General features: G+C 36.9%; 10 protein-coding genes and 2 long non-coding RNA genes across 32 annotated transcripts; 6 read left to right on the top strand and 6 right to left on the bottom strand.

Moving 5' to 3' along the window:
- Nucleotides 1-1,615: 1,615 nt before the first annotated feature.
- Nucleotides 1,616-11,539, bottom strand: Cnx99A (Calnexin 99A). The gene is made up of 17 exons (XM_089869657.1): nucleotides 11,341-11,539; nucleotides 10,135-10,258; nucleotides 9,793-9,902; nucleotides 8,726-8,784; nucleotides 8,591-8,655; nucleotides 8,454-8,530; nucleotides 8,234-8,384; nucleotides 7,953-8,161; nucleotides 7,780-7,890; nucleotides 7,612-7,725; nucleotides 7,492-7,532; nucleotides 7,305-7,417; nucleotides 7,150-7,224; nucleotides 6,936-7,076; nucleotides 6,338-6,466; nucleotides 4,762-5,097; nucleotides 1,616-2,559 (listed from the first exon to the last, which is right to left on the bottom strand). The coding sequence occupies exons 1-17, from the start codon at nucleotides 11,343-11,345 to the stop codon at nucleotides 2,476-2,478; spliced, it is 1,944 nt and encodes a 647-aa protein (XP_089725783.1). The 5' UTR covers nucleotides 11,346-11,539; the 3' UTR covers nucleotides 1,616-2,475.
- Nucleotides 11,540-13,190: 1,651 nt separating this feature from the next.
- LOC149690109 (uncharacterized) lies at nucleotides 13,191-15,255 on the top strand. Of its 4 annotated transcripts, XM_089869661.1 has the most exons (3): nucleotides 13,191-13,433; nucleotides 13,502-13,978; nucleotides 14,041-15,255. In XM_089869661.1, exons 1-3 carry the CDS (start codon nucleotides 13,403-13,405, stop codon nucleotides 14,046-14,048), a joined length of 516 nt encoding a protein of 171 aa, XP_089725787.1. In that variant the 5' UTR covers nucleotides 13,191-13,402; the 3' UTR covers nucleotides 14,049-15,255. The 4 variants fall into 4 exon arrangements, with proteins under 4 accessions (XP_089725787.1, XP_089725784.1, XP_089725785.1 ...); XM_089869658.1 differs by having other exon boundaries at nucleotides 13,502-15,255; XM_089869659.1 differs by having other exon boundaries at nucleotides 13,191-13,653; nucleotides 13,724-15,255.
- A 3,494-nt stretch (nucleotides 15,256-18,749) lies between these two features.
- On the top strand, nucleotides 18,750-32,624 carry LOC149690108 (phosphatidylinositol 3,4,5-trisphosphate 3-phosphatase TPTE2-like). The gene is made up of 16 exons (XM_089869637.1): nucleotides 18,750-18,958; nucleotides 20,315-20,597; nucleotides 23,063-23,110; nucleotides 23,179-23,340; nucleotides 25,182-25,295; nucleotides 25,376-25,530; nucleotides 25,598-25,662; nucleotides 26,552-26,612; nucleotides 26,684-26,765; nucleotides 27,439-27,589; nucleotides 27,683-27,763; nucleotides 30,363-30,468; nucleotides 30,537-30,634; nucleotides 30,809-30,904; nucleotides 32,053-32,126; nucleotides 32,197-32,624. Exons 2-16 carry the CDS (start codon nucleotides 20,365-20,367, stop codon nucleotides 32,303-32,305), a joined length of 1,635 nt encoding a protein of 544 aa, XP_089725763.1. The 5' UTR covers nucleotides 18,750-18,958; nucleotides 20,315-20,364; the 3' UTR covers nucleotides 32,306-32,624.
- LOC149690107 (mitochondrial ornithine transporter 1) lies at nucleotides 32,524-37,230 on the bottom strand. Of its 2 annotated transcripts, XM_089869646.1 has the most exons (6): nucleotides 36,481-37,230; nucleotides 35,513-35,616; nucleotides 35,070-35,448; nucleotides 34,838-35,010; nucleotides 34,585-34,734; nucleotides 32,524-32,845 (listed from the first exon to the last, which is right to left on the bottom strand). In XM_089869646.1, the coding sequence occupies exons 2-6, from the start codon at nucleotides 35,598-35,600 to the stop codon at nucleotides 32,727-32,729; spliced, it is 909 nt and encodes a 302-aa protein (XP_089725772.1). In that variant the 5' UTR covers nucleotides 35,601-35,616; nucleotides 36,481-37,230; the 3' UTR covers nucleotides 32,524-32,726. The 2 variants fall into 2 exon arrangements, with proteins under 2 accessions (XP_089725772.1, XP_089725771.1); XM_089869645.1 differs by having other exon boundaries at nucleotides 35,513-37,230.
- A 511-nt stretch (nucleotides 37,231-37,741) lies between these two features.
- LOC149690106 (uncharacterized) lies at nucleotides 37,742-45,576 on the top strand. Its single transcript, XM_089869629.1, has 8 exons — nucleotides 37,742-39,828; nucleotides 40,095-40,278; nucleotides 41,437-41,694; nucleotides 41,755-41,907; nucleotides 41,972-42,118; nucleotides 42,803-42,924; nucleotides 42,989-43,324; nucleotides 44,014-45,576. The coding sequence occupies exons 1-8, from the start codon at nucleotides 37,918-37,920 to the stop codon at nucleotides 45,190-45,192; spliced, it is 4,290 nt and encodes a 1,429-aa protein (XP_089725755.1). The 5' UTR covers nucleotides 37,742-37,917; the 3' UTR covers nucleotides 45,193-45,576.
- LOC149690105 (uncharacterized) lies at nucleotides 45,405-46,994 on the bottom strand. 6 transcript variants are annotated; one of them, XR_016383628.1, is made up of 6 exons: nucleotides 46,862-46,994; nucleotides 46,666-46,779; nucleotides 46,475-46,597; nucleotides 46,276-46,378; nucleotides 46,092-46,213; nucleotides 45,405-46,012 (listed from the first exon to the last, which is right to left on the bottom strand). It is a non-coding gene; the product is annotated as an uncharacterized LOC149690105 (long non-coding RNA). The 6 variants fall into 6 exon arrangements; XR_016383626.1 differs by having other exon boundaries at nucleotides 46,276-46,597; XR_016383625.1 differs by having other exon boundaries at nucleotides 46,276-46,779.
- A 62-nt stretch (nucleotides 46,995-47,056) lies between these two features.
- On the top strand, nucleotides 47,057-65,989 carry LOC149690104 (TBC domain-containing protein kinase-like protein). The gene is made up of 22 exons (XM_089869630.1): nucleotides 47,057-47,394; nucleotides 47,464-47,530; nucleotides 47,607-47,798; nucleotides 48,884-49,022; nucleotides 53,132-53,201; nucleotides 53,280-53,341; nucleotides 53,402-53,463; nucleotides 55,045-55,193; nucleotides 55,273-55,402; nucleotides 56,845-56,944; nucleotides 57,030-57,079; nucleotides 58,585-58,807; nucleotides 60,169-60,231; nucleotides 60,296-60,473; nucleotides 60,541-60,624; nucleotides 61,140-61,225; nucleotides 61,907-61,943; nucleotides 62,014-62,175; nucleotides 62,246-62,373; nucleotides 64,885-65,045; nucleotides 65,234-65,372; nucleotides 65,811-65,989. The coding sequence occupies exons 1-22, from the start codon at nucleotides 47,202-47,204 to the stop codon at nucleotides 65,916-65,918; spliced, it is 2,583 nt and encodes an 860-aa protein (XP_089725756.1). The 5' UTR covers nucleotides 47,057-47,201; the 3' UTR covers nucleotides 65,919-65,989.
- A 572-nt stretch (nucleotides 65,990-66,561) lies between these two features.
- On the top strand, nucleotides 66,562-75,454 carry LOC149690103 (acyltransferase PGAP2-like). The gene is made up of 5 exons (XM_089869649.1): nucleotides 66,562-67,017; nucleotides 69,388-69,640; nucleotides 69,723-69,938; nucleotides 72,337-72,461; nucleotides 75,250-75,454. The coding sequence occupies exons 1-5, from the start codon at nucleotides 66,820-66,822 to the stop codon at nucleotides 75,271-75,273; spliced, it is 816 nt and encodes a 271-aa protein (XP_089725775.1). The 5' UTR covers nucleotides 66,562-66,819; the 3' UTR covers nucleotides 75,274-75,454.
- LOC149690102 (NF-X1-type zinc finger protein NFXL1) lies at nucleotides 75,451-81,850 on the bottom strand. Of its 5 annotated transcripts, none has more exons than XM_089869632.1 (16): nucleotides 81,831-81,850; nucleotides 80,963-81,201; nucleotides 80,480-80,702; nucleotides 80,234-80,398; nucleotides 79,906-80,015; nucleotides 79,684-79,820; nucleotides 79,181-79,622; nucleotides 78,351-78,581; nucleotides 78,146-78,277; nucleotides 77,944-78,034; nucleotides 77,751-77,871; nucleotides 77,514-77,673; nucleotides 77,304-77,414; nucleotides 77,096-77,227; nucleotides 76,798-77,034; nucleotides 75,451-75,991 (listed from the first exon to the last, which is right to left on the bottom strand). In XM_089869632.1, the coding sequence occupies exons 3-16, from the start codon at nucleotides 80,529-80,531 to the stop codon at nucleotides 75,575-75,577; spliced, it is 2,538 nt and encodes an 845-aa protein (XP_089725758.1). In that variant the 5' UTR covers nucleotides 80,532-80,702; nucleotides 80,963-81,201; nucleotides 81,831-81,850; the 3' UTR covers nucleotides 75,451-75,574. The 5 variants fall into 5 exon arrangements, with proteins under 5 accessions (XP_089725758.1, XP_089725759.1, XP_089725762.1 ...); XM_089869633.1 differs by lacking the exon at nucleotides 81,831-81,850 and having other exon boundaries at nucleotides 80,480-80,553; nucleotides 80,636-80,702; nucleotides 80,963-81,800; XM_089869636.1 differs by lacking the exon at nucleotides 80,963-81,201 and having other exon boundaries at nucleotides 80,480-80,553; nucleotides 81,831-81,849.
- Nucleotides 81,851-83,779: 1,929 nt separating this feature from the next.
- Nucleotides 83,780-93,103, top strand: Atg13 (Autophagy-related 13). Of its 7 annotated transcripts, none has more exons than XM_089869641.1 (9): nucleotides 83,780-83,835; nucleotides 83,943-84,003; nucleotides 84,142-85,569; nucleotides 85,859-86,045; nucleotides 86,127-86,459; nucleotides 90,802-91,028; nucleotides 91,102-91,263; nucleotides 91,331-91,616; nucleotides 92,563-93,103. In XM_089869641.1, the coding sequence occupies exons 4-9, from the start codon at nucleotides 85,884-85,886 to the stop codon at nucleotides 92,773-92,775; spliced, it is 1,383 nt and encodes a 460-aa protein (XP_089725767.1). In that variant the 5' UTR covers nucleotides 83,780-83,835; nucleotides 83,943-84,003; nucleotides 84,142-85,569; nucleotides 85,859-85,883; the 3' UTR covers nucleotides 92,776-93,103. The 7 variants fall into 7 exon arrangements, with proteins under 7 accessions (XP_089725767.1, XP_089725768.1, XP_089725770.1 ...); XM_089869640.1 differs by having other exon boundaries at nucleotides 83,829-84,003; nucleotides 84,142-84,270; nucleotides 84,340-85,569; XM_089869642.1 differs by lacking the exon at nucleotides 83,943-84,003 and having other exon boundaries at nucleotides 83,786-83,835; nucleotides 85,052-85,569.
- On the bottom strand, nucleotides 86,810-88,848 carry LOC149690101 (uncharacterized). Its single transcript, XR_016383630.1, has 2 exons — nucleotides 87,159-88,848; nucleotides 86,810-87,087 (listed from the first exon to the last, which is right to left on the bottom strand). It is a non-coding gene; the product is annotated as an uncharacterized LOC149690101 (long non-coding RNA).
- A 4,649-nt stretch (nucleotides 93,104-97,752) lies between the features above and the next one.
- On the bottom strand, nucleotides 97,753-113,518 carry LOC149690099 (post-GPI attachment to proteins factor 2-like). 2 transcript variants are annotated; one of them, XM_089869648.1, is made up of 5 exons: nucleotides 112,937-113,517; nucleotides 112,083-112,350; nucleotides 111,893-111,999; nucleotides 109,839-109,947; nucleotides 97,753-108,336 (listed from the first exon to the last, which is right to left on the bottom strand). In XM_089869648.1, the coding sequence occupies exons 1-5, from the start codon at nucleotides 113,123-113,125 to the stop codon at nucleotides 108,185-108,187; spliced, it is 825 nt and encodes a 274-aa protein (XP_089725774.1). In that variant the 5' UTR covers nucleotides 113,126-113,517; the 3' UTR covers nucleotides 97,753-108,184. The 2 variants fall into 2 exon arrangements, with proteins under 2 accessions (XP_089725774.1, XP_089725773.1); XM_089869647.1 differs by lacking the exon at nucleotides 97,753-108,336 and having other exon boundaries at nucleotides 109,016-109,947; nucleotides 112,937-113,518.
- Nucleotides 113,519-117,772: the final 4,254 nt, after the last annotated feature.

Raw genomic sequence — 117,772 nt, 5'->3', positions numbered from 1 at the left:
CAAGTCGGGAAAACCAAAATATTACCTCTCCGTGTCGAGAAGATTATATAACCTTAAGTATCCAATGAAAACGTCGACCTTTTGCCCTCATCCTTTCCCGCGCTTTGCGCTTCCGCATTTCATCCTTACTCTCAACATTATCTTCCTCCATTTTACATATAAAAAAAATCAAATACTCACAAAAAGAAGTGGCAAAAACCTGCTGGCTCTTTACAACCACTTAATTTGACTTAATATCCAATTTCCAACAACAATAATATACCGGTAGTTTAATTGACAACCTACTAGCATCGAAATTCTCATAAGGAATGGCTCCCGCGGATAAAAAACGGCAATTTTCAACTAGGTGGGCGTTATCTCATAAGATTTGAAAAATATCATTTGTCTTTTTTACCAATGCCTAACCGTTTGGATTTTTTAAAGCAGTCTTAGCACCAAAAAATATTTTTGAATGAGGATAAAAAAGGTCTGTCCTCTCGTAATTTTTTAAGCTTTTATCATGATTACTCTATACAACAGTAACAAGGAGTATAAACCCATTAGTGGAAGCAGTATTTTTTTCCCAAAACAATCTCGCTTATGTTTATGCAATGAATGAAATATATCACAATGCACGGGCCTTGATAGATATAGGAGGCAATGAAGGAAATATATCGCATGCACGGGCCTTGGTAGATATAGGAGGCAATGATAATCTCTCTCTTTGCACGAGAGGTTTATCTTTAATATTTAAATAAATATAATTATTTTTAATTATTTTAATCTTCAATAATTAACATTAATAATAGTTAAATCGTTTAAAATAAAGTTATACTTATTATCTTCTCAAACTTTGCTAATATTGACGTTTAAAGTGAAGGGTACCCCTCTTCCCGCTTTCTACAAATTTTGGGGTATATATACGATTCGTTTCCATTATAATAGTAAGGAAAAACCGCAAATGCGAAAACCTTTGGTAGCGATCCTACCTTAGGGAGGCTAGACGTTTCTCGTAACCCTAGCTGATCGCCGCGTATATCCTAAAACCAAACGATGATAATGGAGTAGAAGCCAATGATACAGATTGGTGTCTATGTGGAATAGACGGAAGACCAGTGGATGGTGGTGTTAGAAGGCAGTGTAAGTGCAGACGGGTGTCAATGTGGTCTTGACAAAGAACAGAAGATGGTGGTGATTAGAAGCCAGTATGTACAGACTGGTGTCCACGTGGAATGGACGAAGACCAGAAGATGGTGGTGATTAGCAGCCAGTAAGAACAGACTAGTGTCCGTGTGGTATGGACAAAGACCAGAAGATGGTGGTGTGAGAACTCAAGTAGAGGAGCCATTTCCGTGACTGTGAAAGCAGTTCGGAAATGGCGAACACGTTTGCTCCGATACGCAAACTGCGAACGCGGTCACGTGGGTGTAACAACGGACAGACAGACAGACACACACACAGACAGACAGACACACACACAGACAGACACACACACAGACAGACAGACACACAGGGCCGTTACAGAACCTCTCCTGGACTACGTCACACGGAGAGGTAAAAAAAAAATCAATTCTGCTTCTTGGACTATGAATCTTGCATTCCGTCGACAATTATGAATAAGAATAAATTGGCCTAATTAGTAATTTAAGAACTAAAAAGAGCTTTTAATAAGTTTCCATTTGCTGTACAAGTTTTATCTTAACCTCTCCCACAAAATCAGAGTTATTTATAGCAAAAGTTTTGGTTTTTAAACAATTTAATGAGAGAGCACATTTTTTTTTTTTTAAAGTTATTCAAGCAATTTTTTTTTTCAGAGAAAAATTTGTTTCCAATAACAGTCCTTAAAGAATATATGCGATTTTTTTTTTCAGTTTATATTTAAATAGCGATGGGTCAATTTTGTTAGAAAAGAAACGTGAAAATTTTATATTAGTCTTTAATTTACTACGAGATACGTTGCATTGAACATAAACAAAAAAAAAAATCTAACCATGAAAATTTCAAAAAAAAAAAAAACAACAAAAAATTGCACTTTGTTCCTAAACTTATTAAAAATTAAGTGAAAAAAATTGGGGAATGCTATGGGAATATTCTATGATGTGAAAAAAAAAACAACAAAAAAACACCCAAGATTTTAATTAAGGTGTACTTTTATATTAAATTATTAATAATTACTAAGATGAAAAAAGAGGAAATATGAATTAAGTTCTTTACTTTAATAATAACTTAATTTTGTTCGGACTGGTTAAATCTTTTTCCATCTCATACTCCTTTGCGCACTTTTAGGTGAATTGAAGTGAACAAAAGTAAGAAAATGTGATGCAAAAAAATAACACGCAGGTTCAAAAAATAAGGGGTAAACTACAGTGGTAAAAACACTGCCACTGAGATGACTAGGCACTTTTTCACTGGCAGTCCGATACAAACGAAACGACAAAGAAAAAAACTAACACACTCGTATAAATTTGCGTCTTTTTTGCCTTCTCTTAAAAATTCCTATTCACGCCTCGCACGACGTCGTTGTCTTGGTGAAGATTTTTTACCTTCCCCTTCACCGACCTCTTTCTCTACATCGTCTTCCTGTTGTTTAAGATGAAATAGGTTTAAGCAGCGATAAAAAGATTACATTATAACCAGGAAAGAAAAGTGGCTAAAATAATTAGTTCCTGTGGCCAACGAACTAAAATTTGGCTTAGTTAAATAACACTAAACAAATTTATAATGCTTATTAGAAAAGTGTTAAACATATGAAAACAAACATTCGAAATTTGCTTTATACAATAAAAGCGATAAGCAACTCAAAAAGTTGATTTTTGCTTACTGCTTCACATTATGGCATAGACCTTAGACTAGGGATGAACCGATACCATATCGATACTCGGGGTTGGTTCGATACCGATACTAAACCGATACTCGTTTAAAATGCGTTATATGGCTCTACATGACATTTTTAGGTCTTTTAGTAACGTAATGATGGTGATAATATCTCATTTCTATGAATTTCAATCGTGACGAGTTCTCATTTATATAAAAAGTACCTGAATTTAGCTTATCTAACAACTAATAAGCGAAAATCTTTCTTAGTAAGCGCCTACTACTCTAGGGATGAACCGATACCATATCGGTATCGGTTGAAGTATCGGATATTGGATCATAGTGAGTAAATATCGGTATCGATCGGTATTGGTTCATGTTTGTACCGGTATCGATCGGTATCGGGTTAAGCCTGGTATCGGCCATCTCTATTAAACACGAATGGAATGGAGATACGGCGCGTGGTTCTTTTAGGGCAGACCAACGTTGAAACTTTTTCGACTCAAACCAATGATAGCCAAAACATGATCTCAGAGTCGAAAAGTTTTGGGACTCTCCCGCTAGCTTATCATTCCAGTACATCTGTGTTTAAGGGTCTTAGCACAGACTATAAGAAATTTCCCCACTTGACCAAATAAGTGTGTTAATCGCGACCTTCACATAACACACACTCTGGAATTTCTCATCAGAGGATTTACTTTACCATAAAAACTGTCACTCTCTTGCATCGTTCCCTATATAAAATTTCACTCGTGTTGTTATGTTATTTTGTGGTTTCAGAACCAGCTTCCCTCGCACCAAATCCATAATTTATATTTCAAGATACACTATAGAGTGCTGTCAGAAGCGCCGGTGTGACGTCACCCATGCTGTTTTCCCATAAAGAAAAAACGGTAACTGTCATGGCCGCCCATTGCTAAAGGCAGACTCGTGACGTTTAACCTTGGATCTGACGTCACAACTGACAGCACTCTATACTAATCCGTCAAAGCTATACAATTGATCCAAAAACGGTGGTAGGTACAGTGCCACAACCTTCAAGTTATGATTTGTGTTTTGGGATGCTAATAATTAAGTAGTTTTAATTCGACAGTGCAGTCGTGAAAATGCACAGTCACAAGTATCCTTGATGGTATACCAGTAGATTTTATTTTAAACACGCGCCACTCAAAACCTAGCAATTTAATTTAATAAGTATTGTCTTTTAGCCTAAATTTAAGAGGCCACTAATCATCAACTATTCATAATTTGGAAATGGTGCTCTGGATGGCAAAATGTCAAAGAATGTTTTTGTCTCAAAGTGGCCAGTAATTCGAATTCTACCCCCTCAGGGTTCATACAACTTTTGGAAAACAAATTTCCCTGAGATTTCCAAGTTTTTCCACATATACTTCCCTGAGATTTCCAGGTTTTTCCACATATACTTCCCTGAGTTTTCCAGGTTTTTCCATGGAGTAAATATTAACGAAGGAAGGGGTCAAATAGGACTATTACATAATCAAAGGACATCCTCGTATCTCTACTATAACCAGAGTTATGAGCCTCCAAAGTATAGTGTAATGTTAATCCTATGGAGGGAATGTTCACGAACATTTTGCTCAATTACTCGGCCCCTGCTTGACGCAAATGTCCCTGATTTCCCTGAATTTTACTAAAAATTCTAAATTTCCCTGAGGTTTTTGCCAACTATTTATTTCCCTGATATTTCCAGGTTTTCCCTGTTTTCCAGGTTTGTATGAACCCTGCCCCTTGTTGAAAGACCTGGTATAACTTCTCAATGCTTTCAAGTTCAGATAGAAACGCAATATGAAGATATTATTTACAACCTGTCATTAAATGTGGGCTGTTCGGACTGTAGGAAAAACGACAATCTTCCTCATAGAGTGTAGCTAAAACCGTGGGTCAGCCCCTTTAAGTAAGTACATGCTAACCACTTTTCTTCCCAAGAACAGTATAATAATTTCATACATATTTTTCCTCAACTTCTTCAACTTCATCTTCATCAACTTCCTCTTCTTCCTCTTCAGTCTCGGCTTGCTCTTCCTCATCAACTTCCTCCTCTTCCTTTTCTTCGTACTCTACAGTTTTCTCTTTGGCCGCTTCACTAAAACTAACTTTAGAAGTGTTCGGGCTCTTTTCTTCGAGCTTCACTGACCCGTCACTGTCCGATATTAAACTACTACCTCTTAATGAAGAAGATGGGGAAGCGTTCGTGGATTTTGTAGAAGTCGAAGCGGGTGGTATAGGATCGTCTGGGAAGTACGCGTCAGTTTTCTTTCGCTTCGCTGCTTCCGCGGCTTTTTCCTATTTATCAACACATCGTAATTTTATAATAAACCGCGTGTTAAATGCTTCATAAAGGAATACGCTGTGTGGACTCAACAAGGTTGACCAATATACGTACGGTCGCACCCATCTATAATTTTTTCAAAGGAACTGGTATTCAGTTCAAGGATTCGGTATTCAATAAGCCCATTTTGGCATTTTGCTTTATGGATAGAAATATCGAATACCAAATACAACTATTCCATTGAATTTCAACAACCATAAGATTAGGGCCAAGACAAGCCCTCTTTTGCTAAGAGGGGTTGCCTGTATATGGACTTTGGCTTTATCTTGAGTGTCAACTCATGGATTAACTAACGCTCGGGATAGTTCGTTCCCCCCAAAAAGATAACGCATGCATGTTCCAAACGCCCCCTAGCAGCAGCTACTATTCCTAACAGGAAGTTATAAGAAAATTGGACCAAATATCACGTGGTCTATGACGTCAAAATTGAAATACTGCCTAAATTGGGCAAAACGATTTATTTTGCCTCGAGATGGCGCTATATCTACATCCGTTTTGGTCCAATAAATTGGGGGAATGAAGAGGGGAATCAAGGAATAAATCGGAACATGTAGTTGGCGATAGAATTACATGGGAAACCCAGTTAGTGAACAATCCCTAGCGTTAGTTAATCCATGGTCAACTTTTATTGAACTTGGGTAGTGAGTGTTTCCACACTCCAAAAGGATCATCCTCATTAATCACTTTTGGAAGGGTTTAGTTTGACTTGGATCGCCAGATTGGTATAAATCCATGCTAAATATTCGTTTTCCAGTTTTTTTTAAATAAAATTGGCCTTATTGCTATTCAGCGCCACTTTCGGATGGTCTGGAAACTACTTCCATAGAGAATGGGGGTAACTTACCACGGATGTGTATATAGCTCCGTGAACTTACTAAGGTTCTCAGAATCACCGTCAGATGGCGCGGCGCTCGAGCCACCTTACACTGCTTCTGCGAACCTTAGCAAGTTACTCAGTCTCTATGGGAGTAGTTTCCAGACCGTCCGCCAGTGGCGCTGAATAGCAAAAGGCATTAGTATTCGCGATTATCCAATCCGATAACGAAAAAAGTTTGGTATTCGATAACCAGTTCAATTCGCATCCCTAACCCAAACCCAAAGAGCGTATCCCATTTAGGGTTTAAGGGAACTACAGCAAAATAAATTCAAACGTGGAGGAAAAAACAACAAAATCATAATGAAGCTGTTAATTACCTGAGAAGGAGTGGAAACGCAGCAGAAACTAATAAATAGGACGACTGGGAGACCTATGACTACAATGTAAACTGCCCAGAGCCATGGATATTTGTTGGTATACTTAATCAACTGGACTAAATAATTGTCCTGATGATAAGGATCAGCGTATTCATGGAGATTTTACAGGAGGGAAAACAGAGAGAGAGAGAGAGAGAAAAAGATTTTAAGAAAATAGTCAATACTTAGCAATCCTAACCTCTAACACGCGTTTTCGAATATGCCAAACGAAAATAGAAACAGGCACTGAACAGTACAGAAGGTACATTAACCATAGATAAGGATGGTTGTTTGTTTTGCGCATTAGCCATCTGTACCATGTCTAGGAAGATTCTACCACTTTAGATGAACTTAAACCTCAGAAAGACTTTGAGAGACACTAGATGGTCAGGTGGAATTACATTAAAAAGTCTCTTTGACAACATTTATGAGTTTTTATCGCCCACGAGACTATTCCAGTTAAATTTTCACAATCCAACCATGATGAAGTGAAGAAGCGATAATTTTCACCACCCTATCTAGTGTCACTCTGTATAAAAAAACTTTTTAGCATAAGAACCGTTTCTCTGTCAGCTAATTCTTTCTTCAGGGCCCAAGTTTCGGCTGCCCATTGGTCAGCAACTGCAATATCATCAGTGATGATGATATTATCGAATAGGATATTTTCAGACATGGACCATAACTCAAATCCAACGGCAGCCTGTTTTTTAACATCAATATTTTAGCATAACAATGAAAGTTACAGTCAAAGGCAAAAGGTACTGGATACGTACAATAGTAGTGAGTCTGTATGGATGTTTATCTTCGAAAAAATATGGGTTGATGATTCTTCGTGGTTTCCATTTACCCTTATTTTGGATGCAATAAATATTAGATTCTCTACAAGCTAGTTTCACAAACACACTAAGTCAAAATGCAATGCACCAACTTTGTAATTCGGGTTTTCAATCAACGGTGCTTTCCATTTTCCACGGTATTTAGGGTTGTCAATTAGATTTGGTTTCCATTCACCACATCCGGCTTTCTCGCATTTTGGATTATCTACACATGACACGATTTTGTTTTATCGTTCGTTTTCTCTCAAATTGTGATATGCAAATGAATGTTTTCCATACTTATCAAAGGCGCTTCCCATTCACCATCCATTTCCACATCCCTATTAATGGAAAACAACTACAATTGCACGAAGCTCTTCCAAAATAAATAATAAAAAAAAGTTACTACAAAATACAAACCAATCTTTCGGTTTATCAGCATGGGGATCAGGAATTAGTTCTGGCTCCTCTTCCAACCATCCATCTGGTTTTCTGGCATTAGGATCCGGTATTTGTCTAGGCGCATCTTCATCCCTATGAAAAAATCACGGTCAATAAGTAAAATTATAAAGATCAAAAAGAGTTTACCAATCCTCGGGTTTTGACGAAGAAGGATTTGGAATTTTCTCTCTTTCATCCCAATCAGCTGGTTTCTTATCGTTAGGGTCATCAATTTCAGCTGGTGGATTTACAGGCGGGCTAAAGGGGTCATATTTTGTATCAAAAAATGCTCTTAAGGATCAATTAGTTGTTTTAATTACTTAAAATCTTCAAATAAGCTGCCTTTGCCTAAGCTCTTTTTGTCTAATAGTACTTCGTATCTATTATCGGGTGTCATAACAAGAGTAAACAAATGAGGTTTCTTGTCCTTGAAAGTGTCATCAAATTTGGGGATAATGCTGGTTTTCTTCCAATGTTTCTCGGTAAAAGATCCATTTTTAGGATTACGATGTCGGAAAATGTAGTGCAACTGCAAATATATTCGAATGAACATATCGTTGTACTAAACCGTGGAACGTCTACAAAAATGCTTGGTAATTACCTTATTATCATTTCCGCATTTATCCGGACCAAACATGATAGAATAAGGCGTTTTATCGTTAAAATTTCGTAAATCTAAATTTGGCGTTTGAGAAATGAGTTTTAAGTAGGCGCCACCGCATTCCTGACCATTTTGGAAGCGTACTTCGTATCTAAAAAGGTTTTGAAATGTAAGCTTTTGTTAATCTGCCCAAACTAATAGAAACTATATTTTATCTTACTGCAAAACAAAAGGTTTATTGTCAAACGTATATGGTCGGTCAAGCCTTGTTGAAATAGCATGATGATGGGCTTTAGACTATAAATTAAAATAATTAACCTTGATTAACTAATAAAATTTGTTTCAACAATAAAGTACCTTTAAAACAAGCCCAAGGTCTCCCTTAAGTGGAGTTTTTTCAGGAGCTTCTAACTCCCATTTCCCTATTAGGTAATTTTATTAATTATAAAAACGTCGTTTCATCTTTCATAAAATTAAATTAATAATATTCACCATCAAATTTAGCTAATTTCTCCTCGGCACCTTCTTTTTTAGTTTCAGATACTATCCATCTACAGTAACCATTAATATTTAATTATTTTAAGGTTGTCACTACTTTAGCGTCAATTGGTTTGAAGGACAAGTTTCATGAATATACGCTTTTAATTTATGGGTGTAATAAAAATGGCATCAAACCAGGAGTCCATAATAAGACAACGCAATAAGGAAATTATAGTGTGATAGAAAAACTATAAGGCATTCATGTTTGGGCCTAATTGCCATTATAGTTGATGTTTAGAAAAATTAAAAAGGATAAAACCATGAAAATACTGTCTCAGGGTTCGTACGAAATTTTTACATTGAAAATCCCTGACTTATCCAGGTTATCCCTGACGCAATGTTGCCTATATCCCTGACCATTTTAAGATGTTTACCAGAGCCCACTTCATCACAACTGTCTCATACTTAGCATTGCTCGAAGCATGGTTTGATTTACCAAACGAAATCCCCGACATATCCCTGACTTTTTAGGAAAAACTTTTAAATCCCAGACTTAACCCTGACTTTTCCCCCCAATTTTCATATCCCTGACTTATCCAGGTTCCGTACGAACCCTGTGTCTAAAAGGGGTAATGAAACTGAATTGTTCGACAGATCTCTGGTGAACAAAGTTTGAATAACTTCAAACCCAACAAATGTCACTATGAAGTTACATGAGTATACATCGCGCCAGGAAATAAAAGAAGAGTTGAGGTTGAAGCGTGTGTGGAAAATGTAAATGCATGTTCAAGTAGTTAGTTTCTTCAGTGTGTTAACTGCGTATAATAATGAGTTAGTGTATGTTTTTCCCCCACTCATTTTTTCAACGTTTTAACTTGTGTACTAAACGTACAGTCTTACACTTATGCAATTCATTACCTTTATATTCCTAAAATATAATAAATAATACTCCTCATGCCTTAAATGTGAGTGTAATGTACATATTTCCTTTTTTCATTGTCTAGCAATTAAGTCCTTTTCGTAGAAACTTGTCCTCCTCAAAAACAGAATACCGAACTAAAGAAGTCATCAATTTTCACCTTTTTTCATAATCAGCCCTATCATCAAAATGTTCAGCTAAGTAGACATTCCCTATCGGAGTGGGTGTTTTGTAAGGAACTTCGTAAGTTTCCGTTTTCTCCTCCTTTTCCTTAAAAGCGCAAAACGGATTAAAATATCAAGAGTCAATACGCGTAGTCTTTGATTTTTTTTTAACATTGACATGGAACAGAAACCATAAAAGTGTACTAGTATACTGTAAACATACATATATAGTATATATATACATTTTTGAAGCCTCATAATGGTATAAGTCATATATTATAGGTAAAAATGTATGGTTACTAGAAGTACACTTGGTATGCATTTTAAAGGTATGTTACCTCAGTGACATCTTCTACAGTCACTTCATCGTCACTTTCTGGGTTATGTTCACTCTCGCTGTCTTGCGAAAAAGCAGAACCAAGAAGTACCAGCAACAGAATTGGTACTAATGATATGGTAACCCTTTAAAAACAAATTTTTAATCAACAACAAAATTTGGAAAACAATAGAGCTATCTCAGTTGTGACGTCAGTGCCTAGGTAAAACGTCACGGGCTTAGCTTTGGCAGTCGGCGGCCATGTTTGGTACCACTTTGGTTCTATGGGCAAATAGCATGGGTAACGTCACACTAAGGCTTCTGAAATAGCTCTATTTATTTGTGACGTTTCAAGATCAATGAACTTCTGGCACTATTTGTTAGTTCTCATCATTTACATGTATGAGTGCAATAACCTTGTTAAACAGAGGTTTGCCAACTTATCAAGGTTGCCAAAAAAAGTGTATATGTATAATTATAGTGATAATTTAGTGTTGAAAGGTCTAATATTTCAACTTCTAGGGTGTAAATTTTTCCCGATTATTGTGCAACACTATCAGAAGTAAATTTACAGGGATTTATATAATTGAGGGTCAAGGTAACTTGCTTTTCACCAACCAAGTTTTGTCACTTGAGGGAGGAAATTTGGTCAGTTTTCTTGAGCCCTATAAACTCTTCTGTTGGGAAAATGAAAACTACCCTTTTGATTTCATGAGAATTGGCTAGGAGATAAAATCAGCTATATGCATTAATTTGTCATCTTCCTAGAGATATTGATAGTGATAGATAACATTTTATTGGTCAGGTTCAGTGGGGTCTATTGGGTTTTCTAGACGATATTAGATATTGGCATCTGGGGTTGGCTGTTGGTTTGCCATTTCTTGGTAATGAATTTTATAAATTTATATTATGAGCTTCTTCACTTTTAACAAAGGGGCGCCTCTTCATCCTTATTAACAAAAGCAGTAAGAACCGTGTAACCTCTCTAATAGATTAATTGACTATGAAACACATGGAACCGAAATAAAAAGCTCATGGGGAGGTCGTATAATTTTGCCGGTTGAGAAATTCATCTCTTGCTCCTACATCTCACTCCCCCTGCTAGTTTCATAACCCTCAGTAACGCTCAGTCTCAGGCTTCCACTACACAAATTGCTAGCATATAAGCTAGCTTAACCGCGCCAAGGCTTATCATACAGTGTTAATTTTGCCGTAATATTATCCATACCTCATTGTTTTCCGACTTCAATTCTTTACAACTCTAGCAACAGAGGGTCCTTTTGCTAGAAATTACACTTTAATTAAGCCAGAATAAGAGAAAGTTTCAGAAAATTGGAAGAGCCGAAAGCGAGAAGAAACTACGCGGTTAGTCACGAGTCCGCGTTTCCCACTGAATCCACATACCACGCTATGAGCCCCTGAACGCGCGCTTCCTTCTATTCTGCCGGTTAGAGGGCACCACGAGCACAAGACGAATCATCACTCACTAGCGGATGTGACGTTTATGGTCAATAAACCATCTGGCAGCACTGCGACAGAGTAGTTATAGATCGAGTCATGAATTAATCAAATGAAGCGCCTCACGGTTCAAGATAGTTTTCGCTAACTTTGGAACCACACAAGTTGATACACCCTTTTAGAATAGTATCTTCTTGGAGAAGACAGTGGGATGGAGTAGAAATGTAGGTGGTCCATGTGCACTGTCACCTAGAATAGACTTATTTCTATGTCTATTTTTAAGACACAGGGTACATTTTAGGCGAGAGCCTAGAGGGATGGTGGAAATGCACTCGGCTGTGGCCCCTAGTACCTTTGTTATTAGCGCAATGTGTTAAGGACGTTTGAGTGTGAAGGCTGAAAATCTTTAAAGGGGCTCACCGGCGCTGTTGGGGGGAGACCGCCCTTAGTTCAGGGGGAAAACACCCAGCTCTTTGGCCATAAGGAATGGCGCCACCGTCGTGGTGGGCGGGTAAGCAATATGCTAACCAACAGTTTGACCCCCCCCCCCTTCACCCCAACAGCTCTGGCCAGCCCCTTTAAGATAAGAGCGACGAAGGGAGAGTAGGTTCCAACCAAGTGCGGATATTCTGCTGTCGTGGTTTATGCCGTAAAGAATTATGGATTCGATTAATCCTACCCAGAACATTATCGAGTTATGTCCGGACGAGTATGCGGGTTCCAGATCTTCTACTCCATCCCACTCTCTCCTCTAAGATAGCTCCAGGGGAAGTACAGCGGGTTACAACTTCCCTTGACCCATGAGACGAAACAAGAAATGTGTGAAAGTTGAAAAAATAAACCCATGAAACTCCAAATATACTATCAATAGGGTATTTACAGCATTTATATTTGAACATATAGGACCCAATCAGGAATTGATTTATTTTAAATGAAGTAAGAATGAATAACAGTTAACCTTTACTTCAGTCCAACACAATGAAGGGCCAATCCCACAACGTGTGACGAAAATTAACAAACATCTAATAGGATATCTCAAAACTAAGTTTTGAAGACGTTGCTGACGCGGAAGGAGCAAAATTCGTATAGCCTGCGTACCTCGGTTGTCGTGTTCCACACTTTCCCCACCCGGGCGGTTCTTTTAAACGGGGTTTGGAATTATAACACCCTCCATGTCGTCTGTTATTGATACGTTGGAGAGTCATAACTTTTGAGCTTTAAGTGGTGAATCGGGGAATCCTTGGGAGTATATGATAGTCGTATTCCTTATCATCATTCCATCATTTTAATCTCTTAAGTATAAAACAAAATCACTATAAATTTCCCCAATGACACGATTTTAACTGAAAAATGTCTACTGTTTACTATTTATTTTAAGGCTAATATAGATGTCGTAATCAGGAAAGTCATGGAACCGGATATTCAATAAATTCCTATGCGGTTGTTAGGGAAATAAATTTATTTCTTTGCTTGAGCGAGTTTTGCGTTTGTTGCTTATCTTCTCGGTATATATTTACTCTGCACTGCGGCATTCCGGGCTATCCACGCTTCGCGCGAGAGGGGAAGAAATAAGGTAGGAAATAAAAGGATTTTTCAGCTGTTGGTTGGTTACGTCAGAGAGAATTAAGTAGGGAGCGGAAGGCTGGTTGAAAAATGTAGCTCTAAAAACCACGTGACTTAAATTGTAGTACAAACCGTTTTCCGGTTTGACGTAGACAGGCACCTCCTTTATGGGCGGGTTTAATAAGACCGTTGGGCTGGGGATTGCGGGGGAAATCATTTCAAATTTCAAGCGCGCTGGTGCCACGCGCTAGCGCTACCCTGCTGGAGCCATGGCTTCCCTAAAGGGTATTCAGTTGAAAGGTAATTATTCTTTTTTTGTTACTTTAATTATAGGTCCTATAAATATTCATAATTATTACAATACTTAGGTGTTGTAAACCATTGTTTTCAATTAACTGTAAAGAAGATCAGGACCCAGATGTTCGTATTTCGCTTTGAAAAAGAAGCTGTGAGAGTGTTTTTTTCTCATCTGGACAGCGCTGGCATTAGAGAGCAGTTTATACCATACCTTGTGACAAAGGTTCAATGCGTACAATTTAAATCTACTAGGGAAGAATTTTTAAAACAAACGCATGATTTAATGAAAATAGAAAGGAAGGAACAAGAAATGGGGCATCTATTATGTACAATTTGCCCTATGTTTAACGATCTCCCACAACCAATGAAAAGGAATGTTGTAAGTCGCATTCTTCAATACTTCTTTCTCGAAATTATGGTCAAGATGGAAGTTGGGGTTGACAATGCTGTTAGCATGGAAAATGCTAAAGTGGAACGGGAAAGGAAAAAGGTGGAGCTGCTTGGATCGCAACATCGGAAACGAAACCCCTTTGCCAACATCACTAACAGTAAAGTAATTACTGAAAATACTCCTGTGACAAGATATGTAGCAGGGTACTGTGCCTTTCAGTTGGTTAAGAACAAAAAATGTCCACCAAACCTAGTCAAAATGATAGTCAAGGACAAAATCCCGTCTTCTCTCGATGTTACAGAACCAGACAAAACAGGGGCTTGGATTGTTAAATTATCTAGGGGGGGATTAATCTCAGTTACAGATGAAATGTTTAACCTAATCCAATTAATTAAAAAGATATCGGACTTAATCTATGTGACTGATGTGTCAAAAATTAGGAACCAAAATTTAAAAACCCGAACTATCCAACACATTTTTCAAAATTCAGAAATCAATGAACTCTGGAATTCAATGTACAGTGAAAATGACAGTAGAAAATGGCTTTTAAAACTTGTGGATTGTTTTTTAAACACGAGGGGTAAAGTGTTAGTTCGTGACTTATTGGAGCAATACCAATACGAAACGAAAGAAACACTCAAAGCTAAGAAAGCTTTAAGAAAATCTTTGCTCGAAAAAAGTCAGGAGTCTAAAATTCAACCCACAAGTACAATGAAACCAAATATCAAAAAGTCAAGATTATCAGTACCAGTAAAAGTTCTAGAAAGGCAAATCCCGACAATTCAAATTCCTAATACTGAAATGTCATCAGAGAGATTAGTTAAATTCAATGAACATTCTGAATACAAATTTTTAAATGGTGATCCTGATCTAGATCTATTCCTACAATTCATACCACCAGAAGATCCAACCCCAACTATTCAGATTACCGATACTGACACATCAACAAAGACATTAGTTAACATAAATGAACATTCAGAGTATTCATTTCTGAATAATGATCCTGACCTTGATCTATTTGTGCAATTTTTACCTCAATAAGCAAGCCAATGTGATATTCACTTCAATTCATTCGTGACCAAATGTTCCTAAAACATGCAACCCTTTAACTCACACACAACTTGTTATTATTTAGAATAATTAGCATAAATTTGAAACAAATGTACATAATTTATATATCTAGGAAAACAAATGTGATACGGTTCATGAAATTGTTTTTTAATTTGCCTTAAAGAGTAAGTGATATAACACTACGTTAGTTTTCAAAATTGAAGGTAATCACAGCAATAATTGGCTGATTTCGTTGTAGTAAACCAACAGTATTATAATTGTGTTCCTATTCCATGATTGTATCAGTGCATTATGTTGTATTTGTGCATTAATATGGTCAAAAATTGGTGATTAAATCAAGATACATGTTCTTAAACTTTAAAATCTGGTTACAAACAAGTTTAATAATATTTATTAACTAATAAACGTTTAAAGAACCGTCTTTTCAGAAATAGTTGTATTTCCATGAATTGCTTCTACAACCAAACCCTTTAAGGCTTTCAGCTTATCCATGTTCGCTTCAAATAGTGAAACTGATGGATTGCAGTTTCGACCTCCTGAGCATCTCTGCCTTCCAAAATACTGTTCCAGGGGGTCTTGGTTCAAATGTTGGGTTAAAACATATTTCGCACCTTTCTTCAGAAGAAATCGTACTATTTGGACTGTTGAAAGGGCTGTAATAGAAAAGGTTGACAATATTTAAATGTGGCTTATATTACATTCAGAGCGTATTAATTACCTGTCATTCGTAGCCCTTCAATAGTTGTTGCGGATAAAAGCATGTTGCTCCTTTCTGTTTTAGAATAGTCTCCTGGGCGATTTAATACATCACTCTCCCAGTCATCCAAGTATTTTATAAAGTCAACTTCTAACCACTTAATGACAAATTATATAACATGATTATTTGATTAAACCATCCATGATTAGTTTTAATACCTGCAATCGTTCATCATGCTCATGCTCATATATTCTTTTGTTGGGTTTTCTCTTTGCCAAGGCTTCAAAACAATTTCCAACATTGCACAAGTCAAAAAACTTGTCAAATGTCCTAATAAATTTAACCGTTTCTTGGTATTTATCTTCTCCGAAAAGGACTTCTATCGCAGACGCAACTGTCTCGCTCAGAACTTGACAAGCTAAATTGACTTTCATCTTTGAATATGCATTCAAGAAAACGTGACTGTATGTTAGCTTGGAAACATTTTTAAATTGGCCTTTCATTCTTAATTGCGTGTAGTAAAGGCGCAAGATAACTTTCCAGGAAATATCTTCGCCATTTATCCATAGGCTACGAGAATTCGAATTTGCCCCACTGTTGCTTACACAGTTACGCACTGTTTTTATCAGGTGAGGTGCATCTGACAGGAAGTATATGTCCCTTTCTTCATCAGCAGCGTGTATATTACTAGTGGCAAAAGGTACATTTTTGGTTCCTTGGTGATCAGCGCACATGCGAAAAACCTTACGGTTTATTGAAGCTCCGTCTCCAACAACCGCTAAAATTCTAAATCCATTGTTTTCCAACAAAGAAATGGCTTCCCAAACAATTGAATATAATTCAGCGCTCGTTACTCCTTTTGTTGGAAAATGGGCAAATGGAATTTTAATATTGCTTGTTATGCCACGAAGCATAAGTTGAAGAATGCTTGTTGCTAAAGGTGGCACAGTTGTTCCCTTTTCTCTCATCACAGTGTCATTAAGAGAGTTATGATGGTCCAAGACATCGATAAAACCAGTGACGTACCCAGTATCTTTATGACAAATTAGGTCTGGCTTGATAGCCATTTCATCCAAAAGAAGAACAAAGTACTTCTTATGTTCTGGAAGGTTATCAATGTCTGTAATATTTATCATTTCATTGATAGCATCTTCATTAAATCCTGATTTGTTTGTTATAGTGTGCTCATGATGATACAATGTTCTTGTCGTGGGTAGCTTTATAATTCCAGACAATTCTAAAGCTTTGTAGGCTGATTTGGATTTGTTTTTTATATAGGAACACCATTTAAGGAAGAATGAGTCCCATCTCATGCCATATTTAGATCTCTCCAATGCTAATAACTGTTGTTTAATAAAAAGAGCCATGAAGGATCCTGGCTTCTCTTTTTTAAGTTTCTCTTTGAAAAGTCTCTTCAATGTTGATAAGTCTTGTTTACCTTTCTCAGATAGGAGTAATTTCGTCTTGGATGCCCTTTTAGTTTTGTCTTTTATTGTAATATCTTTAGTTACTTTTTTACTTATTGCTTGGTAACGACAACGCAATGTTCTTAAACTTGACCGATATTGTTGGCATGAAGCACAACGATTCTTACTAACCGGAACTAGGCCTTCGCATCTATTGCTGTAAACAGCTTTTAAAGCACTGGAATAATTGCTATTTCGTTTGTGGTTATTTGGGCGTCTCACATTGTAAAGCCTGACAAGTTCACCATCATTATTTCCTGGGCAGATCTTAAATTTATCAAGTTGTGATAAATAGTTGTAAACGTCACGATTTGTTTTAATGTCCAGATGTTTTTCAATTTTATCACTCGGTATGTTTTTACCCAACGCAGTGATTGTCACAGTAACAGGTCCATTTCCCACAAATGAACATGATAAAACTATCTTCCCATTTATGTGTTTTATGAACATAACACCCTGGTTTACTTTTTCCATCGACCAAGACATTGGTGGTGATAATACTTTCAAGTCTAAGATATCTTGGGATCCCTTCTGATCAGACACCTATATGACAATAATGTAAATAACTTGCAGTTTTCACTATTTGCAAATCCCTGCTTACATTGCATTCTTCATATCCTTTGTTAGAAGCTTCTTGTGTATCATTAATTTCCTGTGTTTCTTCAACATCTGCGATAAGTGTTATTTCTTCCTGAAAAATATGTTTTTCAATACTCCAGAGATAAACAAATAATATAAACTAGGTTACTTGAATGGGTTCCCAAACAGATGCTAACGGAATAGGATCTGGATATTCGGGAGTTGGACCTCTGAAACCATAAAAGTGTCTCGAACAGATATAAGAACCACGAGAGACCTTGTCTATGGTGAAATCTTTTCGACTACAGGCATTAACCCATCGTTGACACTTTTCTTTTTCGTTGTTTAAAGATGGAAACTTCACAAAAAACACTCCAGGCGCTCCTCTAACCTCCCTAATGCTTGAAGTTTGTTTAGACGAGCAAGAGCCATATTTACAAACAATTCGCATTATTATTGCGTGTCAAAAATCCAAATATCGCGACGCTCTCTGTCACTGTCAGAATTACTACTGTTAGAATTACTATTAAATATTAAATTCTTTTTATAAGGAGTAATTAAAACTTCACCTTTTATCTTCTAAATAGTACTTGTTACGATTAAACGTAAGTTTTAACGTTATTCCGTGTCAAAAATCCAAATATCGCGACACTCTCTGTCACTGTCAGAAGCCTCTACTCTAAGCCTTGGACTTCTTACAAAACCTTTTTCCAACGATTAACCCCTGTTAGAATTACTATTAAATATTAACTTCTTTTTATAAGGAGTAATTACAACGTCACCTTTTATCTTCTAAATAGTACTTGTTACAATTAAACGTTAGTTTTAACATTTGAGAAATTAAATGTGATTGAAACACGAACCGACAGGTTTCGATGGTTACGCGCTCAGGTCTGCTACTGCCAGAGGCTGCTGCTGGTTGGTTCACACAGTGCCACACCCCCAACACTTTACAACCAGTAAAACACTTGCTTTTAAAACAAAGTCATGTGACCGGAAAAGAGATTGTACAGAAACAGAGAAAATAGCAACGTAGCCCACTTGTTTTGCGCTACATCCCGTTTTGCACTGTCAAAGGCTATAGCTTCCGCTCCCTACTTAATTCTCTCTGGTTACGTTCGCTCCAGGATAAAATCAAATCGCTGGGCGGCTTTTACGCGTGGAGATGTTGGGTTAGATTACGCGATCGCGCTTTTTCTCTTAAATTAGTTAAAGAAATGTATGCATAATTAAGTTAAATAAGGCTAGAATCCGCGTAGATTCTGCTGCACAACTAATTTCTTCCGCGAGATTATGATCTGTTAATTCTATCCTCATTTATCAGGTAAATTTATTATTTTCTTATTTTTCAAGGAAAGTGGGCGATGCATTGCACCTTATCCTTAGTAAATACATACACTGAATCACCACAAGTATGATTCACAGCATGCAAAGTGTTTTTTCCTCAACAACTGTCACAAAGCTTAACGCATGGAAAATAGCTTTGGTTTAAAGACACGGGTGCAATGCACTTTATCGCAAATTTCTTTTTTTTTTTTACTTGAATTTTTCAGTTTATTTAATTCAGTTTAATTTGATGCAGAAGTGTAGTAATTATATTACTAAGGGTTTTATTAAGTGGGTGCATGCGTTAAAAATTAATTAATATTCGTTGATTAATTATAACTTGATATAAATAAAAAAAATCTGGCTTATAACTAAGATGAATAGAGCTATCTCAGTTGTGACGTCAGTGCCTAGGTAAAACGTCACGGGTTTAGCTTTGGCAGTGGGCGGCCATGTTTGGTACCACTTTGGTTCTATGCGCAAATGGCATGGGTGACGTCACACTAAACCTTCTGAGATAGCTCTACAGTAGCACGGACAAATTTTACTCATTGGTATAGACTAGTAATCTCATATAAGCTTATATTATAACCTTGTTATTAAAAGGCTGCAATTAAATTTTATTTATTTTTAAAATAATTCCATAATTATTTTGCAAGCTTTTCAATACTTTGGTGATTGGTTGTTAGTAAATGTAAATGCAGCAGCCCTGTATCAATGCCATTAATGCTCTGAGCTTCTATGGATTAGATCATAAGTTTATAAGTTATGTTCCATAAGTTTGTCACTGGTTACTGAGAGCTTGTCATGAAGTGACGTAGGTGAAACGTCATAGATTCTCGTAAAGTGAGGCACTGTCAAAAACCGACTAAATAGTAAGATGGACCGCAAAACCGCGTGCAGTTAATTCTCGCGTTGTCATACTTATGATTATACTTATAAACTTATGATTATATCATATTATTGGACAGTAGAAAGTCTATTTCTGGTCAATAACCAAAAACCCAAAAAATCTGTCCGGAAACAATTTAATTTTTATGGGTAACAAAACATTTTAGAGAAATAGAAAAATTAAGTCTTTTTAATAAAGTTTGAGGTAGATTAAATACTATATGGTTAAAACATCAAATACAAGTCTTTAAAATCCTATATTTGAAAAAGTAATTGTTTTGGCATATGGTAGTTTTATTTAATATAAAGGTTTGTTTGTCATATTATCTTTAAATAAACTCGCAGCTTGGTTATGGGAAAGTTGCACCTTTGCATTGTAATGCGTAACATAATTTTTGACATTTAATGCTGAATCCTTTTGAGATGCAGGCGTTGTTATTGCATGTTTTTTATTCACTACCAGTGTATGGCATTAGCAAAATCGAAATTTTGAATATAAAGAAGACTCAAAAAATGCATAAATATCAAAAATTTGACAATGGCACAAACTGTATTAGCGACGAAAAGCTTTCAATGTCACAAACCACGCAAGCAGAGCAGCATAAAATCGAATTTTCGAAACATGGTCAAGGTGATATGAGTCAATCATCATACACGAGTGTGGGCGTCGATGAGGGGAATGTAACACTCACTTCTCTAGGGTTAGCAGTACCTGACCCGGCTAGTCATGGCTCAACAAGAACAGAGTAATTAATTGATCACCAATTTTGATTGCAGTGCCTGTGACATTTATTATTGGATTTTAATGTAGATTCGAGTTTAGATTTTTACTCTTTGTTTCATTCTGTTTCTAATTTTTTATTATTATTTGACGTTACGTGTGGTTCTGGGCCATAACTATTTTTTTTTGTTAAAGGATCGAAACTATCCCTTGGTTTTTTTGTCCCTAAAAACAAAAGTTTATAGATAAAGCGAAAAGTATACTTCGCTCACAGTTCGCACTTCCCATCCTTTAGCTGTAGACCCCATGTAAAATAAGAAGCAAACGACTCTCCTCTCAACCTCTACGCGAACAAACCAACGAATCAGAGAAGAGGTTTTTGAACGTCAAAGGTTTATAGTAAATTGTACTATATGGTGGCGATCCAAACTTTAATTCTTGGTACAAGAGCTAGCATCGGCTACTATACGGGATTTACGAGAGGTATTTCCACGGATGTGTATTGTAGAAGGAGTAGAGACTAGGCCTCTAGGGCCTAGACATAAGCGTACTAGTGCTCCACGCACAATTTTCGCGCATACCGAGCCAATGTAAACAATCTCTGACGTCACGTGTTTTAAAGAAGGCGTCCGTTTTCTTCTTTCCCGGCTTAATTCTTTGAATATTTTCCATATTATAATTAATATAAATAGAAATAATAGTAAAAATAAAAATTTAAATAAGATTTGCAAACCGTTGAGAAACTCCCGTCACTCGGACTCGATACACAAAAGACCGAGGCTTAACCCTCCTGAATGTTCGTAGCTCGCGGCCATCTTTATTGTTCACATTGGCTCGCCTAGGTTTGGAGGGAGGGTCAAAATTCATACCCCCTTTTTATGGACAAATAAGGTCTAGCTTTTTTTAGTAGAGGGGAAGCTACGAGTCTCTACTCCTTCTACAATACAGCTCCGTGGTATTTCTGTGGGCGCTGCCATAACCTGTCGGCGGCCTTTAGTTAGTGGCTGACATACCCTGTCGGCGATCGCGCTCCACAGCCTTGACAGACCAACTCTCCGAAAAGGGGCCGTTAACCTCGTAAGTCCCGTATATTGATTGAGCCTATTACACCTTCTCTCTTCCAAGATTACACCCGTTCCTTATGCTACGGTCGTGAAGGCAATTATACGCAGAGGTGGTCGACACTATTCTGTTGGTAAAGGGGGGGGGAGTTTCTCATATTACATGGCGCGAGCAAGCTTCAACGAAGTATACTTTCTGTTTTTATCTATGAAAGTTTGCTGAAATGGCAGGAAGGTAGCTAACAACGAAATTTTCAACACCCTTCCGCGAAATGTTAAGTGTCTGGCGAGAAAAATTACTTAATTATAAATATTCCAATGTATTTGGAACACTCGCATGAATCAAACGTTTGACACCTGAATATATCCTTAATATAGCAAAATATACAGGTTGTTTCAAAGAGGGTGGTAGGACCGAAGTACTGTAGGTTCTAAGGGCCATTGTGATTTGATTTACGCTATCCACTGTGATAATTAACCTTTAATAACGTTTTGGATGCTTGGTGTACAACCCACAACACTATGAATAAATGTCATAAGGGGCGTTTCTTATAAATCTGGCAATTTTGAGTCGAAAATGTTCTATGACATTTTGCAATCAAGTTTGTCCGGACCGTACGTGGGACAAATGACGTAGAGCTCCGCATGGCGGGTGGGTAAAAATGAGAGGTCGGTCAGACCATTTATTATTGGAGTGCTTTAAATAAATGCATTATCTTATTTAAATTTAAGGGGTTAATTCGTAACACAGTGCGATCATAACTTGAAAACGGTGTTATTTACGGCAATATATCATAGAATATTTTCACTCAAATCGCTTTTAGAACACTTCTGTCCTACCACCCTTTTTGGAACGCCCTATATATTTCCTAATTCCACACACTTACTGACTGGTCACTGTATCTCCAAAAAGCTTTATGGGGAAGTTCTAGGATATGCCCAACAAAAAAGATTTGTTAATCCGCGCTCGTCTTGGAAATGGCGGTCATAAAGGTTACTAAAAATCCCTGTCGCGATAAATTGTTTGAAAATATCATTTATTACCTTTCTTTTAATCATTTTAAAGGTCAGCAAGTAGTTTGACCATGGAATGTTTATAAATTGCAAAATACATAAACGGCCGGCTTTATAGTCTTTCTCTTAAAATTTTATCTACCTCTTCCTACATTAACTTATAATTACTGTCTTGCAAGTAGCGCTAAAAATTCCTCAGAGTACTTTATTTGTTGCAATTAGCTTTCTCATATAACAATTTATAATTAGTACAACTGTCAGAACGGAAGAATGGGTATTATACCAGTTGTTTTTTTTATAAAATAACTAAATCAAAAAGAATACCGAAAATAATTGTCACAGATATTTCAATCTCAAAAAAGATTGTGTTTCCCGTTAAATAAATAGTTTAACATAAAATCAACTTTTCTAACAGAATTGTTCGACATAAGATCAAAAGATTCGTGGAACATTTAGGATTCCGGTAAACGATAATTTTAATCAATACTACGCGAGTAAAGTGTTTGAATATAATAGCATGATTTCTTGTAGGATATTTGGCTTGGTTTTGATAATAATTGACATCTCGGTATTGATTGCCGACTTGGTAATCGAAAACAAAACGTACAATGAAGAACTTGGTTACGAGATAGTGGCACTATGCTTCGTTACTTATTTCGTATTCGAGGTGTCACTTCGAATTTTCGCGAAAGGGTACATTTTTATCATAAGCGGAAGTGACTTAACAACCAGAAATATGGCATTGAAAATATATTAACGAGCAATATATGGTTGACAAAACACACTGGCATGAACAAAATACACAATTAGTGGTGTATGACTAATTATAGGCGTGTTTATCTATGGCGTAGATTGTTTTATTTCCTATATGCACTAATCTGGTATTATCTAAACACAAAATACGTAACTTCATATCAGTGTAGTTGTACTGTGGAATGTTATTGGAGGCCTGCTGGTCTGTGTACCATAATTTTTGTAAGCTTATAGTTTAGAGCATATCGGTTTTCTTCGCAACAAAATCGTATAGCACAGTTGTTATTTAAATATTAATATCTGCAAAAGTCAATAGACTTAATATATATGAGTGGAGTTTTATTGACTTTAGATATTTGTAATACTGCTTCGATTAAAAAACGTTTGGAATACCATAATACAAGTAGAAATCCTAACAGGACAAATTCAAACCGCGTTACTTTGAGAGATAAAATTTCGCTGTAAGTAACTAATTGGTACTGAATGAAAAATAATTTTGCAATCAGCGTCCATCTTGGAAAATGGCGGCCATGACTGTAAAACCATCGGATAACTTCCGTACCGATTTAACTAGCATTTAGAATACTGGTTCACCATACCCTTTAAACGGGCTTTATGGTTTTGTCTTTGGATTTGAATATGCCACCATCTTCTAAAATGACGGAAAGCAAAGTGACGCCAACGCCGTGACGAGAACAGCCTTACAAAATAGTGCATAGTGAATTTTTATTTAAAATTGCTTATTTTTGAAAGTGAGAGATTTGATGGTGTGTTTTTAACCCCCCATCAAATCTCATAAGTCTTTTAAAATTTGAGTGTATATGTTTGTAAAACAATACGTTAATTTTAGGTGAATACGTTTAGTTGCAATGTATTTCAGAGTTCTTCATATTTGAGAATGTTGTAGCGTGTCTCGTTCAAACCCGACAAACCCTAGCAAGAAGGGATATTTAGTTTACTAGGGAGGAGGTATAAGATGCCTAAGTATTCGCGCGCTATAGTCCCAGTTCCCCTTTCAAAATACAAGGGGGACGTAAAAGGACGCCGGGCTATTTCGCCTCTCCTCAGTCGTCAGTAATTTTCGTCATTCGCGTCGCGCTGACGTGAGTTTTCAAGAACCAATGAGATGCTGGCTGTAATTTGGAGGCGGGGATTAACTCCGGGCCTACGTTTGGACTAGAGAGATAAAGCTAGAAGTGTGGCGAATTTATACCTTCTCCCTAGTAAACTAGATATCACTTCTTGCTCTAGCTATTAAAAGAACTTTCAAAATGTGGGTTTAAGCCAAAATTAGTCGGTGTACCAAAAAGATATTTTTAAAAACGTGTAGTATATTTTCATTTGCCATATTAGATTTGGTTATTAAGCTACTTCTATCAGAAGTAAGATAAGGGACTAGAAGTAAAGTGGTAATAGATCCTGGCACTAGTGAACAAATTTGAGTATTTTATGCCGCTTCCATCGCGCCTACACTAGAGAGAAAAAAATTGGTCGAGTTCCAAAAATATTTTCCTACCCCCATCCCCTCAACCTAAAGCCGCGGAACACGGGCGCGGGTGCTTGAATCTAGTTCGGCCGTCTACCACCGCGAGCGTCTCACGTTTTGGAGGGAAAATTCAGAAACCGCTACCAGAGGGCCAACCGTTGGTGTGTTATCAAGAGTATTCACTTTCGCCAAGTGAAGAATTTGGTTACCTCGATACTTCTAGTCCCTTGTCTTACTTCTGCTTCTATTAAAGTATATTTGGAAACGTTTCAAAACTGTAAATTATACAATACAGAGTCCGGCACTTCTTTCGAAGATGGTACAATGTAATAGATTTCTGCGTCGTGGTACTGGCATTTATAGTTACCCTTTTCTATACAGTATACGACTTTTCAAACGAATTCGGAAAGTAGGTCTATCCATTAAAGCGTACTGGAAGCCAGTTTTATGTTTCATTCGGGAAATCAATACGTTACGTTTTTTATACAGATTGTTAGTCGCGGGTCGACTCATAAGAATAGTCGTATTTATTCGGTTATGCACGGAAAGGAAAAATATTGAGAGAGGGGCTAGACAAATAGTATCGCAAAACAAGAGAAGATATCAGAAAGATGGATTCGATTTAGACCTGACCTACGTTACTGGTAATTTTTCAAATGCTACCACATTGCCAGATAGGAGGATTAATTTTTTTTTGTCAAATATTTTTAGAGAGAGTTATAGCCATGTCATTTCCATCGTCAGGAAAAATGTCATTGTATAGAAATCCAATAAAGGTATTATTTTTTTTTACACGATTTTTCTCAAACGTTAATGGCGGAAAGCTTTCACACATTACGTGTTGGTTTGGCTTATTGACACCAAATTTTCTAGGCTAATGACACCAAATTTTCTAGGCTACGGAGTTTTATGGGGCCTTTTTCATATCTTTTATTTTTAAACCCATGTTTGCTAATTACCTTTAATTCTTAAATTTGACTTGTAGTTAATAAGGTAGATATGAACTGTCAAATATAATACTGAGGTTTAAGAGAACATTAAGGGTTCAAAAAAGTTGGTTATATTCGATGTTGAACCGAAGTTCCCGAGCATAGACACGGAATGCATTCGACTGTTTTTACTGTTTGCGGATTTTCTGCCAAAATCTGACCGGTGCTCTCGTTGGTCCAAATTTCAGCCAACCAAAGAAGCGAACGTGAAAAGTACAGAAAAGGTTCGCGTTCCTTTCAATGGTTGGTTGAAACTCTGGCCAATGAGATTGCTGATCGAAATTTGAGGGAGAATTCATAAAACACGAAATATATATGGTATAATTAATTCATTTCGGATCTTTTACACCCAATATCAGCAACTTCAAAAATCCACGCTATTCTTTTTTGAGTTTCGTTAGTATTTTGAAACCTATTTTTAACACTCTAAAGCGACCTTTGCCCTCCCTTTAACAAACGCTTCTGTAGGAAGTGCTGATCCGACCTATCTGGGGTTCAAAACTCAAAATACTTTTAGAGGGAGTAGTTGCGTGCAGCGTGCCTACGTGTGTAGGCACGTAAGCTGAATACAGAAAAAGTTAAAATCCAATCTTAGGTCAAAACTACTAAAAGCAGATAATCTTACAATGCCTACTCATAAAAAAAACTGACAAATCATAATTAAAAATTTCAACAGGAAGTAGCCAGATTTTTCAACACAAAACATCCAAATCATTATAAAATTTACAATTTATGCAGTAAGAATTTAATATATTGATCCATTTACTCCCTTAAAAAGACGGAAAAATTAACATTGTTGTTAATGTAGGCGAAAAAAGCTACGATGAAACCTATTTTCACGGAATGGTAGAAAGAATAACAATTGACGATCACAATGTCCCCTTATTAAAGTAAGAGTATATCTCTTAATACATCATAAGTTTATAAGATATGTTCCATAAGTTTGACAATACCTATACTTCGTAATGCTAGAGACTTACAGCTCGAGCTAGTTCGAGAACGACATGCGAGAATTGACTATACTCGGTTTTGCAGTCTATCTTCCCATTTAGTCTGTACCAAGAAGTGATATCTAGTTTATTAGGGAGAAGGTATAAGATGCCTAAGTATTCGCGCGCCGTAGTCCCAGTCCCCCTTTCAAAATACAAGGGGGGGACGTAAAAGGAGGCCGGGCTATTTCGCCTCTCCTTATTTGGAAAATACGTAATTTTCGTCATTCGCGTCGCGCTGACGTGAGTTTTCAAGAACCAATGAGATGCTGCTTGTAATTTAGAGGCGGGGATTAACTCCGAATCTACGTTTGGACTGGAGATAAAGCTACAAATGTGGCGAATTTATATCTTCACCCTAATAAACTAGATATCGCTTCTTGTGTTAAGTCTATACTAAGCCTTTGACAGCTCCTCACCAGGCGTCGCTTTACGATAATCTATGACCCACGTCACTTCACGACAAGGTCTCAATAACCAGTGACATACTCATGGAACATATCTTATGAACTTAAGACTATAGTAATTGGTTTGACACGGCTCTTCTAATGTTTTGCCTGCCATTATTTTTCAGAGATATGATCAAATTTGTTAAAAGCGTTCACGAATGGCTAAGCGCTGATGAGCAAAATATAATAGCCGTTCATTGTAAAGGTGGGAAGGGGCGTACTGGGACCCTAATATGCGTCTGGCTTGTTGAAGCTGGATTATTTGACAGTGCAGCTGTGAGTACATAGAAAACTAGTTGAATTTAATCCGAGTAATGGCTTTGACATAAACCACCTGCCTTGATCTGTTGTCAAATTTTATTTCTTTAGGAGAGTCTGGAATATTTTGGAGGACGAAGGACTGATCTTAGTGTTGGCAACAAATTCCAAGGTGTCGAAACACCTAGTCAAGTAAGACTTTTATAAAATTAAATTATAAAAGTGTCTCAAAAGAGTTCGGTTACATATGGGAAAACACTGACTTGTTTCAGGGAGCCCAGCCAAAAATTTTAATTTTTATAGGCATAGGATAAATCGGATTTTTTTTCGGAATTATAGGATTTTGTAGGAGAAAAAAATGTATTTTTATTGGAAAATATAGGCCTAAACATGCTCATATATAATACTATTTTGGCTTAAACTATTCAGAAAAATCTCAAAAAAAATAAAAAGCTGGATTTTACTATGAAAATGGGAACTTATTCAAGATATAATATATAAAACATTTTAGCAAACTCCTTAATTTCGGTTATCTTTTGATGCTAAACTATACGAAAACTTCGATTTAAGTCAAAAATATAGGATATTATAGGACCTTTCATGAAATTTAAGGATAATTTAGGACCGGTTCAAATAGATTAATTTAACAGGAATTATAGGACGCTGGGCTCCCTACTGTTTCAAAACATCGTGAAATCTATATCTATATAAATCAAAGTCCTGACTGACTGACTGACTGACTGACTGACTGACAGACTGACTGATAATCAACGCCCAGCCCAAACCGCTTGCCCTAGAAGGCTGAAAATTTGCAGGAACGTTACTCATGAGTAGTAGGCGCGTACTAAGAAATATTTTTCCAATCCGCCGCCATCTTAAAAAATGGCGCCCAGAAATGTAAAAAATATTCTCTATGCAATTAAGTACGCGCGTTTCAACCGATTTCACAAATATTTAGTACACTGGTTTGCTTTAACCTTAAGACGGGCTGAATGGTCTTTCGGGTTAGATTTTTCACCATCTTTTAAAATGGCGCCCAGAAATGTAAGAAAATATTCTCTATGCAATAAAGTCCGCGCGTTTCAACCGATTTCACAAATATTTAGTACAATGGTTTCCTTTAACCTATAGACGGGCTGAAAGGTCTTTGGGTTCGATTTGTTGCCATCTTTTAAAATGGCGGCCAAAAACTTAAAAACCCTTCATTATGGAATAATGTCCGCGTGAAAAGTAATAAAAAATATCCCGACGGGCTGACGGACTGTGCCGAGTGCCTTCGCTCGTAGGGTGCTACAAAAATATTAGTCATCAGTAAAATCTACACATTATTTATATCATTTTAGATGGAAGTTCTTATTACACGCGAGCGACGCCGCGGGTAACGGCTAGTTATACATACGTGTCGAGACTTTTATCGGGATAGATTTAATTTTAGAAGTGGGAATGGAGAACGGTTAGTATTTACTTCAGTCCGACTCATAGCCCAGAATGGAGCCCCTCCCTCCAATACGCAAGGAAAAGTTTAATTTATCTTATTGGCTCACTTAAACTACGTTTTGATGACGTTGCTAACGGGGACGGCGAAAAATATGTTATTCCTTTTAACCTCTGTCGCTATGACCCGCCTCTTCTTTCATACCCCTCCGTCCCGTGGAAGGGGGTTCGGGACTTTGAGGCGCCCCAGATTACTCTGTTCTCCATTCCTACTTCTAAAATTAAATCTATCCCTGCTTTTATCATCAGCTTGAAGCAGTTATAAATATCATGCACAGCATACTTCTATTCAGTGAAACATAGACGCGATACATGAATTATTTTCCCGTCGCGATGCTACTTATAGAAATGGGAGGAGTTTGCAGTGCATACCTTTATCGCAGCCACTGTGGGGTGCTTACTAGATTACCCTCTCACACCTCAATGTTTCGTCCTTAACCTGGAGTGGAGTCGGAGAAAGGAATAGACCATTTCGGAAATTACATACAAAGAAACCAAGAAACAGGAGTGAGGCCGCCATTGGGGTATTCTTCCTATCGCCAAGAAGCACCGCTAGTGGCAGTTCGAGTTGGCTAGCCTACTGCTTTTAGTAAGTTTGGGCTACGTGTGGCGTTGCAAGGGAGAATACCCCAATGGCAGCCTCGCTTCTGTTTCTTGGTTTCTCTGTACGTAATTTCCGAAGTGGTCTATTCTGGTTTTGCTACTTTTCTTCCTGTTCTAATAAATTATTGACCCTTACCAGATTTAAAATCCGAATATAACTTCATATTATTATCCTTTTTCTAGTTTATAGTATTAAAACCTAAAAATTTCAACCAGGAAATATAGATAGAACAAGGCTTATCTTCCTATACAGTGTTGGGACAAATTTCGCAATGTGGGCGGGTAATTTAAGCTCAGGAGAGTCTGGGTCAACGTTTGGGTCATGTTGACGTCAATAAGAATATAAGAAAATGTTTTACGAAATTTTGCTGTCTGGGCCTTCGTTTACACTTTATAATTAGAGTGTACTTCGATCCTACCACCCTTTTGTTAGAACATCCTGCACAGTATGGTATAAGTAGCAACGCGTCGCAAGAAAAATTTGACTTGTCACGTGACTCGCGTCTATAACTTCCTGGTCATATTATAAATAGTTGAGAAATTTTAAAAATGGGTTGCAACCAATTGGGCCAAGAAAACTCGCAGACACAAACACAACACACCAGATGTCCTATAAAATACAGTGTCGCTTTGCTGAGCATTTTGCAACAATTAGCGATTTCAGTTTTATTAATAAACCTTTTACTACGCATAGAACCGTTTTGTTGGTTACTTTGAACAAATTAAAGAAAAACACAATGGAGAATTACCCCCAAATGTGCCCTTGAAATTAAAACTCATGAAAATTCACGCAATGGCTGGTAATTAAGTTAAAACTCCCATTAGCAATTATATTTATTTTTGAATTAAATTTTCTGTCTACCCTCAGGCATTGGAAACGGAGATGGCAGCGATTTTACATGCGAAATAACGGAGGATAAAGTGAAAGTTTTTGAAATGGGATTCGGAAACCAGTTCAATTGTCGAGTAAGCTAAGCTTTTGTTATTTTTAAATTTCCATAGAAATAGAATGCCTGGTTGCGTGACTGGTTTGAGAAGTGGCTGAATTGCGTTAGCTCTTTTGTAGCCTTTTAGGCGGACTTGATTAAAAACGAAGGTCGTGAAAAATATTTTATTATTACTCTTTCTTTTTATTATTAGGTCGATTATCACGCGGAGAAAGACGTCTTGGAAATTAAGCCTCTTAATAGTCCAGTGTTATGTGGAAACATAAGAGTCAAATTTAATTCAGAGTCGGTAAGTATATAATTATATGAAAAGATCACTAAATGTCTATTTCCTTATCGTTGCAAAGATATACAGTGTATCTATCCATGGATAAAGAATGGGCATGATGAAATTTGTTTTCACGATATAGGATAGGCAACTCCCTATCTAAGACGGCGGATTATTCGATATATATACTCTATCTGTTCCAGCTTCGGTTGTCAGCACGCGCAAAGCTAGGTCTCTATCTTGCGTAGCTTTGTGCGTGCTGACAACAGACGAAAGCAATACTGATTTTTCAGGATTTAAAATCTCGAGATTATATGTACGGAAAATCAGTATTGCCTTCGTCTGTTGTCAGCAAGCAACAAAGCTACGTTACATAGAGACGTGCTGACAACCAAAGGTGGAACAGTGTAATGTTAATAATCATTATAATCTGCCGTCGGAGATGGGGAATTGCCTATCCTGTAGCGTGAAATCAAATTTCCTCACGCGCATTTTTTATCCATGGTATATCATTTCTTTATCGCCATCTACGGGATTTCATTTAATCACGCGATTTCAATTCAAAAAATAGTATAATTTCTGTTCTTTCTACCATCAATTACTATTGTAATAAAACATTTCGCCTCAAAAGTTAATTTTGTGGTAAAGCAGTGACGTTACTGACGTAGCAATAGTAGTTGTATATAGCACAGGGAATCTTTATGTCCCGGGTGAGGATTAAACTTAGAGGTATGGGCGGCACTCGAGTAAACCCACGATGCCTGAGCCATGGTGATGTCAATAAATAGATATTATACAAGCGGTTCCCACATCTTTAAAGCAAGTCTTGGCTGTGTTTTAGTTTAAACAAAAGCCACTAGATGCTCCCATAGTCGAGGGCGGAGTTAACTAGCCCTCCAAGCTTAGCAAAGGCTAATTTTATCTCCGCCCTCGTGGACGAGTTCTAATTGATTCCTGCCCTTTGCAAGGTAAAACTGGTGCTAGCATGCAGTAGCCGACATTTGCTTTAAATGTCGTTGCAGCACCACAAGAATTCTGTGTCGCTCTAAGAAAAAATGTGACCTAAGAGCTTCTTCCACATCACTGATAAACCTACCGAAATACCCTTCTGAATCGGAAATTTTACTTTAAAAAAAATATATTCTTAGTGATTCAAATTCTCTCTACAGAAAAAAGTTCCTCGGCATTACGAAGACTGCCCATTTTACTTCTGGTTTCACACATCTTTCATTGAAAACAACAGGTCTGAACAAACCAAATCTTAAATGTAGGTCAGTCTCAGTGTCCTAATTATACAAAATCTATTTGCGCAGCTTGGTCATTCCGAGAGAAGAACTAGACAATCCGCACAAAGAAAAAACATGGAAACTCTATCGATCAAAGTTTGCTATAGAACTACAATTTGAATCAGTTTCAATTTAGAACATTCCTAACCAAATTTTACTCTCTCAAATTTCATCCTCACCATACTGGTCACAACTCTTTCAATTTTCAATCACTCCTTACGGTAACTATACAAAACCATCAAACGTATTAAATAATAAAAACAACTATTTCTATCAATCGATGTTATTTAAAAATCAAATCTTGTATTTTGCTAATTGTTATTTTACACCCGCGCGTCTAAATAAATCACTCCATTATTAATTTTTGAAAAATATATATATTTAATGTTCCAATTTAAATAAATATATATAATTGTTTGTTTGTTTGTTTAAGCAATAAAAGCTTAATACTTGTATAACGTGTTTTAATTATTGGCACCAGGAAAAATATATAAATATTTTTATCTTTTTAACATTATTAGCAAAAATATTATTTTATCAAATTTAACACCAGCAGATCATTCGGCTAAATAAGTTAAATATTTCTTAGTAGTTTCGTAGGCTAAGAAAAGAGCTCCCGTAGAGGGGAAAGTCCTTAGTACAGTTGGTCCTAGTCCATTATATAGAGCCATCACACCTAAAACACAACGCAATTTATCACCCATATCAATCAGTAATACAAGACGCCCATAACTTGAAGTAAAAGAATTCATTGCCATTTGGTAAATTTGATATATACTTTCAGGGAAAGATTTAATTTTAGAAGTAGGAATGGAGAATTTACGGTTAGTATTTACTTCAGTTATTCCGACTCATAGCCCAGAATAGAGCCCCTCCCTCCAAAACGTAGCGAAAATTTTAAATTATTGGCTCACTTAAACTACGTTTTGATGACGTTGCTGACTGGGACGGCGAAAAATACGTAATTCCTTTTTACAGGGTTCATACAACTTTTGGAAAACAAATTTCCTTGAGATTTCCAGGTTTTTCCCCATATAATTCCCTGAGTTTTCCAGGTTTTTCCCGTATATCGAGTATCCTATGGAGCAAATGCTATCGAAAGACGGAGGGGACTATAACATACTAAATGGACATCCCCGTATCTCTAGTAGAACCAGAGTTATGAGCCCCCAAATGTGGTGTAGTGTTAATCCTATGGAGGGTATTCTTACGAACATTTTGCTTAATTACTCGGCCCCTGTTTGACAAACATTTCCCTGATTTCCCTGAATTTTACTAAAAATTCCAAATTTCCCTGAAGTTTCCCTAAGGTTTTTGTCAACTATTTATTTCCCTGATTTTTCCAGGTTTTCCCTGTTTTACATGTTTGTATGAGCCCTGTTTTTACCTCTGTCGCTATGACCCGCCTCCTTTTTCATACCCCCCCGTCCCGTGGAAGGGGGTTCGGGACTTTGACGCGCACCCAGATTACTCTGTTCTCCATTCCTTCTTCTAAAATTAAATCTATCCCTGATACTTTTAAGTGTTGTTATCTGCAGACTGAGTAGCGTCTATAGGCCATAGAATGGGGATGTATTATTTTTCTGCTTATAGATCTTTTTGACGTAAAAAAAAGGGGGTAGGTAGTTGGGAACCGAGTTGGAGACAGTAAAAGCGACATCTATCGCCAATAAGCGAAAAAATTATGCTTTTCCAATTACTATTCCAAAAAATTTGGGCTTTGACGTCATTTTTGACTCATTCGTGCTACTGGTCTAATATTGTAGTCCTTCCACCTCTTACTGGCCCATACTTTTGGGAAGGTAAAATTTGGGTATAGAAGATTAGCCATTATGTTAGGGGTGGCAGCATTTGCTTTAAAGGAGCCTGGAGTCAAGTTATAGAAAACGGATGAAATTTTCCCTTCGTTTTAAATTACATGATTCCAAAATTAATATAGCACATGAAAACAACAGAGGTGCGATACTGGAAAATTTGGATAAAGTTGAAAGAACTTGGATGGTGTGTAAAAAGTTAAGAACTTTTGGTAAATAGCGTAAGATGTAGCTAGTGAGAGTTTTATTCGGTATAGAGCGCCCTCTGACAGGCCAATGAGCACAAAATGTGTGAATATTCATCAGTGTGCATCTAATAGCGTTTTCCTTTGGGTCCTCGCGGAGCGCTCCCAAGGAGCAATAAAAATGGTAGTAGTAGTTTCCAGCTTCGTTAAAGACTGTTTTTGAAGAATAGGATCTCCTAGTTTTATTCCTCCATGGGAGCGCTCCGCGAGGACCCAAAGGAAAACGCTAGAAGTTTAAAACTTTAAATCAAAATGTCTAATAAAAAATATTAATTTCAAAATACAAATATTTTTCTTCAAGTTACGACGAGTGTGACCCCTGGTGTGCCAGACAACTAAAATAAAAATTATTATACCTTCTTGTCTTATAATAGTTCTCATGATTGATATCATTCCTCCCTTGGATCCTGATATTTGAACCCTTGATTTGACAACATCAGCGGGGAAAATTGAAATCCAAAGACCTAATCCACCTATTCCTCCACTAATAATAGTTCTAACCGGTCCTGAATCCATTTAAAACGAGAAAAGCCATTTAAAAGTGAATGGATATCGAACAAATCCCAAAACCATGAAAATGAAAATGAAAATGAAGATTTAATTAATAACCTATTTCATCTTTAGTTTTTCCTGCGGGTGTAAGAAGTTCCCTAGAAACTTCGTAAGCTCCAAAGAAGAAAAAATAGCCAGGCATTTCGCGAGCAAACGTTGGAGTCAAGCCACAAAACAGGCCTCGAACTCCTTCAGTTTTTAAAATTTGACTAGTTAATTTCCACGGACCGCTAAAAAAATTCATTTTATTAATTTTTCAAATACGTCGTCGAGTGTACACCAATCTCACATTTTAGGTCCACCAGTTTCCCTAATAGCTTGAAGCCTGCATTTAATCAGCTCAGTCGGACATAACGTTAACGAGGAAAAAAATGCGGCTAAAAATCCGGCGCAAGCATTTGCAAATGGATTCAATTCTTCCGATTTGCTTTTGCCCGTCATATACATAACAGCGTTTTGGCACACGCCATACGCGCAAAATAAGACTGAATTTTCAGCGATATTTGCTAGTAACGAAGGAGTGGTTCCAGCGTATAACCCTCTTATTCCATCTTTCACTAATGTTTGTCGAAAACAATATAGACTAGATGGATAAAGCTTCGGAAATGATTGCATTTTGACTTTAACAGTGTCTAGGGGTTGACCCACTAGGACATTAGCAGTCCCTCCTATAATTGGAAATACAATTTTTAGGTCTCGATCTAGCTTTATGAAGTACGACAATTACGATACCTGCTGCACCAGCAGTTAAATCTATAAGTGCGGTAATTGTGGGATGAACTGTATTTTGAGATTTTTTACTCAGGGCAGCGGGTTCCATTTTCAAATATTGTTAACTTTAAAAGTAATTAGGAAAAGTTAATAGTATTGTTTTATTGTTTGAACTAAACCTGTAGGAAAAATAAACCACGTGAACGCCCCCATAAGCTAATCTCATTATCTTGCTATAGACTAATGGCAGCCCATGTTATTTGTCCATAGACTTTAATACAATCAAAGCTGGGAAACTGCCATTACTCTATTACATTAAGAAATAGGACTACGATAATTATGAGTTTTATCATTATTTTCTAACCAGGATGATAAGTCTAATAATAGAAAATCAAGTAATCTAATTATAAGCCCAGGATAAGGCTAAGATCTCAAACTCAAAAATTCATAATGTATTTGTTGACGTCACTTATTATATAGAGTAATGCCATGCCATCCCCCTACCGGGGAGAGGGGGGCTGCGCGCGTATATTATCCATCAAAGGGGTATACTCCCCTTTCCTTTATATAGAGCTATTTCAAGTCGGGGGGGAGGGAGAGGGGCGTTTGACAGTTTTTGAGGCGGGGTTTCGCCAGTTCCCGCCCAGGCGCCTTAATGTGCGCGAAATTTCGCATAGAGTTCTTCAGCGGCGCCCACAGAGGGAGGGTGAAAACCGGCTCCGTTTATTGGCAGGCCCAACTGTGAGTCTGTGACGTCCCCCCCCCCTCCTCAACTGATATAGATATGAAGAAGCTTTGAAATGTTGCCTCAGGAAAAGATCTGAAAATGCTCCGTATATATTTTCGAAAAATTCTAAACAATTTTATAATAGTTGCACTCTCAAGAGCTATAATTTTGATGATTTCCATTTGAATTTCTCTTATAAAAATATGAACAAGAGTAAGAGTAACGGATCAAAGTACTTCGAATTCGATCATACAGAACATACCTTGCTACGTCTCTTAGACTGCTCTGAACCCACGTGGATTCTCCAAAAACCACTGCCCGAACTGCCGTCAATTTAGCAGACATCATTTTATCCTGCCTGAAATGCCGGTTTCTTATGTCCCCCATCTTGCGGTCACAAACTCAATATCGAGTGGGCTATGCTCTACGCTGAGTATGGTCATAACTCACGCGATTCACGCTCCCAAGGACGCACGCTGCTCGCGCTATAGTATATTGGGTACGTTCAGTAACCCTCTTTGATGACAGCGCTTACTAAGCGATGTCAGATTTTCACTACTGTACGCTTTTTCGCGTTTCCGGTTTTGACGTCATGATGCTCAGCGCTTGCTCATCAGAAAAACCATCTAATCGATATGGTTTTTTTGATGGCGTGACGTAGTGCTTGACTGTTGTTGGCGCGGGATTTAAAAATTAAATTCCAATAATGCTATTCCAACAGTAATTGTATTAGTTTTCTTTACAAAAATACTTCTACCATTCAAATGGACATACTTTTCTTAAAAAATTTCATTATTTGCGAGTTCGTTAATAGTGGACAAGAACCATTTGCGCTTCGTAACGTTTTGAGGGCCAGTAAGACATTTCCCCAACCCCATTTTCGAAAACAGCGCTAACTTCAAAATGTGACTTTTCCGTTCAACAACCTTTTACGTCACTGTGACGTCTCGAGCCCATCAACCAAACATCAAGAAAACAGCGATTTCTTTGAGATTTTCGTTACTGAACGTACCCATAGGAGGCGGTACTTGCATCGTTGAGTGCGTGATCGAGTGGGCTACGGCATGGTTGAGGAAATTTAAAAAAAAATAAAATAAAAACAAAGGATGTAATTGTTGTGGATCCGTAGAAAGAAAAAATCATTTATTTTTGTTCCTTTTTTTTAAATATATAAATTGTAATGTATTGTACGCTTAGTGACCATAAAGGCCAGATTGGACTTGAACGGCTAAATGGACGACACAGGCTCACAGCTCATCGTTTTTCTTTTCCATAGAATTTGGAACTTTATGCCGATAATATTATTTTTTGAAAGCCGGACTTTTGATGATTAGATAACTGAACGCAGCCAAAGAGGATTTCTTCCACCCCTTGCAGCTAGCTATACGATTGAATTAATAAGCTATATGTATTCCTGGCTAGAGTATCACTCCAATATATTTACTCCATGTAAGAAACAAATTTGCGCGAAACCAAAGTGGCGAAACTCATTTATTGCTCCATGGGAGCGCTCCGAGAGCAGTAAGTGGAATTCGCTATCAATGATATCTCACGTCACGTGACAGCACTGACACGTGTGGTCTGTTTACCGTTGGGGAATACATCACATGCCAGCCGACTGAGCCGAGGATGATTCGTGTTTGAGATAGCTCTAACTATTTTTCAGTGACCGAAGTTTAGCAAGACTTGAAGTTTCAACATGACAACTCTTAAATTCACAATAAGGGTATTTTTGGAACATGACAACGAACCCAATGAGATCAGTGTGAAAAGTGAAGGCTTGAAGCAATGCTTAAGAGATTGTAATGCAAAAATTCAGATATGGAATATTTACAATTTTGATCCATCGACTATAAGTTCCAAACCATCATTTGGAAATCTAATATTTGAAGTTTATTGCGAAGTCTTTATTGAACGGAACCATGATGTACACATAACCGCTCAATATAAACATTTTATCAGGGAATGGAACGCAAATGTTCACAGACATTTTCAAGATCATAACATACCTTTACTCCACTTCAATGATAACAAAGCTTATTGTTACAGCACGAAAAATGCTCATCGTAACGTTGGGCTTGAGGAAGTATCTTTTGGAACTTTAGTAACATCAACGTGTTACGTAAAGCACTTTGTTCCAGGGTATGATACCCCAAAGGAGAACGATGCTGTGCCAACAATTCCTGAACTAGATCGTGATAATGATGATAACGATGATAATGGTCGGTTTTTTGAGGAGCACGAGCTAGATTATCAAGATTACGATGATTATAATACGTTTTTTGATGAGGATGAGCTAGATTATCAAGATTACGATGATTATTATACGTTTTTTGATGAGGATTTTCTAGATGGCATTGAAAAGAAGGTCTTGACCAACGCCGAGTTTCTCCATGACAACTCGGAGTTGACCATCAATTTTATAATATCCCATCACTATGAAGATTGGTTAGAGGATTTAGAAGTGTTTGATGACAGTTTAAAGTTGAACTATGGGAGTATAAAGCAAATTATTGTTGGGACAGACAACACTGTCGTTATCGAGCTGTTGAACTCGCCAACGATATATTGTGGAGACAAACGATTTGTTGAAACTAAAATGCTGCCCAAAATCATTGTTGGTCGTTCAAATGCAATTGCGTTAAGATTTTCCAAGCAGGATGAATTTGAAGAAATTATATCGAGGCTTCATTTCAAATGCAAGCGAAACGGAGCTCCAGTGTATTATTGTTCATTCCAGACCAAAAATGAATCAATTCCTTCCATTAAAAGTGGTCTTTCTTACCCCATTTTATCCCAAATGGAGTTTTCCTGTCTGTATCTCATTGAAGCATTGATAAGAAGAAACTGCAAATTGCAGCTTCAAAATTTTCAGGAATTCGTACAAGTTGTCAGCCAAAATTTGTTATTGAATAGCGAAATTACCGAAGAGGCTCTTTCGGATTTGGTTAGACTAACTGACACTGGGCATTCGTTTAATCTTCAGTCCTCATTCAAAATCCTCTACGAGTGGCATCAAAGATTATCCGTAAATAGTAATGACTTGTTTAGGGATAGTGAAAAAATGGCCAAAATTCGCCGGGCAATAATAACACCAACAAGAATACTGCTTTGGCCTCCAGAAATCTGCATTCAGAATAGAATTATTCGAAATTTCGACAAGGAACACGCTTTGCGAGTCTCATTTCGCGACGAGGATTATTTTAAACTCAACTATAGACATTCTAGTAGCAACGTTGTCATTAATGAAACTGTCCGACCAAATTTGTTAGAAGGAATTAATATTGGCGGACGACATTTTGAATTTCTCGCCTGGTCCAATTCGCAGATAAGAGATCACGGAGTTTGGCTTTATTCTACTGATGGACGTGGTAAATCAGCATCGTCCATCAGAGAATGGATGGGAGATTTTTCCAACATTTTCTGCGTGCCTAAATATATGGCTCGAATGGGACAGTGCTTCTCACAAACCCAGGACTCTGGTAGGAGAATCGACTTCCGGCGATATATTATAGACAATGACATTGAAAGAGGCTACGACCGAGAGAGTCGCAAACCTTATTGTTTTTCCGATGGAGTTGGAAGAATTTCAGTTCCAGTTGCTCAAGAAGTTAATAATTTTTCCTTCTTTAAAGCAAAGCTCGGGTCACGTGGTTGCCCTACAAGTTGACTTTCCTTGCGAACTGGAATCCAGTTTTGACTTGGCGAAGGCTAGTGGGCGGGATTTATAAGTGCACTTATAAATCCCGCCCACAAATGCCTTCGCCAACGACGCCAAAACTGAAGTTCGTAAGGAAAGTCAACTTGTAGGGGAACCACGTGACCCGCTCTTTGCTTTAATGGACAGTGTAATGAAACATTCTTTTTCTCACGCAGATCATCACTCGCCTGAATATTCCTGGAAATCCTAGCGCGTTTCAAATAAGATTTGGTGGTTGCAAGGGAATGCTCGTTAAAGACCCAACTCTAAAAATGTATGACATCGTTTTTCGTCGGAGTATGAACAAGTTTCCTTGCGCATCTAGTCAGAGTTTGGAAATATGCAAATTTAGCAGTCCTCGTTAGTAGTACCTTTAAATATAAAGTAGGGCTGTGCGAATCGAATTTTCCTGTTGAAGAAAAACGAGTATTCAAGTCACAAAACGATTATTTGAAAACGAATTTGAATAACTGATTTTAATTCGAATACAATTCCCTAAATCGAGTAATCGTTTTCAAGGGATTAAATTCGAATAGAAAACGAGAATTCGATTGAAAATGGGAGGGACTATGGTCACATGACATATATCAAGCGTTTAATATAAATTTCAACGCCAGTTCGCGGTGTTTTGTATTTCTCTCACCCCATACTCAGTCTCAGCGTGAGAACCAGAGAGTAAAGAAGAATGTCATTGTACTAGACCTACAACTACAATATTTTTAGAATGCTTGGTGTACTTCGAAAACTATTAATCGTTTTGAAAAGAAGATTCATCTGATAAAACCGTGTAATCAAATTTTGGAGGACCCTTTTTGAAAAAAAGTAGTACTTCAAAGTGTATTTCGAATTTAAGCGATTAATCATTTTGAAACGAAAATCTGTCTGATAAAAAAGGAGTAATCGAATTTCCCATTACTCCTTTTGAGAAAAGTAATACTGTGAGGTGTATTTATAAAACTAAAACAAGTGGGGTGGCGTAGCGGTTAGCGCTTTCGCCTCGCAGCAAGAGGATCCCGGGTTCGATCCCGGACTGTGGCACCGGGTAAAAATCCTTCTGCGTAGAGTTTGCAAGTTCTCTCCCCGCTTGTAAACTGGAGTTTTCCTCCGCGGTCTAACCCGGTTTCTCCTTTCCATCAAAACTTGCAGAGCTTAACGGTAATAGTTAGTATAGGGCGCTGTCGGTTAGCTGTGGCATAGGGGCTAGCCACCACCCCTCTATGCATTGTAAAGGGACCCACCTGTAAACAAGCCAAAGGCTAAGTGTTAAAATCCCTTCATAGGCAAAGCTTAGATTATTATTATTATTATTATTATTATTATTATTATATTCGTCTAGTAAAAACGAGTAATCGAATTTTCTAGTACAATCACTCAAATTAGATATTTTGAAAAACGAGTAAGCCTAATATTCGATTCGGATTTCAAATAGTCGGTTTACTATTCGATTCGTATTCAGTTCGAAAAATTACTATTCGCACAGCCCTAATGTGAACACCAATTATTGACGAATATTTGCAGTGGGTGTTAGTTTAAATAGACCCATGATCAACATTTTGAATCAAAATGGCATTCCGAATTACGTTTTCCTTCGACTCCAAGAAGACGCTTTGGAAGAGTTGACTGATATGTTTTTCGATGATGAAAAAGCGGCTAGATACATGCAATCTCACCAAAATTTGAATCTCGATTTTGTTAATTTGGTTGGCTCTGTCATTTGCCCAACTGTTGAACCATTTTTGCGAGGAATGCTATTAGCTTCTCATTTAACCGCTGTTGGTAAGCAACAGTGTTATTTTTCCGTGCGGGGATTGTCAATTTTGTCATATGACTTTGTAGAAAAAATTTTGAAGAAAACCAATATCCCCATTAACATGTCAGACGGAAGAAATATGTTTGGTGTATTGGACGAGACAGCTACCTTGAATTATGGTGAAGTATTTGTTCAATACACTGAAAACTACGGAGGGACAAAAACTAAAATACTGGAGGGTAGGATGCATTTAACCCCTAGACTAAGCTAATGCTTAGTATTCAAAATTTGTCTCTGTCCCAGGAGAAGTTGTTGTGACCAAAAATCCTTGTCATCAACGAGGAGATGTAAGAGTGTTGATTGCTCGTAATGTGCAAGCATTACATCACATCAAGGACTGCATTGTTTTCCCACAAAATGGACATAGGCCTCACCCTAATGAAATGGCTGGTAAATAATATTGTTATCATAAGGTAAAGGTGTAAAACCAGAAGTAATCTTGCGTTTCTCAAAGAAATTCACAGATTTTAGTCTTCTTAATATTCCAAAGTTTTTATGTTAGGATTTTGTCAGGGTTTTCTCTTCTAATTTTCAATTAATCCAGTTTTTACCTCTCTGAGTGACGATTAGGTCACTGAGAGGTATTACACTGGACGTGTCTGTCTGTGTGTGTGTTTGTCACCACGTTCGCAGTTGGAAAATCGGAGCAAACTTATTCGCAATATCCGGACCGTGTTCGCAGTTCACAGAAAACGCTATTGGCTTCTACTCTATTATTATCGTTAGGGTTAAAGCAAAGCGCGGGTCCAGTGGATCCCCTATAAGTTGACTTTCCTCCTGAACTCCAGTTTTGGCTTGGCGAAGGCATTTGTGGGCGGGGTTTATAAGTGCACTTATAAATCCCGCCCACTAGCCTTTGCCAAGCCAAACCCGGAGTTCAGGAGGAAAGTCAACTTGTAGGGCAACCACGTGACCCGATTTACGCGGCGATCGGCTAGGGTTACAAGAAACGTCTAGCCTCGCAATGGAGAAAAATTAATAGCTGATGTTTATGACTTTCATTCCTTGTTAATTGTTTTTTGGATCTTTTTTAGCTCTTAATTTTTCAATGTAAGGGAATTAATTGTTATTTAGGCTCAGATCTTGATGGTGACGAATACGTTGTTATTTGGAAACAAGACTTAAATTTCCATCACAATAAAACGCCCTTTGATGTGCCAGTGGCTAAGAATACTTTACTGTCAAGGCCTGTGCAAGTAAATTAAATTTTCATTATGCAAAGGGGTCAACAAACGAAAAATTTACAACGTCCTCCTCTAGATTTCTGATATGATAGATTTCTTATGCAAATACATTGGATCTGACAACATAGGACGAATAGCCAATGCTCATTTGGCTTTTTCGGATCTCCACGGAATAGATTCTCAAATTTGCGCCAATCTCGCTCGTAAATGTAGCATCGCTGTTGATTTCCCAAAAAATGGGGAAGAAGTTAAATTAGATCGAGAAGAAAATCCAGAAATTTTCCCGCATTTTATGCAAAGGCCGTACAAGAAAATGTACAAATCAAGAAGAGCGCTTGGAGTTTTGTTTAGCAAGTGTCAAAAGTTTTGCGAGTACACTTGCGAAACGAGCGAGACCTACTCCAATGTCCAGGCAAGTTTTTGTTGTTAAGTGGTGACATTTTGTATTCTTGAATGAACATAAACGAGACATTGGGAGTCCCTTTAAGCCTGTGCGGTACTCGAGTCCGACTACTGGACTGGACTGGACGAGTCCGTTTTTCTTTACCAACCAGTCGATTTCGTCTCGACTATTCCATTTTTTTCACAAGGGGGAAGGGGTCAACTTAACAAGAGAGATCGTAGTTGGTCTTGACGTCTATCATCTTGGCCATTGTCACTTGTCAGTACATACGCTATACAACACTACCAAAGGCTAAGATATATCTTTAGTTGTCATGCGCAATACGAATTTTAGTCCACACTATGTAGTATAACTGAAAGTGGCGAATAATTTTTAATAGCCAACTTTATCAGTTAGTGATCAAAATAAAAATATTTTCATATTTCAAAAAGTTAAAATTACTGTTATTTTTGGGTTAGATTGAAAAATGAAAGCAGTAAATACAAATAGTAGAATTTTGGGCTTGAAACCATTTTTTAAGCGGCACTGGTAGGGGAGGATCGCCATCAAGTCCCTTATTCCCTCAATCTTTGTCGCCCAGAAGATTATTTTTCTTTTCTCTTAATTCTCACTTTTTTGGGGGGGAGGGGGGATATTTAATTTTAAATATAGCTAGTTGAGAAATTTAGAGAATCCTCAATTTCAAATACCTCTTACAGTATGATAAGCTCCTGGAATACCCTGGATGGAAAAATTACGAAAAGTCGGCTATTGAATCCCGCGACAAATACAACAATCGTTTGGATACTATCCTTATGACTTACGGCATCAAGAATGAGAGCGAGGCCATGACTAATTGTTTTTCCCGCTTGCACGGACGATTCAATTTTCACAAAGATAGAAGTGAAATTGAAGAATTGATCAAACTAAGTATAGAAGAACTGGTGAAGATAATGCGCAAAGACTTTTTTCAGGAATTTTCCAATAGGCGTGATTTTGATGACAAAAGAATGTTAAGTAAAGCGTCAGCTTGGTACATGGTAACGTATTCGCGAAGCGATTCTCCTAAATTTCTAAGCTTTCCTTGGATAGTTCATGACCAGTTGTGTCTTATTAAAAACTACAACATGTCCATAATGAAAAAAAGCGAAAAGCCTGCTCAAATTAGCCCAGTTTTGCTAGAATTTTCAAACAAATTGAGGCGCGTTAGACCGCAGTTACCCAATTTGATGGAAAACCACATCATAAATTTGGAAACTGTAGTTACATCCGAATGTCCTTTAAAGGAGTGGATATTAGCTGCCCAAATGTTAATTGAGTTTGTTTACTACACCCGAATTAATTATTTGAATAGAGTATGCTCTCTAGATGAGTCGAAAACGGTCAAACTACTTATATATACGTATCAAAAGCGTCAATCGAAAATAACTAACGCAATGCAATTGATCTTGAATTTCCTAAAGCATTTCATGCCTTACCAATTTAAAGAACATGAAATGCTTTCAAAAGTCGAAGAATTGCGAAAACATACAACTGTTGATTTAAAAAATATACATGTACTGGCCAAGGAATGCTTGATTACTTATCGGCATTTGGCTATTACGGGAACATTCGATCGTTTTGGTACATTTTCGGATATTGTAGAGAGCGAACTAATTGAGCTGGAACCACCTTATAATTTACCAATAAATGCCAAAGGTAATCATTCCATACATTTCTTAAAAAGTAAGCTGTTGTTATGGTCAGGCTGCGCTGAAATTCAAATACGCGAAGAGCGTTATCGTGGTATCATAGTGACTGCTTTTGGCGAGAAGAGGGAAATTTCCAAATTAAGGACCATTTTGAATAAGGGGCCCGAATCAATCGTAAAAGCATTAGATTCTGGTGGCGTTTTGTAAAGTTTTAAAAGTTAATTGTCGGCAGATGATTATTTCTATCAGCCATATAAAAGAAATAAACCAAAGATTGTTTATTAAAGTTTTTCCTATGATGATTATCTCTGCAGGTAGCGACTAATAAAAGTAGTATTTTTTTATGACGCGCTGTATGTAGCGGTTTACTGCTTGCAGAGATAGACCACAATGATAATAAGAATGTATGCATTTAACTTGGTTTTTAGTGTTTTATTAATAACATCCTTTGTTATGTTTAAACACCTTTTCGTTTGCTTTAATTTTTTATATTTCTACATACACCATTGTTTAGTTATAACAGTGAGAAATTATCTTCTGTTTTGTAAATTTTACGCTAAAATCAATAAAACTAAATGTAAAGTTACATAATGTTTGTCTATTAATGATAAGTTAAAGCAAAGGTGGGGGAGGGCTGTTATAATGCGGATCATAAGGTGATCTTATGTCATATTGGGTAGTTGAAACGGCCCGGAGTAAAAGGATACATAACGTCATGCATCACTGTCACCATAGGTTTCGGGCATACATAGACCAATCCGTTAATTCCAGAAGAGAAGCAAACACCACAGGGGCCGGGCCGCCACCTTGTATTATTTCCCTCAAGAAGTGTTGTGAACTCGGGGTCCGTCTGGCGTTGCCTCATGACGCGAGGGATATAACCGTCATGCATCACTGTCACTTTCGGACATAAATAGACCAATCCGTTATTTCCAGTAGAGAAGCAAACATCACAGGGGCCGGGCCACCGTCTTGTATTATTTCCCTCAAGAGGCGTTGTGAACCTCCCCCCGAGGCGTTGGTTTTTCTGCAAGTAATTATTGAATTTAGTAACTACAGATTGGCCTCTGCATTCTGATCACTTTTAATTTTTGCAAAAAATTTACAAAAAAACGTTAGCCGCTGAAAACCGACTTGTTGAATAACATCGGACTCCTCGGACTCCTCGGACTTTACTCCTGACGTCTAAAACTCACGAAATTTGACCACGGAAAAAATATGTTACTGCCTATAGAGCAATATCTGTTATAATATCAGTGTTTTGGTAAAGTGTGTTCATAAAAGACATACAGATACTAGTGTGCGATTATTAATATTTTCAGTGGATCCGCATTGTACTGTTGCGCATACCTATACCTTTCAAAATCACCTGCAATCTCTCTTTTCACTCTCCCTTTAAAAATACGAACGATACTTAGATCTTCGACATATACATCTTATTCAGACCAAGTCAAACAAATAGCCCATCGGGCCATCACAGGGTTCATACGAAATTTCCAAAGCCAATTTCCCTGATATTTCCAGGTTTTCCAGAGTACTTCTTATAAATTTCCAGGTGAATTTTTTACATTGGAGGAGTGTTATAATTTCAAATAGGGTAACCAGACTATACCTACAACCATATGTTTACACTTCTTTGTTAGGTTATAATAGACAGGACCAAAATACAGAATTCCATACACAGAAGAAATATATTTCTCTCCACTGAGACAACTAACATCGATTTTTTTTTCGTGCACCAAATTAGATTATGGGTCCCACTGAAGTGTATTTGTTTCACTTTATTTTATTTCCCTGATTTTTTGGAAAAAAAATTAATTTTCCCAGATTTTTCGAAGATATTTTCATTTTCCCTGATATTTCCCTGATTTTTTACCTCTACACCAATTTCCCTGATATTTCCAGGTTTTCCCTGTTTTCCATGTTCGTATGAACCCTGCGTTTAGAACTTTAGATATACATCAAACGATGTGGCTAAAAACTAGTTGATGATAAAGTTTTTTAAGTTTGAAAGAAACGCCAGTGTAAATGGCGCTGCGGTCACCGACATCAGAATTTGTTGTCTGCTTAGAAAATGGGGTGTTGTTGTGGACTTTGACAACAGCCTAGCTGTCGTAGATTAGTTCGTAGTCGCTGTTGACTGCGAGTTTTGGTTTCCCGTGTAATTTCGATGTAATTTCATCAGTTTCAAAATTGAACTTTTATAATTATTAACTATGCACAGTCTGGGCAATGCTTTATTGGGTGCATGGACTTTCTTAGCGTCGCCACATTCCGCGGATACATGCGGAATAAATGGCCTACCGCTAACCCCAAATTCAATCAGAGTTTTGGGAAAATTTCAAAAATTTAAAACATTACTACATCCTAACCTCTGTACGTATATTGACATCATAAGGGGTCGACATGGTAAGAGGTTAAACGTAAAAGTCTCGCATAATTTCTGTAAACTTTAATGATGTTACTTAAATTAAATAGAACGCCTGATGGTTGTTTGCGAGCATTATGAAAACAATCTAACCAACACGAATATTGAGATGACAGAGTAAATAGGCCATTGTTTTTGAGTCAACAATAGATAGTACATTAAATAACTTAAGTTTTATTTTTTTTAACCTTAGTGATTTAGCTAAACTGGCTTCGCTTACATTCCAATGTTTGGACGCATTAGAATTTTTGCATTCTAAAGGAGTTGTGCACAGATGTTTATCACCAAGTTGCATTTTAGTAACTAAACAAGGAGAGTTCAAGATAGGCAGTCATGGGTTATACCACATGACTGAGTATGGGACCACAGTACCATTTCCTATTGGGTAAGGAATTCTATTGACAATTTCAGAACCCCTTGAAAATACACTTTTTTAAGCCAAGTTTCATAGATGATGTAAGTTTTTATAGATATTGTTACCAATTATCGGAAAAAAAATACAGGTTATAGAGAGAGGCCAGAGGGGTGTAGTTTAATATGGCTCCTCCCCTTTCCACCAAAATGGAGGCAAACCTAACACAGTGGAAGGCTTCTTATAGGGACTTGGCAGTACTACGTCATGCAACGTCAGACTACCTTTCACTAGCGCTAAAAAACATACCAGGAGGAGGAGCTTATATAGCTTTGATTCTGTTAAAAAACATACCATAATGGCGCTGGGGGCGGAGTTAAGCCCGAATTGCCAAGTCCCGATTGGCTAAGAGGAGGCTTTACAATTAATGAGGGATATTTTCATCCCTCTGCCTACTCCTTATTCCTCTGAAGGGTATTTGACAAAAAGAAAGCAAACTTTTAAGTGCTCTGAAATTGCCCATAGACTCTCTTTGAAGCTATTCTAGGCTATGGTTTAGTTTAAACAAATGCCACTAGATGTTCCCATAGTTGAAGGGTGCTGGCCAGCTAAGCTTAGCAAAGGATAGTGTTAGCTCCGCCCTTGTGGACAAATTCTGATTGCCGCCTGCTTTGGCGAGGTAAAATTTGCGTGTTGAAAATCAGCCAGAATGCTAGGTTATGCCACAGAAGCTGATATTTGCTTATCTTTAAAAGAGTTGTAAAGAAGTCATCGGTGGATGGGTAAAAAATATTTGAAATACGTCATAGCTAAGACCATAGGCTCCTGACTGAGGAAAGGCGTACGTGGTTTAAAGAAAGTTAGTTTTATGTTAAAAACTACCACTTCAGGGAATAGGCGCTGCAATCGAGCTGTCTATAATAGTTCCACTCAATGTGGAGTTTTCGTATCTTGATGTCATGTGGTGCCTGTGACTTTTTCATATAATTTTTACCCACCCGCTGAAGAGGGCTGCAATATTATAGTCTATCCTCAGCTTCTTATTTTTTCGCTATCTCTTGACCGTTCTTTTTGTTGAGAAACATTCTGTTTTTTTTTTTGTTTTTTTTTTGTCTTAGGGTGCCGAGATATATGTCTCCAGAAGCCTTAATTGTAGACAGCAAAATATGGTTTGAACAGCAAAACACCACTTTTTCACCGTGTGGGCCTAAAACTGATATTTGGTCGCTTGGAATTATACTATTAGAGTTGTCTTTGGTAAATAATTGGATTTGAAATCTTTATAATCAGGGTTGCCACAGTACCTGGAAAACCTGGAAAAGTCGGGGAATTTGAAAATGGGCCGAAAAGGTTAGGGAATTTTAAAAGTTTCGGCAAAGTCAGGGAATTTGATTTTAGTGGGTAAAATTTCTGGGGATGAAAGTTTCTCCTCGTCCTAATCTCTTAACACAGAGTGAACTCTAGAGCAATCCTTAAAAATGTCTAGAATTGTTTCTATAAAGTAAATGCTTTAAAAAAATCTCTTAGACTGTTATTTATAGTTAAAATCCCTTACTAAAATATCGCATGATAAAAAGGTAGATATTACATGAATTCCACGTAATTGTTACCAAGTACAAGTGAATATTACGTGACACGACGTGTCAATGATTATCACTTGTGTTTGAGAAGTATTTCATTAGTGAATACCAGCTCTTTAAAGTGTCACGTTAGATGGCTTTTCATACTCATGGTGATTCATGGGTGACACTCGCATCACTAATTTACACCCATGGATATCGGTCATGTTCAAGGTAAAACCTTAATGAAATGAGGGTTCCTCAGGTGAATAACATTCAAAAATCACTTCGGTGCTCAGTCGATTCTGTTTGTTAAAAACTCAGTGGGTGCATGTCGGATGAATATCAGACATCAAGTAAACTTCACTGGGTTTATGTACACCTTGTTGAATATTGGACATTCAATATTCACCCGAGTTGCACCAGTCGCGTACATTTCAAACATTCGTGAATTAATGTACAGTCCGCCATTTATCCAAGAACGACCAACAGTAACTTATATAAAACGTAGTGAATATTGAAGATTCGATATTCACCCGAAATTCACCAACTGCATATATGTCTGGTGTATCTCAGATCAACAAAGAGTGATAAATTATCACTTGTATCTCATATTAATAGAGTGATACATTATCATTTATGTCAAGTGCATCTCAGATAAATAATGGGTGACAAATTATCATTTATGCCAGGTGTATCTAAGATTAATAGCGACTGATAAATTACCATTTATGTACTGAGGTTGGTGAATATTACACATTCTATCTTCACCCGAGATATACCAGCTTCACTCGTTACAAGCCTTAGAAAATGTGTGGTCCGCGATTCATCCAAGAATCACCAACACCAACATATACTGTATAAACCATAGTGAATATTGTAGATTTGATATTCACCCGAAATTCAGTAACTGTTATATGTCACACACATAAACGAATTGTCAGGTGTATCACAGATCTGTAGCGAGTGACAAATTATTATTGATGTCGGTTGTATCTCAGATCACTAACGAGTGACAAATTTTCATTTATGTCGGTTGTATCTCAGATCACTAACGAGTGACAAATTTTCATTTATGTCGGGTGTATCTCAGATCACTAACGAGTGACAAATTTTCATTTATGTCGGGTGTATCTCAGATCACTAACGAGTGACAAATTTTCATTTATGTCGGGTGTATCTCAGATCACTAACGAGTGACAAATTTTCATTTATGTCGGGTGTATCTCAGATCACTAACGAGTGACAAATTTTCATTTATGTCGGGTGTCTCAGATCACTAACGAGTGACAAATTTTCATTTATGTCGGGTGTGTCTCAGATCACTAACGAGTGACAAATTTTCATTTATGTCGGGTGTATCTCAGATCACTAACGAGTGACAAATTTTCATTTATGTCGGGTGTATCTCAGATCACTAGAAGTGTGATATCACTTATATCAGAAGTAACATCTGCTTAGATCAATAGCGAGTGATAGATAACATTATCATTTATCTCAAGTTTATCTCAGATCATTAACATTTGTATCATTTATTCGGCCCCTATCTATCTACCTACCTTTAATTCGTATTATAATAAAGATTTTGAATAAAAATGGAAAATAAGATCAGAAGTCGTTTTCATTAAGTTTGTTTGCTGAGATATAAATATATTTTCTTCGTCTTAATTATCGTTTAAGCATAATAACAGCTGACCACTTTCGAAGTATGCCCTACTTTACATTGCCATAAAGATAGATAAGCCTGTATCTCTTAATTGAATGAATCGATTATTGCGTCCTCGTATTTTTAAATCAATCGAGGATATCGAAGCAATATTCAATTATCGTTCAGTCCATATTTTTCGAAAAGCGCCCAATATGCGGGGTTTCGTTTGAATGGGACATATACATTTTGGGTACAGCGGCTACAGCCGAATGGGCGAGAACCTTCATGTGTCACTTATGTTAGGTGTATTTCAGATAAACTAGTGATATAATATCAATTATTTAAAGCATAACGCGGCTCGAGTGGATCCCCTACAAGTTGACTTTTCTCGCGAACTACAGTTTTGGCTTGGCAAGGCTAAAGGCATTTGTGGGCCGGATTTAACGGGTGATTATTTGTCATCTCGGGTCAATAACGGGTGATTATTTGTCATCTCGGGTCAATAACGGGTGATTATTTGTCATCTCGGGTCAATAACGGGTGATTATTTGTCATCTCGGGTCAATAACGGGTGATTATTTGTCATCTAGGGTCAATAACGGGTGATTATTTGTCATCTAGGGTCAATAACGGGTGATTATTTGTCACGTACGTCCGGTCAATAACGGGTGATTATTTGTCATCTCGGGTCAATAACGGGTGATTATTTGTCATCTCGGGTCAATAACGGGTGATTATTTGTCATCTCGGGTCAATAACGGGTGATTATTTGTCATCTCGGGTCAATAACGGGTGATTATTTGTCATCTAGGGTCAATAACGGGTGATTATTTGTCATCTAGGGTCAATAACGGGTGATTATTTGTCACGTACGTCCGGTCAATAACGGGTGATTATTTGTCATCTCGGGTCAATAACGGGTGATAATTTGTCACGTACGTCGGGTCAATAACGGGTGATCGTTTGTCATCTCGGGTCAATAACGGGGGATCGTTTGTCATCTCGGGTCAATAACGGGTGATCTTTTGTCATCTCGGGTCAATAACGGGTGATCTTTTGTCATCTCGGGTCAATAACGGGTGATCGTTTGTCATCTCGGGTCAATAACGGGTGATCGTTTGTCATCTCGGGTCAATAACGGGTGATCTTTTGTCATCTCGGGTCAATAACGGGTGATCGTTTGTCATCTCGGGTCAATAACGGGTGATCGTTTGTCATCTCGGGTCAATAACGGGTGATAATGTGTCACGTATGCCGGGTGTCTTTTGGGTCAATAGCGGCTGATTATTTGTCACTCATGTTGGGTGGCTTTTCGGTCAATAACGGGTGATTATTTGTCACTCATGTTGGGTGGCTTTTCGGTCAATAACGGGTGATTATTTGTCACTCATGTCGGGTGGCTTTTGGGGCAATAGCAGGTGATTATTTGTCACTCATGTCGGGTGACTTTTGGGTCCATAACGAATGATTACTCGTCACTCATGTCGGGTGTCTTTTGGGCCAATAGCGGGTGATTATTCGTCACTAATGTCGCGTGGCTTTTGGGTCGATAACGGGTGGTTATTTGTCATCTTGGGTGGATTTTGGGTCGATAATGGGTGATTATTTGTCATCTCGGGTCAATAACGGATGATAATGTGTCACGTATGCCGGGTGTCTTTTGGGTCAATAGCGGGTTATTATTTGTCACTCATGTCGGCTGTCTCTCGGGTCAATATTGGGTGATAATGTATCACGTATGTCTAGTGAATAATGAGTGATAAGGTGTCACACAGGTTTATAACGAGTGATATTATGACTTATCACAAATGATAATCACGTAATTTTTACGTAAACGTTCAACGTGAAATATAAATAAAAAGCTGGTCTATATTGGACTAATTTTAGGCAATAATTGGAGGTCCATTTTTGGGTAAGGGATGTTTCTTAATCATTTTGGTGCAACAAATACATTGGAAAACTTACTGTAGAGTGTTTATTTAATCATAAGCACTTAAACCGTGCTGTAAACATTCACCATTTCGCCCTAAAAGATCAGGGAAAATCGCAGAAAAGGTCAGGGAAAACCTGGAAAAGTCAGGGAATTTGGTTCTGAAAATTCCGTGGCAATCCTGATATTAATTTTGTGTAAGTTGTAATGGGAATTTGCTTTTCATCAGAAAAAAAAGTTATGGTCTGAACTTTCTATAAAAGAAATTTTCAAGAGATTACTTGAGCTTAGGAACTTAGGTAAATTGCACAATTTCTATAAAATTATTGCTACAAGAACAAACCTTTACGTAGAAAATAACGTTTTTTTTAATTCAGATTCAGGAGTAAAAGTTGTACTAGCAATTGCAAAAGACTTAGACGCTTTAAAAGAACTTGGTGTATGTGATAAATTTGTTCCTGAATTTAGTGTCTTAACTATTTAAAGTTTTTTATTATAGGATATTAACCCAGCACTGAAATCCTTCATTGAAAACTGTTTACAGCCCAAACCTTCAGACAGGTGCTTATACCCCCTCGGTATTCTGAAAATAGGAATATTTCTGTATGGAAAAGGTTGGGTATCATAACATTATACCTTAAAATAACGGCTTTTTTTCTAAATATAAAAGGAGGAATATTAAATATTAAAAAATGATCTCTTATTACAATACGATAATTAGCATTTAACTAGGCTTAAAGGGAGGGTGAAGTAGAAAATCAAGTGATTTTTTTATCGATTCTTCTACTAATTATAAGACCAGTCTGCATAGTCAAACATTCAGGAAATACAGATTCCGAATGATTTTAAAATTCAAATTAGGTTCAGATTTTAAGGATAATTTTAAAGAAGGTCCTCCGACCAATCGCGTAACGCCCTGCCTTTTTATTAACAAAATTCTCGTGGCACGTTCCGTGTCTCGCGCCACGATTATCACGTCGCGCGCGAATTTTATCAAATCTCGTGACAAATTTCATTCAACACGGTACTTGCCACGAGAATTTTGTTAACAAAAAGGCAGGGCGTTACGTGATTGGTCGGCAGTCCTTGATTAAAATTATCCTTTAAATCTGAACCTAATTTGAATTTTAAAATCAAGTATTTCCTGAATGTTTCACTATGCAGACTGGTCTTATAATTAGTAGAAGAATCGATAAAAAAATCACTTGATTTTCTACTTCACCCTCCCTTTAAAAACGAGGATTACTGCGCCATCCGCCATTGGTTTAGTGTCATCTGCTAAATCGAACCTAGGAGTAGGCTCTTGCCCGTATGGCAGTGTTGTTCTTGGTAGTACAATTGTACTTTTTTAGCACATTTTAAAGTCTTCAGTACGAAAAGTACATTTTGATGTTTGAAAGTACATTTTCAAATTCAATTTTTTAACATTAGCGTCTATGGGACGAAAATTACGACGCAAGATGGCGCCAAAAGCCTTCGTGGAGGGGAAGGAAAATTTAATACCCCCCAAAGGGAAGAAAGTACGTTTTCATAAAGCCTCCCATTGGGTAGCAGTGTTGTTCCTTAGATTTTTGGTAACGTACTTTCCCCAATAGTAAAACGTACTACCAATGGGAGGCTTTTTGAAAACGTACTTTTCTCCCTTTGGGGGGTATTAAATTTTCCTTCCCCTCCACGAAGGCTTTTGGCGCCATCTTGCGTCGTAATTTTCGTCCCATAGACGCTAATGTTAAAAAATTGAATTTGAAAATGTACTTTCAAACATCAAAATGTACTTTTCGTACTGAAGACTTTAAAATGTACTAAAAAAGTACAATTGTACTACCAAGAACAATTGGTTTAGTGGTGTCTGCTAAATCGAACCTAGGCTCTTGCCCGTATGGGATTGGTTGAATTCTCAGGCTAAGTCAATCCTCGTTTTTAAGATACTAATTAAATGCTAATTATCGTATTGTAATAAGAGATCATTTTATTAATTTTTTTTAATATTTTTCCTTTCATATTTATTTAGAAAAAGGCCATTCTTTAAAGGTATAATGTAATAATGTTATGTTACCTGAATTTTTCCTTTAAACTTTGGTGTTTAGTAAACATTCCTGTTTTCAAGGCTATGCAGCAACTTAATAATATTTAATTCCGAAGGTTTACGTGTAAACAACTGCTTGAACATGAATTTATAAAAGAGAACAACTACGGTATTGATAAACGAGCTTTAGTGCATTCATTGGTCTTCCCATCAATGGAATTGCAGTGTTTACGTTACACAATAACAAAACCAACATTAGGAATAAGTAAACATAAACATAAAGAATATTTGTGTCGATCCTCTTTATCATTTAACTGCATTAATGTCTAATGAATTTCTTTCAGCTGATCATATTGCTCAATGCCCTATTGAAATAGTGTATTATTTATGGCAACTTGCCGGAGGTGATGTCGAAGCGGAACTAAAAAAACAGGGCTTGATTAAAGCAAAACCTTCTATATGTTCATTAACTAAGTTAGAAATTAATATTATTTGAGTTAAAGCGATCGAGTCTTGGCTGCGGTTTAGTTTTATCAAATGCCACTAGATGGCTCCCATAGTCGTGGGATTGAGTTCACTCGCCTGCTAGTTTTAGTTCTGAATTCTGATTGGTTCCTGCCTTTGGCGAGGTAAAATTGGTGTGAGGCCGAAATTTTTCTACTTTGCCTCCTACTAGAGACATTTAGGTATTTAAAATGAAATTACCTTGCCTCTGGTGAGAGACCAATCGGCGCGAGGGGGCCGTCGCTCCTTCAAATCTCGTACGCCTGGTTTTTAGAATTATTCAAATCACATAAATCACTTCCCAAATCTAGAAAATCACTAAAATCGCTATGAAATCAATCAAATCCTTCAAATCGCTGCACAAATCAGTGAAATCGCTAGTAAATCATTCAAATCAGTTAAATCAATCGTAAATCAGTCAAATCACTATACAAAGCAGTCAAATCAAGAAATCATCAAATCAATCAAATCATTAAAATCACTATGAAATCAACGCCAAATCACTCTAATCACTACCAAATCATTCGAATCACTAGCAAATCATTCAAATCACCAGCAAATCATTCAAATCGCATCAAATCATTGAAATCCTCGACAAATCATTCAAATCACTACCAAATCATGCAAATCGCACCAAATCATTCAAATCCTCGTTAAGTCACCAGTCATTCAAATCGTACAAATCTTTCAAATCATTTCCAAATCCTTCAAATCACATAAATCGAATCGAAATCATCGTAAAATTGTGAAAATCACTCCCAAATCATTCAAATCGGCTCCAAATCAGCAAATCAGTCAAATCATTTTTAAATCTTTGAAATTATCAAAATCGAGAAAGAATTCAAATCTTGTACGCTCTCATGAGTAATGACGGCCCCCTCGAATCGGCGTCCCTCGTGGCGCCTCCTGGTGACCTTTAGGTGTAATGGATCCAGTTTTACCTCGCCAAAGGCAGCAACCAATCACTATGAGAGTGGAGGGGTGGATTATTGACATTTATTTCACTAAACCACAGCTGAGGCCTGCTTTGAAGCAAAGCGCGGATCACGTATGTGGTTCCCCTACAAGTTGACTTTCCTTACGAACTCCAGTTCAGTTTTGGCTTGGCAAAGGCAGCTGGGAGGCATTTGTGGGCGGGATTTATACATGCACTTATAAATCCCGCCCAACAGCCTGAGCCTTCACCAAGCTAAACCCGGAGTTCAGGAGGAAAGTCAACATGACCACCCGCACTTTGCTTCAAGGCTAACTTCCACTTTGCGAAAAAACCACAATAATCGTTGCAAAAGAAGATCAGGCAACCATATTGTACTTTTTTCCGTGTTGAAATTTTAAATTCCCAAATATTCGTCGAGTGAAAACTAGGCTTTATGTAAAATTTTAAATTTGTAAACCTAATTTGAAATTTTCAGTCTAGTTTTGGAGGACGGTGAAGAATTTGGGCAAAAAAAGGACCAAGCTTTTTTGGCAGATGACACTGTGATAATACTCTCCCTTGAACAATTACGACAGGTGAGGGGAATATTTTTATTTCAATATGAGAATGTGCATGCAGTAATCAAATATTTAAACTCAAATATTTTATTTCGTGGTGCAGAGATTAAAAGATTTGGATCCCAGAGTTTACTATCCACTTTTGGAACATAGGTAAACAATTATTTTTAAAGCGAGTCTCGGCTGTGGTTTAGTTTAAACAAATGCCACTACATGCTCCCATATTAGAGGGGTGGAGTTGACTGGCCCCCTAATTAAGTTATGTGAAGGCTATTTTTAGCTCCGCCCTCTTAGACGAGTTCTGATTAGTTTCTGCCATTGGCAAGATAACATTGGTGCATGTCAGGGTTGGCACGCTGGTATCCAGTCCGGTTTTATCCACCTGGATTAAACCGGTTTAAACCACGATGAAAAATCCAGTGGATTTTTCAAAAAATATAATAATAGAGTACAGCGCAGGCACCATAAAGTGAGATGGAAGGAAAAGTTTGACCCACATGTCTTTACCTCTTTATTTCATCGAAATGGTCCATTCCCATATATTGTGGGTTATTTTGACGCACCCTTCTCCCACTGCTCCACCCGAAACTCGTGAGACCGAGTTGAATTTTTCCCCATGCTAAATTGGTTGGTCGGACCGCGCGTTTAGAAAAATCTTTATCAGACCCTGCCCTATTGAAGATCACAACACAGCCCACCCGGGCCCGACCCTGCCCCATTGAGGATCACAAAAAGAGCCTACCTGGGCCCAACCCTGCCCTATTGAAGATAATAAAAATGTCTACCCGGGTAGACGGTATGAAAACCCTACCCGACCCGACCAGCAAAAAATTTTAAGTCATTTTCTAATTAAAACCTAGGATTTTTCGACCCGATATATGTCGGGTTGTAATGAAAATTCTCGATTAAATCAGGGGCCCTACTCATCTCTAAGGGAAATGTCTATAGTTTTAACAACATTTATGTACAATAAAAATGATTCTCAATCAGACGGCCTAGTAGAAGACAACGATCGCACTAAATGTAAAAAGAAGTGCTAAAATTTAAGCACTAAAGAGTGGTTTAAAAAAAGCTGGATAAAACCAATAAAGTCCGGTTTAAACCAGCAAAAAACCATACCAGTGGCTTTTTCAAGAAAAATCCGGATTTTTGCCAACCCTGGTGCATGTTAATTATGGCCGCCAAAGGAGCCGACACCTCATTTAAAGCAAAGCGCGGCTCCGTTGATGCCCCTAAAGCAAGTAGTCCACTAAGCCTTGTGAAACCGTATCGTTAACGTAACGTCACGTATCCAAATACGAACAGAACGCCATCTGATAACGTTTCTTAAACTATGCTTTCGAACTTAGGTAATGGGCGCCCTCTTTCGGATGATTTACGAACTTGAAACGGTAACGATACGGTTTCGCAAGGCTAAGTGGACTACTTGCTTTATAGATGGCTTTTCTGCTACACAGTGGCTAAGCTTGCTAAAGGCTACTTAAGCCAAAGGCAGGAACCAATGGGAACTAGTCAAGTGCATTAGGTCTGATTGGTTCCTGCCTTTGGCAAGGTAAAATTCGTGTCCAGAATGCTAGGGGTGATCATGGAGCCGCGCTTTCCTTTAACCATTGGCCCATATACACGTCATAATGACTTAACAAAATTTTTTTTTACAGTCCTTTAGGTCCAGCGAGCTTATTTACATATGTTGAAGAAGCGGCTAAACTTCCCTTAGTCATTCGTGAAAAGGACATTGAATATCAACTGAACCGCGTGATATTGTATAACAGGCTGCTCATGGCATATCCATATAAAAGGCCACAAATAGTGCAAGAAGCTAAAATTGATATCCCACCATTATATCGCGCCAAAATATGGGCCGCCTTATTAGAAATTGAAGTAATTACGATTTGAAATCTTAGTTACAAATGGAGGTCATGACATAGGACTGAATTGCCTTTTACATGGCCTATAGAAGGGGCTCATCGGCGCTGTTGGGGGGGGGAGACCGCCCTTAGTTCAGGGGGGAAACACCCAGCTCTTGGGCCATAAGGAATGGCGCCACCGTCGCGGTGGGCGGGTAAGCAATATGCTAACCAACAGTTTGACCCCCCCTCCCCCTCACCCCAACAGCTCCTTTAAGTAGTACCTTAGTCAAAAATAGAAGTGACACAGGCAATTCTTGTGGTACAACTATCATGTTGAAGGAGATTGTCCCATATCCCTTTATTGTAGTCACCATCGACCCTATGTTGCAAGTGTATTGGATAGTGCTTGGCATAAGCCGATATGATATCGGTATCCATGAGTGATATGACACTTTACCATTGTAGGGGATCCACTATAGATGTGCCATGCTTTAAAGCAAGTCTCGGCTATGGTTTAGTTTAAACAAATGCCACTAGGCGCTCACATAATCGAGGGGTGGAATTGGCCTTATTCCTGATCAACGCCACCGAGGCGTAGCGGCGACTTTTGGAACTATAATAATACGGTAGCCAATTACAGGTGGCGCTGTAGCCGATGGACTCTGATGGAGATCTGTTATTTTCTCTATTTTGAATCATGTGAATAGCCACGGCTTAACAAGCGATATGGTTTCAAAAGTATTAAAAGTTGATTTTACCTTTCTTATTCTGTCTAATATTATGAAATAAGACTTTCGGAGTAAGTTTTCATTCGATTTTGGTCTATTTGGAGATTATTCGGTTAATAATAATTAGTTAAAACATGTTTTTTGAAGTTGAAGCGGTAATAATCAAAACATAGAAAATAACAGATCTCCATCAGAGTCCATCGACTCCAGCGCCACCTGTAATTGGCTACCGTATTATTATAGTTCCAAAAGTCGCCGCTACGCCTCGGTGGCGTTGATCAGGAATAAGGCCAATTGCTTAGCAAAGGCTGGTTTTAGCTCCTCCCCTTATGCACGGGTTCTGTTTGGCTCCTGCTTTTGGCAAGGTAAAATTAAAGCGTACAAGATCAGCCAGAATGTTAGGGGTACCACAGTAACCGACATTTGCTATAATTAACGATATTGGCCATCACTATAGTATTAGAGTAACAGCGTACACTACACTTAAAGTTTCATCATGGCACAAACGAGGAGATGATTCCTGGTGTCGCTTAATTTTTCCCTGTTATTGAGCTTTTTCATTATGTGGCAAACGTTTCCCTCAAGGCAATTTGTTCATTCCTGAATAGGCTTTTGGTTACATTCTTATTATTTTAGCGAATAACAACTCTATCTCTTTTCTAAGGGTGATGTGCAAGGTCAATATGAAGAAATTGATAAAGAAACGCCAACTCCGACTGATCGTCAGGTAAATACCCAAAAAAATATTTTATCATTGATTCAGCCAAACTTTCATTTTGGTTCACATACAGATTGAAGTTGATATTCCAAGATGTCACCAATATAACGAATTAATGGCCTCACCTACAGGTCACGCTAAATTTAAGAGGTTACTCAAAGCGTGGGTGGTTAGCCATCCACAATACGTCTATTGGCAAGGATTAGACTCACTGTGTGCCCCATTTCTTTATTTAAATTTCAATGATGAAGGTATAAATGCTGGCGCGATTAACATACTTCCTTAGACCCGCCCACGAACATTTTTAATTCATTTCAGCTCTGGCTTATGCTTGTTTGAAAAATTTTATACCAAAGTACCTTCACAATTTCTTTTTAAAAGATAATTCAGCTGTGATTCAGGGTATTGCGTTTAACCAGAAGAAGTTCATAAGATATGTTCCATGAGTTTGTCACTAGTGAGAGTTTGTCGTGAAGTAACATAGGTGAAATATCATGAATTCTCGTAAAGCGACACCTGGTGAGGCGCTGTCAAAGGCTTAGTACAGACTGGTGACTGGGGCGCTGTCAAAGGCTTAGTTCAGACTAAATATGAAGATGGACTGCAAAATTAACCACCGAGTGTAGTCAATTCTCGCGTTGTTCTCGACTTAACTAGCTCTCAAGCATTACGAAGTATGGGTAGCGTCTTAGTACAGACTGGTGAGGCGCTGTCAAAGGCTTAGTACAGACTAAATATGAAAATGGACTGCAAAATTAACCACCGAGTGTAGTCAATTCTCGCGTTGTTCTCGAACTTAACTAGCTCTCAAGCATTACGAAGTATGGGTAGTGTCATGCTTATGGAAGATATCTTATAAAATTATGGTTTAACTAAGCTAAAGTTTGGATAGAAGTGTCATACTGTATTTTCTGCAGAATACCTGGCAGTATTTTCCCACCTTATTGCATTCCACGATCCAGAATTAACTAATCATTTGGATAACATTGGCTTCATTCCAGAGGTGAGTGTTATTTTCCTTTTCTGAGCTTTAAAGGGCCTGTAAAGTGGTCCATAGTGAGGTGGCAGGAAAACATTGGAATACGTCACTCTGTTTTATGCCTTGGGGATCATTGAGTTGAGAAAATTACCACTAGAGTGGCCTTTGCGTTAACCTGCCTATTGGGGCACGTGGGACACTTTTTAAAACATAGGGACGGACGGCCAGCCACCATGTTTATCAAGCGATGGTGTCGCCATCTCGAAACGCAGATAAGAAATGTAAATAAAGGTAATTTATTTTAATAAATATAAAAGGAAAATGATTGATACGACACATTTTCTCAGTCAATTGTCAAAAATAGAATTGCGTTTTTGAAAACGAACTTGTATTTCCGCCATTTTTATGTATTCTTGAAATAAGTCAAATTTCCGCCTTTTCTTTTAGTTCCCTTGGTTGCACCGGGATGGCGCCACAAGCGCGTGATATAGTTCATTTTGGTCTACATCCTTGGGGATGAAAGGCCACTCTGGTGGTAATTTTCTCAACTCAATGGTGGGGATTGAGGATACCAATTATGGGATGGTACTAAGATTTTTCCCCAAACCATTCCCACTTCCCCCATAACACATGTGATGACTTACTACTAATCTTTGCTGTAGACAGTGTTATAGTTCCTTTAACATAAAAATAAATATATTTCAGCTATACGCCATTCCATGGTTTCTAACAATGTACACACGTAAGAATCTGATGCTCAACTGAGTATATTTAATTTTAATGTGTCTAAAATGGGTTTTCCCCCCAAACAGATGTGTTTCCTTTACATAAAATTTTTCATCTTTGGGACACATTATTGTTAGGGGATTCATCTTTCCCATTATTTATTGGAGTGGCTATTCTACAGCAGTTTCGAAACAACTTACTGTCATTTGGCTTTAATGAATGTATTCTGTTGTTTTCAGATATGCCTGGTCAGGACCAATCTTTTTAGTGCAATTTGTCACTTTTAACTTTTTATCCACTAAAGTTCTAAATTTTCAGAAATCGACATAGAAAGATGCGTACAAGACTCCAAGAAGTTATACTGCGGAACCCCAAAAAGCGCATCTTTTAGACAACAACAAAAACACGCGAAAAACGATGTGAAACATGAAAGCACTTCCCTTCTGGTAATTGGAATCTATATCTATATCTATATAAATCAAAGTCCTGACTGACTGACTGACTGACAGACTGACTGATAATCAACGCCCAGCCCAAACCGCTGCTTGCGCTAGAAGGCTGAAAATTTGCAGGAACGTTACTCATAAGTAGTAGGCGCGTACTAAGAAAGATTTCCCCCCCCATCCGCCGCAATCTTAAAAAATGGCGACCAGAAATGTAAAAAATATTCTCTGTGCAACAAAGTCCGCGCGTTTCAAACGATTTCGCAAATATTTAGTACACTGGTTTCCTTTAACCTATAGACGGGCTGAATGGTCTTTTGGGTTCGATTTGTTGCCATCTTTTTAAATGGCGGCCAAAAACTTAAACCCCTTCTTTAGAGAATAATGTCCGCTTGAAAAATAATAAAAAATGCATCCCGACGGGCTGACGGGCAACGCCGAGCGCCTTCGCTCCTAGGGTGCTACAAAAATATCAGTCATCAGTAAAATCTACCCATTCTTTATATCACTTTGATGGAAGTTCTTATTACACGCGAGAGACGCCGCGGGTAACAGCTAGTTTAATATAATTGCCACCAATTCATTACATGGTCAAACCCTTTTGTCTGACCCTGTAATGAAATTCCAAGCAGAACAGTGCTGACGTCTAGTGTTTAAGATAGTGGTATTGTACACAGCTTTCAGAACCTCTCATCTGTAGCTTTTACAATTACTTAATCCTAGTTCAAAAGTTTTCAAAATACCACCACAGTCCTCCCATCTACCTCAGCGTTTAGGTTGGGTCATACACAGTCTGGGAAATAGCACACTTCCTCTGGTCCAAAACCAGTTTATTAATTGCTTGGACTAGTTTTTTAATTCAAAAAGTGGGGGTTACTGGTCCTCGGGACCAGTTTTTTAATTCAAAAAGTGGGGGTTACTGGTCCTCGGGACCAGTTTTTTAATTCAAAAAGTGGGGGTTACTGGTCCTCGGGACCAGTTTTTTAATTCAAAAAGTGGGGGTTACTGGTCCTCGGGACCAGTTTTTTAATTCAAAAAGTGGGGGTTACTGGTCCTCGGGACCAGTTTTTAATTCAAAAAGTGGGGGTTACTGGTCCTCGGGACCAGTTTTTTAATTCAAAAAGTGGGGGTTACTGGTCCTCGGGACCAGTTTTTTAATTCAAAAAGTGGGGGTTACTGGTCCTCGGGACCAGTTTTTTAATTCAAAAAGTGGGGGTTACTGGTCCTCGGGACCAGTTTTTAATTCAAAAAGTGGGGGTTACTGGTCCTCGGGACCAGTTTTTTAATTCAAAAAGTGGGGGTTACTGGTCCTCGGGACCAGTTTTTTAATTCAAAAAGTGGGGGTTACTGGTCCTCGGGACCAGTTTTTTAATTCAAAAAGTGGGGGTTACTGGTCCTCGGGACCAGTTTTTTAATTCAAAAAGTGGGGGTTACTGGTCCTCGGGACCAGTTTTTTAATTCAAAAAGTGGGGGTTACTGGTCCTCGGGACCAGTTTTTAATTCAAAAAGTGGGGGTTACTGGTCCTCGGGACCAGTTTTTTAATTCAAAAAGTGGGGGTTACTGGTCCTCGGGACCAGTTTTTTAATTCAAAAAGTGGGGGTTACTGGTCCTCGGGACCAGTTTTTTAATTCAAAAAGTGGGGGTTACTGGTCCTCGAGACCAGTTTTTTAATTCAAAAAGTGGGGGTTACTGGTCCTCGAGACCAGTTTTTTAATTCAAAAAGTGGGGGTTACTGGTCCTCGGGACCAGTTTTTAATTCAAAAAGTGGGGGTTACTGGTCCTCGGGACCAGTTTTTTAATTCAAAAAGTGGGGGTTACTGGTCCTCGGGACCAGTTTTTTAATTCAAAAAGTGGGGGTTACTGGTCCTCGGGACCAGTTTTTTAATTCAAAAAGTGGGGGTTACTGGTCCTCGGGACCAGTTTTTAATTCAAAAAGTGGGGGTTACTGGTCCTCGGGACCAGTTTTTTAATTCAAAAAGTGGGGGTTACTGGTCCTCGGGACCAGTTTTTTAATTCAAAAAGTGGGGGTTACTGGTCCTCGGGACCAGTTTATTAATTACAAAACTATAGGAGAACAAAGGTTGGGAACAGTCCGGAGATCAGTTTAATATTTCGGACACTAGGGGGTCACTAGTCCCAAGGACTAGTTTAAAAATTAACCTTATTTCCAGCACTGGTCATACAGTACAGAATCGTAAAGGACGCCCCCTATGTCTTAAAAATAGACGCAAGGTCTCATATAAATTGAATGACCCTATGTGGCAGCACTTAACAATCTCCCACGTGCGCGAGGTACACTGGGAGAGTTAGTGCCGCCGCAGGTTGTCCATCATAATTTCCTATATTACCTCATTTATCCCTGCATGTGTCACAAGTGAGAATAGTTTAATTTTCTCTGAGGAGAAGTGTTGTTAAGGAGGAAATGCTAACACAATACAAGACAAATCAGCTAAATAATCCTATTGTTTTGTTATAATGCAATTTAATATAACAGTTTATGTATTGTGATTTAGGCAATGACACCAGTTCCTTTAGAGACGCTTAAGTCAGAGACAGGTCCTAGAATATCGGGGGAAGAACTTTTGGAACTGATTGAGTGCCAGAGAGGACCAAAAGCCTCCACATATCCTGCTAATGTCAAGATTGTGGTTGTGGATGTTAGACCAGTTGAAGAGTTTAGTGTTAATTTTTAAAATTTCTTAAAAGGGTTCCCACAGTGCCACACTGTGTCAAATTATGGCCAGTTGAGCTTCTGAGGAATTTAAATACAGCCTACATGGCACGGTCTAACGAGTAGCTAATGGAACCCTTTTACTATTGGTAGATCCTAAGAGAACATTTATTCATTATATAATTCATTAGTTTTACTAGAGGAGCAATTCCTGACAGCATTAGTGTTCCATATCTCATAGATGGCACTACAAATTACTCGGTTTTGAATGTTCACAAGGGAAAATTGATAATTGTTGTTGGTAGTGCGAGAAATAACCATTCATCAAGGGTAATTTAGTAAAATGATTAAAACAATGGGAGTCATAAATTCATAAGATTTGTTTCATAAGTTTGTGAATGGTTACTGAGAGCTTGTCATGAAGTGACTTAGGTTCTCGTAAAGCGACGCCTGGTGAGGCACTCTGAATGACTTAGTACAGACTAAACAGGAAGATGGACTACAAAACTGAATTTAGTCAATTCTCGATTGTCGTTCTCGAACTAGCTCGAGCTGTAAGTCTCTACCATTATGAAGTATACTTATGGAACACATCTTATGAACTTTTGGTACAGTGAATGACCAGTCAAATGTGACTTAAACCTCTGAGAGAACGCGTGGTTTGAAATCACTTTCTCTTTTGATGGCCTCCCATGTGTTTATGACTCTTTAGAGTTATTTAAGTGTAAATACCTTTTTAATACTAATTGATTAATTTAAACATTTCAGTTTGCAAATGAGGTAATCAAACTAGGTTTTCAAAGAGTATCAATACTTCATGGTGGAATAGATGTTTTAAGATCTAGCGGTATATTAGTCGTGCGTCCTGAAGTGTAATTTGTACCAGAATTATCAAATAAATTATGTATTTTCTTTCGTAAATTAAAAATTTTGAATTTGGCGCCAAATATTATTTCCTATGTCTAGCACCTATCCCTTGTCAGTTCAGTCAAGGCCAACTTAGATTACCGGTGGTAGAAGGCCTGCCAACTTCACCTGAGCCCCATGTTAAAAAAACGACTAGCAAAATCGCCCCTAGTTCCGACTTTCGCCGTTAGGTGCGCTACCAACCCAGTTTTCCTCTTAATGCTTTTTCTATGGGAAAAAAATTCGGAAATGGACTCGGTTTTAGAGCATTTTATAAAAACAACCCCAACTTTGAATGTTGATTACTCGTCAAATAACGGACGGAAAATTATGAAATAGGTCTCAAAATATAGATTAAAACTTACTTGACTTCTCATTTAAAACTCGGCCACGAAAAGAATCGGTAAATATTTTAAAAATGCTCTAAACCGAGTCCACTTCCGAATTTTTTTTCCCATAGAAAAAGCATTAGGAGGAAAACTGGGTTGGTAGCGCACCTAACGGCGAAAGTCGGAACTAGGGGCGATTTTGCTAGTCGTTTTTTAACATGGGGCTCGGGTGAAGTTGGCAGGCCTTCTACCACCGGTAATCTAAGTTGGCCATGCTTCAGTTGTAGCGGCTCATTGGGTATTGATTAGAAAGATGTAAAAGTATCATTTGTGGAAACGTCTATTGTAGAGGTTGTATGTCGTGAACTTCTTTCAGTAGTAAACATTGAAATTTCATTTTTTTTACGTAATATATGAAATTAAATGGAAGTTAGTCAGTCTAATGCGAAGAAATGTATTGAATTGTTGAAGTTGAAACAATTAGCAAAGTCGTTAATTTTGGTGAAGCCTTGGCTCTTAGCGTTATAGTAAACCAACCAGGCATGGTATTTAATCCGAGTAGCATTCACCCCAGTGTTAAAGTCATGACATCGCACAAATACCCAGATAACTATTTGATAAAGTTGAAATTTAGAACTATAGCTTTAGCCACGGTCTCCATGCCATTAACCGCATTCCTCTTTTGTGTTATATGGTCTCTATTATTCAATTTTGAGGAAGCTACCTCAACTCATTGTAAGGTAGGTGGTCTCCTTGGAAAACGTACCCAAATATTGGCCCCTACCATAACACTGCATGAACAGTTTTGCGTTGGGTTGCATGTTCAGAGATTTTATAATCTTGAGCATTAATGAAAACTTAATTTCCAGCAATAGAACATGTCACATTAGGTGTTTATTACACCTATGGTTTGAAATGTCATGAAATAGCCACAGGGGCAATCTATTATCTAGTATTCTCTATTACAAAGTTGCGCCCCCCCCGTTTGGGACACACAATTCACTCCCCCTCTCTACCAAAATTACTCTATACATCATAGTTTTAAGTGGACATACAGGGTTCATACAAGCCTGGAAAACAGGGAAAACCTGGAAAAATCAGGGAAATAAATAGTTGACAAAAACCTCAGGGAAATTTCGAATTTTTAGTAAATTTCAGGGAAATTTGCGTCAAACAGGGGCCGAGTAATTAAGGAAAATGTTCGTGAACAGAGCCTCCATAGGATTAACATTACACTATACTTTGGAGGCTCATAACTCTGGTTCTACTAGAGATACGGGGATGTCCTTTTAGTATGTTATAGTCCAATTTGTCCCCCATCCAACCATACTAAAATCTTAGGGCTACGACAAACAGGGGCCGAGTAATTAAGCAAAATGTTCTTGAACATACCCTCCATAGGATTAACATTACACTATACTTTGGAGGCTCACTACTCTGGTTCTACTAGAGATACGGGGATGTCCTTTGATTATGTTATAGTCCTATTTGCCCCCCCCCCTCCTCCTCCTTCGTTAACATTGGCTCCATAGGATACTCGATATACGGGAAAACCTGGAAAACTCAGGGAAGTATATGGGAAAAAACCTGGAAATCTCAGGGAAATTTGTTTTCCAAAAGTTGTATGAACCCTGACATAGGACAGATTGCTAGGGGGGTTTCTAGGATATAGGGTCTTTGCGCGTGACGTCAAGTTACCTACCCCCTTTCCTCTCCCCTTGCCGGCTGCCCGCTCTGGCCACGTTAGGACGCCATGTTGACATCCCCTGAAAACCGGTTTTCGCCCCCTATTTCTTCTCCCTTTTTACTCTCGCGGAAACACCCTATTGGGGGAGGATGTGAGAAAAATCTGTTAGCTAATTGTGGAACAGCTCAAGTCCAGTGGGACACTAGAAAATAGGTGAGGAATACCCCCAAAAAAGCGTCATTCGTCTGACGTCACCGCCGCCATTTTTCCGAGTATTCCTCCCCTTTTTTCAAATTTTTCTAGCGTCCTTCCGACGCTGAGCTGTTCCACAGTGACGGAGTAATGTCTGACCCAAACAAGTTGGTTAGGGGTTGACCCCTTGAGGTTAGGTATGGTTCAGTCAGGGGTTCAGCTTACCTATCTCCTCTTCTAAAACTTTAGGGTGATTCTACTTGTCCCTATGTTACATTTTTAGGTGAAAAAGATCGAGTGTAAAAGAAAAGTTCTTTAGTGGCAGAATAAAAGTTTCATCATTGTAAAAAAGAACCCCTTAAAGCAAATGTCGGCTCTTGTGGTACCCCTAACATTGTGGCTGATCTTCTACCATAGCCCACTTGATCACGCTGGCTGCACGCGCTCTAGAAGCCCGCTCAATCGACCCTAAGAATGAAAATAACATAGGTTCGGTCTAAACTTTCAAACCCGTCTGGTTTTAACATGGGCTTCTATGGGAGGGGACCAGTTTTTTCAACGTTTTTGACAATATTAGTGCATCTACTGGTTCAAATCTCTTGAATTTTTAATGAGACGTGTATTGAAAGGTTTTATATTATCATGTAAAATTTAAAGTCTTCAGCTATAATAGTTTTTTTTATAAAAAATAAAAATCATCGCATAGTAGAGAAATTAAAGGGGCAAAATTCTCTACTATGTGATTATTTTTATTTTTTAAAAAAAAAACTATTATAGCTGAAGACTTTAAATTTTACAGGATAATATCAAACCTTTCAATACACGTCTCATTAAAAATTCAAGAGATTTGAACCAGTAGATGCACTAATATTGTCAAAAACGTTTAAAAAACTGGTCCCCTCCCATAGACGCCCATGTTAAAACCAGACGGGTTTGAAAGTTTAGACCGAACCTATGTGTCGCGCCGCATTCGCGAGTTAACATGTAAAAAAAATATTTTGGCCGGGCTTCTAGAGCGCGTGATCAAGTGGGCTATGCTTCTACACATAAATTTTACTTTGCCAAAGGCGGGAGCCAATCAGAACGCGTCCCTGAGGGCGGAGCTAAAACTAGCCTTTGCTAAGCTTAGAGAGGGCCAGTCAACTCCACCCCTCGATTATGGGACCATCTAGTGGCATTTTTTTGAACTAAACCCCAATATAATAATTTCATTTTTTAAATTTTTTTTTAGGTTTTTAACCTGCTTCCTTCCATAAGCGCAGCAATTGGTGGATTTGTTCCTCAGAAATATGTTTGGAGGATTGGAATAGGAGTTCACGCAGCCCCTCGTTTCCTAGTAGCGGCCATGTATCGGAAATATTACAAGAAACTTTTAATCGATGAACCATTATGGGGTTTTCTGGCTACTGTAACTTCAGCCTTACACATAATTGAAAATTCTTGCCTAATTGGTTTAACTTATATCTCATCGTCCGAAAATTATCGTAAGATGTTTTGAGTTTGATCCGTTGATTTTGTTTAAACTCTCACTAACAACATATTTTTTTTTTTTTCCTTTTTGAATAGCTGCCCATGAAAAATGTTTTATCACTTTTGTTATTAGTGCCTTAACTTACATGATACTGAGTTGCTCCTTACCTAGAATCGCCGCTAGGAAACCACTTACAGCGAAGGAATTTCAGTCATTGCAAATGAAGTCATTAATGGCACTTATCAATATTATGGCATCCTTATCAGCCGTGTTCTTTTTCGTAAAACATAACCGGTTTTGCCAGCCAGGATGTAAGAAATTAGGAATTTAATTTACTTTTCGAGATATTTAACATCAATTCATGAGTGAAGGGAAGATATTGCACTATATTCTCTTAACCTAATGCAGAACTAAGAAGCAGGGTTCATACAAACCTGGAAAACCAGGAAAACCTGGAAAAATCAGGGAAATAAATAGTTGACAAAAACCTCAGGGAAAATTCAGGAAAATTACGAATTTCTAGTAAAATTCAGGGAAATCAGGGAAATTTGCGTCAAACAGGGGCCGAGTAATTAAGCAAAATGTTCGTGAACATACCCTCCATAGAATTAACATTACACTACACTATACTTTGGAGGCTCATAACTCTGGCTCTACTAGAGATAGGGAGATGTCCTTTTAGTATGTTAATTATAGTCCTATTTGCCCGCCATCCAACCATACTTAAAACTTAGGGCTACGACAAACAGGGGCCGAGTAATTAAGCAAAATGTCCGTGAACATACCCTCCATAGAATTAACATTACACTATACTTTGGAGGCTCATAACTCTGGTTCTACTAGAGATACGGGGATGTCCTTTGAGTATGTTATAGTCCAATTTGTCCCCCATCCAACCATACTTAAAACTTAGGGCTACGACAATCAGGGGCCGAGTAATTAAGCAAAATGTCCGTAAACATACCCTCCATAGGATTAACATTACACTATACTTTGGAGGCTCATAACTCTGGTTATACTAGAGATACGGGGATGTCCTTTTAGTATGTTATAGTCCAATTTGTCCCCCATCCAACCATACTTAAAACTTAGGGCTACGACAAACAGGGGCCGAGTAATTAAGCAAAAACGTAAACAAACAACCCCCTCCATAGGAATAGCATTACTCTAAACTTTGGAGGCTCGTAACTCTGGAAAATTCAGGGAAGTATGTGGGGAAAAACCTGGAAATCTCAGGGAAATTTGTTTCCCAAAAGTTGTATGAACCCTGAAGAAGGGAATGTACAGGGGTAAATGCCCTTCCATCTTGTATCTTAGAGTCCGCAATGGTTTACAAACCTTTTATATCCCAAATTTTTCTTCATGAATGGGTCTTTTATATTTTTGCGCCACAAGATGTCACCACAAGTTGTACTTGAGTGTCCCTTTATCTGAAATAGTTTTGTCCTTCTAAACTAAGATTTTTGCTACCCAGCCACGCTTCTTCGGTTGTTGTCGAAGTAACAGTGAAAAACCCAAACGAACCAACAAAAAATCGTTCACATAGTGATAGTGGTGCTAAAACTAGCCTTTACCAAGTCTTAGCGGGCCAGTTAACTCCGCCCCTCGATTATTCGAGCACTAGATGGGGGTCAGAAGTTCAGAACAGACCAAAGAGTTAAAAATTTACTTCAGTTTCCATTAGTTTCAAGAACACGTAGGGGCGACTGAACGAATTGTCAATGGCGTTTATACAAATACTATTAAAAGGTCGCGGCCTTCTATTTATTTAATCACATTCAAGTCGGGAAGTGCTAAATATTGAATAGAGTAAAAACCCACAAAGGGGCGTGTCTCTTCAAACTTCCCCCAGTACTCCAGTAGAGTTCTTTCCTTCGCTTAAAGCAAAGCGCGGGTCCAGCGGATCCCCTACAAGTTGACTTTCCTTACAAACTCCAGTTTTGGCATGGCGAAGGCAAAAGACATTTGTGGGCGGGATTTATACGTCCACTTATAAACCACGCCCACTAGCCTTTGCCAAGCCAAAACTGGAGTTTGTAAGGAAAGTCAAGTTGTAGGGGATCCGCTGGACCCGCACTTTGCTTTAAGATAGAAGTTCCACAATAAAAACGCGTATCTTACAGAGTTTACCCAAGACCATAGGGTCTCTATAATAATAATAATAAAGGCTTTGTTTATTGGAAACAATCATTAAGAGCACTATCTTGTTTACAATGATGTCCAAGTAGATTAATTTAAAAAAAAAAAAAAAAAGTCCTAAAGAGTGGGGTGGCGTAGCGGTTAGCGCTTTCGCCTCGCAGCAAGAGGATCCCGGGTGGGATCCCGGACTGTGGCACGGGTGAAAATCTGGGAACAAATTCTTCTGCGTAGAGTTTGCAAGTTCTCTCCCCGCTTGTTAAAAGGAGTTTTCCTCCGCGGTCTAACCCGGTTTCTCTTTTCCATCAAAACTTGCAGAGGTTAACGGTAATAGTTAGTATAGGGCGCTGTAGGTTAGCTGTGGCATAGGGGCTTGCCACCACCCCTCTATGCATTGTAAAGGGACCTACCTGTAAATAAGCCACAGGCTTAGTGTGGAAATCCCTTCATAGACAAAAGCCTAGATTACATTTGGGAAACTAGGGGTTGGAGTATTTTCCTAAGTTGCGAGGAAGCCAGTTTTGTCAAATGGGCGCGTTTTCAGCCTAAATTTGACTGGTGGTTCTTTTTCAGTGTATACAATGTTTGCATTATCGGAATATGTTGTGGTGCTGACCAATATGGCATTTCATTTGACGGCCTGCTGGGATTTCAATGATCTATACCTGACAGTTGGTAACTACGGTTCCTCGGAGAAGGTTAGCTAAAAATATTTCTCTCCATACAATATTTTTTAAAAGTTGTTACAATTCATACGCGTTAGATCTGATTTTCTATATGTTGTTATACCTATGAAGAAATGGTATACTTACGTTGTTATATTGTTAGCATGTTGTTTTTAAAGTAAACTAAAAAAAGTCCATTTTATTTATAATGAAAGAGGCCTTCATACAGCCTATTATAATTAGTTTATAGTATTTCACTTTTTAGGTTGTGATAAAAAGCTCAAATTTTGTAGACTGAAAATTTAATATTAAATTGTTATAATTTTATCTTATATAGATTTTATCAAAATATATACAATATTTTTTCTGTTAAAAATAATGGCAGTTAGCTTTAACACTATTAGCAGTGTTTAGATATGAAATTAAAAAAAAGAAATGTGCAATTTAAATTAAACGTTAGTACTTCTATACACGGTATTTACGAGCGTCACTTTTAAGATATCGACAAGAAGTGATATCTAGTTTATTAGGGAGAAGGTATAAATTCATTCATCCACATTTCTAGCTTTATCTCCAGTCCAAACGTATAGTAGGTCCAGAGTTAATCCCCGCCCGCCTCTAAATTACAACCAGCATCTCATTGGGTCTTGAAAACTCACGTCAGCGCGACGCGAATGATGAAAATTACAGTCATATTTTCCGACTAAGGAGAGGCTGCGAAATAGCCCGGCCTCCTTTTACGTCCCCCCTTGTATTTTGAAAGGGGGACTGGGACTATGGCGCGCGAATACTTATAGGCATCTTAAACCTTCTCCCTAATATACTAGATATCACTTCTTGCTATCGACGTAGCTTAGTTATTGGCACTGTGGTTGCCATTCCCTATCGGCGTATGTTCATAAGACATGTTCAAATAAGTTAACGAGAGCTTTTCATGAAGTGACGTTTGTGAAACGTCATAGATTCTTGTAAAGTGATGCCCGGTGAGGCGCTGTCAAAGGCTTAGTGTAGTCATGCAATTCTGGCGTTGTTGTCGAACTACCTCTCAGTAAGTCTCCAGCATTACGAAGTATGATTAGTGAACATACCTTATGAACTTACGCTATCGGTACATTGTACTTTGTAGCTTTGACAAAACAGCTTTCTAAAAAGCGTTAGGTAATCTCGAAACTCCTTTATATATACTTGCCCTACCCTGTGAATCTCCTAGTCTCTTTTTCGTTTGTTAATATCCAAGCCATAGAGTAGTGGCACTCCATGTTAATTTCTCATAGAGCGTAACGTAGCCAAAGGCAGGGAGGTGCCATTACTCTATTATCGTATGAGTTAATAGAAAGATTAAAATTATAGAAATTAGAAATTAAAAATTTTGAAAAAGGCCTAATACTATATATATATATATATAGCCTGTTACGTTATAAACAAGTGCCTTTTTCTATGGGTGAAAGAATTTTTCCTCTAATGTGTAACTTAGCATTCATCACTCTATTATAATCGATTAAAGTTTTGAATTTTTACTATGAAGAATATACGTGTGTTTCTATCGCAGCGGAGATTTGTAATTGAAAAGATCGTTAATCCAGGAGTTGCCTGTTAAAAATCTCTTGTATTTTCTAATCTATGTTTGGTGGGTTATTTTCATATCACTTCTATACTTTTAGAATCTCTTTTTTTTATATAAATCCTTTTAAGTTTCAAATTTCATTGATAAACACTTTTCTTCCTGTATTGACACATTTGAGTTGAATGAGAATTTCACACTGAGCCCAAGATTGTAAAAACGTTTGTAATCTAGCTGTCCTTGCATATGCAGGGGCAAAACATCGCAAGTGACGTACTGTTCGTTTAGTTCAACAGATTATACAGGGTTCATACAAACCTGGAAAAATCAGGGAGGGAAATAAATAGTTGACAAAAACCTCAGGGAAAACTCAGGGAAATTTCGAATTTTTAGTAAAATTCAGGGAAATCAGGGAAATTTGCGTCAAACAGGGGCCGAGTTATTAAGCAAAATATTCATAAATATCCCCTCCGTAGGATTAACATTACACTAAACTTTGGGGGCTCATAACTCTGGTTCTACTAGAGATACGGGGATGTCCTTCGAGTATGTTATAGTCCTATTTGCCCCCCTCCTTGGTTAACATTTGCTCCATAGGATACTCCATACCCGGGAAAAACCTGGAAATCTCAGGGAAATTTGTTTTCCAAAAGTCGTATGAACCCTGATTATACTCACAAAGAGGACTTACCTAAATCTTGCTCCATTTTAGGAGATAGCTACTTGGTTTAAAATTGGCAAATTTTTTTACATTCTTGGAACTCATTTTAGAGGGTGCATGGTTAATCACTTTTGAAAAACGTCACTGCGACGTCATAAATGAAGTTCCAATTACTTTCTTTAATGTTTTTCAAAAAGGATCCTTCACCCTCAATAACGTCATATTGAAAGGTTTATGTAAATCAAACAACGTTGCGCAACTTTCACGAATATGTGCTTAAAACTTTCCTTAAGGAAACTTGCTTGACAATTTCGAAAATGATTAATTTCTAAATTTATTTAAACAAATCCTAAATTTATGCACAGTTTGCGTGATTTGTAAAAATAAAAATATGAGCATGGCGTTATTCTAGGAGAGCGATAGCTCTCTTAGATAAGACCTCATACCGACTTTAATGTATAAGGATGGTTTTTTGATTGGTTATAACTTTTTTTGTATTAAAATTAAGATCTTTGTAAAATATGCTGCCTAACTAAAGCCTTTTACTCGCTGCGCTGTGAATTCACGTAATTAAAAATTAAACAATTGGTTTTTTTCAGACTTCGAGGCTCATTCCACCCTGATCGTCAATGTTATAATTGCACACACCAAGTCATGTCTGTGATAAGCTGCATTTATAATGTACGCTATTCTAAAGAACCAAAATTAATGAAAAATAGCTTCCATATTGAAATTATACCGCGTATAGAATTAATATTATGTAAAGCCATACTTTGATTAAAATAATTTTCATCCAATCATTAATTAATTTCAATAATTTTCATAGAAAACTATTTTTATTTTTTGAAAGTTCAAACATAATATAATATATAATAATAATAAAAGTTTAGAAGCCAAAGTTCCACGCTCGATATTTCATCTTTATCACATAGCGATATATATTATCACCGCCAAGGCTGCCATACCCAAAGATCCAATCAAAATGATTAGTTTAACATTCATCTCGGAATCATCCTCCTCGACCTTATCCCTTTGCTTTCGATGACGTTTCTTTTTGCCCTCAAATTTCCTAGCGTATTCTTCTAACTCCTGTTTTTGTTTCATTTCTTCTTCCTCCTTTTTCAACTCATCTTGTCGATTTTTATCAGCGCTATCTTTATTTTGTTGCTCCGCGCATTTAGCATCGCATTTAATTACGCTTTTATCAGATTTTGAACTGCAATTGATTTCTTTCTTGATGCGTTTGCAAGGGCACTTGATAGTAACTCGTTTTTTACACGATTCTCTATTAGGGCAGGGTCCAGCGTGGCAAAGTAACGGGCAACGGTGGCCACAAGCCATCTGAAAATATTGAAGGGAAAGGGTGATGTTTTTCGTTACTTAAAGGGAGGGTGAAGTAGAAAATCAAGTGATTTTTTATCGATTATTCTACTAAATATAAGACCAGTCTGCATAGTGAAACATTCAGGAAATACTTCCGAATGATTTTAAAATTCAAAATAGGTTCAGATTTTAAGGATAATTTTAAACAAGCCCCTCCAACCAATCGCGTAACGCCCTGCCTTTTTGTTAACAAAATTCTCGTGGCACGTTCCGTGTCGAATGAAATTTATCACGAGATTTGATAAAATTCGCGCGCGACGTGATAATCATGGCGCGAGACATGGAGCGTGAAACGAGAAATTTGTTAATAAAAAGGCAGGGCGTTACGCGATTGGTCGGAGGACCTTCTTTAAAATTATCCTCAAAATCGGAACCTAATTTGAATTTTAAAATCATTCGGAGTTGGTATTTCCTGAATGTTTCACTATGCAGACTGGTCTTATATTTAGTAGAATAATCGATAAAAATTCACTTGATTTTCTACTTCACCCTCCCTTTAATGCTAGTCCCTTCTTCATGATTGAATTTCTAACACCTTTTATATCAAAGCGCGGGTCACCTGGTTCCCCTACAAGTTTGATTTTCCTTACAAACTCCAGTTTGGCTTCTCGAAGGCTAGTGGGCGGGATTTATAAGTGCACTTATAAATCCCGCCCACAAATGCCTCCTGCCTTCGCCAAGCCAAAGAAGAGTTCGTAAGGAAAGTCAATTAACTTGTAGGGGAACCACGTGACCCGCGCTTTGATCTAAAAGGTATACTTTACCTCTTTTGGGCATCTATTTTGACAGCAAAGCATTGACTCTCTTTCATCCTTCGTGGCAACTGTCCATTTCCCACATTCAATGTAAACACTGTTCAATTGGCAATAGCAAGTTTTGCGGCTCATTTGTTGACACGGCTTGCAATTGCCAACGTGGCAAGGTTTAAGGCAAGCGTGAGTGCAACCTTTTGGTCGCGGTTTGCTACAAGATTCATCGCATGGCTTGCAATTTGCGCCAGCCTGTGAGAAAATTAAGAACTTGTACTTGTGCACTCCTAAAATCTGTAAGATATTTGCGTACACTATTGTTATCGGGTGCTTTTTCGACTATGTGGCATTCAAGACTGCAAGTGTGATTCGAACAGGACAAATTTCGTCCACATTGCCGTCCGCAAGACCAAGGTCTTAGTTCCGAACACGCAAAATTGTGTTTCTAAAACATTTGGATGAACCATTGAACATTTCCAAAAGCTATTTCTAGGAAATTGAAAACTTGATAAAATACTAACAACGTGGTTTCCAAAACAGGCCAACGGCATTGGAACTTGACAAGGTGGACAAGGGAAGGTTTTGATTTCTATTTTAGGTGCTGGAATAGGTTCCCATGGTCCAGCTCTTTTCTACAAATTTTGATAGACATTATAAGCATAAACTGTACGTTACGTTTCTTTAACTAATGCCCAGTAATTATGAATAATAACCACAAAATATAACCTTACAATATTAGACTGTATTTTCACAAGAACATTATCGTGACAGTTAGCGGGACATTTATGTTCACATTTTAGGGCTCGGCTACAAATTTGTTTGCACTGAGGGCAGGGTCCAAAATGACATGGGTGTGGCTCTCTTGAAGGATGAGCACATACTGGTAATTCTCTAAACGGTCGAAAGTATTACTTACATTTATATTTGTTCACTCACTAAGTGACTTGAAGGTATAAAACCAGTTTTACCTGCACAACTGTTTGCATTTTGGAGGTTTGGTAACTTTCTCTCTACCGCAAGGTACTTTAAACTTAGTTCTACCGCAATTGCAAGATACTTCTACCATTAAGGGGCAAGGGTAACAAGGACCTGTTGTTAAAGCAATTAAATACAGGGCTTGTCATCAAACTACATTTAATTAAAGGCGGATTTGTTGTATACCTTGATGACATTGACTGTTGCACTTATGATTTTTACACGGTAGTGTTCTACCGCAAAGTTGCTCACACGGTGGGCAATCTCCCTCGCAACACTGAAAATTTAAATTATTCATCCTTTATGCATTTTATGACTCGATTTCGATAATGGAACGAAGTTGCCAGCAAAGATGAAAACTAGCGAATTTGCTAAAATGAGGTCTTACCTTCCTGCTGCAAGTATGTTTCTTGCAGTGCCTCGTTTTTTTGCATTTGGTTTCGCAAGTGTAATCCTTTGAACATGGGATAGACTTTTCTTTCGCACCACATCGACATCTTTTGGTTCGAACTTGAAGGCACTGGAATGTGGTCACACACAATCAAAATGTATAGTCAGGATTTAAGCAGAAATTTGAACATTGGCACACGTACCATTCCACAGGGACCAGCGTGGCATCTTTGCGCACATCTGTGTATGCCACACTCTAGTACTTTGTCGCAAGTATCTCCACATGGTGGAATCTTTTGCGTACACGGAAGATTGAGTTCAGTTTTCCCACATGGACATGTTCTTGCACCAGATTCGGGGCATAAGCCACAATTTCCAGAGTGGCATTTCACTTCGCATTTATGGTTACCGCAGGAATAAGCTTTACCACAAATCTAAACAACCAATTACATTTTAATGGATTAAACTACAACAAGTAGCTAGAGTGCCATCGGCACAGCACTAGCGGACTTGTCAAACCCATAAAAACAAAGTGGACACTATATTAAACACGTAAATTATACAATGACATATGGTGGAAATACGAACTAGTGTCCATTTAGCCCATAAATAAAATTTGTGTGTGTAAAAAATATTTGAAATAAGTTATAGACACGTGACTGAGCACAGGCGTGGTTCAAAGAAGCTTAGTTTCTTTATTTTGAAAACTACCACATTGGGGAAAAGACCATTCCATTGTTATTGTAGGGGCAGTGCGAGTTGGGTAGCCTCCCGCGTTTGGTCAACTCTGACTCCATCTGGCGTTGCCTCTTGGCGTGTTGGCCTGCGCGTTGGTTTCTCTACAAGTAATTACAGGAATGGTCTAAAATCAGGACTAGGTGTCCAGTCCCACTCCATGTGGCATTTTTGTAACTTGGCGTCAAGTGGTGCCTGTGACATTTTTCAAATTATTTTTACCCACCCACCGATGCCTGCTTTACAGTCCTTTCAAGTACATTAAATTGAACTTTTCCCCATCGCCAATGTCTCTTACATTATCACACTTCCACTCTGGAGTAGCGCATGGTCTCTTAGTTGACTGTCTACCACACTGGCATTTTTGCAAACTTTGCTTCTGGCAAGAGGAGCATTCTCCCTGATGACATAATTTATCGCAAAGATGCTGTCCACATAACAGTTTACGATTGCATGGTTTGGAACAAGACCATCCTTTCTTGCCACAACGTCTAACTGTAGGTTGTTGTTTGCCGCAATAACAAGTTTCTCTAACAGTTTGGGCGCAAGGAGGACAAGGTCCCGGGTGACAAAGTAGAAGACAAGAATGGCCACACTGTGGTTGAAGATTCTTGCCGCAAACTTGGCCGCAGGAATGAGGCACTAGCCAGGGATCGTATACAGGATTTTTGGTTTTGGTGCAAAAGCAATGATAAGTAGTTGGTTTGTCCTCGTGCGCATATTCTTGTCGGCATTTGGGACTGTAATGGTTATTAGTTGAAGTCTCTTTTACTTTTCTTAAGTAAACCTGGAGAAACATACCAGAACCATTGAATTATGGGTTTAAAACTTGTAGTATTCTCTTCTAAGGCAGATTTTTGAGATTGAATACTATCTGCGGCCCATTTTTGAATGCACGGCAAATGGAAAATTCCATAGCACGAGTGGCATGACCATATCTGTGATAAAAATATATGACTAATCTATAAGGACTCATGGGGTCATGTCGTCATGACGAAAACAGTCTGACTAGTGGTATCTTACAGAATGAGTCTTTTTCACTGCATCAATACAAATGAGGCAGACAATCCCTCCAGAAGTCAAAGATTCTGAGAGAAACTGTTGAGTTCTTTCAGAATGGCCCTGACTCTCTCCTGTAATATTTATTACGTTCAGTTAATAATTGTACCAACCAAGCAATAGAGCTATCTTAGTTGTGACATCAGTGCCTAGGTAAAACGTCATGGGCTTAGATATGGCAGTGGGCGGCCATGTTTGGTACCACTTTGGTTCTATGGGCAAATAGCATAGCTGACGTCACACTAAAGCTACTGAGAGAGCTCTATATGGTAAGAATTGAGAATTAGCTAACCTTCATATGCGTGAAAGACTTTCTGCAATATTTTATCATTTTCTTGCTCATCTTCTGAATCTTCATCATCATTACTAGATTCGTATTTGGCTGTGTAATTTTCTAGAGACTTTTGTATTTGAGCGCAAGCTTCCTCAAACCGTCTAGGTATACCCTTTTCATTTGCTTCAAGATGTGTAAGGAAGTCCGAGTTAACATTAACAAGCCTTAAGAATTATATTAAGACCATAAGGAAGGAATTCTTACTTTCAGGGGGAATATTTCGTTTCCCTCGACCTCTTCCTCTGCCCCACTCCATAATGTACTAAAATTCGGCAAAACTTGGGAATATTTATTAATTTAGCATATATTTCTTGCAAAATATGTTAAGAAATTGCCGGTCTCGGGCTCTCGGCATCGCACCATTCATTCATGCGCGCACCATTCGAAATTTCGAATCAAAGTGCCTCCTGTCTTGCCCCTTCTGGCTCTGTTCCCATTCCCAAGTTCCCGACATTAGTAAAGTAATAGAGAGTTTAAGCCTCCGATATAAAACCAAAAGTCTGATGATAAAACTTATAGCGTTTTCCTTTGGGTCCTCGCGGAGCGCTCCCAAGGAGCAATAAAAAGGGTAGTAGTAGTTTCCAGCTTCGTTAAAGACTGTTTTTGAAGAATAGGATCTCCTAGTTTTATTCCTCCATGGGAGCGCTCCGCGAGGACCCAAAGGAAAACGCTATTACTTCTACACACCCTGTCCCAAATACCATACAACGGGTGAATTCTATTTCATTGGTCTAGCCCATGTAAACTTTCCTGATGGATGGAACAAACGTGAAGGATTCCAGCTTGAAGGAGAAATTAATGGAGTAGAAACCTCGATACCCAAGCATAACGTTGCAGTCTGTACCCCCACATACTCCCAGCATGCTCAGCGTTTCGGGACTCGGGAGGGTCGTAAGGTATGGAAACGTCGAGGATGCCCCCTGTGTCTTAAAAAAAGAAGCACCTTCTCATACAAATACAATGGCGCTACGCGGCGGCACTTAACAATCGTCAACCGAAGGGTAGGGGCGCGTGCAAGGTACACTGGGAGGCTTTTATTGCCGCAGATCGCCCATCATCAATTACGCTCCATTTTACCCAAGGTTCTTAAACTCGCATCCGCTTATATAGGTTGGCTTATAATGGGGGGTAATTTTTCGGAGTTTTGGAACGGATGGTGGGGGGGCACGACACCTATGTTTTCCCTAGGAGAGACGTCACTGAATGTCTTAAAAAATAAAACAAGACGTAGCGTTTTTGCCCTCGATTTTTTTCCATTCTCCTCTCCTCGCCTCTCCCATCCTCTACCCGAGAGCATGCCGAGAGTCTCGAGTAGAGTACCCATCAGCTTCGGGCCTTCGGCTCGGCCGCCGCTCGGGTTCATGTCCGTTGCATTTCATATATATTAAAATATAATGATTGACATAGTGGTAGGATTGCACTTTACGTGACCCACCCAACTAACAATGGTTTCTAGTTAATTAGACTGTGGGGAGTCCGAAAAAAATAGTTAAAAAATTATTTGGCCGCCGCAAGTTGGTTAAAAAATTTTTTGAAAATTTCAAAATCCACTCACCCTCATTGAAGCCGCTATCCGCTTAACGCATTCTGCACTCAATCTTGCAAAATAAGCCGGGGGGGGACTGTGAAAAATTGACGTACTCGCGCCGGAAACATTTACGTGCTCGCGCCGGAGATATAGCTATGGAATTTTTTAAGCTTACTGAAACTGTTCATTTCTGATAAAAAGACGGAAATATAATGGGAGAAAAACTGCTATGTTTTGGGAAAATCGTTGAATTTTTGGGGAATTCGATAAATGATAACGGTAAATTTTGGTAAATGCCGTCAAATTATTCTTGAATTTGATAAATCTGAAGGACAATATTTTGGAAAAGGTGTCAAATTATTCGGGAATTTGATAAATGTGAAGGACGATACTTTGGAAAAGGCATCAAATTATTCCCGAATTTGGTAAATGTAAAGGACGATATTTTGGAAAAGGTGTTTACATTTATCAAATTGCCGAAAAATAGGCACTCTTTCCAAAATATAGTTGCAATGACTTCCAAAATATTGATGTTGACGTTTGATAATTGACCAATAGTTTGTCGCCTTTTCCAAAATATTGCTGAAATAACTAGACGCCTTTTCCAAAATATTGAAATAAATTGACGCCTTTTCCAAAATATTGAAATAAATTGACGCCTTTTCCAAAATATAGTTGAAATAAATTGACGCCTTTTCCAAAATATTGAAATAAATTGACGCCTTTTTCAAAATATAGTTGAAATAAATTGACGCCTTTTCCAAAATATAGTTGAAATAAATTGACGCCTTTTCCAAAATATAGTTGAAATAAATTGACGCCTTTTCCAAAATATAGTTGAAATAAATTGGCGCCTTTTCCGAAATATAGTTGAAATAAATTGACGCCTTTTCCGAAATATAGTTGAAATAAATTGACGCCTTTTCCAAAATATAGTTGAAATAAATTGACCAAAATATAGTTGAAATAAACTGGCGCCTTTTCCGAAATATAGTTGAAATAAATTGACGCCTTTTCTTAAATATAGTTGAAATAAATTGACGCCTTTTCCGAAATATAGTTGAAATAAATTGACGCCTTTTCCGAAATATAGTTGAAATAAATTGACGCCTTTTCCGAAATATAGTTGAAATAAATTGACGCCTTTTCCAAAATATAGTTGAAATAAATTGACCAAAATATAGTTGAAATAAATTGGCGCCTTTTCCGAAATATAGTTGAAATAAATTGACGCCTTTTCCGAAATATAGTTGAATTAAATTGACGCCTTTTCCGAAATATAGTTGAAATAAATTGACGCCTTTTCCAAAATATAGTTGAAATAAATTGACCAAAATATAGTTGAAATAAATTGACCAAAATATAGTTGAAATAAATTGACCAAAATATAGTTGAAATAAATTGACGCCTTTTCCAAAATAAAGTTGAAATAAATTGACGCCTCATATATATTGATGTTGACATTTGCTAACTGCCCAATAATTTGCCGCCTTTTCCGAAATATTGTTGAAATAAATTGACGCCTTTTCCAAAATATTGATGTTGACATTTGGTTCTTTCTCAATAATTTGTCGCCTTTCCCAAAATATAGTTGCAAAAAAACTAGACTCCTTTTCTAAAATATTGACGTTGACATTTGCTAATTTCCCTATATTTTGACACCTTTTCTCTACGCCTTTTATTTAAAATTTTTTTTTTACAAAAAATCATATTTACCAAGGATTTGACACATTTTCCCAAAAATAATGTTGAGTGAATTAAAAAAAATCCCGAATAATTTGACGGTTTTTTTCAAAATTTACCGTTATCAATTATTGAATTCCCAAAAAATTCAACGATTTTCCCAAAACATTTCAGTTTTTCTCGCATTTATATTTCCCTCCTTTTATCAGAAATAAATGTTTCCGTAAGCTTAAAAAAATCCATAGCTATAAAACTCCGGCGCGAGTCCGGCAACTTTTCACAGTCCCCTCTGGCTTATTTTGCAAGATTGAGTGCAGAATGCGTTAAGCGGATAGCGACTTCAATGGCGGTAAGTGCATGGATTTTAAAATTTTCAAAAATTTTTTTGACCAACTTGCGGCGGCCAAATAATTTTTTAACTATTTTTTTCGGACTCCTCATGGTCCAATTAACTAGAAACCATTGTTAGTTGGGTGGGTCACGTAAAGTGCAATCCTACCGACATAGTTTAACCAAGGTAAATAATTGCCAATTAGGCTATTATTTAGTATTTAAATATTTAGTTTTCACACTGTCCATGTCACGTTAATTTTAGACTGACAACCAATGTAATCTAATTTCTAAAGTGTAGTTAACCAAGGCTTAATTCTTACAGGTTGATATTTTGTATTTGATTGGGAATTTCCTAAGGCAAATAATGCCGGTTTACACTGCGCGGTTTAGCAAACCTCAGTTGAAGCAAATAAATTTTTAAAATATCCATGGTTGTGTTTTATTTAATATAGTAAGGTATCAATTCACGTTTAATATCTCAGTTGAAGCAAACACCCTTTTTAAGTCCTAAGTTCAATAGAGACAGACAAAGTCATACATACTATGAGCCCGCCTTACACGTTTTGGAGCTAATCCTAGACATTCAGCTACGTCACTCACCCCATGCAGGCTCGAGTGCGACGAATTTCGGAAGAAAGCCCAAAGTTTGAGAGAGATAGTCCCCCCTTGCATTTTACCCCTTTTTTCCCTGGTTAAAACCCTCCATTCTCCTTATCTTGAAGGAGAGAGTAATGGTGTGGAAACCCCCATACCTATAGCGTTGCCTTTGTACCCCCACCTACGGCACCGTAGTCCTCCCATCATCCTCAGCGGTTAGGTAGGGTCGTACTGGACGAAATTGTAAAGGGCGCTCGGACCGCTCCCTCTATCTTAAAAATAGAAGCTAGTTCTCATACAAATAAAATGGCGCTACGCGGCAGCACTTAGCAATCGCCTACCGAAGGGTAGGGGCGTGCGCGAGGTACATTGGGAGAGATACGGTGCCGCAGGTCGCCCATCATCATTTCCAATCCATCTCAACTCCCTTATCTATGCGCTTTTGAGAGTCTACAGAAGTTCAGAACAGCGTTGATTCAGAACTCCAGATATCTTCTAAACCCATGGTTAAACTCTCTCTCGAATGTCCAGTGACCCAGTCCCTGCGTTAGCGCAGTCGGGAAAAATTGTGCAATGAGGTCTAGACGTTCGTTTTTTATAGACAGCTTAAACTCTCTACTTATTTATCTGTCTAGATTCTAGACTGTCTGTGTGGCCTGTACCGGCTTTGGTACTGTGCTAATTTGAAACCATGGAGTTGAAAACGTAAATCGGATTGGAAACGGGCCCTGTAACCTCAAAAACCGGAAACAGTACGGCTTTTTTTCGCCAAGTTTTGTGAAGTGGCGTATTTTAATTGGCCCGTCAACCGGAAACGGCTGGATATTTAAAAAAAATAAAAACGCGTAATTCGCTCCTCCGGTTAGCGCCATTTTGTCGTAGTAGACTGTTGACATCGCCGCTGGTTTTAGTTTCGCAATTACTTTCAGTCGTATCGAAATGGAAATTGTACGGTTAAATCAAATTTACACCTCCAAATATAACGAAGGAAATTTGTACGCTATTATTCCGGTCAACATGTGGAGGTTAATGTCGTGGTTTGCAATTACGAAGTCGAGATACTCGTGTTGTAAATTCGTTTAAAGATACAAATTAACACAGTGAAAGCTTTTGGAATAAAACGGCCTTGCAAGTTGCACGTTGCATTACTAAGGTAAAAACCAAGGCTTTATTCTATTCTAGAAGAAATTATCAAATTGTTTTTGGGCCTTGAAATGATATTTACACACATGATGAGGGCCAAGACTTATTTATTTCATTATGGGTTGTTGTTGTTGAGTAATGGCAGTTTCCCAGCTTTGACTGTATTAAAGTCTATGGACAAATAACATGGGGTGCCATTAGTCTATACTTATACCGACGTTAAAGCTTCTTTAGTTTAATTTTTTAAGTTATTTGGTGAGGTTTTTTAATTAAACTATAGTTTTCTTATTTGAATAAAGTTGAAGCTCTGTAACCAGCATTCCAATGCGTGTCAAAATGACTTCTAAAATTAGCACCCATGAAAGACGGGAGATTGAAAAATTTACCCGATTTCTCGCGTTAAAAGCTACTCAAGTTATTGTTCAATCTCGTCTTGGTGAAAAAATTAGCACTTCGTGTAATCCTCATTCTACCGTTTCTGATTGGGTAAGCCCCCCCCCGTTTTTAAAACTTAATTTGTCAATTTAACGATTAATTAAGAATTTTATTTATTTTTTTCCCCCAAAGTTCAATCTTTCGATACACGACTTGCCAGATGTACAAAGTGAAGCGAAGAAAGCTTTGGGTGCCCAGATGTTGACAATTGGATTAAATATGTGTGTAGAAATATCCTTAAAAACTGTGGAAGGAGATATGTTGGTCCTTGAAACGTGGAGTTTGGGCATTAGGGAAGAAGTAGATCAAACTAACAGAGTTCCTTATTCCGTTTATAACCGTATGAGTTTGCTACTTAAATCCTTAATCGCTGCTACGAGAGTGACACCCGCGTACAAGTTATCGTGCAGACAAGGACCTGATTCTTACGTTATCTGCTATCGTGTCTATATGGGTGAACCGCAGGTGAGATAAATTGAATTTTTCCAAATTGCAGCGTTGTTGGGGGTTCTGAACCAAATTGTGTTTCTAGTATTTTAGTTTCTTCTTAGCTTTAGATCTTGTTAGGTTCACTTTAGATTAAGGTTCGTTTAGTTTTAAAATATATGTTGTAATTTTGTTCAGTTAACGTTAAATTAGATTTGGTTATTTTGTTCAGTTTGGTTCAACAGGACTCGGGTTGGCATATTTTAGCTGGCCCACCTTTGTAGTTATAGGCAATGCTATTTTGTGAAATATCCAATAATTCTGTTGTGAACAAATTTAAAGGAAGGTTCAAGGTTCAGGCAACATAACATTATACCTTAGAAGAATGACCTTTCTCTAAATATAAAAGGAAAGGAAAAAAAATTACCTCTTATTACAAAATAATTAGCATTTAGTTTGTCTTAAAAACGAGGACTACTGCGCCATCCGCCATTGTTTTAGTGGCGTCTGCTAAATTGAACCTCTTACCGCTACCGAACCATACCTTTATGTGATGTGAGGAACCTCTTATCCCTACCAAACCTTACCCTTCTGTGAGAATTTGACTAATCCCATAGGGGAAAGTGGTTTGGTTTAGCAGACGTTGAGATATTACGCTGAACTCAGCCTATAATCATAAGTTTATGAGTTATGTTCCATAAGTATGACATTACATACCTCGTAATGCTATGGACTTACTGAAAGCTAGTTCGAGAACGACGTGAGAATTGACTACACGCGTTTTTTGCAGCCCATCTTCTTATTTAGTCTGTACTAAGCCTTTCACAGTGCCTCACCAGGCGTCGCTTTAAGAGAACCTATGACGTTTCATCTACTTCATGACAAGCTCTTAGTAGCCAGTGATAAACTTACTGAACATACCTTATGAACTTATGCTATAATATAGGCAAAAGTAAATAGATATCAAAAAGTTAATAGCTTTAAGTCAATCATACCTTCCCGCCTGCATGCTATGTAAAATGAGTATCGAGTATCACGTGGCTTGCTTGTAACCAATAGGATGTTCGCATGACGTCATAGAAGCGACAAGAGATATTGGAAAGCAGTACAAATTACTGAGCATCATGGGAGTAAATTTAGGGCAATATCATTGGTAGCCGCGCTTACGTGGTGGAAAATGGCGCCGTAGTAGTGCGGGTAATTGCTGAATTATGGTAAATTATATTAAAACTTAAGTCTAAAACTGTAATTAGTTTCATAATGCCGCGTAAAAAACGATTTTAGTTTCGCCTTCGGTATCGACCTAGTGCAATTTTTATCTGAAACCTACGAATAATACCGCATACTCTTCCATCATGTTGCAAACAAACGTTTTCAAACGTCCTTGGCTCTTCCAACATTGTAGTATTGTTTTACGTTCATCTTTCTGTTTCACGAATTCGTCATAATCATATTCCTTATCCATTTTTCATATTACTATTTTATCACATTCATGGGCAATCACATGTAGTCTTCACAGATTTTGTACTAGGCCTAGGCTATACTGTCACAGTCTCACAGCAGACAGCTGATTGAAATTACCTTTAGAACGCATGCGCGTCGATTAAACCTTCAACAACCCGCACTACTTTGTCTGAGCGGTGGGATGATTGCTGGGGATTTAGTGCCAAACAATTACAGATTTCACCTTACGGTGCGATGCCCATTTGTAGTTTGATGAGCGGGAAAGCAAACTAAAAGGGTGAGCCTTGGAAGAATGACGTTACATAACTATAGCATTAAGAGGATACAGAGTGTCATCCTTCTTCTATTATCCCCTTCTGGTATGACGAATTTTACCTCGCAAATAATCTGTATCTCTGCTTGTTGAACTTTGCGCGTGCCCCTTGCATCGCGGCACTATGAACCAATGAAATCACAGAAAGACGTCAAAATTATGACGCGTGATGCCTAGTACACAAGTACAGCCCAACCATTATGTAGCCAAAGTCTCAACATATCCAGGCGGGTTTTGTGGGAAGAGCTAGACTAATCATTATGTGTAACGAATTTTACCTCGCTACCTGACCTCGACGCTGGTATGAACCAATGAAATCCCAGAAAGACGTCAAAATTATGACGTACAAAAGTACGGCCCACAAAACCCGTACAGAAATTAGCAAGGGATATATGGTGGTATTAAGATGGTATTCCTGCCCGCGCATATTAATATATTAATGTAAACCTCAATTCAAATGAGACTTTAATTTATAATAAAGATCCAAATTTCTATTGCAAAATCGGAATTAAGGGTGGAAATATTAATATTCCATCTATAGCTGGGTTTATTGGCTCCAACTGTATGTATGTATGTGTTAAGTATCAAGGCCAGCCACGTTTTCCATATTTCTGACTAGATCAGCGGCCCTGGCCTTATCACTCGACGACGCCTTTGCTTTTATAATCCCACCTTTAATCAGAATGAGAGGTTAGCTACCCCATATGATACACGCTTATGTTCTAGTTACTGCGTAAATTGAATAAATACGCTAGCTGTGATAGTGTATTTTGAAAGCAAAGTGCTTATATTTTATCGTTGAACTCTACAAATTAACATATATGCTAGTTAAAAATCCACCAGCACCCTGATTGATTACGTTATCAAACTGAAACATTGTTTGGTGTTCAAAGTATTCTTAGTAGATTACCGGTAATTGTTACTGAAAAGATAATTGATTAATGTGATCTATCTTGTACGTGCGAAGCTATTATAAAATTGTTAAAAAAAAAGGATGGAAGTAAACGATTAACAACGTGTTTTTAATAAAAGTAAGAATAATTATAACTTATTGCTCGCATCAGTAATTTTTAAGGAAATTTTAAGTTTACGCCGCAATATCCTCAACTTCTACATTAATACTGTTTTTTTTTTTTCCTAAATTGATGTTTTTCTTTATACGCTTGGCAATTCTTTCTATTTTTAAGTATTTTGTTTTGCGCAGCTTTGTCTATACTTACTGAGGCGTTTAACGGAAGTTGATTAGCTCGAGGTTGCTAAGTGACTAATGTGTATTTGAGTGTTAAGGGGAGTGTGTGGTTTGGTTTCATTTACAACCTTTATTGTCAAAGTAAACAGAAACATAGAAGTTACCATTGTAATAAATTAAAGATCTCGTGAATATGAAGGATATGGGATAGTGTGAATTTTATGGTTTGTCTACTGTATGCCGTATATTTTTACTATCCAAGTTCGAAATAAACATCTCATAAAAAACATAGATAGTGCCAGAATATAGTCTGATCAGAACGCGACATTTTTTTTACCCTTAATCAAATGAAAAGTCGCGTCAGTTAAGAGACATGATAACGTACGGAACAAAATAACAAAAGCCTATATCTTATATCATAAGTTTATAAGATATGTACCATAAGTATGCCACTTCCTATACTTCGTATTGCTAGAGACTTACTGAGTACTGAGAGCTAGTTCGAGAACGACGGAAGCGAGAATTGACTACAGGCGGTTTTGCGGTCCATTTTCCTATTTAGTCTGTGCTAATTAAGCCTTTGACAGCGCCTCACCAGGCATCGCTTTACGAGAATTTATGTCGTTTCACCTACGTCACGTCATGACAAACTGTCAGTAACCACTGACTAACTTATGGAGCATATCTTATAAACTTATGCTCACGTTAATAGCATGTTTGTTTTTAGAATGACGACCTTGAATTTTACGTTAGATCATACAGTTTTAGTAGTAAAAACAAGACGACCTAAGGGCTCGTAATAGTAGCCACATCGTACGAGTGAATAGCCCCTCTATACCTACCCTAATGAGTGGATAACCCCTCTCTCCGAGTATACCGCTTTATTCGAGACCGTTTCTTAACAAGCGATTTTAGGCGAGACTGTATAGTACTGGGCTGGCAAATGAAAGGTCCGCGGTTCGATTCACCATGGAGGAAGAAAAGTTAAAAAAATAATTTCTTCCCTGTATTAAGTTTAAAACTCCACCTGTGAACTGTAACGTTAACTGAAAAGAAAAATATTTTCTCTCGACGTTCAAAAATGACGAACAAAAATTTGATACTGCCAAAGGCAGGACTGTGACACCCCTACTACTACTACAACAACAGGGCAGGTCAAACTAAGAGCCTCATCGTAGATGTACATCATACGATGTGGCTAAAAAATGGGAGTTTTATCATTTTCTGTGTAAAGAGCCGTCTATGGTACTGGTAGTTGCGATATCAATTACTGAGTAAATATAATATATCGGGCTATTAGTAGTCATATTTTGATCACCGGTAGATATTTAACCATGTTTATATAGTTTCCTAAATGTATCAATAATTATTTTGGTGTTGTTTGTAATTGCCTAATGAGTTCATATTTTCAATAGATTTACCTGTTGGGAGAAGGCTACCAACAAGCCAGAGTCGGAGAAGTAGGAACACCCATGGGTACTATCACACTCAGTGTCATGTATCGTACAAAAATGACGATTTCACCTCAAAAAACGTCACGGGATTGTCCCATAACGAGCATGATGAAAAGTGACTATTTTAAACCGGATATGAGTCCGAAGCAACTTCACTGTTATTCAAACGCAGCCTCACCAGATCCAAAGTGAATATCAAGCAACAGCGTTGCAATTATTAATTAATTCTGGATAAAAGTTACGAAATTAATTAATTTGTAGAAGTCCTTCAATGGATATACCAAAAAACAAGGCACTTTCAAACCACGAAACAAATGGCCAAACAAGAACGGAAGTGGCATCTCCAAATGGTTTAAAAGAACAACACAATATAAATGGTGTCAAAGAAAATAAAGAAAATGGTGGAGCTGATTCAATAAATGGGTATTAAAAATAAATTTAATTTGTATCAAAACTACGCTACCAATTATTTTTCTTCGTTCTTTTGTAGATTTATGGATTTGCCTGATCATAAAAGATTAGGGGCTTTCGCACCAAGTTCGAAAGAATCTGATATCTCGCCATATTTGCTACCGGAAACATCGTTTTTAACAGTTCTCAAAGAAGATCTACAAAAGTCAAAGCAAATTATTACAACGGAACCCGTATCTTTATCTGCAACTCCGGACATTAAAGTCCCGACAGAATCCAATTCTGGTGGTACTCAGGAAAGTAATGGGACTCATTCCGTTGGTAGCGATGGTTCCTCTAGTGATGACTTTGTTTTAGTGGAATTGGTACGACATTTTTCGGAAATTTTTTTTTTTTTTTTTTTTTTGAGCTAACTTTTTTCTTTTTTGAGCTAACTTTTTCTTTTTTGAGCTAACTTTTTTCTTTTTTGAGCTAACTTTTTTCTTTTTTGAGCTAACTTTTTTCTTTTTTGAGCTAACTTTTTTCTTTTTTGAGCTAACTTTTTTCTTTTTTGAGCTAACTTTTTTCTTTTTTGAGCTAACTTTTTTCTTTTTTGAGCTAACTTTTTTCTTTTTTGAGCTAACTTTTTTCTTTTTTGAGCTAACTTTTTTCTTTTTTGAGCTAACTTTTTTCTTTTTTGAGCTAACTTTTTTCTTTTTTGAGCTAACTTTTTTCTTTTTTGAGCTAACTTTTTTTTTTGAGCTAACTTTTTTTTTTGAGCTAACTTTTTTTTTTGAGCTAACTTTTTTTTTGAGCTAACTTTTTTTTTGAGCAAACTTTTTTTTTTGAGCTAACTTTTTTTTTTGAGCTAACTTTTTTTTTTTTTTTTTTTTGAGCTAACTTTTTTTTTCTTTGAGCTAACTTTTTTTTTCTTTGAGCTAACTTTTTTTTTCTTTGAGCTAACTTTTTTTTTTCTTTGAGCTAACTTTTTTTTTTCTTTGAGCTAACTTTTTTTTTTCTTTGAGCTAACTTTTTTTTTTCTTTGAGCTAACTTTTTTTTTTCTTTGAGCTAACTTTTTTTTTTCTTTGAGCTAACTTTTTTTTTTCTTTGAGCTAACTTTTTTTTTTCTTTGAGCTAACTTTTTTTTTTCTTTGAGCTAACTTTTTTTTTTCTTTGAGCTAACTTTTTTTTTTCTTTGAGCTAACTTTTTTTTTTCTTTGAGCTAACTTTTTTTTTTCTTTGAGCTAACTTTTTTTTTTCTTTGAGCTAACTTTTTTTTTTCTTTGAGCTAACTTTATTAATTAATTTTCGTTATTTTTCTGCGATAACAGAAACCTCCTTTCGCCGATTGTGAGGGCAATGGTGATCTCGGGGCCTTTTTCCGTGATTTTCAAATGGCGCCACCTCTAGTCTCTTTTGCTCAACAACCAACGCTTGAAGAGCAAGTAAACGAAATAAGGAATCAGTTAGCGGAGTTGGAAACTAGCGCTGAGGATTTGGACAATTTTGTTGATTCTCTTTGCATGGTAGAAACATTAAAGTAATAAATAATATAAAGAAACATACAACGTGGACTAGAAACTCTTATGAGGAAATTTGACTTAAGAAGTGATTAAGCGCAAAAAAAGTGTCGGTGGGTGCAGTGATGATGCGTAAATATTTGCCTTTGCAGAAACGTATATATAGATTTTTAAAAAGTTGGAACGCGGTTGGTTCCTACACAAGAAAGGATTAATTAATATGAAACTGTATCGTACGTGCCATTTCATTTTTTTTAATGGATATTGTGGTGTTTTAAAATTTTTGGGACAATGCAATCGAACGTGAGTGAGATATAAAAGGATTTTTCATTCCATGGTGGACTGGTAAAGGCCATACTGGTAAAGGCCATATATATATTTTTCATTTTTTCATAGTAAATTATTGATAACTTTAGGCGTTGTTGGGGCTTGACGGTTTAGTGATGCTATTTTTATAATTAACAGAAATTTTAATTAGAAAGAAAATTTTTTGTGTAAGAGATACAATTGATTCTTCAGTTCAGCTTTCAAAAATATTTCGGTTCGGTATTTATTATAAAAAAATTGGCCTATTTTGAAATAGGGATAGATTTTATTTCTTGAAGGGGTATACAAGAAAGGATGGTTGAGTTCTACCTTAATGCAAGATGCAACCTTGGAGGAACCAGCTTGACTGGAGACGAAAAGCCTATACTCATTACAGAGAGGTCTTACACCCATAGACCATAGTTGGTAGTTTAAAACACCCAGGATACTTTGCGTAAGCGTGGGCCTACCTACTCCTCTGGTGGCATCTAGGGGACAAAATAGCGAAGTTGTTTTTAGTATTCACCCATACAATGTGGCTAAAAACTGACGTATGCTATAGATGGCGCTGCCATCTTAGGTCCAAGTAAAGTAATGCATAGTGGGTAATTTTTGCTGCCGAGCGTGTCACACCCTCTTTTCGCATCTAGTCAGGCTTTCTCGCTTACCCCTAATATTAATAATAAGTTTATAAGATATGTTCCGTGAATTTGACATTACTGAGAGCTAGAAGCTGTGTACGAGGTTAAACTTAAAATTGTTTAAACCGTAATATTTGCTTTCGCGATTATTTTAAATGGCTGCTGCATTTGGCATGTGCAAACCTTTCAATTAAATCTCACCAATGACGATTTGATCTAAGAACCGTTGGTTTCAAGATACTTTGAACCTTATGACAAATTGGGCTCAGATTGAAATGACGTAAACGAACAGATGCCAATTGGAGTCGCCCTTAGACCGTTTTAAACTCAATTACTAAGCGTCACTTCTAGACACATTCAAATTAGTCCTGAGACCAAAGTCCGTCATCTTGCTAGAACTGGTCCATAGTAAAGTTTCGCGTCATTCTGGAACAACCTCTTGGTACAAAGTGTCAAACTTTTGGAACTTATCTTATAAACTGATAATGTTATTTAAAAACAGTGTCACTAACCCTTTAAAAGTAAAAATTACAGATGTGCTTTTCAGTAATGGCTGGCATCTTTAAAAGTATAAAAATTATATTTCTTAAATTTTTTATGAATATTATAGTCAACTAATTAGGCCAGTGTTTAAGACAGTTTAAGTAACTGCTGAAGAAACAGTGCCCATTAAATATCAGACTGTCGTGATTCAAATATGCCAAATTATTTTCAAGTAGATCAAATTTAAAAGTTCATGAATGATGAAACAAACTTAAGGCCCTTTCAGACGATACAACTTTTGACTAAACTAGTTGAGTCAAAAAGTTTAATCAGGAAAAATTGGTCTGATGTCAATTTCAACAAGTCCAACTTTTGTTTACACGTCGCAACTAGTTAACGCAACTCAAGTTGACTCATCTAAATCAGTCAAAAAGTTGTATTGTCTGAAAAGGCCTTAATTTGAATTAGTGCTCTTTACAGGCTATACATACAAAAACTGTAAATTTTTACACGAGTAACATAAGCGCGTGTTTCAATTTCAAAAGATAGTGGAAACTTAGCTTTGAAATTCCTTTTCACGTTTATCTTTAGGTCTAACAAATTAATATATAAACATTAATATATTAATTAACAGTAGTCAGTGTCATATTGGATTCATTTTCTTCAATACGCCACCAAACATTATCTGCAAATAGATATAGAAGTTGAAACAAACACTAGATTTAGTTGCCACAATCTTTATAGAGGTGTGAAATTACCGTAATGTTTAAAAATGGTAATTTACCCAGCAAATTACCAATTAAAATTTTGGAATAACCAAAATTTCCGTAATTTATGGTACTTCATTACCAATTAAGATTTTGGAATAACCAAAATTACCGTAATTTATGGTACTTCATTACCAATTAAGATTTTGGAATAACCAAAATTACCGTAATTTATGGTATTTCATTAATAATTAAAATTTTGGAATAACCAAAATTACCGTAATTTATGGTATTTCATTACCAATTAAAATTTTGGAATAACAAAAATTACCGTAATTTATGGTATTTTATATTTCCACAGGCGCGGTAATTAACATAATTTATAACGTAATATTTTAAAAGTACGGTAAGATATAAATCCATAATTTACGCGGTATTTGGTAAATTACCGGTAATTACCCATAATTTACTGACGATAAATTACCGACACATCTCTACCTCTTTAGCATTTACTTGAACTGTCTTATTATATGAAACTATGGATGAATAACCTAAAAACCATTACAGTTGCTAAGAAATATGGGTAATGGTAAAAAAGCTATATGGATAATGTGCCTATAAAAGGATAATATTAACTATTCTGATACTTTAAAAAAAATGTGTATTGCGTAACAATTTAGTAAAAACATACTAACATGGAAACGTAAGTTTGATTAAGAGATGTATGTAACGATTGGAACAAAATTTAAGACTGGTATATAGGATTTAAACAAAATAAATATTCTTCCTACTTAATGAAAATATGAGCGTACGCTCTCATACATTCAGAGCAGCATAATATATAAAATAAGTATTAAAAATTAAATATCGTTTCTTTGCACATGTACAAAATGTTTCAGCCGTACATAAATGCATGACATCACAAAAATTACTAATTAGTTATAACCTAAAATTCAGTGTTAAGTTGTCAGTAACATATCACGTCTCCGGAATTATCCTACCATGTACTTGAATTTTCTGAGTGGCAGTTTTATTGAAAAATATGTTTCTTTATATTTAAATTCATTCATCTGTACATACCCTCATATTTTTGCCGCGCCATAAAATAGTTCCTTAGTTAATATAAAATTATTATCATTATTAATAGAGTTAAATAACTATATTAATTAACTTGAAAAATATATAATGCTGCGGTGTTTTTATATATAAATACATACCTTGCAGGAAAAGTTCAGTTAACATAACATTATACCCAGAAGTGATATCTAATTTATTAGGGAGAAGGTATAAGATGCCGAAGTATTCCCGCGGGCCATAGTCCCAGTCCCCATTTCAAAATACAAGGGGGGGGGGACGTAAAAGGAGGCCGGGCCTATTTCGCCTCTCCTCAGTCGGAAAATATGATTTTAATTTTCGTCATTCGCGTCGCCGCGCTGACGTGAGTTTTCAAGAACCAATGAGATGCTGGTTGTAATTTAGAGGCGGGGATTAACTCTGGACCTACTATACGTTTGGACTGGAGATAAAGCTGGAAATGTGGCGAATTTATACCTTCTCCCTAATAAACTATATATCCCTTCTTGATTATACCTGTAAAGAACGGCCTTTTTATACTAAAAATACATAGTTTACACGTAAGGAGGATTCATACTATTTGTACAAGGAGACCGGGCAACTTAGATTATAAAATCGTCTGCTATTTTACACTCTGTCGCCTGATCTCCCTGTGTTAATGGTAGGAATCCTCCACGCCTGTAAACTATGTATAGAAGCGAAAATATTACAAAAATAAATGGACTATTATTTAAAAGTAATTACCATTTATTTGGTCTTAAAAACGCTGACAACTGCTTCGCCGTGTTTACTAGCCAAAACCCGCCAGGGATTTCCTCAACCAATCCCGTAGGGGTAAGGGATTCTGACTAGCAGACGCCTCTAAACTTGGCGGGGTAGTAGTCAGCGATTTAAGACTAATTAAATGCTAATTATTTTGTAATAAGACATCATTTATTTATCTTTAAACATTTTCCCTTTTATATTTAAAGGCTGTCCGTTCCTTTAAGGCATAATGTGTAGAACCGTGATCTTTTCCTTTAAAACATTATTGCATTGTTTTAAGACGGCTTAAATGTTTTTAACCATATTGTATTGTATAATAAGTTGGTGGTAATTGTGTTTTAGAGATACTTTAATTACTAAATGATTCAATTTTCCAATCTAAATTGAAGGAGTTTTCTCTTCTTTTTTTTAAGGAGACACGCGCCATCTACCGGCAAAGAAAGAAATCCGTTTTTTCCTCTAAAATTTGTTACTTTAATTACTTTTCCATCCATACTTAATTAAATAAGTCTCATAAACAACAATAGAGCTATCTCAGTTATGACGTCAGTGCCTAGGTATAACGTCACGGACTTAGCTTTGGCAATGACCAGCCATGTTTGGTACCACTTTGGTTCTATGGGTAAATAGCTTGAGTGACGTCACTCTAAGGCTTCTGAGACAGCTCTATTACCATTCTAACCTAAATTGAAGGAGTTGCGGTTTTGTCTGGTTTTTTTTAAGGAGATCGATGCCTAAAAAGCGCCATCTACCGGCAAAGAAAGAAATTAGTTTTTTCCTCTAAAATTTGTTACTTAATTACTTTTCCATCCATACTTAATTAATTAAACAAGTCTCAAAAACAATAATTACCATCAACCTCTGACAAATATAAAAAAAAATAAAAATCAAATAAGGAACGAAAAATATATTTGGAAATTTAAAATATACTAAAATTAATATTTTAACCTTGATCAATATAGTAAAAAAAAATTCAAAACATGGAATTATGTGAAATAACTATTAAATAAAAAACACATACTCAATTCCGTGAAGAAAAAATGTCAATGGTTTTATTTGTGCCATAAAATTGTTGTACATTAAACACACTGCGTGCCAGCAGGAAAATTAAAAAAGAAAAAATAAAATTGAAATAGGATGAATAAATATATTTGGTCACTACAATTTATGAAGCCTGTCATTTTGTCTGTTCTGTGTAGTATTATATTATATAGTCTTTTTAAAGCAGTTTTTTCATTTATTTACTATAGCGTATAGTGTTTGGGATTTATAAAGCCAGTGTGTTAATTAAGCCTATGAATTTTGATCTTCTAAAATAAATTTAATTTTGGCTTCAGTGGAAGACTAATTAACCAAGAGATATTTAATTATTATTTTTAATTAACTTCTTATTAATTAATATTAATAGGAAGACTCGTGTGTTATTACTATATTAACAATCTAATTAATTTTCTACGTTAATTTATTTTTTTTTTTCTTTTTTGCTTAAAACGAGCCTACCACGACGCGTATTTTATTTTATCTCTAGGATGTCTTAGACTTTTCAATGAAAAAAAAACGAATAATAAAGCGATTGGGCTGCCCCCTATTTGAATTCAAAATTCATAATTCAACACTTTTCGTTAATTATTTTTGACAAAATACCGCGATTTTCTTCTTTACCTTTTTCCCTTCATATATAAAATTAAATAGAAATTTATTTTAAACCCTCTATTAATTTTCACTTAAATCTCAACATGATCAAAAGTTACGGTATAAAGCGAGCGTGATATGAACTTATTTTTATCAGCTTCAACGACCTGGAAACTTCAACAGCAAAACTTGACCACCTTAGGTAAGTTTAAAATAGAAAAGCCTGTTAATTTGTTTTTTTTTTACTAAATAATTAGCCTTATTCCTAATCAGCGCCACGTACCCATAGCGGCGACTTTGAGAACTACTGTAATCGGCAAGCCAATTAAAATCAGAAGTCGCTAAAATCTGGTGACGTCACTGACGGGCACTCTCGGGGTCTTACCAAAAATGACGTCACCAGATTTAAGCGATATCTGGTTGGCTTGCCGATTACAGTAGTTCTCAAAGTCGCCGTTATGGGTAGTTGGCGCTGATCAGGAATAAGCTAGGCTAATTGCACGGAATCTTTGGTCAAATTACAGTGACACTCTGTCCGCAACTCTTCTGCTCATATTTCCGGTCAATGGTGTGAGCACCTAGTACGCGTCATCCATCGTCTTTTACGTCGAAGTGTCTTAGATAAACGCGAGCAAAGATGGTAAATATAATTTTGACGTTCGCGACTGAACTTTTAACAGGGCCATCGAAAGGGGAGACTGTTTCCCCGGGGCCCGGGACACATGTAGGGCTGTCTAGAGGCGGCCGGGCCTGCGATTTGGACAATTTTACCAGGGCCCGCAAAATTTCTCAACGGCCCTTACAATGCTACTGGCCAAAAAACGTGAGTGGATGTCTTATAGCATAAATTTATATGATAAGTTCAATAAGTTTGAGCTGCTAGTCATGGAGTGATGTAGGTGAAACCGTGGATGAAACCAGGATAGCCGACTCTAGCTTTGGCCTATAGTAACCGATTTTCGAAACGCGACTTGTTCGTACGGAAAAACGGGGGATATTAACATTGGGGAAACTAGTCCCTTGGTGGCCCCCGTGCATCTAATTATGTTCCGTAGGAAAACTAGAGGCCGCTAGAAGCACTAGCTTCTGCAACGCTTCTGTCATGCCTCTACCGGACGTTTACGGAAACTACCGGAGTCGACTCTCCTGGCTTGCTCCGTGGTGAAACATCATAGCTTTTTGTAAAGTGACGCCTAGTGAGGTATTGTCAAGGTAAGATCTCAAGGCATTCTTTCAGTAAGGATGTAGCAATATGAAGTATAAGCATTCTCGCACTTATTGAATACATCTTATAAACTTATGCTTATAATAAAAAAAAATTCGGAAAATTTTAGTTTTAATATCTCTCACATTTTTAGAATTTAAAGATCAGTTATATTAAGCGTCACTTGAAACTAGAACTAATAAGGCTAATTATTTTTTTTTACGAAAGTTGAGATTTAAATGAAAGTACCTTGCAGTATCAATGGTGGTTTGAATAGTATTATTTTTCTGTAAAAATTTTCAATTTACACCCTAATATTTTTTTAAATATATTCTACTTACGTTATTCGTCAAAAATTCACACTCGATATTTTTTTAGGAAAACTTTCTACGATACGTAAATATCGGAATATTATTTAATTAATTTTTTGTTTCTTAATTTAATTTTTTAATTTTTTTCTGTAGAATATTTGTAATCCAACGGTAGTAGCTTATAAATACATTAAAATTTAGTCGACTCAGTAGAATGAGGCGTTTCTTAATTAAAACACTAATCATTTATTCGAAAATTGTATGCGCAAGAAACTATAGGTGTTTAATTTTTAGTAATTAAAATTATAATTGCCATTTTATAAACGTAAAGGGTTAAAGATTATTTTAGAATTAATATGAAATAGAACAATTTTTTTTATTTGGAGTCGTATATTTTGATTTAAAAAATAATTGTTAAAGGGAGGGTGAAATGGAAAATCAAGTGATTTTTTATCGACTCTTCTTCTAATTATAAGACCAGTCTGCACAGTGAAACATTCAGGAAATATCTCCGAATGATTTTAAAATTAAAATTATGTTCCGATTTTGAGATTAATTTGAAGTATCCCCCTCCGACCAATCGCGTAACGTCCTGCCTTTTTGTTAATAAAATTCTCGTGGCATGTTACGTGTTGAATGAAATTTATCACGAGATTTGATAAAATTTACGCGCGATGTGACAATCGTGGCGCCAGACTTGGAGCGTGCCACGAGAATTTTGTTAACAAAAGGCAGGGCGTTACGCGATTGGTCGGAGGGGGATACTTCAAATTATTCTTAAAATCGGAACCTAATTTGAATTTTAAAATCATTCGGAGGTATTTTCTGAATGTTTCACTATGCAGACTGGTCTTATAATTAGAAGAAGAATCGATAAAAAATCACTTGATTTTTCACTTCACCCTCCCTTTAAAATTCGAGCAATTGTAGCGTAGCAATTGCGTCTACGATAGCGTAGCGATAGACGTACTTTTTTTTTAAACAAAACATGTGATTCCAAATAGATATTTTTTTTGTTCAATAAAATTAAACAATTTTGAGTGAGAAATTAAATTTTTTGATATTTTTCCGTTGATTAAAATTAAAATTAACGATTTATCAAGACAGAAACATTGATTAAAAATTTTGCTAAAATATTACATTGAGTACTATAATGCTTATCGAGAAAATTCTAAATACTAAATCTAATAGATTAAAAATTTATTTAATAAACAATTCCGCAATTAATTGCTAAAATAATTTGCGAAAATATGTATATTATTTGCATCTGAGAAAACATATTTTTTTTAAATAAAACTTTTCTATTAATTGGTTATAAACATTGAACATAAAATATTGCGTTAACTTAAATAAAAATTGTTAAAAAAACTAAAAATAAAATATTGCATTAACTTAAGTAAAAATAGTTAAAAAACTAAAAATAAAATATTGCATTAACTTAAATAAAAACAGTTAAAAAACGAAAAATAAAATATTGCATTAACTTGAATAAAAATAGTTAAAAAAACTAAAAATAAAATATTGCATTAACTTAAATAAAAATAGTAAAAATGCTAAAAATAAAATTAATAGCTTAATCACAACAAAAATTTGTACTATTAACAGTCGATGTGTAAAAAAAAGTAAGTACATTAAAAAGCTATAAATAAATAAATAAATAACAAAAAAATTTGTACCATTATATAGTTGACGTGTAAAACAAAGTACTGTATGATTAGTAAAATTACGTTCGGCACTGCATTTGTCAAAACGTTTGAAGAACAACGTGCAAATAAATCTAACATTACTTTTAATGGATAGATTATTTCTTAATTTTAAAAGCTACGAGAGTTAATTTTATATTGAGCAAAATTATTTGACCAGTCGCGCGTATTATTTTCATATTAATTTTTTTTTTTTTTCAGATTTAGTGGAAGCTCGTTCTAATTATTGAATGTTTTGAAAAAGCGCGCTCAGAAAGTTTTTGGAATAAATTAATGAGTCAAGGGATTTGAAATATTTCGAGAGATACGTATAGAAATTCTATAACTATAAGAAGGTGGATTAATTAGAAATATTTGTAAAAAATTTGGAAGATAGTGGTATAATTATTTTTAAACTGTAAAGCATTCTTAGTTCAATTTTTTTATCTCACACATTATCGTACTGTTTATAAATAATTTTAAGTAATTTCGCTTAATTAAAAATAAAGTATGGTCAAGAGTAAATTAACCCTTGTTACTTTCCTCTTTCTCTATTACAATTTAGCGAGCGGTCAAGCATTTGAACGGATGAAATCGAATCGCGAACTATCGAAAGATAAAATTCAATGTCCCGAAATTTCTCGCAATATAACAAAAGCTGCGTAAAAACTATTAACATCGAAGTACCCTTAAAAAATCTTTTCCCAACTAACAAAATCTCATCAAATCACGAAATTATCACAAAATTGCGTGAAATCTCGACTGACTTTCAAATAAAAATCTTGCCTTAATTAAATTTCGGAATAGCAATAAATATATAAAAATAACATAAAATCTTAAACTTCGTACAAAGCTATTTTTGGGAATTACTCGCACACGAAATTAAATTAATTACGCATAGATACGGGACCACAATTAGCAAAATGCGCCTGAAGTTGAACTTGTTGAAGGTATATTAAAGATTTTGGAAACTTCGCAGGTTAATTTACCCTGGTTTAGCAAGGTAATAAGTGTTAATGTACTTAAAAGGGCAAGACTCATTTAAATCGTAAAATTTTAAACACGTTACAGCCCACATAACACGTCTGTTACACATGTTAGTTTCCTGTGACGTAGAAGGTGAAAAGTATACAAGAACTAAGGCTTAGGATTAAGCCTAATCTCATACGCATTGTTATTGCTAAGCCTAGCTTGAAACTTTAAAATGCAGAAGGGAAATTTCGAATATCAGAATTTTTTTTAAGGTAAACATTGTTTTTTTAATTATTTCAAAAAAATTTGTAACTTAGCTATATCGTAACCAATTTTAACGAAACTTTTTATTTTAAAGAGAAAAATACCCACTACTGGATTTAAAAAGTGTATTTTCAATGAGACTTGCCCTTTACCTTTAAACAGGGATCGTAATTTAAAACCATAAGAGATCACTAATACTGTGTTTAAAACCTCTGTGTGTAGTTGTAGTAATGACCAAATATTTGGAAAATGGGCTTAGCGAAAATTCGTATCGCATCGTATGATTTATAAGGATTCAAAAAATTTCATGGAAACCTAAAGCTAAAGCTATACATTATTTACAAAATGACAATCAAAGCCAACGTTTAAGAAGATCCCTGGCTCATTTTTAATTTGTAAAGCATTATTCACTTAGAATAACTCAAGAGTAATAATAATGAGCGGCAAAGTTTTCGGGAAAAGCCCCTGTAAGTCAAAATCGTGTAAAACATTCTACCAAGAAGCGATATCTACTTTACTAGGGAGAAGATATAAATTCGCCACATTTCTAACTATCTCCAGTCCAAACCTAGGTCCGGAGTTAATCCCCGCCTCTAAAATACAACTAGCATCTCATTTGGTTCTTGAAAACTCACGTCAGCGCGACGCGAATGACGAAAATTACGTATTTTCCGACTGAAGAGAGGCGAAATAGGCCCGGCCTCCTTTTATGTCCCCCCTTGTATTTTGAAAGAGGGACTGGGACCATGGCGCGCGAATACTTAGGCATCTTCTACCTCCTCCCTAGTAAACTAGCTTCTTGATTCTACGTAGACACTATTGTAACAGCGATATGAGAACGTTTTTCACGTTTGCCAGTCTCGTTTTCGTTTCTGATTTACAGGGACGTATGTTACACATTGCTCAGTTCATTTTTAGAACCCCTGTTAAACGCTTGAACTAAATTGGCCCAGGGATCTATGTTTTTCACAAAAACATTAGTCGCGATTTGGTTTCTTGTAGATTCATGGTCAATTCTTTACCCTTCCCAAAAATACCCGATCAAGGGCTTTAGTAGCCCTTTGACATTTCTACAGTGAGGTAGAAATTTACCATAATTTGCGCTGTAACCATTTTACTAGAAACCCCATGTATAACTAGATAATAAAACATTTCTTTCAAGTTTGAGAGATGAGAGATCAGTTTCAGTAGAATAGAATAGTTTAAAATGTCAATAACATTTAGCGCTAATTTCTCACTACTTCGTAACATTCTTGAACAAAATTCCCGGTTACTGACGTACACTGCATTCTACGCATAAATTAATAAACTATCTCTCATCAAAAGTATATAGATATAGTAATAGCAAAAAGTACACTTCGTTTAAACTTGCTCGCGCCGTGTAATATGAGAAGCCCTCCTTTATCCCAGAATAGTGTCAACCCCCCCTCTGCGTATGAATACCTTACCGACCGTGGCACAGGCAACAAGCCGTGAATATGCTAGCTCTAGTACCAAAAACGAACGTTTGGATTGCCAGCATCATGTACTACTTTCTACAAACCTACGACGTCAAGAAGCTTTTCACTGATTGGTTATTTCGTATAGGGGGTTGAGAGGAGGATGTCGTCTACAGCCAATTAGCCTTATTCCTGATCAGCGCCACCTACCCATAGCGGCGACTTTGAGAACTACTGTAATCAGCAAGCCAATTAGATGTCGCTAAAATCTGGTGACGTCACTGACGAGCACTCTCGGGGTCTTACCAAAGATGACGTCACCAGATTTTGGCGACATCTGGTTGGCTTGCCGCTTACAGTAGTTCTCAAAGTCGCCGCTATGGGTAGGTGGCGCTGATCAGGAATAAGGCTAATTAAAGGCATGTAATTGTTAATGAAGTGTACTTTTTGTTTTTACATCTATACACTTTTGCTATCTCATTCTGACATTTTCGGATGAAAGAAATATTTTATTTATTCTAGTGCATGCAGGGTTTCAAAAACTAAATAAATAAAATATGCCACTAACTGAAAATTTTCGTACATTGTCAACCAAACAGAGAGGAAAGTGACTAGGTAGGTATAGAGCCTTGGGAGTTAAATTTTAAATTCAAACAGCTACACTATAACTGAAAGAACTAATTTTCCACTGCCCCCAAAAACAGATAGATACTTTTGTGAGATTATAAACCTATATCAAGTATTATATAGTATTTGTATGTACAAGTGAATCCGTTAAATTGTTTTTGTTGCACATCACACACATATGGTATAGTACAAAATGAAATAGTTTTGCCACACATGAATTTCATTTCTTCCGGGTAGATATATGTATAGCTTAATAAATTACAAAAACGAAATTAATAATTGAAGGACAAAAAGCCACACTCACGCGTACGAAAATTAATTTCACTACGCTTTTTGAATTTTTTTTTGAGAGAGAAACTGTACAGAGACAATCAATAAGTTTCTTATATATTAATTTTAACACGTGTTTTTGTTTCATTTTTTTTTGTGTTGTGGTGTGGTTATTGAATATCTTTAAAGTACACTTATATCACAGTGTCAGTTTTTTTTTTATAATTTATTTATAATTGGTAAGAAATAAATTATGTTAATTAAGCGATATACTAGTATTTCGCACACCCTGATTTAGTCAAAAGTGGTATAAAAAATTTAAGTGTGACCAAAAGGTATTTTTTTCATGTTTCATGTTAAAGCGTACTAGTGTGTATGTAGTAAGAGTTCCACAGTGTTATCACGACTTTTATTGTGGAACCTCAAGTTTCAGTGAGAAGTTTCAGTTATTAATATAATTTCAAGTGAAATTAATTATCTTCGAGAGGTGTCGATATAAAACCAGTATTTCACCAGCCGTTAGCGATACCAAATACGCCGCTTACTCTTTTTCAGACTTTAACTAATTTAAATTAATTTCAGTTTAAACCAAACAGGAATAAAGAAAAATCGCCCTTTTAGATTTTAAACACGAAAATCCCAACACTGATAAAAAACTTAAATCACAAAACTCGGCATCCATCACAGAGTTTTGTACTTAATCAGGGATACATGTAATTTTAGAAGCGGGAATGGAGAACAGAGTAATCTGGGACCCCCCTTCCCCGGGACGGGGGGGGGTATGAAAGAAGAGACGGGTCGTAGCGACAGAGGTAAGAAGAAATTACGTATTTTTCGTAGTCCCCGTCAGCAACGTCAATAAAACGTAGTTTAAGTGAGCCAATAAGATAATTTAAAATTTTCGTTACGTGTTGAAGGGAGGGGCTCTATACTGGGCTATGAGTAAATACTAATTGTTCCTGCTTCTAAAAATATATCTATCCCCGACTTAATAAAGTCTCGGTTCCCTACAAACAAATTGACGTTTTCGGAGCTTTTTCAAACGTTATACCGCTATAGATTTTAATGGAGGTATGCCTGTTACAATGTCGCCCAAAAAATAGGCAAAATGGCGACCGAGTATACCTCCAACTCTCACCAATGTCAACGCTTCGATGAGTAATCTATAGCCTACTTGCAAGGGCCGATCACTTAGTGTAATCGGTGTACACGGTTGTATGTTTGACTGTACGCGTAATCTTTAAAAGCCCTGCCCTTGACAGTGCTAATTTGATTACACGTAATCCGTAATTGGTGCACAGGGACTTTGACAGTGGTTAGCCCCTCGTCTAAGGACTCAAAAAGAGCCCCTATATTTAGGGATGACCCGAAATTTTAGGCTTGGCTATGCTGGTTTGCATAAGTAATACCAAAAACAGATTTATGTAAGAAGAACGTTGAACTTAGCAAATTCACTACCCATCCTCGCATACTTTATTGAGAAACTTCGTCTGCTTATATTTTGACTCCACCCACAAATTCTATATATAGCTACTTCTAGAGATCAAATTTGTGGGTGGAGTCAAAATATAAGCAGACGAAGTTTCTCAATAAAGTATGCGAGGATGGTACTAGCGGCTAAAGCTACGATCCGACGTTCTTAGTACATAAATCCGTTTTTGGTAATACATTAAAAGTGAGTTGTAACGTAAGTTCAACTTACTCTCGATAACATGTTCAAAACTGCCTTTCCACTGGTGACCGACCCATCAAGCGAAATAAATCGAATCAAATGTGCAGAGACAATGCATAGTCGATCAGACGAAATTGTTCATAGGGCTGCGTATCACAACTATTTCGAATAGATATAAACTACTTCCGGCAACTTAAGGACAGTCCGGCTTCATGAATAATCAATTAGCTTAAGTTTCACACACAGAATTTTATACCACTTTTGGGTACGATCATGAATAATGAGGATTATGCCCACAAGAAATTCAATTATTTTAGTTTTTTTTAAAGTCTACCCATAATCCATTTTAAACCCCCACAAAGCGATCGAGTGTCACAAAGATTGCAGTCGTAAAATCTACAGTAGCCTGTTGTCTTGTTAAAGCAATTTTTCTTTGAGACCTTCCGGTAAGGTACGTCCACACAACGCATCTTCTATTCATTATTATACATACGTTAGTTATTTTTTGTTTTTTCGGGATTATAGTTTCCTCCTACGTAATAATTAAGGCCTATTATATAATATAATTTTCTATTCATTTGCCAAGATTACTATAGCTGTTTAGTAAGTACCATTTGGGTTAAGAAACGGAATTCTATTAACTACATACTGCAATTACAATTGCAATTGCCTTTTTTTCTTTCAATCATCAGTCCTAAATGGGGGGAAAATTAATTATAATTTTCCCCACCAAACATTTTAATTAGGTTACAATTTATCGTAATTGCGTGAGAATTACAATTTATCGTAATTACGTGAGAATTGGGTAATTTGTTGGTTTTTTGAAGAATTATAGAAAATCTGTGCACTTATTCAAAAATCTTTGGTGGTAAGTCGTTCCGTTCTTATTAGATAACGTTTCTAAATATTTTTTGATCAGATTTCTCTTACGATAAAGTTGACAGCTATAACGTAATATTTTCTTTGTTTGTTTTAGTATATTAATGTTTTGTTTATGGCTACTATTTGGAGCTGCAGGTTTTTATGTCCTGTTTATTAGTTAAGGCATTAATCAGGCCACTTTTCAAACACTTTTTAGGGGGATTTTGCGACTTTTTTTTGTTTGTTTCATAAGATATTTTGAGAGAGAAAAAACGACGTACGTTCGGAAAAAAAATAAATTATAAAGTAGATTAGATTTTCTTCGAATCGATCGATAAAAAGTATTGGTAGAAGTTTATGGCTGATTTAGTTTATTTATTATTCATGTTGTTGTCTTGTTGTTATTTATACTTTTGAATGTTTGTATTTTGTACTCGTGTCTTTAAATTTTTCTCTATTTTTCCTTATCGTAATTAATTAAACTGACCGTCCTAAATTCGACCACGTTAATTCACAAATATTATCACTCTTCCTTCTTCTCTTTATTAACGGCGCCGTTTCTTAAAGTGTGACCAACAAAGATATCGTCGTCTCCGATATCCCAGACGATTGTGGCGTGAAAAGCCATGTTAGCGGCGCAAATCACGTACTCGCACAGAGAAAACCAACTGAATGCTTTACGATAAAGACAAAAATTGACCGATGAAGAAATTATATTATTCCATATTAAAAACGGCGGTAATGACGTCAAAATGATCGCAAAACAGGCAATTAAGGAACAGGCATAATAAGTATATGGTGATATTTTCAAATTGGCAATTATTATCGTGCAATCCCCTTACGAAAATAGAAGTTTGAATGTATTGGTTGATTTATCGTTTAAAAGAGGATATACGTGTAACAACAGGTTAAAAGTCAAACCCTAATAGTTGGAGGAAATTGAAGCACTAACAATTAGTCGGTAACAGGATATAGTATGGTCTAGACTTCAAGGTCTGGGTGACTACATGGTCGCGTCTGGGCTTATTGCAGGGTCGCGTCCGGGCTTATGTGCACGGTCGCGTCTGGACTTACTGCACGGTCGCGTCTGGGCTTACTGCACGGTCGCGTCTGGGCTTACTGCACGGTCGCGTCTGGGCTTATTGCACGGTGGCGTCCAATGAGATAGAATATATATATAAACCTAGAGTCACAACGTGGGATCTCGAGTTCGACGATTCGCGATACACTTTTTGTCGAGCATGAATCTTTATCAAATACGGGTGGCGCCACCTATTAATCACTTGAAGAACTTTTTTATTACCGTCTGCTGTCAAAATAGTTTTTTAAACGTGTTAAATAAAATAAGTAAGTTAAATAATAAAAACTCTAGTCCTTTTTAATCTAATAAATAGATGAAATAAAAATCATAACGATGTTTCTGATTGAAAATAAGCGAGTAAAAGTTGTAATTAGTTCCGCTAGAGGCTCACAGGTGGCGCTGTCATGTTTTGATAAACTTGCTTGATAAAAACAATGTGTATCGCGGTAAGCCGATTTGAATTGGAACTCTATCTATCTCATTGGGTGGCGTCTGGGCATATTGCACGTTCGCTTCAGGGCATATTGCACGGTCGCGTCCGGGCTTACTGCACGGTCGCATCCGGGCTTATTGCACGGTCGCGTCTGGGCTTATTGCACGGTCGCGTCTGGGCTTATTGCACGGTCTCGTCTGGGCTTATTGCACGGTCGCGTCTGGGCCGGAGTTATCATAGGGTTTGGCGTGCGTTAATATAGAATTGGGCAATAACTAACAATCGGTGACTATAACATTCTCTACATGCTACTGTGTCTTGGCTAATAATAATATGATTGTGTAGGGGCTGCGTTAGATTAATTGTAGTGTTGTAGTCTAGATGTGCATAAGTGTCCGATTCCTCGTGCTAAAGTTGCCTAAAGGTTCTTATCTAGCTTATCACACGTTGATTATGTCAGAGTCATTCCAACGGGTATAATAAAGTTACGTTTAACCCGTAATTTCGACCCAATATTTTCGTAAGAGTTGAAAATCAAAATAACTTGGAAGGGACTTGTTATGCGGGATTGAAAATAATACTGGGTGCGCAACAAAATGGACTTAAAAATTTGCGAGATTAAAAAGCTCACTCTCAAAAAAAAATTTAATTCCCTTTTCTCACCAAGTTCTTCGCAATGGAAACGATGTTTGTAGAAAAAGAACATGAGCCCAGTAGAAAACAAAGTTATAATCCCAAATAGACAATTTTTAGCACGCATTGAGGTTCGTTCCTTAATAGAAACGAAGAAAACCATCAAGTTGTTCAAAAATATTCCGCACCCGTTTTATGTGTTAGTGGCAAACTCGCAAGCATCAAGAACATAACAGAGGATGATTTATATCCATTATATTCTTGCACATTAATAAATTAAGTTCCATAAGTTTGATAAAAGTTTATAAGATATGTTCAATAAGTTTTGTCCCTGGTTACAAACTGAAGCTTGTCATGAACTGACGTAGGTCATAGATTCAAGGTAAAGCGACGCCTGGTAAGGCGCTGTCAAAGGCTTAGTACAGACTAAATAGGAAGATGGACTGTAAAATTATCCACTGAGTGTAGTCAATTCTCGCTTGTCGTTCTCGAACTAGCTGAGCTGTAAGTCTTTATCATTACGAAGCATAGAAAGTGTATGGAACATATCTTATAAGCTTTTGGTTTGATAGAATTTAACGAGATCTAGTTGCAATGTATGTTATGTGGCGTAGATAAAATGTGATAAAGGTCTTTTCTTCAGTCATTTAATCTCAGATAGGACACAGAATTCGATGTTAAAAATCGTAGTTAATTTCACAAATGATAAGCACTTCACGTAATGACCTTCTGGACATATTTATGGAACATAACTTATATAACATTATGTCATGGTATTTGATCCATGACCACGAAGAGTTGATCATTATAAAGTTCTTTTTTAATAATTTCCTTTATTGATTAAAGTAGCAGTGAAAGTGTAGAGAAGAGTAATTAATCACAGTAAATTAATTGCCCAAAAAGAAATCTGCCATAATTTGACCTAATTTTTTCTGCTTCAGTGAATTTACCAGATATATTTAGACTAATGACCCTGAACCCATACCAATTGTAAAACTTGTCTAGTATCTAACTTTAGACACACTAGAAACATTTACATTGAAACCTTAAAGGTCTCTGTTTTGTACCAGCTTTAGAATTTCTGGTTACTCGCTGGTCCCTTTCAAAATTTAAAGGAAAGGAACATAACATTATGCCTTAAAAGAATGGCCTTTTTTTAAATAAAAAAGGAGAAATATTAAAAAAATAAATAAATGATTTCTTGTTGCAAAACAAAATTAGCATTTAATTAGTCTTAAAAACAAGGACTACTGCGCCGCCATTGGTTTAGTGGCGTCTGCTATCCCGAACCACTTTCCCTTACAGGATTGGTAGAATTCTCACCGGCTGAGAGATAAGGGTAAGAGGTTCGATTTAGCAGACGCCATTAAACGAATGTCGAAGCTGTAGTTCTCGATTATAAGACTAATTATACAGGGTTGCCACGAAATTTTCAGAACCAAATTCCCTGACTTTTCCAGGTTTTCCCTGACTTTTTTCTGAGATTTTCCCTGACCTTTTTAGGCCAAAGAAGTAAATGTTTGTAGCACGTTTTAAGTGTTTATAATTAAATAAACTCTCAACATTAAGTCTTCAAATGTATTTGTTTCACCAAAATGATTAAGAAACATTTTAACTATAAATAACAACCTAAGAGATTTTTTTAAAGGCATTTACTTTATAAAAAACAATTCTAGACATTTTTAAGGATTGCTCTAGGATTTTCTGTGTTAAGAGAGGATGAGGAGAAACTTTCATTACTCTTTCAATAAAAACTTATCCCCAGAAATTTTACCTACTAATATAAAATTCCCTGACTTTACTGAAATGTTTCAAATTCCCTGACTTTTCCAGGTTTTCCCTGACCTGTGGCAACCCTGTTATATGCTAATTATTTTGTAATAAGAGATCTTTTGTTTTTTTTTTTAATATTTTTCCTTTTATATTTAGAAAAAGGCTATTCTTTTAAGGCATAAAGTTACGTTATCTGGATTTTAATTTGCGTTAATGTGCTATGAGAGAATTTCGTAACTTAATTAATTACACATGATTTATAGAGTAAGCTTTGAAAAATGAAGAACAACCGACCAATTGTACAAACTTACAAGAGGAGTCATAGCAGAGTGTTTAGCCATGTTAACTACGATGCAAGTCGTTAACATGTAGGCGATGGAAGAAGCCAAGAAAACTACGAAAATCTTTTCATGTAGAGCTAATAAATTATTTAAATACCCAGGGATATAAATACGTTATAATAATATCATCATGAAGATTAATTAAGAAACTCCATCTTACGGTAGTTTTCTTTGTTTGAAATGTATGTAACGCCCAGTAGACCCATGATCTCGGAGATATATAACCAGTAATTAGCCCGTACAAGCACCAAGTACTTTTCAGCTTTTTGATTGTCAACGATAAATTTAACCCTAAACACGTGATAGGTGTTGTATAAGGTGGCTAACAAGATGCGAGGGGCACTATGCAAAGCCACCCCGATCCTCCAGAGGTATCTCTGAGGCGATATTCCTGTTATTGCACTGACTGATGGACAAAAATTATACACCTACAGAGAAGGCGTAAGTATGTATAAGTTGCGCTTATTTGCCTCTTCAGGGTTCATACAATTTTTGGAAAACAAATTTCCCTGAGATTTCCAGGTTTTTCCCCATATACTTCCCTGAATTTTCCAGGTTTTTCCCTCTATATGGAGTATCCTATGGAGCAAATGTTAACGTAGGAGTTATAGGACTATAACATACTCAAAGGACATCCCCGTATCTCTAATATAACCAGAGTTACGAGCCTCCAAAGTATAGTGTAATGTTAATCCTATGGAGGGGATGTTTATGAACATTTTGCTTAATTACTCGGCCCCTGTTTGTCGTAGCCCAACGTTTTTAATATGGTTAGATGGGGGACAAATTGGACTATAACATACTCAAAGGACATCCCCGTATCTCTAATATAACCAGAATTATGAGCCTCCAAAGTATAGTGTAATGTTAATCCTATGGAGGATGTGTTATATTGAACATTTTGCTTAAAAATAATAATTTCCCTGAGTTTTCCCTGAGGTTTTTGTCAACTATTTATTTCCCTGAATATTCCAGGTTTGTATGAACCCTGCAGAGTCTTTAGTTAGCATTTACCTTGCAAACTGTGGTGTTGACCAGCTTGAAATCGAATATCATTGAAGTTACGAAGCATATAAGCAATGAAACTAATGGTAAGAAGACTGTCCAAAGAGCTAACTGCCTTACACTCAATCGTAAATGAATACGTTCAACCGTCACACGACTATTGCTGCTACTAGATAGTGTTTCCTCTTTTTGTTCCATAGCTTTTTAATTAATATATACAACCAGACTAATTTTTACTGACTTTTTCTCTCCAGGAAAACACAATTAAAATTGTAAATAACTTATAATTACGGATACCAGATACTACTACTAACAAGACTAGCTTTGTTAGTCTTGTAGACTAGTACTAGCAGTATGTAACTAGGCCTTAGCCTTCTACTGGCTGTCCCTAAACTCCGAGTCTCCAACACACACAATCTATTTTTCTAGATTTTACACAGCAAAATTATTCGTTCGATCATCAACAGAGAGCGGAAAATCCGCTCGATTTAACCTGTTTTGTTTTCTACTAAAATTGCCTTCATACGATTGCACAATATTTCTGGCGACGAGCGAAGCCACGAACTATTTTTTTTTCTTTTTTGTTCATTTGAGTCACAGTTCACATGCACCATCTGCACGCACCATCGAAGAAGCCAGCAAGCCAGCGACCATAGATGGGCACTATCATATCATTTGATAGTTTTACCACTTGATACGATAGAAAACTAAATCTGCCCCTATCAAAGTATCAATTTTGATAGTTATTTTCGAGAAAAATTTGAATTTTAATGATCGATTGAGTTTGATAGCTTAGAAAGTGCACTCGAAGTTGATATGATTCATTGATTCGTTGAAATCTTCTAGAGAAAAATATCGATTCTCAACGTGATCTGGCTACTAACCCCATCTTTTAGAAATAATAAAAAATTATAGGCATTATTCCTTGAGAAATATATTGATTCTTTGAGTGATTTTATTTGGCGACATCTGTTTTCTGATTTCATTTTAAAAAATGAGCTAATCTTTGATAGGCAATTTTGATAGTTATGAAAATTTCTGGAAAGATAAGTCGTTTTTTGAATGATATCGAAGTTTTTAATATATTTGAACGTTAGCAAGTGTAGGTTTATTCTATAAGAAGATTCTGTACTTGGTGGTCGTTATAACCCTCTCAAAAAAATAAATAAAAATAAAATAAACAATGGTTCAACAGTTCTAACTGTGAAGACGGAGCTTCTTGTATATAGAAGCTCCGTGCTCTCACTGATGTGAACGACTATTCGAGGAGGAAGAGCGATTCCACGAAATCATCCAAACGTAGAAGTAGATAAATTAAAGTGTATATTTTCTGATTTTTATTACCCACAGTTTTTAATTGCAATTTTTGCCTTTAATTATTATTAGTTAACCGTTTATAGTAGATGGTTTAGATTAAATCAAGGGCGAATAATTTGAAAAAAGTTTCGATAGTAGCTTTTGAACTATAGACAGTTAAAAGTCAAACTTGAGAAATGAGATTATGGAAATTATATGAATATATGAAAATATTAGAAATTCTACAAAATATCAGGAATCGATTAAACAGAGTAAAATTAGGTAGAGACCAAATCAGTTAGATCGAAAACAATCAAATTTAAAGTCCGGAAATTAAATAATCGATTAATTTAGTCGTTTCTAAAGATTTCAATTTGATTTGATAGGCAAAAAATCTATCTAACAATGAGAGCCAATCTAACATATTGAAGGAAGATTTGATAGTTTCACCATCTATGATTTGTTGAGAGGGAAAAAATCTATCTAACAAATAATGCCCGTCTAAAATATAGCTAGAAGAATTGATAGTTTCGCCAAATATGATAGTTTGAGAGGAAAAATATCTATCTAACCAGCAGTGTCAGTCTAAAATATAGTCAGAAGAGTTGATAGTTTCGCTATCCATGATAGTTTGAGAGGAAAAATATCTATCTAACCAGCAATGTCAGTCTAAAATATAGTCAGAAGAGTTGATAGTTCCGCCATCTATGATAGTTTGAGAGGAAAAAAATCTATCTAAGGAGGAGTGCCCAACTCTGCCAGCGACCAGGCCATTAGCGGAGCCACAACTCAGGGTCAGGGATTCAGAGTTGAGGAATTTTAAAACTGTTGAGGTGGTGGATTTGGGGTTAGAACACGGGGTAGTTAGCAATACTGAACGAAACCGCTGGCCGCCGCTCTTATTCCCATAAACTTTGCGGCCCAGTGTCCCAGATACTTGGCTCCCAAAAAGTCCCCAAGACAAAAGCCTGACCTTCGGGATTTTTTTTCCTTCTGGAGACTGGAGGGGATTCAATATAATTCTCTAATAGTGTAGGCAGGGGCGTGGGCAAGGTACACTGGGAAACATACATTGTCGCAAGTCGCGTATCGCTATTTCTACTCCTCCCTGGGACCCTGCTGCCATCCAGAAGGAAAATAATACAGTTTTCCATTTGCAATTTACAAGGAGTATTTTAAATGGAGCGAAAGTGAAAGTCACTTTTAAAAGTGTATTAATTATACCTCTGTCTCCTCAAATATTGCTCGTTGGTGGAAGATTCTACCATCAACGGTCACTGCATACCCACCTCTAATTGTGAAAGGGACCTCGGGGTACTAGTTGATCCCCTCCTCAAAACCACTGGCCACTCTACCATAGAGATACACTCTACCAAGGTTGCCAAGCGCCTCCGTAGCCTGACTGGTCTGATTCGCCGCAATTTACACTTTCGGTCTCCCAAATTGGTCGCAACCCTATATAACTCCTCGCGCTCCCCATAATTCACTATTGTTCCCCTATTTGGATGCCTCAAACCTCCACCGATCTACAGGTCTTGCAGAAAGCTCAAAACGCCTTCATCAAACTCTCCAATAATATTTGTAAAAAGCCAGCCCCTACCCGCCTGTCTTTTCTCGCAATTGACCCTGTCTCCACACGACACCGTATTAATAATCTCCGTTTAGTTCATGACTTCTTCCACCTACAACTTGATTTGGATTTCTCGGTTTTTTTCACTCGCCATTCTGATTCGCGTACCCGAGGCCACTCAAAAAAATTAGCTAAACCTCGAGCCCGTACTTCCTTCCGCCAATCCCATTTTACATGTACCGTTATTAACGACTGGAATTCTTTGCCTGAAGACATTGTTACCCTAACCAATAAAGCCGCTTTCCGGCGCAAACTCTCGAACCATTTTCGCTCTTTCCTCGAATACTAGCTAAATTTTTTCTTTTTGTTTTTTTTTAATCATTATTCCCCCATACTTATTTTTTATTTCTACTCTCCTATGTTACTATAATTTTATACTGTTAGTATCCCTAGTCTCATTTAATATACCGCATTGTGTTTCTTAGCATTGTTTTAATTATTTTACAACCCATTCTGTATCCGATGTTCGTACACAAGCCACTCTGCTGGCTTCACGAACAGTGTCCAAATAAATAAATATAGAGTATAGAGCTCTTTGGTTCTGACACGGATGTGTATTGTAGATTTCTGAGTTCCGACCCTGTGTCAAAGAGCGCTAGAACGAGTGGGCTATGTTGTCAGTGACCAGCAGGCCTATTCTTCTCCCCTACTTGTCCTCCTTGCCCTAATTTTACTAGTTCATCAGTCATCACTCATCAAGCCTGTTTACATTTTCAGCTTTTTCGGTAAAATTTGAAAATGAAATTACATTAACCGCTGATAAGTGCGCACTGTGGCTGAATGTCTGAAAGCTGTCAAATGTGTTCTGAGTTCCGATCCAACCCTGTGTCAAAGGGGCCACACTTTTTTACAGAATTACAGAAAGTGCCTACAAGTGCCCTCAGTAGGAAAACTACTATAGCAGTAGTTTTATAGAAAAAGACTTATATTTAAGTTAATTACCGGTGAAACTGGTTCAAAATTCCATATATATAATAAGTAAACTATGATCTATATTATAAACCATTTTAAAACTTAATTCCGAACTAATTTACTTAAATTTAAGGGTGACTACAACTTACTATTTTACAGAAAATGCTTATATTTAAGTTAATTACGGGTCAAATTAATTCAAATTTACTATACATAATCAGAAACGTGTTTGGTTTAATATACACTACTTAGCTAGTTAATAACTAGCTATTTTCTCACTTAAATTCAGGGTGTCTACAACACACTATTTTACAGAAAATGAATTATTTAAGTTAATTACGGGTCAAATTAATTCAAATTTACTATACATAATCAGAAACGTGTTTGGTTTAATATACACTACTTAAATAGTTAATAACTAGCTATTTTCTCACTTAAATTCGGGGTGTCTACAACACACTATTTTACAGATTCATGGGTGCCTCCAAATATACTATTTTACAGAAACTGCTTATATTTAAGTTAATTACCGATCAAATTAATTCAAATTACCTACATCTACTAAGAATATTACGCTCTATAATATAAACGCGTTTAAAAATTTATTTCTACCAAATATACTTAAATTTAAGGGTGCATACAGATTTTGCACTCGGGAAAAGATGACTTACAGGAGGCACTATTTTACAGAAAATGCTTAAATTTAAGTTAATTACGGGTCAAATTAATTCAAATTACCTACATCTACTAAGAATATTACGCTCTATAATATAAACGCGTTTAAAAATTAATTTCTATCAAATATACTTAAATTTAAGGGTGCATACAGATTTTGTACTCGGGAAAAGATGAATTACAGGAGGCACTATTTTACAGAAAATGCTCATATTTAAGTTAATTACGGGTCAAATTAATTCAAATTTACTATACATAATCAGAAACGTGTTTGGTTTAATATACACTACTTAAATAGTTAATAACTAGCTATTATCTCACTTAAATTCGGG

The sequence above is a fragment of the Phalangium opilio genome, unplaced genomic scaffold (genome assembly GCF_054372755.1).
Source record: "Phalangium opilio isolate 3A_F unplaced genomic scaffold, DU_Popi_V2 ptg000031l_1, whole genome shotgun sequence".
NCBI lineage: Eukaryota > Metazoa > Arthropoda > Arachnida > Opiliones > Phalangiidae > Phalangium > Phalangium opilio.
The sequence above is the reverse complement of the archived record's forward strand: the minus strand, read 5'-3'. Positions and strand labels throughout refer to the sequence as shown.

Coding starts and splice junctions, on each gene's coding strand:
- LOC149690102 (XM_089869632.1), bottom strand. CDS start 80,531: ATGGAGTGGGGCAGAGGAAGAGGTCGAGGGAAACGAAATATTCCCCCT. Junction 79,623..79,683: donor CCCATAATTCAATGGTTCTG/GTATGTTTCTCC, acceptor TAACCATTACAG/TCCCAAATGCCGACAAGAAT. Junction 77,674..77,750: donor AAATGCAAACAGTTGTGCAG/GTAAAACTGGTT, acceptor TCGACCGTTTAG/AGAATTACCAGTATGTGCTC.
- LOC149690103 (XM_089869649.1), top strand. CDS start 66,820: ATGGTATTTAATCCGAGTAGCATTCACCCCAGTGTTAAAGTCATGACA. Junction 69,641..69,722: donor CTCATCGTCCGAAAATTATC/GTAAGATGTTTT, acceptor CTTTTTGAATAG/CTGCCCATGAAAAATGTTTT. Junction 69,939..72,336: donor CCGGTTTTGCCAGCCAGGAT/GTAAGAAATTAG, acceptor GTTCTTTTTCAG/TGTATACAATGTTTGCATTA.
- LOC149690104 (XM_089869630.1), top strand. CDS start 47,202: ATGCACAGTCTGGGCAATGCTTTATTGGGTGCATGGACTTTCTTAGCG. Junction 49,023..53,131: donor TACTATTAGAGTTGTCTTTG/GTAAATAATTGG, acceptor GCTTTTCATCAG/AAAAAAAAGTTATGGTCTGA. Junction 62,176..62,245: donor GTTGTTTTCAGATATGCCTG/GTCAGGACCAAT, acceptor CTAAATTTTCAG/AAATCGACATAGAAAGATGC.
- Cnx99A (XM_089869657.1), bottom strand. Junction 8,656..8,725: donor GAAATTAGCTAAATTTGATG/GTGAATATTATT, acceptor ATTACCTAATAG/GGAAATGGGAGTTAGAAGCT. Junction 7,225..7,304: donor TTGAAAACCCGAATTACAAA/GTTGGTGCATTG, acceptor ATCCAAAATAAG/GGTAAATGGAAACCACGAAG.
- LOC149690108 (XM_089869637.1), top strand. CDS start 20,365: ATGCATAAATATCAAAAATTTGACAATGGCACAAACTGTATTAGCGAC. Junction 23,111..23,178: donor GTGGAACATTTAGGATTCCG/GTAAACGATAAT, acceptor GATTTCTTGTAG/GATATTTGGCTTGGTTTTGA. Junction 32,127..32,196: donor TCTTTCATTGAAAACAACAG/GTCTGAACAAAC, acceptor CTATTTGCGCAG/CTTGGTCATTCCGAGAGAAG.
- LOC149690099 (XM_089869647.1), bottom strand. CDS start 113,125: ATGGAACAAAAAGAGGAAACACTATCTAGTAGCAGCAATAGTCGTGTG. Junction 112,351..112,936: donor TCAACACCACAGTTTGCAAG/GTAAATGCTAAC, acceptor CCTTCTCTGTAG/GTGTATAATTTTTGTCCATC. Junction 112,000..112,082: donor TTCAAACAAAGAAAACTACC/GTAAGATGGAGT, acceptor ATAATTTATTAG/CTCTACATGAAAAGATTTTC.
- Atg13 (XM_089869641.1), top strand. CDS start 85,884: ATGCGTGTCAAAATGACTTCTAAAATTAGCACCCATGAAAGACGGGAG. Junction 91,029..91,101: donor GCAGCCTCACCAGATCCAAA/GTGAATATCAAG, acceptor ATTAATTTGTAG/AAGTCCTTCAATGGATATAC. Junction 91,264..91,330: donor GGAGCTGATTCAATAAATGG/GTATTAAAAATA, acceptor GTTCTTTTGTAG/ATTTATGGATTTGCCTGATC.
- LOC149690106 (XM_089869629.1), top strand. CDS start 37,918: ATGACAACTCTTAAATTCACAATAAGGGTATTTTTGGAACATGACAAC. Junction 42,119..42,802: donor TCACCCTAATGAAATGGCTG/GTAAATAATATT, acceptor ATTGTTATTTAG/GCTCAGATCTTGATGGTGAC. Junction 42,925..42,988: donor TACTGTCAAGGCCTGTGCAA/GTAAATTAAATT, acceptor GTCCTCCTCTAG/ATTTCTGATATGATAGATTT.
- LOC149690109 (XM_089869658.1), top strand. CDS start 13,403: ATGGCTTCCCTAAAGGGTATTCAGTTGAAAG. Junction 13,434..13,501: donor AAAGGGTATTCAGTTGAAAG/GTAATTATTCTT, acceptor TACAATACTTAG/GTGTTGTAAACCATTGTTTT.
- LOC149690107 (XM_089869645.1), bottom strand. CDS start 35,600: ATGGAACCCGCTGCCCTGAGTAAAAAATCTCAAAATACAGTTCATCCC. Junction 35,449..35,512: donor TTTAACTGCTGGTGCAGCAG/GTATCGTAATTG, acceptor TTCCAATTATAG/GAGGGACTGCTAATGTCCTA. Junction 32,846..34,584: donor AACTATTATAAGACAAGAAG/GTATAATAATTT, acceptor GTTGTGTTTTAG/GTGTGATGGCTCTATATAAT.